This window comes from Lissotriton vulgaris, chromosome 8, assembly GCF_964263255.1.
Source record: "Lissotriton vulgaris chromosome 8, aLisVul1.2, whole genome shotgun sequence".
In the NCBI taxonomy this organism is placed as follows: Eukaryota; Metazoa; Chordata; class Amphibia; order Caudata; family Salamandridae; genus Lissotriton; species Lissotriton vulgaris.
Window position 1 is genome coordinate 98,139,935 of NC_141696.1, and position 144,179 is coordinate 98,284,113.

The 144,179-nt window shown below is 45.6% G+C and overlaps 1 protein-coding gene and 1 pseudogene across 2 annotated transcripts; both read left to right on the forward strand.

Annotated features, from left to right (window-relative positions):
• The first annotated feature begins 20,338 nt into the window (after window positions 1-20,338).
• Window positions 20,339-20,491, forward strand: LOC147693518 (5.8S ribosomal RNA; annotated as a pseudogene).
• Window positions 20,492-33,070: 12,579 nt separating this feature from the next.
• Window positions 33,071-84,750, forward strand: LOC147693519 (ecto-ADP-ribosyltransferase 5-like). 2 transcript variants are annotated; one of them, XM_086933748.1, is made up of 6 exons: window positions 33,099-33,154; window positions 37,285-37,372; window positions 44,421-45,147; window positions 55,732-55,776; window positions 80,276-80,387; window positions 84,449-84,750. In XM_086933748.1, exons 2-5 carry the CDS (start codon window positions 37,310-37,312, stop codon window positions 80,350-80,352), a joined length of 912 nt encoding a protein of 303 aa, XP_086789874.1. In that variant the 5' UTR covers window positions 33,099-33,154; window positions 37,285-37,309; the 3' UTR covers window positions 80,353-80,387; window positions 84,449-84,750. The 2 variants fall into 2 exon arrangements, with proteins under 2 accessions (XP_086789873.1, XP_086789874.1); XM_086933747.1 differs by having other exon boundaries at window positions 33,071-33,154; window positions 80,276-84,747.
• Window positions 84,751-144,179: the final 59,429 nt, after the last annotated feature.

Sequence of the window (144,179 nt, forward strand, 5' to 3'; positions counted from 1 at the left end):
TTCACGCAGGAGGAAACCCAGATACTTTACTGTTTAGGCGGCTAGGGTACTTTTAGCCGGATTGATGGTAAAGTGGAATGAGCCCAGATGGGAAAGATGTTCTTCCCACGTATCGCTGTATATGATTATATCATCTAGGTAGGCCCCAGCGTATTGAGCGTGGGGTCGGAGGACAAGGTTCATGGCCCTTTGGAATGTTGCTGGTGCCCCGTGGAGTCCAAAGGGCAATACTTTGAACTGGAACAAACCCTCGGGGTGGATAAAGCTGTCTTTTTCTTATCTTGTTCTCTTAAGGGGATCTGCCAGTAACCCTTACACAGGTCGAGAGTGGTGATGTATTGGGCCTTTCCTATCCGTTCTATCATCTCGTGGACTCGGGGAAGAGGATACGTGTCAAAGTTTGAGATTTTATTTACTTCGCGAAAGTCTATGCAGAAGCGAATTGAGCCATCGGGTTTTGAAACCAACACAATAGGTGAATTCCAATCACTAGAGGATGGCTCAATGATTCCTTGGTGGAGCATCTGCTCTATTTCTCTTTTTATAACTGGTCTCCGGGCTTCCGGTATCCGGTAGGGCCGGAGCCGCACTGTCTTTCCGGGGTCTGTATGGATAGCATGCTCTACAATGCTGGTATGTCCTGGCAGGTCGGAGAAGACATGTTGTAGGAGTAGAAGGGCTTCTCGGAGTTCATGTCTTTGTGACTCAGTCAGCTCTGTATCAAAAGATGAGACATATTTAGGAGACAGGGATTCCCCTAGGCATACGGGACGGGGCCCCTCCCACTTCTTGAGGTGGTTAATGTGGTATATTTGGGATGTGCCTCGGTTACGATCCAACTCCAGTTTATATGTAACCGGAGTCACTCGCTGGAGGATGGCATAAGGACCTTGCCATTGACCCAGAAGCTTTTGGTCGGACGAGGGCATCATTAGGAGCACTAGATCACCTACGGAGAAACTTCTGGGTTTGGTGCCCTTGTCATATTGTTTCTTTTGACTGGCTTGGGCCGTCTCTAGGTTCTGCCTCACAATATCCCTTATTTGACCCAAATGGGTCTTGAGGTTATCAACATACTCCGGGAGGGTGGGGGTACGGTCTGGTTCTGCCTCCCAGGCTTCTTTGGCCATATCCAGCAAGGTTCGGGGGGGTGCCCATATAGGAGCTCAAAAGGGGAATAGCCTGTGCTGCTCTGAACCTTGCATCTAATTGCACAGAGGGCTAGAGGTAACATCTCCTCCCACCGTTTGGACTCCAGGGCCAGCAACTTTTTCAGGGTTGTCTTTAAAGTGGTGTTGTACCGCTCTACCAACCCGTCCGTTTGCGGGTGGTAGGCGGACGTACGAATCTGTTTGATCCCCAGTTGGGAACAGACCTGTCGCATGAGGGCTGAAACGAAGGGAGTCCCTTGATCCGTTAGGATCTCTCTAGGGAACCCCACTCGTGCAAATATGGAGATCATGGCTTTGGCTATGTTTTGAGAGGTAGGGTGGCGTAGGGGTACTGCCTCCGGAAAACGGGTGGCATAATCGACCAGTACTAAAGCATAACGACACCCGCTCTGAGAGGGTAACAAGGAGCCAATGATATCCATGCCCACCCGGCTAAAGGGGAAGTGTATTACCGGCAAGGGCTGGAGAGGTACCTTTGGGGGACGATACCTGCTATTACGTTGGCATACCGGGCATTCGCAGCAATAAGTCCGCACCTGTTGGTACACCCCAGGCCAATAAAACTTATCCCTTATGGCCAGTTCTTTTTTTTCGTTACTAAAATGCCCCCCTAACAGGTGACTGTGAGCCAAGAACAGTACTTTATCACGGAAGGGACCTGGAATTAGTAGCTGGGGTTGTTGGTTTTGTCCGCTTTTTCTATATAGCATTCCGTTTCTCTTAAAGAAGTAGGGACCTACTTGTAAGGGGTCTTCTTGGTCCAGGGCTTTCCCCCAAGCCTCTTGTAGGACAGGGTCTTCCCTCTGGCACGCTCGGAATTCTCGGTCCGTTTCCCAGGGATGGTCTTCCGTCCTAACTGGACAGGCTGTGATGTATTGCTGTTTCTCTTTTCTCTTTTGATTGCGGGACTTCCGTTCTTTGGAGGTGTGCTCCGGGGGATTGTTATCCTGGGAAAATGGTGCCTCGGTCCACCAGCGAGACAGGATGTTGGTTGAGTCTTTCAGGAGATTAGGGAGGCCAGGATAGTCACTTCCCAGAATGACCTGTTCTGGTAGCCTGGGGATTAGGCCTACCGTCAACTCGGTCCCTGGATCTGAGGGATGCTGGATATGTACCTTCGTGGTGGGATAATGTTTGGTGTCACCATGGACACACTGTATCGCGACAGTACCGGTGAGGGGACCGACCGGTATGCCTGAGTTCTGGGGCCGGAGCCCGCTTTGTCTGCATCCTGTGTCAGCTAGGGCTAACCTCTGTTGTCCGTTGACGGTCACCTCTCACCGGTAGGGTGGTGGAAGCATGTTTCGATCGACACACACATAGTTTCTTGCTAGGCCCACCTCCATGGGCTCGTCCTTTTGGGGACACATCCTGGCTATGTGTCCATAGACCCCACAATTGTAGCATTGCGGTCCTGGATTAGGGGGTCTGACGATAATAGGTGTTGGCAACAAGGGTAGCGGCTCGGGTTTCTTGGGGATGGGGCCACGATGGAGTCAGTGGCCACTTGGTGTACCTAGCCTAAGGGGATGTTATTCCCTTCCCTTCTGGACTTCTTGGGCCTGGCTGAATGCACTCGCAATGTCAACAGCCGAGTCTAGCGTGAGGTGGGCATGCTGTCGAACCCATCTCTGGGTGGGTGGATGTAGGGAGGTTAAGAACTGCTCTAGGTAGATCTTTGACAATTTCTCCTCTTAGGTGGATGTGCCAGGACGGAGCCATCGATCCGTCAAGTCCCTGATGCGAAAGGATAACGCCCTAGGGGTTTCTTGGGGTCCTTCTTTCGCTTGCCTTAACCGTATCCTGTATGTTTCATCATCAATCCCTAACCTCTCAAGGATACAGCGTTTGATGTCCTCATAAGGGGGGGTTCCTTGTACATTCGCCTGCTGATAGGCGGACTGGAGTTCACCGGTCAATAGGGGCCCCAGATATTGACCCCAACGTTCCATTGGCCAGGAGGCGGCTTGAGCCATTTGCTCGAAGTTGGTAAAAAAGTAGTCCGGGTCCTCTCCGGATACATATTTTTGCAATAGCACTGAGGGGAGGGAGGGAACAGGTCTGTGTTGTCCCATGGCATCCGAGAGTTTACCAAGAGCCTCATCATGCGATTCCCCTTGGCCCTTGATAACTTCTTGTAGTTGTCCCCGGTCCTCCTCCACCGTTTTAAGGAACCGTTCCATTACACGTCCCAGTTGTTCCTGGGTATCCGCCATCTGTTTGAGCGCGGCCTCCATGCTTCTGGCAGATCCCACTTCTGACACCACTTGTGAACATGGGGGGAGCGCGGGACGGAAAAACAGGCGTGGAGGCCGTATCAGGTGAGAAATGTTATCAATATTTATTGAGGTAGGACAGACAGTTCGAGAAGGGTAACAAAACAGTCCAGGTTTCAGCTCTTCTTCCTCCGAGATTCATTCTGTCGGGGTCCGGCTTGACCGCATCTCCTTTCTTGTAACGACTCCGGGTAGTCCGTGGAGGGCGTGTGGGAGAGAAAGAAAGGAGTCGTTAGTCCTGTCGGACGGTCCGAACTGAGTACCGTACACCGAAAACCGGGGTAGTGATTGATATAAAAAAACGGATTGTGAGGGTCAGTGAGCGGGTAAGGTGGAAGATTAAACGGGAAGGGTATTCAGCGAAGAGAAAGAGATGGATGCTTCTCCGGCGTGCTAACCGTGCTCGGGTCTTCTTATATGGCGTGTGCAGGACAGGAAACAGGAAAGGTAGTGAGGCTGAGGAAGTGCTATACAATAAATACAGTGGCCAGTGAGGTTCTCTACGGGTGACCGGTCTATTTACAAATCTCGTACTCCCCTCCCCCTTCTGGTGCCCTGCTACAGTGCTTCCCCTGGGTGCCTGTACTCACCGACTCCGCCGTAGCTCTTCTGAGCTACGGCCGCTCCCCAGCCACCTCCGTGGAACACCACCACTCCTCGCTCCACTCTTCTTCTCCACCTTCAGTCTCCGCTTCTCGATCTCTTCCTCCGTCTGCCTTGAACTCCTGCAACTCCGACTCTCCTCCTGCAGTTCTTCCGTCTTCTGGTTTGCGGCTTCCTGATTTCAATTCCCGGAGGGTTGGACTTCCGGGGGATGCTGGGATCACTTCCGGTTTTCCATGGATGGGTATTGGTCTCTGGAACGACAGAGGACAGGGGGGCTTCCGAGTCCGTCCCCAGGGAATGGCGATGTTGCGAGGCAGGTAAGGGGGCCAGATCACAGTGATGTCTTGGGATAGGATGATATTAGCGAGCTAAGTGATATGGACGTTGAAGAGGGTAGAGCTGAGAGATGAGCTCTGGGAGGCTCCGCAAATCAGGCTCATAATTTCTGATGTAAAGGGTGGCAGTCTGACATTTTGGGTGCTGAGCATGTGGTCTTCTGATGAGTGTGTTGTGGGAGTCCGTGTGGAATGCTGTGGAGAGGTCAAGCAGGATGAGGGCCACTGTTTCTTCTCGGTCCAAGATGGTCCTAATGTCGGTGGCTGCAATGAGTGCTGTTTTGGTGTTGTAGTTTTTTCAAATTCCTGAATGAAAGTTGTCCAGTAGGGGGTGTTGTTCGAGGTGGGTTACGATTAACTTGTTGATGGCCTTCTCTATCACTTTGGCTGTGTAGGGGAGCAGTAAGATAAGACAGAAGGTACTCAATTGGTGTGGGTTGCTAGGCGGCTTCTTGACGGCGTTGAACTTTGCATGCTTCCAGACTCTCTTGCTTTGCTTTTATAGGAAGTTGTGGCTAGGGAAATAGTGAAGTACTGCAGAAGCTTTCTTGTGAGAAAGCAGTGACTCTTTTGGTCACACACTGATGTCTCAAGCCATTGCCCCAAGTGAGGTGCTTAGGATACTTGCCCTAAAATCGCTGCATATTGGGAGGAGGTAGTGTGCAGAAACTCAGGACACGTCATTACCTGTGCCAATGACCTCAAATGTAAGTCTATTGGGGATTGATGTCATTAAACCTAAATATAAAATTAAAAAGAGATTTGTATAGATTATACTCCTGTTGGCAAAGTTCCACGCAGCTGGATGCATGATGTTACAGAATTGGCAATGGCGGAGGAAATCAGAATGGCAAAGGTTAGAACAGATGATAAAGTACCGAATGATCTTGAACTTTGGAAAGCACTGTTGCATGCACTGATTTACCCCCGAATGAATGCGCTGCTTGAAACTCTTCATACCCACATCATTGTACCCTGTACCAATGAAGATCACTGTTTGCCGACTGTAACTTTACAATGATGTGTCCACTTTGTCTCTCAGGAGACTGTGTCGTCAATAGTAGTGTTGCCATGTGGGTATGGTACACATACGATGTTTGTATGTTATGTTTCAAAAACCAATAAAAATAAAAATAAAAATAAAAAATAATTTACAAAAAAACAAAAATCTCTGATGGTCACATTTTAATCATCATAAAGAAGCAGAGAGGCAATAAAGCATGGCAGAAGACCATTAAGGAAAAGAGCAACAGGTGTAGTCAGGACAATACATCTGATGCAGAGAGACAGAAACAGGTGAAATAACTTTCTGACAAAGGACAGAAAGATCTTGTAGAACCTTCAAGTTCCCTTACTCTTCTGATTTACCCAGTCTCTTTTCATTCCTTGGCTGCTGTTAGCTTTTCCTTATCTCTAACAGGGAGTGTGAAGTTTGTAGAACAAACACAAAAATGCAGATATTATCAAGGCCACCCACTTTGTAAAGTTTTTGTTTTTCTTAAATGGAAGCAGCCATCTCAATATGGACCCAGTGTAGGCTGCTATGCTTCTTACAATATACAAAGATAAATGCTTAAGATCAAAATGTGGATATTGCTCATGTTTTTTTAGGCCATGATAGTTTAGACATCTTAGTATGTCTGAACCCTGTTTTGTTTTGAAAATATGAGAAAGTTATTAGTTGAAGAGAATGGTATTCTTCTTCACATAATAATGGCGCTATTCTTTACCGTAATAGGGAAACTGTTCTTTACTAGGTACAGCAAGGTCTCAATAATTTATTCCTGAGCTCAATGCCTGGAGGCTGTAACAGAGAGCAGACAGCTTACCTTAGGATAAGTATGTAAATCACTTATCAGTATCAAAAGAGTTAGAAAGTACAAAACAACAAAAAAAACAAATCCAATTTCTAATAAGCATTAGTAAATGCATTAGGTTTTGGCTATATGATTAAATAATGACTTTTTTTGTTGTAAGTTATAGCTTGCTGAGTAGTTGTACAATATAGGTAACAGAAAGTCTGTTAAAGTGTTATGACTTGTTTATGAGCAAAAAGGCAATCTGTTCTCCTGTTACTAGTGGTATAGTGTGAGTAGGTAATAGCAAAATTCGAGAAATGAAATGAAAGCGGGACATAATAGAATTCATTGATGTAAATAGCAATATTATGTGTTTATAGGATTTCTGATAACTGTTGGGCTCGGTGCCACTGCACCTGCTTCACCATTCAAATCATGTCCCTAGTGCTTGCAAAATAACTGCACTTGTGACTGCTTGTTTAGTAGTAAAACATAACAATATTTGGTGTTTAGAGAGGGTCCTAGAGCTTTGGGCCCTGGTGTCAATGCACCTGCTGCACCATTAAAATCATGACCCTAGTGCCTGCAAGTGAACTGCACTGATGACTCACCTTCATCTCCTGGCAACTCCATCCTTCAAGCTGAAGCGGCAGGGGGGCTGTAGGTTTGCAACGCTGGCACCCAGACTCTGGAATTCCCTTCCACTTGAAATCAGATCATGTACTGATCTGCTGAGCTTCAGAAAATCCCTTAAGAGATGGCTGTTTACCCAACATACAAATAAACTCCATCAGGGTTCGGCAAGTCCTAGAAACAACGCCATGAAACCTATCTGTGTACGTGCGCTTTACAAGAACTTTATAACATAACATAACATAACTACCTGTTTAGTAGTTAAATATAGCAATATTCTGTATTTAGAGGACTTTAGACAACTTTGGGCCCCGGTGCCACTGAAAATATGACCCCATTGCCTAATAGGAAACTGCTGTGTCTTGGGACTGTACAGTTTTCCCTAGTTTCTTGGACAGTACTGTGGTTGATATCTGTGGATGAGTTTGAAACCTGTAGTCCTACATGTATATACTTCCACTGTTAGATCATCGGTCTGTTACCCTGCTTAGTATCAGGGATACCCCTTAGAGGCAGTACTGGGATTCTGTGTCCCCTGCATCTTGATTACAGGTAAATTAAGATCATCACCATGTAGTGAACGCTGGCAGCATCCACTACGCAGCAGAATCAGTCCAAAACAAATGGACGTGATTACCCCATAAAGGTGCACTTTCTCACAAGTACATAGGATACTTCTCTTGTAGTACTACCTCCAATACTCATAAATCCTTTTGTGAATCAGCCCCAGTGAGTTTAATTCACAATGAAGTTTCATAGGTTTAATAATAATGTGACAATTTTACAGTCGAATCATTAAACTCACTCTGCTGGAGGGCCCTGTGAGCTGGCCTGCCTGGGCCCAGCATTGCCCCTCTAAAATGTGTGGATCCTGGCGCTTCGTGAGCGCTACATCTTTACTGCTGGAGCCCCAGAGAGGGGGACTCCAACCTTGCTAGAGGACGAGAGGAGCATGTGAGCCATGCAGCGCTGGGCTGAAAAGCGTTGTGAGTTAATCCCGGCGTGGGGATTCCCCCGTGGTCCAGGGGTGAAGCGGGAGCATACCCCCCATTTTGGTATTTCCCGTTAAAGAGCTGGAGCCCACCCCGCATGTTTGTGCTCCAGGGGTAAAGCAGGAGCCTACCCTGCAATTTGGGTTTACAGGAGAGCGGGAGCCAACCCTGCATTTTCGGTGCCCGGATAAGAAACACAGCCAGAGGTGAGGCAGCTCGACCTGAAAGTCAGGAAGGCGGGCCCCCATGTGCCGGTGGGAGCCCCGCGGGTTGCCAGAAGGATACCGGACGTGCCCAGAGTAGGAGTCAGGCAGAGGTGTGCTCAGGGCCGGACTGGGAACCAAAACCGGCCCTGGCAAAGTGCTTGGCCGGCCCCGGGGGAGGAGGTTGGGGGTGCGACCGATCTCTTTGCCGGGGCCGGTTTTCGGCCGAGTTTGTTACAGGGCAGCTTTTGCAGCTATGCTGCAAAAACCTCCCTGTAACAAAACCGGCCCCCAGGGGCCCAAAACCAGCCCCCACCCTTGCGGTGCACCGAGGGATTGCTCAGTGCCCGCAACGGCTAGTCCGGCCCTGGGTGGGCCTGACGGTGGGTGGGAGCCTACCCCACATTGGCCCGCCTGAAGATATGAGCCTCGCAGGCTCACAGGAGACGGATCGGAGCCTTGCGGGCTCCCGGTCGGAGTCCCGCATTACCAGGCAAAGTAAGGAGAGGTCCCGTGAGTGTGGGCCTCCCGAGGCACATTGTCGGTGTGTGGATCCAGCGCAGATCAGTCCCGGTGAGTGGGGCTGAAGTTTTTGAGCTTGGAGCATTGTCGGTGCTCCCAAGGCAATGGTAGTGCCAGTGCTTGTTTGTTTTCACAGCTGCACCGCCTTGACTACAGGCAGCTGTAACGTGGGGGTAATGTTGTCACAAGGGTCCCGGAGTGGGGGTCTCAAAGCACTGTAGTACCAAGGCACATTTTCTCAGCTGCAACACAAGAGCGCGGGCATCTGCAACGACGGGGCATTTCTCTTCATAACAAGGAAGGGATGAGACGCACCCTCACCCCAGTGCATGGCGCACATTTGTGGTAGTTGCATTGGCACCCGGAGGGCCTGGTGAAAGGCCCTATGTTTACAGCGCCCTGACTATTGGATAGATGGCATTTGGGACAGCCCAGACGGGCCCCAAGGAAGGCCATTCAGCCTAGGGTCATTTGGTGTCCTGTGGTCCCCAGATGATGTGTGCACCTTCCTAGTGTTACTGGGGTGCACTGCTGGGCATTAGGATGTATGCCTAATGTGATGCCTAATGCTTAATGTTTTTATGCCTAAGAAGATTGTATGTGATGTGTTTATGCATAATATGTTTCCACTGAGCCCATTATTTTTCCAGGAGTTACTGATTGTGTTTACTATCTGTTCTTATGGTTCTGACAGTAGCCTGATTGGCCCTGTTGTGTATTATAATCCCCTGTAAATTACTACCTGGTGCCAGTTGGCACAGTGTATATGTGTGGTTATGATCTAATGTGTTTATGATAATACAAAGGCAATTTTTATATAACCTTGTGTGGAGTTTCTTTTGTAGTGTGTCTAGTGTGTCGCTGCTGTGTGAGTGTGATGCCCAAACGCTTTACACATTGCCTCTGGGATAAGCCTTACTGCTCGTGCCAACCTACTAAGGGGGTGAGCAGGGGTTATCTTCAGCGTGTAACTCCTTTGCCCTGACTAGAGTGGTGGATTATGCCTGGCGTAGGCATATGCCCTAGCCAACCAGAAATCCTATTTCTAACAGTCTCTATGTTAAAAACCTGGGACATGCTGTCTTTACATGAAACCTGGAATTCCATTCGGGCTGGTAGCACAAGGTCCCGGCCCATCAAAATTCCTGGGCTACTCTTAATGAATTCCTGGGCCACTTGTAATGAGGGTGGAAGTCCATAAAGAGCACAACCCATTGTGCCACCTACAATAAAACATCCATGTACATCTCACAGTGCTAATACAGCATTGTACAAGCTTTGAATCTATTTTCTAATGTTGAATTGAAAACGCAAACTCAAATCTGCTTATCCGGCCTGTTGCGATGGTTGACTTAGCAGACCAGGGTTTTCTTTTCCTGACAAATTCTTTTGAAAATCTTTAGCTTGAGAATGCTAGTCTGCTAAAATCACATTATTGTCGTCTATGCCCAGTCCATCTCTTGCAGCTGGCTCATTTCTTACCTCTTGCTTGCCCTCAATTTCAAGTTTCGCCAGACCTAGTGATATTATCGTTGGTTCCTTCCAGCCAATAACAACTTTAGGGAAATGAGTAAAGCAAAGTACTGCAAACTTTCTGCAGTCACATGGGAAACACTGCTCGCTGTAAAAGCTAAAGTGCATTCACTTTTGAAGTTGAGTGATGAGAAATATATGCTTTACAGGAAATAGTTAGCATTTTCTTTTTTTTATCACAAGCAGACTTTCACAATTGCTTACCCTACAATGTATCTGTTTTTTTAATTAAACATTTTCAAAATATAGTTTGAAAAAATTAATTCTGCAGACATTTGGAAACCTGGACTTTTTAGCCTACAGGTATTAAGCAGGTGGCTGTTGATCTAGACAACATCTAAATTAGTGTGAAGCTTGTGTGACCTGTTCTATACTTCCAGTAGATGTGGTTGCCCTTCTGGAGATAGCTGGACTTGCTTAGGTCTCTCTTTTCACCTTGCCCGCTTGCCTGGAGAAGTGTGGCTCACTGGTTAGAAGAGGCAGACCTGGAAGCAGAGGTCAGCCCGGGACCAGGGTTCAATTCCCGGCTCGGCGGGGTCTTGAGTCCTAAAAATGTCCATGGACTCGACAATTCTCGCTCCGGTGCCTACTCGATTCACGGATTCACACTCTGTGACTCTGGGCAATAGCTTGCTTAATCTCCACAACAGCCCCTCGCGGCGGGATGCCTGGCTTTCAACTTGCGGATACCCTGCCGGGGTTATCTCACAGGGGAATACCAGGACGGGTTCCCTAAGCAAGCGCTTAGAAACCGCTCGGTGATTTTTGCGCTATATAAATTCCTGTACATTTACATTTACATTTACATAACCCTGGTTTGAATTAATATTTGTAGAATCCCCCAAATTATTTTGCTTTTTTTTTGCTTCTTCCTTTTAGGCTCAGTTCGCTAACCTGCAGTGTCAAAGTGCCCTGGACAGGGACCCGCAGGCCCCAGGGAGGCCTCCCTCCTTGTTCGGGATAATAAGCTCTAACTTGGCCCCGGGTCCCACCCCAGGCAGACCTGTGATGGAAACCCCCACTCCTAGCCTCTGTTCCCTGGCCCGCCATGTCTCAAAGTGCCCCAGATGGAGACCAATAGGCCTGGGTGGCATTCCCTACTTGCCTGGGATAAGAAACTTTGACTGGGCCCCAGGTCAGAGCTCCGGCTGGTCGTGGAGTGGAAGCCTTCAGTACTTGGCTCTCTTCTGCATCCCGCAGTGCAGCAAAGTGCACGGGATGAGGTCCCGCAGAACTAGGGAGGTCGCCCCTGCTTGTCCCGATTCAGGAGTATGAGGCCTGCCCCCATAGGCCCATGTTTGATAACCAGCCCGATCTCTGAGAATCCCTGTCCCCTCCAAATGCGCGCAAAATCCTTTGTAAGAAGCCACAGCCCGACCAGATGGCTGTCCTTCGAGTCCTGGCATCTGGAAGATCCAAACCCCAGACATCTGGTAGTGCAGAGTCTGTTCTTATGGTGCTCCCTCATGGCCAGGCTGCCCTGGAAGTCCTGATGATCGCTCATTTCACTCGCAAGCCCAGACAGGACTCTAGGAGGTTGGGTGCGTTTTCACCAACTGCACTTTCTATCACTTGGTGTGCATGGATACCAAGGTAAGTATATGGGATTATTCCAGATTAGTGCCACTTTGTCCATTTATTCTCATTTGGGAGTTGCAAGGGCCTAGGCGGGAGCCCGGAGGGCCGGAATCGACAACTGCCTTCCAGTTCGGTCCGATTGTCCGTTCGTTCAAGCCTTTCTTCCTAGAGAGTAGGAAGGAATGCCCTTTTCCCCAGGTCCCTGCAGGCAATCAGGGGCTCCCAATAGTCAGTCCAGGATGGGCACTGGTCTCCTCCTCCATTCCAGCAGGTGCAGCTATCTGGTTGATCCTGTCAGTAGCATATGATTGTCTTCAAGATTAAGCCAAGCATCAGGAAGTAAACATGGCCGGAAACTGCAAATGTTCTCATTAAATCATTTATGGTTAATTGGAATTCTTCATCTGTTACTTGGATAACTGTTGTAATTCCAGAGTTTATACTTACCAATGAGCGATGACCTCCCACAATGCGTGCATTTATCAGATCAAGACGAATCGGGGCTCGCCTGGCCACTTTGGTGACTCCAGATAATCTTGTGCTGATCTCACCTTAACAGCTTTCCATTGTACTTTCTGTGCCTACCATCATGACCACAGGAACACAGAATTAGGTTTGGATTCTGGAGAAAGAGCCTGAGAGATAGCTACCACATCCAAGGAAGGCAGCAGGCACACAAATTACCCACGCACAACTCAGCTGACAGGTACGGATAACCTGCTGAACTTTGCGCTGAGGAAACTCACTTGGGTGTTGCCGGCTGCTGCTCAAAACCCCAAACTCCCTTGCCATCCAGCCTCCCCGTATCCCTGGAGGGATTGACCGCCCAGCCGCCTGTTAACAGCTTGCAGCACCCGCTTCGCGGGTGCCGCTGCGCGGCGTGAGGCGTGGGGTCGAGGCTGAAGGAGGGCTTGCCAGTTGCTGAAAGGAGGAGGGAGCACCGCGAGTCTACCGAGGGCGCGCGCCGCAGGGACTCTCAAGACCAGGAGTCCCTGCACTGCACAGGTGTGCACGGCCGCGCCCCCAGCAAGACACGCCCCCCGGCCGCAACGCCCTTTATAAACAACGGTTTACCGCTCAGCGGGACGCGAGCGGGACGCCGAGCGAAGCCCGAGCAAAGGGCGGGCAGTCTGTGGCAGTCAGGGGCTGAAAGAGGCTGGGCTGGGCCACCCCTCTTATATCCACCGTCTTTGGTTCAAGGGTTCGGTTACTATCTGAGGTTTTTGGGGCCATTATGTCAACCCGATCTGGTAAAGCTTTGAGGGGTGGGGGAGAAAGTACCTCAGGGAACACAATAATTGGCACAATGGACAAATTCATCACTAGGGTAGCTGCGGTTATTGAAAAGGAGATTGTGATGACGGAACGTCGCCTATCACAAGACTCCTTTCCTTCCAAACGCTCCTCCTTGGGAGCTGTTGCACATGCCCTGTCCCCAATCTCCAACTACCCTATCTCCCCTTTGCCAGAGATTCTGTCCGTAGAGCCACGGATTGTAGCTATAGAGGCAGGCATTGACAGGATAGAAAGCCTAATTACTAATCCACTCCACCCCAGCCCCAGCCCAGCTGCCGCGGGTCCTAGACCTGCACTACCTACGGCTACCCCTCCCGGTCACAACTCCTTACCTCCCACTGAGGCTCCTATTCCTAGCCCTAAAACGTCGCCCCTGGCTCGAGTTTGTCGGGCCCACAAGAAAAGAAAAAGGGTTATCAACATTAGGAAAGGAAGCTATCCATCGTTCCACAAGCGTCCAAGGATACAGCCCCATAAAGGTCTTACGCACCTAGAAGCTGGAGGGCCAGTACCATCAGGGATTACTACCCCTCCGGGGTCAGTAGCAGAAATGCCATTGCCCCAGCACCCAGCTACGGCATCACCTACATCCTTAAATGCGGGGTCCTTCCTAGAGCATTTCGAGAAACTGGTTAAGGCTCTGCTGGTACCGCTCATTGACCAAGTCAAGACTCTGGGGGACAGGCTAGATAGATTTGAACAGACCACCCGGGACAATTTCTTCTCCCTGAAATCCCTCCTCAAATTGCAGTCAAGGCTCAGGGAGGACACTGCAATTGGGACCGAGGGGAAAGCAAATTCAGCAGGCCCATGAACAGGGACACTTACCGGCATTACCCGCTCTTGCACAGGCCAGTGGGTTGGCTCCAACACCAGCACCACTGGCCGTTGCAAAACTGGCCAAGCCGACTACTACTACCCACGTTGTCCAGGTCCATGCTAGTACCCCCCCAGCAGCGAGATCAGTTAAACCCAACCCTGCTCAAAAGAAGCGGCAAGATGGAGGGGCAGGTCCCAATTCTAAACCACCTTCTGCTCCATCCACTGTTGCCAGGGGAGCAGCCTCGGCTCCAAAGGCAAAAATAATTACAAGTCCACCTAAAAACCCAAATCTAATAGCTATGCCACAAAAGGTGGCACGCAAGTGTCCCCCAGTTAATCTCCCCCCTGAGTGCCAACCATATATTGTTGTCCTCATCAAGGTTCCCGCCCTGAAAGACAACCAGCAGGAAACCCACCAGGCTCTAAAGAATAAGGTCATTCCCTGGCTGCAAGCCAACAGACCCCTTCCCGTGGGTGTGGATGGCCTGATTCTTGGTGTGCGCAGGGTGGGCTGGATTGGCCAGAGGAAAAAAGCATTTGAGGGGGATTGTGTGCTGGTCAATATCCAAGACATAAGAGCTGCTTACTCAATATGTAGCCAAGGACAGGTCTCGACCGGTCCCGGAGTTGAAGCAGTAGATTTAACATTCTTCTACCCGCGGCCGGTCATTAACCCTATAAACAGCTTCCCGGTGATACCAACCCAAAACATTGCTTATGGCCAATGGCACCCAGCAACAACCGTTGTGCAATCGCAGGCAGCCTTGCCATTGCTTAGCTGGGGTGCCAGGGGTTACTGACTTCTAGATTCCCCAGAGGAGGCTCGGACGACTAGGTCTCCAGACGCCCAGCCCTCGTCAATTGCCAAACCCAAAGATCCCTTGACCACCCCAGATGAGCAGGTTGCTTTAGCATATACAGAGGAATTAAGGGTGGGGAGGACTCTACTTGAGCCTGCCATCATTTGCCCTATCGTGGGAGAGGCAGATCCATCTGGCCTCGTCGGGCCCTGCAGCATTGCGGCTGTGGCGGACCCATCCATTAGGGTTCTCAGCTAGAATGTGGCTGGTCTGGACAGGAAGCTGGCCCTGCCTGACTGGAACGCACTGGTGGAGCAATACTCCATTTGGCTGTTCCAGGAAACCTGGAGTAAAGAGCCCCTATATAAGGCTGGATATTCTACTCACCACTTACCAGCTGTCCATTCTGAGACAGGCAGGGGTCGCCCTTCGGGTGGCCTCCTTGTCTGGGTAGCCTCCGCACTCAATTGTAGGGTGGAGGAGCACGACACTCACTGCCCGGATCTCCTTAACATCACCCTGAAAAACACCAAGGGTCATGTTATCGCAAATATCTTTAACATCTATGCCCGAGGTATGAAGGGGGGTAGAGAGTCCCCCACCATAGCCTGTCTGGAGGCCTTGCTTCGATCCTCTCCATAGAAGCACCGCACTCTGGTTGCGGGTGACTTTAATTGCACCTTCGAGCCTCTTGGCCCTGAAGTCTCACAGGACCAAGAGGAAGACGATAATAGGTGGGGGATCCCAGCTTTAGAACTCAGACCAATTAAAAAATGGACAGAAGTGGTGCTTCAGGTCAATTCCCTAACAATGGAGTTCGACCTGAGGGCTCTTAATGGCAGGACTAGTTCCGACAAAGAGGGAGCCCATACTTACAATAGGCCCGAGCATACGTCAAGAATCGATTATTTCCTCCTTGACGTCCATCTATGGAACTTGGTAAAGGATATGGTGATCATGCCCTCTGTCGAGAGTGACCACAATCTCCTCTCGCTTACCCTGACCCATAGGTGGTTAGACGGTTTAGGGAGCAGAACCGCTTGTCCCCCCGCCCCGGATATGTCAGTGGTCTCTAACTGCGGTCGACGGCTAAAGTGGACTAAGCTATCGCTCTCAGTGGAGAAGATATCTTCCATAACACAGCTCTTAGCTGCAATCCTGGAAAACCTTGTCTCTCCTGAGGGTGGGTTGGTGGGAGTGCCCGCCAGGTTCTGTAACCTAACCCTGGCTCTTAGTGATCTTTTTATTGTCCAAGGAAGCGCTAATAGAAAGAAACCATGTCCCCGGGCCAGACAAGGCTGGTTTAATTGCAAGTGTAGGGTAGCAAAGAAACTGCTTGTTGAAGCAGTTAAATCCAAATCTCAAATTAGGACCAGGGAGGCCAGAAGGTTATACTCTCAATGCCAAAAAAACGCCAAGAAGGATTGGGAGGACAATTTTTGGCAGGACCTCTTGGCTGCTAGTCGAGGGAGAAACGCGAAAGGGTTTTGGGACCTGGTGGGCAGTCGGAACCGTCCTGATGACACCTTGAGGACCTGTACAATTACTGCTGAGTCGTGGTTTAATCATTTTACGGCTCTTTATTCCGCCGTAGAAGGCACGTTAAATGACCCCTTTATTCTTCCCCCCTATACCTTGGACAGAAATACGGATCTCTTTTCCGCATGGGAGGTCACGAACTTGATAAAAACTCTCACACCATTAAAAGCAGCAGGCCCGGATGGGTTACCAGGGGACCTTCTTTGAGCCTATCCAGGCGAATGGGGGGTGTTGATCTCTGCACTCTTGAATGCCATTATCGAGGGAGGATCAGTGCCAGAGTCCTGGAAAGGGGCAGAGGTAGTCCCAATTTTTAAAAAGGGTAGCCGGGACCTTCCAGGGAACTACAGGCCAATAAGCCTCATAGACTCCACCCAGAAGGTGGCGGGAAAGCTATTCTGGGGAGGATCCTCCAATGGGTGGATGATAACCACATACTGTCTGAGATGCAAGCTGGGTTCCGCTCAGGCACAGGAACCATCGAACAAGTCTTTAGACTTATGTTACTATACTGGAAGGTGGTGGAACTGGGCAAGGGCAGTCTTTATCTGGCCTTCATAGACTTGAAGACTGCCTTTGACCTGGTTCCTAGGGAGGAACTCTGGAGGGTGCTGCATGGCCTTGGAATGCCCCCTTACATCTTAAACCTCCTCATCAAACTGCATAATGCCAACTATGCTCAGGTCAGATGGGGCTTGAACGGGGAAAAGACCGACAAGATCTGGGTTGTGAGGGGTGTCCGGCAGGGCTGTGTTCTAGCCCCCACCATATTCTCCCTCTATGTGAATGGGGTGGTAGAACACCTGCTTGAAGAACCAGCAGACGCCCTCACACTGGGCAGCGTAAAGATCCCAACTCTGTTGTTTGCCGACGACACCCTCCTCATTTCGAAAACCCCTCAAGGCCTTCAAAAGCTCCTAAACCGCTTCCAGGATTTCTGCGTAAACAGAGGACTTGTCATCAATGTGGACAAAACGAAGTATTTAATCATGCACCCCCCCCCGCAAACTTGGCCGCCCACCCATCCTGAACTCCATCCCCCTTGAAAGAGTGTCTGAATTTGACTATCTAGGAATCCGTTTGAGCGATGTGATGAGCTGGACCCCCCACATTAACAAAATGACTGTGAGCCACAAAAGGGTGGGGGGAGCCCTGTTAAAGGAGTACAACAACTCATCAAAGCATTGTGTAGCTCCGATAATAGATATTTACAAAGCTCGTGCAGTATCCGCATCACTCTACGGAGCTGAGCTATGGGGCCTAGGCAATATGGAGTCTCTGTCTAAGGCAGAGAACAAATTCATCAAGGACCTCTTGGCTATCCCGACAAGCACCCCGACAGTTCCGGTGCTTCTGGATGCAGGCTGCAAGTCAATCAAGGATCAGGCCCGCCTTCGACCTCTCCTGCTTTGGGCTCGCTTGTGGAGGGTCCCTGAACTAAAATCGTACGCAGACGGGCTGGTAGAGGTGATGCACTCAGATGGCTGGCAAAAGATTAAATGGCTCAGGGACACTAAACACCTGCTTGGGGACCTGGGATTGGGCTCTTGTTGGTCTACACACTCATCACCCCCAAAGGAGACCCTGAAAAAACTTTATTGGGAATGGGTTTCAGCCAAGCTCATCAGCAACCAGCGTCACTGCAACTCCACTGCAGCCTTTCTGAAAATTAAACACGTTGTCGCCTTTGAGCCCTATTTAGACATTATTACCATCCCCATGGATCGGGCTCTCTACATCAAGTTCAGACTAGGGACCCTACCCCTAGCCGATCTCCTCTCCAGATGGAACACGCCTAAGCAGGCATCACGCCACTGTGCCTTATGTACCGATAGACCCGAAACTGTGGCACACTTTCTCTTTGAATGCCCGGATTACGTGCGTCCTAGATCCCACTGGCTCAAACCACTTTGTAGAGAATTGGGCACTCGACAGTGTTCGGTGGCTCTACGGATCTTATTAACGGACACAGCCCCTCCTATTGTTTGTGCTGTATCTAAATTTTTAAAATGGGCTTGGTTGATTCGCTTAAAAAGACTGTCTCCTTTTTAAACTAATTTATTCTGATCAATTGCCATTTTCAATTGCCATTTTTTACTTGCGGATTTTAATGTCCTGTCTTTTTTATCGATGTGCTGTTTTAAATTTCTTGTGTAATGCTTTTATGATATATGCATATCGAAATAAAGCTATCAACCAACCAACCAACCTGGCATCTGGAAGATCCAAACCCCAGACATCTGGTAGTGCAGAGTCTGTTCTTATGGTGCTCCCTCATGGCTAGGCTGCCCTGGAAGTCCTGATGATCGCTCATTTCACTCGCAAGCCCAGACAGGACTCTAGGAGGTTGGGTGCGTTTTCACCAACTGCACTTTCTATCACTTGGTGTGCATGGATACCAAGGTAAGTATATGGGATTATTCCAGATTAGTGCCACTTTGTCCATTTATTCTCATTTGGGAGTTGCAAGGGCCTAGGCGGGAGCCCGGAGGGCCGGAATCGACAACTGCCTTCCAGTTTGGTCCGATTGTCCGTTCGTTCAAGCCTTTCTTCCTAGAGAGTAGGAAGGAATGCCCTTTCCCCCAGGTCCCTGCAGGCAATCAGGGGCTCCCAATAATCAGTCCAGGATGGGCACTGGTCTCCTCCTCCATTCCAGCAGGTGCAGCTATCTGGTTGATCCTGTCAGTAGCATATGATTGTCTTCAAGATTAAGCCAAGCATCAGGAAGTAAACATGGCCAGAAACTGCAAATGTTCTCATTAAATCATTTATGGTTAATTGGAATTCTTCATCTGTTACTTGGATAACTGTTGTAATTCCAGAGTTAATACTTACCGATGAGCGATGACCTCCCACAATGCGTGCATTTATCAGATCAAGACGAATCGGGGCTCGCCTGGCCACTTTGGTGACTCCAGATAAGCTTGTGCTGATCTCACCTTAACAGCTTTCCATTGTACTTTCTGTGCCTACCATCATGACCACAGGAACACAGAATTAGGTTTGGATTCTGGAGAAAGAGCCTGAGAGATAGCTAGCACATCCAAGGAAGGCAGCAGGCACACAAATTACCCACGCACAACTCAGCTGACAGGTACGGATAACCTGCTGAACTTCGTTCGTGAAAGGGATTAGGAATTACAACTATTTCCCATGAGCGAGGAATTCCCTGTACACCTAAGTGTGGGTCATAAGCTTGTGTTGTTTAAGTCCCTGCCTTTTGTACAAACCACTCATTGCTACTACCAATTGGATGGTTTAGTTAGGTCCTTGGATGAACTCTGCCAATGTCGGCAACTACTATGGTGGACATGCCAAGAAGACAATTAAACTAGAATATCTATAGGAAATAAAATTCGTAACATGGTTTCCGTAGGTGAACCTGCGGAAGGATCATTAATGCTCACCCTGCACATACCTGGGAGTAACTGAATTGCAGTGCCTCCCTATGCTGGGACCCCCTAATGAACCTGCAACTGGGTCCTCTCCAGCCTGGCCTGCCTGGGTTTGCAGTGACTGGGAAGTGGCCTGTCATGGCTGGCAGGAGAACCTGGTTGAGTAAGAGCAGGGCCATGCAGGAAGCCCTGCTCCTCTCTTTGGAGATGCTGTACCCAATTGATGCCAGTGTGAACTGCTTCTAGAGGTGGTAGTAGATGCTGCTCGAGTTTCCACATGTGTATCAAAAGCAAGTGAGTCGCTTTGATGGTGTGGTGGAACCTGACTCTTCTCTCAACAGTACCCCCCCACCAGTGTTTGTGGACCCCCAGTCCACTGGCATGGATAGGAGCTGCCGCCTAAGCTGGGGACTCTCAACATGCATCTGTTGAGCCAAGGCTCCCACCGGCCCCAGGGGGTGATGGTTGGCTGACGTGCAGGTGGGGCAACCCTCCATCATTGACAGGTTGCTGGTGGACTGGTCCCATGTGATCAGGTTGGGATTTAAATACTCATAAGGCCCTGTCTGGAAGAGCCAGTGGTGGAGCATACTGCCTGTGCTGACGTGCTGCTGTGAGAACCCATTGTTTGCCAGCCTGATGTAGTGATTGGGTGGAGGTCCTGGGCAGAATTCCTGGAAACACTTTTTTAAATCATGGAGGCCGAATTCCAGAAGGGAAACATGATGCGTGATGCGGTGCTGGACTTGCTCACTGCATGGGTAGTGGATGGCTGACCTGACTTCCTCCTGCCTCTCTTTCACCTGCAGGTGGGTGAACGTTGCAAAGGGTGCCTGTGACTTTTGTCAGTGGATCACTCGGCTACCGCTTGATGAAGAACACAGATGACTGTAAGAATTAGTATAAATTACAAACAACATTGATCATCGGCACTTCGGTGGCACCTTGCAGCCCTGGGTTCCTTTTGGGACTACAGCGGTCTAAGGGCTGCTTGAATGTTGATTGCCCATCGCAGGGCCCATCCCCAGTCCCACTGTAGAAGTATACTGCTGGTGTGCCTGGTCTTCCCCTGCCTTGTTGGGGTGGGTGCCTTGTCCGCCCCGGGCCTCAACTGAAAAATCCAGGATGCCTAGCTGTGTACTGTGCGTGGGTGTCTGTGAAGTCCCACAGCTGCCCAAGTGCACCACTTTGGTTGCCCACTTCTGTGTCTGGGGCTTGGAAAATCCCCTTTCTGTCTGCAGGTGCTGGTTTCAACAGTGGACCTGCAGGCTTTGGTCTCTGACCTGGGAAAGGATGTGCTGCCATGACCTCCCTGTGCAAAAGAGGGACCCCTTCCTTCTGGCTCTCATGGAATTGGTCTGGCTCCCCCATGCTTCAGCCTCTGTCTATGACCTCAGCTCATATGATTTGTCCTGCCAAAAGAAACTAACCAGGCTTCCCTCAGGAGTGGGAGGTGCAGACAAAAGAACTCAGCAGCGATTCCCCACTTAGTGGCATGTGCAAGAAATATGGTGTACAGATACCTGACTCCCCTATATCGCTCAGGGGGCCCAAGTCCTTCTGACAGAGGCTCTCCCCGCAGACAGTGTTAGAAAAGTAGCAGACCCCGCGGCAATGGCTCAGGACACTTTTTCTGAAGCTCACTTTTGGTTTTCAATATCCTCATCTGTACCCTCATTTCAAAAGTTTGAACCAATCACTCTTCAGCAATCTAAACTTCCTCAAATTAGTTGCAAATCAGGTTCCCCATTGGGTCCCTGCCCTCCTAGTGGGTTTGCTAAAGTGATTGATGTCTGTGATAAATAAAATATTCAACACCTCATTAGAATCAGTCTCTATTCAAGATATTTCAAAACAAGCAAAGGTAATGTCGCTCTTGAAAAAACCTTCTGTCAAACCAGAAATTCTGTCAAATTATTGTCTCCTTTCTTTACTTCCCGCTCATGCTACGACCTTAGAAAAATTGGTTAATGTCTGATTACCTGGAACGAGCAGGTCTTCTGCATTCTTCACAATCGATTTTTAGTATGTTTCTTCGTACGGAATCGGCTTTGCTGGAAGATTCTGATTACATACAACTCGCTCTTGATAAAAGGGAGAGAGCAGCCTTCATCCTTCTTGTTTCGTCACAGATTTCGACTGTGTATATCATCTCTTACTTCTTCAACCACTAACTGAGTTAGGCATTTGAGGCCAATCACTTTGACGACCTCAGTCTTTTTGTCGGGCAGACAAAAATCGGTCAGTTTATCCTATTACTCCTTAGGCAATAAACAATGCAATTGTGGCATCCCAAGGGTCTTCATTTAGTCTTACCCTGTTTAATGTTCATGTGTCCCCCCCCTTGTGGCACTGATTGAATCTTTTGGTATTAAGGTCATCTCATATGCTGATGATGGATCACTGACACAATATCGATTGAAAAAATAACGACCTACAAAAAAATCGACGTTGGAAAATCGGAGACAAGAAAATCGACAGCCTATCTACAACATGGTAGGTACAAAATATCGAAACCAAAATATAGATGTTAAAAATATCGTAATTAAAAATATCGTTTTTTTTTTCAGTAAAAAAAAGTGTAAAATAAAGTAAATAAAAGTTATAAACCAAATAAACATGGATAAAAATATGTTATCATGTTTAAAATTAATAAATAATACATAGACAATAATATAACATTAATTAAACATATGCATAAAAATTATAAAATATACTTACTTAATAATACGTTTTAATAATTATTTTAATAACTTATAAATTATTAAAAAGTATTATAAATTACAAATACATCTACACACATAAAACAATAACATAAATACAAAGTAAATAATTATATTTAATGAATTAAAAAATTAAATGTACTTTTAATATTTTGAACATTAATAATATACTACATTATTAAAAATAACAATACACATATTAAATAGCTAAATAAATAAAACTACTATTCAAAGTCCAAAAAAAAACTACAGTAATGATAACATTGGAAAGCGTAACACTTTAAAATTACTATTCCAACTTCAGAAAATGCAACAGTAGGGATAGCGTTGGATAGCGTAGGGGTTAAAATTACTATTCCAACTCAAGAGAGTGCAACAGTAGAGAAAGCGTTGGATAGTGATGGGGTAAAAATGAATATTCCAACTCCAGAGGGTGCTACAGTAGGGAAAGCGTTGGATAGCGTAGGGGTAAAAATTAATATTCCAACTCCAGAGAGGGCAACAGTAGGGAAAGCGTTGGATAGCGTAGGGGTAAAAATTACTATTCCAACTCCAGAGGGTGCAACAGTAGGGAAAATGTTGGATAGCTTGGGGGTAAAAATTACTATTCCAGCTCCAGAGGGTGCTACAGTAGGGAAAACGTTGGATAGAGTAGGGGTTAGAATTACTATTCCAACTCCAGAGAGGGCAACAGTAGGGAAAGCGTTGATTAGCGTAGGGGTAAAAATTACTTTTCCAACTCCAGAGGGGGCAAGAGTAGTGAAAGCGTTGGATAGCGTAGGGGTAAAAATTACTATTCCAACTCCAGAGGGGACAACAGTAGGGAAAGCATTGGATAGCGTAGCGGTAGAAATTACTATTCCAACTCCAGAGGGTGCTACAGTATGGAATGCGTTGGATAGCGTAGGGGTAAAAATCACTATTCCTGCTCCAGAGGGTGCAACAGTAGGGAAAGCATTGGATAACGTAAGGGTAAAAATTAATATTCCAACTTCAGAGGGTGCAACAGTAGGAACAGCGTTGGATAGCGTAGGGGTAAAAACTACTATTCCAACTCCAGAGGGTGCAACAGTAGGGAAAACGTTGGATAGCGTAGGGGTAAAAATTAATATTCCAACTCCAGAGGGTGCTACAGTAGGGAAAGCGTTGGATAGCGTAGGGGTAAAAATGAATATTCCAACTCCAGAGGGTGCTACAGTAGGGAAAGCGTTGGATAGCGTAGGGGTAAAAATTAATATTCCAACTCCAGAGAGGGCAACAGTAGGGAAAGGATTGGCTAGCGTAGGGGTAAAAATTACTATTCCAACTCCAGAGGGTGCAACAGTAGGGAAAATGTTGGATAGCGTGGGGGTAAAAATTACTATTCCAACTCCAGAGGGTACTACAGTAGGTAAAATATTGGACAGCCTGGGGGTAAAAATTACTATTCCAGCTCCAGAGTGTGCTACAGTAGGGAAAACGTTGGATAGCGTAGAATTTAAATATAAAATACTTATAAATAATGTTTGTATTTAAAATAATAAATAATTAAAAATTTTAATAACTCTACATCATTTACAAATACCCATTAATAATTATTAAAATCATAATTACAATTAAATAATTAATTAACAATAAATTAACAATAAATTAACAGTAAATACCAATAAATATTAAATATTAAATATTAGTCACCAAATAATAAATATTGAACAATACAATATATTTCTATTACAAAAAAATATTATTTAACATTAATTCACATTTAAAAAATATTAAAAAATAAAATTATTTTTCATACCAAATAATACTTTTCATGAACATTGATTACCAATTAATTACAAATATTCTCCAATGAATACAAATTGATTACCAATTAAAAAAGTAATTACCAATTAAAAAATGTTTTTGCCGATTAAAAACATTAATTACCAATTTTAAAAAATTAATTATCAATTAAAATAATTAAATGCCAATTAATAATTAATTAAAAAGAAAGTAATTATCCATACCAATAAAAATAAATCATTAATTAATTAAAATTAAATTACTTCCCACCGAATTCCCCTATAAACCCTCAACCTGCTACAGAAATAAACACAAAAATTAATTAAAATTAATGTATAATTCCTAAAAATTAATAACTAATTTAGTATATTTAAATTACTTCCCACCCTATTCCCCTATAAACCCACAACCATCTCTGGTACTAAAACATAAAATTTACTTAAAAATAACATTATTAATATATACAAATAATACACATATAATTTAAAACAAGTAAAATACTAAAAATATTACACATACATAATAAAATACATAACAATAATACAAATATCGGTATTAGTAACTTCGATATTACTTACATAGATATAAAAAAATCGATATTACTTACCTTAGGGTCGATATTCTGTCTAACGATATTCTTGACCTCGATATTCTGTACCTTAGATATTTCCAACTCGATATTTTTGTAGGTCGATATTTCAAACTCGATATTTTGACTGTGCACCGCTGATGATACCTGATTTTCTTAATGGACCGCTCTACTAACACATCTTACTAGCACCTTTTAAAATGTGTCTACATAATTGCTAGCTCAAATTCAACTCTAATAAAACAGAGATATGGCATTCTCCTCCCCTCTTCTTATCGCCAGCGCAGATTTGTGCTGCCGAACAGCAAGCCCATGCCTTTACGCCATAGTGCAAGGGTGTGTGCGTGAGTCCAGCTTAGGTTTTGTATTTTAATTGGTGCCCTTCTACTGCAAACTATTATGAATTGATACGTTTTAAAACTTTTCCCACTTTGTGTGTGTGCTGCACACATTTAAAGTCAGAAAAGAATTAGTGTCAAAAAGCATGGGTGGTCGCATGGAAATGCCCATGTACCACCAATGTCACGCCCCCTTTAATGCTTGTTAATGCAAAGTAGCACTTCATGCTGGTATGTGTTTCTTTTCTTTACAAACCAACGGAAATAACAATTTGTGTTGGTTTGTAAATCCCCAAAAAGGTTTTGCGTCCGGTTTGTGTTAAAAAAACGTAAAGCAAACCTGGCGCAAAACTTTTGTAGATCTTGGCCAAAGTCTGCTGCCTTTCCAGGGTGCCTCGAAGCAACACTGACTTCATGCGCACTATATGCAGTTTATTGATTCTTCCCCCACCCCCTGTGACACAAACCCCAGGTTCTCCCATCTTTTATAACCAGAGCAATCTAATGGCCGCCCTACGGCTGTCTGCCTCCCAGGGGCAGGACAGACGTCAGACCAGACAACTGAGCAGTGCAGCAAATGTCACTCATGGGGTAGAGGTTGGCACCCTTTCAATGGGCCTTGGGCAGCGTGCAGGGGGTAGGGTAGGTGCCACCCCTCTGGCAGGGCACTTAGGGTAGACCAATGCATGTTAAAACATCAGGGCAGTAGCAGGCGCTATGGGTACAGTGGACACTGCACCGCTCACTGCACATGACCACGGCTGGTCAGTGCACCCCGGGTGAGCCCAGTAGTCAGCCATGGCAAACTGCAAACATTTTCCGTCCAGTGCAGTGACAGTTGTGGAACACACACGTCTCAAGAGTCATTTCAGGGTGAATCTTCAGTGCATGGGGGAGGGAAGAAAAAGACAGGCCACAGCAATAGCTGAGCTGGAGGGCTGGGAGCGGGGCTGCATGCAGAACAGAAGAGGATGTGGTGAGAGGTCAAAGAGGCGCACGTGCTGCTTTGCAGCTTTCGAGCCGACACTTTGCAAGATTCGAGAAGAGATGAGATTCGTGTTATAACAACAGTCTCAGGAGGGTTGGGGAAGCAGCGCAGTGCTTTTCAGACAGCAAGTTCATGACCCAGCACAAAGGTCAGATGGACTTTACTGGGACCTGATCAGTCTAATGACGAGTCCATACATGTCAGTGTGCTCACCTGCTGCTTTGTAGATTTGCAAACTGCCTTATTTTAAATCACAAAGGCCTCTGAATATATAGAATTTGTGAAACGTTCACATTCATCATGCCTCATAATTCCAGTTCAAAAGCGCCGCAGAAACGAAAGCAATAATTTCTAGTTAGTGTCACTTATGTTAGTTTCAATAGGTGTCTCCCAGTATTCCCAACCTTGCCAGGTTTTCCTTATGGATTCTCGAGTGTGTGTGCTTCTGAGAGCGGAGGAGCAACGCCCCACTGAAATGCCTCCAGAAAGAAAAAAAAATGAAAAAAGAAGTTAATTCACTACCATTTTATTTTTCTGCACTCAGTCCCGAACGGAGCGTCATGACGGGGTTGGGGCGGCTGCTGACTGGCGATGGCCAGCAACACATGCGTACTTTAAACCTCTCTAACCCAGTTACCGAAAGCCAAAGCCTCCAGAGCACTGTGGAGCACCTCTTGAAGCTGCTCCCACCAATCCTAACACTGCTCTCATGCTGATGAGAGCAGCACTAGGATTGGTTTGGGAGTTTGGAGCCGGCCTGCCTGCCTCGAGGAGAGATGGCCATCGAAGAGAACGGTGCGTCGTGCTCTTAGGTAAGTGTTTTTTTTTTTTTACATGTCTCACCTGCCATACCACCCTCGGGACATGCCGGCCGCCACTGGGGTCTTTATTTTACCTGACAAATGCTTCAAGTCTGTTGCCGATTTTTTGACCAGAAAATTTCACCACCCCATTGTAAGCAGTGGAAGCAGAACAGAGTATTAGTAGAGGAATTTTTGGGTTAATCTTTTGTGTACCGGATTTTGAGAGTGTACATTTGTACATCTTACCCCTGTCTTGGGAGTTCTTTTTGTAGTTTGAGGTCTGGCCAATAAGGTACTAATCATTTTACAATACGTTTCATGAGTCATCCCCAGGAATGGCATTAATAGTATCTTCTATAAAGTATTAAAGGTTTTCTACCAATATTACCTGCCAATGACTAAAATGAAATGTGTAAGGCATGATGCAAACTAAAGTTTCTCTAGAAATGAGTAACTTGTGTGCGTTAGTAATACACCTCCAACAATGTCCATTTTCACAATGTGACCAATTTTAGCTATTCGTTACAAAGCTCCATGCTTTAAATTACCACTGGCATGAGCCCAACCACAATATATACCATATACATAGCTCTTTACTACAGCTTTCTGCCTATATAAATATAATGTACCATTGCTTACTTTATAATTTGAAGTTGTGGCAGTGTAGGATAGTTGAATGTTGTTTGGATTTCAGCTGTGGCAAAAACAGCAAACCAGGATGGTTGTGTGCGGGATACAGCCTTTTACACTCAGTTTTTTCCACAACTTTACCAGGATGGCTTTACAACGAGGATACACATGCCTATACCACTCATGGCTTTACCACACATTATGGTATGTATAGGTAAAAGTAGATAAGTAGTGTGTTTTATGTACACACACACCCACACACACACAAACATACACACACACATATATTTACAGATAAGTGAAATAGTTGAACAGGATGTAAGGGGTATAGATAGTAAGGTACTCTGGTAATAAGTTTAACATGAGTATATGAATGGTTAAACAATGAAATGTAATAAAAACAATAATCTGTAATGTCATAAAAACATTAATGTACTAATATGGGATGCAAGGGTTTTAGGGTGTTAGGACGGAAAAGTGTATGAATACTTGTGTATTAACTTTAGTACACAAGTATTAAATAAAAAAATAAAATACATTAATTGAAATTATTTTAAAATTAAATTAATATGTATTACCGTTGAAACATTAATCTACCGTAATGTGATGCAAGGGATATTGGTGGTAAGGGTGGGAGAGCGTATTAGTGCTCTGGTATTAATTTAATAACTCAATATTAATTAAAAGAAATTTATTGAAATTATGAAAGAATCCATTAATATTGAGTGCTCTTGAAACATTAATCAACTAGGACAAGGTGCAAGGGACATAGGGGCTAACAGTGAGGTAGTATCTTGATGCTTCGGTATTAGTTTTATTGCTCAAGTATTAATTTTTAAAACTGATTTACCTTAAAAATAATGAAGTATGTACTGCCCTGGAATCAATAACCAACTGAGACACTATGCAAGGAATATAGAGGCTATGGGGAGGGAAGTGTAATAATACTCAAGTATTTTTAATACTAAAATATTAAATAAAACAATTAATTGATTTTTTTTTTTTAATTGAATGGATATGTATTGCCCTTCAAACATTAATCCACTGGGATGCAATGTGAGGGGTATAGCAGAAATGGATGGGTAATGTAATAATTGAAACAAATAAAAAACATGCTTTAATGTACTAAAACTTATAAAAAATATAATCGGTTAACAAAAAAATTGTATACAGATTTTAAAATGTTTTTTTATTCATCTAATAACTTACAAACAAATGATAACATTCACATATTTAAAATAATAAAATAAAGACAATAGATGCAGTTTTTCTAATTATATTTAATAATTTATTTAAATATAAAATATTTTAAGACGAATAATGGAGAATACAATTCTTTATTTATTTAAATTTTTGGGAAAAATAATAATACTAAATAAATATTTTAAATAAAGTTTCTACTGTTTCCCATGGAGAACAATGTAAAACAATGTCCCGTTTATTTTTGACAGGGACCCATGGCCCACACGGTTGTGCATCTCTTTCTACATTTGTAGGAGTGCTGCAGAGGAGCTGCGAAGTTTGGATGGAACGCAGAGCTGCGGTTGGGCAAGTCTTTTTTAAACTTTTAAAAAACACATGTAAGTTAGATAATCTACTGCATCGAGAGAAAGAGGGAAGTACACTAAAGCAAATAAGATGAGAAATCTTAAAATGTAGGTAAACTAACCAGATTTAAATCCATACTGCAGGTTGTGTTTGAATTATTAAAAGAGTTATGCCAACCCTCATTGACATTGTTTGTCTTTGTACCTCCTTTTATACAAATAGTAGTGTAGCAGTTCCACCACTCGATAGGAATTTGTAGTTTCCTGCTTAGACCAGATCTGTTCAGAAAGCCAAGCCATATTTACTCAAAGTAATTTAGTAAAGGCGCCAAATTTCTCATAAAGTATTCCAGTTGTGTAATTGAAGTGTAGTACTCATCCAGAGACACACAGAATAAAGCAGTTAGTTTGTTTCCATATATAAATTGCATTTTACTGCTTGCATATTGTCTTGAACTAAGGATGTTTTTTTTAAATTTTAAACCAATATGCCTGGGAAAAGGGAAAAAAACATCCTTTAATTTTGGTTAGTAGGATACTATATTGTAATAGTATTGATCATTTGGATTTTGAAATCAAATAACAGTTTTCATAAGGCTTTTTTCAAAAGTTTTACATGATGTGACAGGTTTGAAGTGAACTGCATTTTTTTGTGAACAAAACGGAAAAATGACATATGCAGTACAATGAAGCTGCAGTGCCGGCACCAAAGCAAAATGAATAAGATTCAAGCAAGCAAAAGGGGACCCGAATGTGAAACAATTGTTGATTGATTAAACCACCTTCCAGATATCTGCTGAGATGTGTCATACATTTTTCCATTATTGATGAAAGATATAAAAGTAATACGTCTATCTCTCTGCATTGATTGCTGTTCACCCATTTCCGATACCGATGTTCAAGAGTATAATACATCCAATATATTAAAGTATAAAAGTATTCTATTAAACAACAATTAGTGATGTTCTTCAACTCATCGTATGAAGCATTTATATTGCATGCGCTATTGTGTAATGTACGTTTTTAGATTCTTTCATGGTGTATATAAAATGTGAGTTAGTGTAGAAAATAAGTGACAGAGATATGTATTAACTTACAAAGTTACAATGTCTGCAATTACCACAAACATTGGTGGTGCATGAAAATATGCCGAAAAAAGGAGCATCCAAAGGGTGTACTTCTTAGAACCAGGCCAATACACCCAATTAAAAACACTGAGTGGCATGTGTGTGGATGGGCCAGTGGGTAAATGAGTGTGGGTGCATAAACTTCTATAATGAGAAAATCTCAAACTACTGGCGAAGTATCTATGCTCCATTCCTTGCTTGTGGCATAATCAATAACAATTACTACAATTTTACATCCAAGACTCAAATATCTTTTTTTGCATGTATTTTCTATTGTGTCTCTTTCTCTCTACTCCCCTTTACTCCACTACCTATCTGGAAACTTGCTCAGTATTGCAGGCACTTGAGTTTCATAGTAATGGGAGGTACCATACTTTAGCACACTACAAACATAGAGTGAACAATCTATTTGGTGTACAAACACAATGCAGATCCCACAGAAACCAACATCGAGATCCACCAACAATACACTCGCCTGACGGTTAACACTATAGTAAAGATCCCACCTCTAAATCCAAATGGCCTAAACGGCCCAACTGAGGGATACTAGTGGGAGGCATCTCCAATCTTCCCAGGGATACAACCCTTGACGAGATATCTTCTTGTAAACACAGGCAGATCAAACTGCAGTCCAAACAAATAAATGATATATGGTGTCTATTTACCCCCTCACTTTTTACTTCCATCTGCATGTCACATTAACAAGAATTGATTGCTTACTGACCAATGATAAGTTAACACCAAAATCACTCAACCCCAAAATGGAACCCATTCTCTTTCCTGACCATGCCTGTATCTCCTTAGAATTACGTATCACAAAACAAACGGGGGAGGAAGACGATAAACCGGGTTCATCCTCCTTAACTAAATATTGTTCTAGCGAACAGGAACCCAGTGGTGTTACACCTAATGATTCTCCATGTTGGGAAAAACAAAGTTGTTCTTGTAAAACCCTCACCCACCAGGATTACCCCTTGGTGGCATGCTTCATCATCGGGCCCAACCCGATCCGCTACGGATTGGGGCGTCCTTTGACCTACGAACAACGTGGGAGCACTTGTTGGTCTTTGTATGATGGTAAAGAAGATCTTATAAGTGGGGGAGTGGAAAACAGTACTATGATATGGTGTACTCTAAAAATACCTGGCTAGTAGGGATATCTATTTTATTCCTGCCTCTAGTCGGTATGATTATAAACTAGGGGGATTTTTAGACAATCGAGATAATAATGTGCCTGCGCGTCAACATGTTTTGAGCCGGGCCTCTATTGGATCTTCTTCAGGATCATGGGAATATGCCACATTGTGAATATACATACGTTTGCCAACTTTAATTGGTGGTCTTTAACAGCCTCTCTGTGGAGATATAAAAGGACAGTTAGGTGTATCTGTCTTTGGCTGTATGTAATTTTTTATATATTCATTGAGCACGGTTACCAGAACAAACGTGCAAGTAACACAAAACCCTTATAATTCAGGTGAGCACTTGTAGTGCAGTTCTACTGAACTTGAAACCTCAACCATTGGTCATTTGTTGCAGGATATGTCGCTGTGACACATACTCAACATAGTAGTAGGGACACACATGTTATAATACATATACATGAACATAGGAAGAATCCACATACATATTAGATGCTTTAATCTCGCATCATGGTTCCTCCAGGGAGAGGGTGGCATGTAGTCACACTCTGAAGGAAAGAAAGAGACCGGTTTTCAGATTGAATGAACCGATATGTGCTCGTCGATCGGTTTGGATTAACAGAGAGGCAGTTAAAAAACACCAAATTGGTGGTAAAAGTATGTATGTTCACAATGTGGCATGGCATGCAAGTAGCGTGTTTCCAGTGAAGATCATACATGAGTGGTACCAAAGAACTAGGTTCCCATGGTTCTGAAGAAGGGCCAACAGGGACATGGCTTGAAACATTTTGGTCCATAGGATCGTAGGCACATTATAACCTTGAACAAGCCAGAACAGGAGCTTAATAAACAAGCTAGCAAACCAGAATTCACTAGGGCATCAACTCACTAAAATATGGCAAGGCACGAGGCCTGTATGGGTTGCCATTGAGTTATTTTAAAAGTTACCAGACACAACATTTAGCCACATGGAATAACTATTCACATATTATGCTAGATTCAGTACAATTGGTGGTATAGCATTGGAGGCTACCATTGTGTTGATCCATAAGTAAGACAATGACCCCCTAGAAACTAAGGATTATAGATCTCTAACATAGACTGTAAAATATATGCTAAAATCCTCACAAGACTTGAGAAGGTGCGGCAATGTTAATTCAGCCCGCACAGACATGGTCTCAGTAGGGCAGACATGTTTTAAAAAAAAAGCAAAATGATTGCCCTCTCCCACAATGATTATGATGCAGAGAAGTCCTTCGACAAAGTACTGTGAACTTTCCTTCCTTCTATTCAAATTTGAGCAGAGAGCAATGCAAGGATGGGTAGGGGCCTTTGAACAAAGTGCTCCAAGGGAGACTGGGGGGCTGTCTTGTGTCTCCCATGGCTCTGTAATATAGTCTGGGTTCGAGAGACCTGTCCAACTCGCCATGCGCACTTGACACAGGATTGACCCCCGTCTGCCATAGGTATCCAGAGTAACACTGCTCCACAGCCGGGGGAAAGCTTCTAAAGAAAAACAGCTAAACTAAATTGGTATTTTTAAATTATACATGTGGTGTCTTTTGGCGGCTCACAGTGGACAGTGGAAGAGCTGCCACTGATACAAGTCAAGGTAGAGGGTTCAGGCAGAAAAAAGGGATTATGAGCTTTGGTCAATCATCGGAAAGTATCATGTGAATGATGTGTTGCTTGGAGAGAGGAGTCTTTAGGGCGTTGCTGAAGACCAGGGCCGACGCCTGCTTTTAAAAAAGGAAAGAAGATGCTTTTAGGGCTCCAGTTGGAATCTAGCCAAATCCTGCAATCAAATTAGTTCCTGAAAACCTTTGGTTTGCAGAAACAGGAAAGAAGCACTTTCACTTTCAATAGTGGGGGTTGGATGGAGCCTGGGGTGGGGTTCACAAGACAGTCACGAGAATAAAAAGCCTGAACTGGCAAGGAGCAAAGAAACAGACAAGGAGAAGCTCGGTGGACTTCAGAAATCTACAAACTGACCTAGCAGGTAAGGAGCATTATAAAAACAAGACACATTACTGGAAAAACAAGTGAGTGTGTTGGGATTCACGGCTGCCCAATTTCTTAAGTAGCCTCCTTTAGCCTGAGCGGACACATTGGCTGTTGCCTGCAGTGTTTGCACAGTCCGTAGATTCTATTACCTTTTCAGTCTGCTCTGTTATTCGACTCTATGAGTTATTACAGAGTGTACATGTGGGTCTTATAGTGCTATAGAAGTGGATATGGCATGTTGTAGTACATAGGTAATTGCTTTCATGCGGTATCTAAAAAAGCACTACAGCTTAACAGTGATAGGCAGGCAGACTAAAAGATATAGGGGCATATTAGCAAGAACCTCGTTAAAATTATCGCCGTTTTAGCGGCAGGAAACTGCAGCTAAAACGGTGATAATGGGCTTGCTAATATGCGTTATAGAATTCCAATAGAAGCCCAGGTTAGATGTCCTGCACATCTAACCTGGGCTCCTATTGATATTCTATAACGCATATTAGCAAGCCCATTATCACCGTTTTAGCTGCAGTTTCCTGCCGCTAAAACAGCAATAATTTTAACCAGGTTCTTGCTAATATGCCCCATAGAGAATTCAGTGTCACTCTGAACAGGAAGAGATTGAGAGAGCGGAGTCAGATGGATCAATGGATGGATGGGTGGTCAATAACGCGAGAGAGGGGGATGGGCATTAAAGCACTAAGGGGCATAATATCAAGCAAGGCGCTAACATTATCGCCGCTTTAGCGGCAGAAAACTGCTGCTAAAGCGGCAATAATGGGCTTTGATAATACGCCGTAGAGAATTCCCATAGAAGCCCATGTTCACACCAACATGGGCTTCTATGGGAATTCACAAGGGCGTATTATCAAGCCCATTATCGCCGCTTTAGCAGCAGTTTTCTGCCGCTAAAGCGGCGATAATGTTAACTCTGTTTCTTGATAATATGTCCCTAACTTGTGGTCTGGTACTGCAGAGAGAGAGGTGAACTGTGGTGAGATTGCAGTGAAAATGCCAATTTGACATAGGAAGAGAGAGAGAGATAGAGAGAGAAATGCGTGAGGAGAAAAAGTATTGTAAATCAAGACAGCAAAGCATCGGAGGGTGAGACAGACCTCAAGGGGGAAAAGAGACAAGGGAAACACCACCAAGCAACAGATAAAGAGCACACAAATGGGGGGTGGGGAGAACAAGGATATAGAGAATGGGAAAGGTAGAGAGTGAACGAGAGAGAATGAGGGAGAGGCAAAGAAGTAGAGAGAGACAGAGAGACTAATGTTGAAGTGGAGAGAGTGAAGGAGCCCAGGTACGAGTTAGAAAGAGAGAAAGAATTAGAGAGAGCGCGGATCATTGGGTGGTGCACTCTTCCAAGTTACACATCTATTGATCCACCTGTGCTTACTTCCTTGATGTAGTGTGGGCTACTTTTCATTATTTCAAAAGTAAATTAGATGCTATTGGATTTACCTTATTTGATGTATTGGAATCCTCTGCAGTGTTCACCACAATGTAGTGGCACTGCAACGCAGTGGATTCTAGCTAGTGGGTGCACCTGAACTAGCTGCTATGTCTCCCCAGTTCTCTGTTCAAGGCTTCATTTATCGAGGCACAGTGGTGCTGCGCTCGAGTAATCTTGTCTAACCTCTGCCCTTTTGCATTATGCTTGCTATGCAAAATTCCCAAAATTAGTCCTTGTACTGTTTGGTCAAAACTCTTACTGTGGGACTATGGGAACAACTCAAACAAACAAAACGCAAGTGGCTGTTGCTTGCGCCACTTGTTTTTTTGCTCCATTTTCATAACACAAAATGCATCTTAGTATCCAAAATGGAAGCAGGGGCACATTTTCTTCTAAAATATGGTGCTCTGCCAGGTTTGCATCTCAGTTTATTTCGCCTTGGGTTTTCCAAAATCCTGCATATTTGTGTGAAAGGAAATTACACTAGTTTTGCACACTTGTATATCCTCAGCTACGTTTCTGGAGAACCGTACAAATTCCATCAGATTCATTGGATTTTGGCATTTGTTACTCAGTTATGCAGAGATCCGTGTCTAGTGTGTGCGGCCTGACCTTGGTTGTTTTTACTTTGGGTATTGGTATTCATAGATATGCATTTGTAATGCAAAAAAAAGAAAAAAACTACAACCACCAGACTTCTGTTCAAACAGATTGACTGCATAGATTACTTGCCTCCCATGGGTCTTTTTAGGTTGCGGTTCTAAATCTAAATCTGGCAACATCAATGCCATATCAGGAGTCGCTGGATAGTTTGTGGTAGGTCCACAAGAAGTATAGCACTGATGCAAAAAACCTTGGCAAAGATCAGACAATGAGACATGGGTCAATGGGCTTCCATGCTTGGGGTGTGGCTGGACCTGGGGCAAGACCTTATGTGCTATTGGAGCTATTGACTTTCCGCCATATGGGGTGGGGCATGTCATTCTGCGTACCCTCCCAGAAGTGCAGGTATACAGGGAAATTTGATAGGTCCCACACCCACAGATTATCGTGGCATGCTTCAACATTGGTGGCTTATCTAAGGCAGGTGGATACCACCATGGTGGACTCAACTGTTAATCAGGACTGCTTAATAAATGATCCTGGGTAGGAACAGGGAAATCCAAGAGCATATCCCAGATATTTCCCTGTTAATAATTGGGTGCCCTATATATAGTTAAAAACATGTTATGTGTGGATGTTAGATGAAATACAATGATTCATCTATTCTACTAATATAGCCAACATGTTTCAACCTTGCCAACTTGCCAAATACGGTCTGTGGCCTTTATCAGGTCTGTCATAATCCCTGTCTAATAAGCACTCAGTCCATGTATAATCATGAGGCATAAGGCTCTCATACCTGATAAACTGTAGTATAAATCCTTTTATAGGAAGACGTCTGGATCTCCGCACTTTTCTAAGACCATCTATTAAGAACTCCAGATTAGCAGTTGAGTCTGCCAAAGTGGTATCTTCCTACCTTAGTGTGCATTGGTCACCAGTAATGAAGAATGTTGTGATAATCTGTTGGTGAAGTGAACTCTCTAATTGGATGGTGTGTGGTTTCCCTAACCAAAGCTGTGCTGAGGGCTGTCTATCAGAGTTCCTTTGCACTTTAGTTCCCTGCAGCACCTGTTCCCTTTTTTCCTGCAGCATCTGCCACAGGTAATGCTACTTACAGCCTTGGAAAAAGGGCTATGTTTGCCCAGGTAATAACGTCATGAAAAAAATCAGTGTGTTCCAGGAGTAGTTGAAATAAAAGACCAGGTTTTCAGAGGCAACAGCTCCTCATATTTACATATATAATGTTTTGATTGTTTTGTCTTCAGGTAACAGCAACAACTGATCCTTTTAATGATGCCTTGGGTGATTTTATGTGCCTGTGCCTCTGCACTCATCTCCCAGATATGATATAATATGCCCCAGAGTGTGCCTGAAGTAGTTGAAATAAAAGACCGGGGGCATATTATCAAGGAAACACGATAAATATTGCATTTCCTGCTTTGCACGATTTTGGCCAACGCCGGCTATCGCTGGATTTAATCGCAGAGATATCGCGTTATTATCAACGCATATCTGCAAGGCAATTAAAAATCCAGCGATAGCGGTGAAATGCGGAGTTATCGCTGGGAATCCAGCGATAAACCTGCAGCGATAGGGGAATCCTTATTGATAGGGAGCTGTGGACTTAGCCGTACAATCCACCTCCCATGATATAGATAGGCAAGTAAGGATTTTTGCAGACGTTAATTACCGGCGATAATCACGGTTAGTGCAGCTTTTTTAATCGCTTTGCGGTTCTAGGGCCACGTTGATAATAGAGCGAAGTTGTGTCTGCGAGTGTTTCCATGACATGTTAGTCAGGAACGCCTACTTTGCATGTCATTAGCAATATATATCGCTGACATGCAAAGTGGAAAAAACCGACAGCTAACGCCTGTTATCCTGCGCTAACGCCTGTTAGCGGAGGCTTGTTAATAGGGCGATTAAAATATCACCGCTTTTTCGACAAAAAGTGCTGCAAAAGTGGCGATATTTCCCTTGATAATATGCCCCCGGGTTTTCTGATGCAACAGCTCCTCATATTTACATATATAATGTTTTGATTGTTTTATTTTTGTCTTCAGGTAACAGCAACAACTGATCCATTTAATGATGCCTTGGGTGATTTTTTGTGCCTGTGTCTCTGCGCTCATCTACCCGGGAATCTCTCAGGTAAATATTGTGACCTCTGAACCTTTGTGAAACTTGACAATCTAGTTAGCCATTTTGGCATTCACACAATAAATATTGCTCTATCAGAGACACTGCTTTGCACAGAGAAGACTTGGGCGCTTAGGCGGTTCTGGATTGAGTCTGCTAGCACTGGCCTGGCTCTTCTCCTTGGGAACAAACCAGTGAGATGTCTGATGAAGGTATTTGGGGTTTTAGTGTGTGTGAAACCTGGTCTGATTGGAAATGAAATACTCTGCTTTAAGTTCATGGTTGGCCCAAATTTGTAGCAGAGGCAGTGGCACGAAAGGACACACATTTGTGTCTGAAAGCCTTGATAAACTAACTTGTTGGATTTTCAATTTTGTATGTGTGTTTTGTGCTATGTATGCCTAATAGGCTTTTAGCAGAGTTGTCACTTTGTAACATTAGCAACGTGGAAAACAGATGCTGGTGCCAGAAAGGCTATTATACTGACCTGTTACGCTGGAAAGCCAATAATGGCAGCATAGCGAGGAGGTGAGGTGGGGCAAGGCAGAGAGTGCGGTGCTTAAGAGGGTAGAACATAGAGGGTTGTGCAAAAAGCCTGTATCCTTAGAATGGAACACGATTCTGGAAGATTTTATTACAAAAGAGTTGTAAAGGAGAAATAGCAGGTACCTGGATGCTACTAGGTCCTACGATTATGCACAGAAGAATATGTAAGGTGTGTCCAAGATGTGATATTGATACATATAAGGGATATTTCTTATGCAAGGAGGTTGCTGTTAGACCAAACTGTGCTTGAATATGTTGTGTTTTTTATACAAGCTATCGACAAGTCCACAAGGTGCATGAGGAGGGAGTGGGGTTATTTCAGTTGTTGTGTTCCAAGTGTCAAGAACCATGCTTGGATTATAGAATGTGTGCAAAATGCGCAATGATAATTACGAATGTACAACTAGAGATGTAATTGCAGGAACATTCATATGATGTGCTGTATATGTGTATCATGACACTTAAAATTAATAAAATATGTTAAAAAAATACTGATACTGTTAACAGCATGCTTGAAGTAGTGCACATCTTGTACAGCAGTCTTTGACTTGAAACAAGCTGAATAGCACTTTTTGTGTGTTGCGTTGACGGGGAATGCGGACATAGGGGTTTATACTTGCCTCACAGTTCGTAGCAAACTTGTCATCGATTCTGATGAATGTATGCAGTCCTGAGTGAGCAATACAGGAGCTGGACTTCAGAAATCCCAGGTATCACGGACTTTTATCTGTGCTGATTTAGTGGCAGGCCATTCCAACAATAGATACTTGAGGTATTAAGTTTAGGGATCTTTATCAAACTCAGCATCCCAGTATACCATATCATTTTTTTTGGGTACACTCAGCATGGCTCCCCTTTCGGTGGCGAGGAATAAATGTGAAATGGCTTTCCCCTTTTCTTCCAAGTTTTCTGCTAATGATTGAGTAACATGTCAATTTTTTTTTTATATGTCTTGTAAAGGGGCCCGATTTAGAGGGTACCGTAGAGGGTATTACATTGCAACAGCAGTGATGTACCCTCTCTGCCAGAACTCGGTTTGACTGCCCGATTTATAGCTGGGCAGATTGACGGTAACGGTATGTTGACGATAGAGCCTATCTGTCGCAGACATACTCCACCAACAGCCCGACAGATTACAGGCTATCTAAGGAAAGCCATCTGACCGTCCACCCAATTTAAAGAAAATGGTTGGATGTTTTTTTTTGCCAAAGACAGTAAAAAAAATTGACCCCACCCACACTATGGGGGAAAACACTCTCATGGTGTGGGGGGCCATTAGTTTTACATTTTTCTAAAACAAGATCCCGTTTTGGGAGTTTAAAAAATGTAAAACGTTTAAAGGTTTGGTATGAGCGTCTGTCACCAATGATGGATGCACAGTCAGCTTTTCAATGGCTTTGTATGAACCACCGTGACTCAGAGCTTTTATTAACAGAACAGGCAGATGAAAAACACTACCAAATCCTTTACCTCACCCACCACATTTCACAGAGGTTTGTGAAGTTTCAAGACAGTGTACTCCATACAGGCATCAATTAGGACTTTATCTAGGCAGGTAGCTTTAGCCTTTTGACCTGTTCTGTTTCCTAATTATGTTTAACGCCTTCGGTGCGGCGGACAGCTCGTTGATGTCCTCTGCACTAACTATGCAATGTGAAGCACATCAATGGGTCGTCATCCTGGGGTGAGAATTTTGAATTGGCTGCTCTTGTGAATGGGGAGCCAGTGTAGCTTCCTGGGATGCAGTGTGATGTGAGTGAGGCGTGATGCGAGTGCTGTGTGGGAGGTCGAGTATGACTCTTGCTGTGGTGTTGTGGACGGTCGGGAGTTGGAGCAAGAGTTGTTTGGATATTCTGGCATTGAGAGTCTTGTTGTAGTTCAGCCTGCTGGTGATAAGTGCTTGCCTGACTGTTCATCTGGTGTTCTGAGGCAACCATTCGAATATCTTTCGCAGCATGCGTAGGATGTGGAAGAAGGAGGTATACACTGTGTTGACTTGTGCTGTTATGTTGAGCTTGTCATCTAAGATGATCCCTAGATTTCTTGTGTGGTCTGTGGGTTTTGTTCCAACTCCCAGTCCACGAGGTGGAGTCCCGTGGGGAGGTATTGTTGCCCAAGACAAGTACTTCTGTCTTGTCAGAGTTCAGCTTCAGGCAGTTGGTTCTCATCCATTCTGCTGTCATGGTCATGCAGTTGGGTAAGTTGGTTCTGGTGCTGATTGTCTTGTCCGTCAGGAAGAGGTTGAGTTGGGTGTCATCGGTGTAGGAGATGACAATGATGTCTTGTGATCAAAATAATGCTGGCGAACAGTGACATGTGTCTGTTGAAAAGGGTGGGACTGAGGGAGAGCTCTGTGGGACACCTCCTATCAGTTTCTTGGTCTCTGATGTGAAATGTGGCAGCATGAGGAAGGAACAGATCCATTTGAGAGCAGATCCTTTTTGCTAAGCTTGTGGAGACTTCTGTTGAGGGTGTTGTGGGAGACAGTGTTGAAAGCCGTGGAGAGGTTGATGAGCATGAGGGGTGCTGTTTATCCTCAGTCTAGGATGATTCGAATGTCGTAGGTGGCTGCAATGAGTACAGTTTCACTGCTGTGGTTCTTTCTGAATCCTAATTAATTGAGTGTTGTCTAGAGGATGGTGGAGTTCGGGGTGAGTTGTGAGATGCTGGTTGATGGCTTTCTCAATCACTTTGGCTGAAAAGGGGAGCAGGAAGACGGGTTGGACGTTGCTCGGTTGATTTGGGTCGGCTGTGGGCTTCTTGTACATGTATTTATATAGCGCAAACCACCCACATCGCAGGCATCTAAGCGCTTGCTTAGGGAACCCGTCCTGGTATTCCCTTGTGAGATAACCCAGGCAGGGTATCCACAAGGTGAAAGCCAGGCATCCCGCCGCGAGGGGCCGTTGTGGAGATTAAGCAAGCTATTGCCCAGAGTCGCAGAGTGTGAACCCGTGAGTTGAGTAGGCACTGGAGCGAGAATTATCGAGTCCGTGGAATTATTGAGCCCAAGCCCCGTCGAGGCGGGGAATTGAACCCTGGTCCAGGGTCGATCTCAGCTTCCGGGTCTGCCGCCTCTAACCCCTGAGCCACACTTCTTCTTGAGGAGGACATTGATTTCTGTCAGTTTCCATTCATCCAGGAAAGTGGCGGACCTGACGGAGGTGTTGATGATTTGAGTCAGGTTTGTGCTGGTGGGTGATGTTCCCAGGTTGTAGACCTGGGGGCATGGTGCCATTGGGGCCCCTGTGTGCATGGTCCGCATGATTGCCGCTGTGTTGTTTCTGGTGAGGGGTGTCCATTCAGTTAGGTGGCTGTCATGGTTGGTGGTGGGTAGGTTGGCGATAAGTTCTCTGAGGTTGGGTTGGTGTGCAAAGTTGCTGTGTCGTGTCAGAAGTTGGATAGGTTGTTTTTTAGAGTTGTTGAAAGGCAACGATGTTGTTTCCAGTGGTTGAGGGAGAGGCAAAATCCTTGATGATCGAGATGATCTCCTTGAAGCTGTTGGAGCTTCCTTCGATGCGGTCTACTAGTGCTTTTTTCTTGGCATCTCTTATTTGCTAGTGATAGTGTCTGAGTGCAGCCTTGTAAGTAATTCTGTTATCGTGGGTGGCTCTCCATTTCCTTTCTAGCTGTTTACAGTGTCATTTGGTGTCTCTGAGGTGTACTGTGTCCCAGCTGACCTGCTTGTTTAATCTACTATGCTTGTTGGTGTTGAATGGGTGCGAGGGAATTCATGCAGTTCTTGATCCAGTTATCGAAGTTGTTGATGTTCTTGTCGAGGTTGTCTATTGTGCTAAGTTGATCCATGGTGAGGACACTGAGCCAGTCTGCTTCTATGATTGTGCCCCGCCGGAGCTTGGAATGCTGAACCTGGTAGGGGTGTTGACTTATAAAGAAAGGGAGTCCATTTCTTCCAGAAAGCAAATTCAGAACTGCTGTTCATTCCCTCATACTTTCACATCTGACTGGTGGCAGCGACCTGCTTCATGACCTTCCAGACACCACTTTGGCACCCCATAAATGCATCTTAAACACTGCAGCACATTTCGTCAAGGGGCTAAAGAAATATGATTACATCACCGCCATCCTGATGGACCTCTATTGGCTCTACTTGCTGGCCCACACAATTTGTAAAAACAGCTGCATCATTAACGAAGCCATCGCAACCAGTGCCCCTCAATATCGCACAGTTAGGCTGTCCTTCTCTGGTGGTTCCTGGCACACTTACAGCAGGACACCTTGAGACTGAGAAGCGTAAAAAAAAGAAAAAGAAACGCTAAGGCAGCAGACAGCATCCCTATAGCCATCAGGACTGTGCCAGTGCTGCCTCATTTTAGGAAAGAGTTGGCCCTGTACAGTATTCCACTGCATTTTGGTTAGGTTCACGCTAAAGAAATCAATCATCAATCAACCAATCAATCAATCAGTATTTTATATCACTCAGCACTGTCACTTCAAGGGGTATGTGGGTGCTGTGGATGCGATGTCTCTGTCGAAGAGGCAGGTCTTGAGTTTTCGATGTCAGGGGTGAGGGTGGGGAGCTGGGTGGTGGGAAGACAGAAACGGCAGGAGGAGGGAACCGACGGGAAGAGGGAAGAAATGAGCAGAAAAGGGCAAAATAAAGAGTGAAATGAGCAGAAAGAGGAAGATTAAAGGTTAGAAACGAGCAGAAAGAGAAAGAATGAATATCACAAACGAGCATAATAGAGGTCAGAAACAAGCAGAAAGAGGCAAAACAGAGGTCAGAAGTGAGCAGAAAAGGGCAAAATAAAGAGTGAAATGAGCAGAAAGAGGCAGACTAAAGGTTAGAAACGAGCAGAAAGAGGAAGAATGAATATCACAAACGAGCATAATAGAGGTCAGAAACAAGCAGAAAGAGGCAAAATAGAGGTCAGAAACAAGCAGAAAGAGGCAAAACAGAGGTCAGAAGGGAGCAGAAAAGAAGGCAGAAAAACAATCAGAAAACAAGCGCAGGAGGCAGAAACTGAAAGTAGCAGAGAGGACCGGACTGTAGGCAAACTGGGCAGGAGAACTATCGCAGGGGGAGCTGGCACGAGGACATGCTCAATAAAACGAGCAGAAAGAGGCAAAATAGATGTCAGAAACTAGCAGAAAGAAGAAAAATAGAGGTCCAAAGCTAGCAGGAAGAAGCAAAATAAAGGCCAGAAGGAGCAGAAAGAGGCAAAATAGAGTACAGAAACTAGCAGAAAGAATAAAATTAAAGGTAAAAAACTAGCAGAAGGAGGAAAAATAAAGGTCAGAAGTGAGCAGAAAAAGGCAGAAAGTGAGCATAAGGAAGCCAGAAAAACTAGCACAGGAGGCACAAACTTCCAGTGACGGCTGCCACCAAGTAGCACGGGCGGGCGTGGGCAGAGAGGGGGAATAGAATAATACATTAAAATGTGATTCACCTTGCAACCAGACCGAAGCCCCGCTCTTCTGTTCCTGCTTAAAGCAGGAAGCACAACTATGAAATGGCGCTCAGATGATGACAGGGAGATTGTGCATGTTACTCACCTGGCTGTACATCCCAGTGGGAAACACACAAGTGCGCATGACTGCTTGACTGGCCATAGAGGGCCGGCCAAACAGTCATTGGCACTTGAGTGCCCACAACTCCTCCCCTTGCTGGCTGTGACGACCACCAAGCCCTGCCCTGCCCTGTAAACTTGCATAACAAAGGGAAAATGAAATGATAAAAACGTAGTGTTATTATAATTTTATTTTTCCTTTTTCCACTGCAAGAAATGCAGTGGGATGGTGCTCCTCCACCTTAGCGGAGGAGCCGCCACTGCAAACTTCCCCCATGACAAAAAGACATGCACACATAGATGCATGTCTTTTTACTTAGCTAGGCAAACGTGACCCGGAGCAGAAACAAAACTAACGGGATTTAGGAGGAGAAAGGTGAAGAGGGAGCCAAGCTGGGGAAGTTTTTTTTATTAAAGGTTTCTTGGCTAGTCAAGCATGTGCTGCTGGTGTGACACAATTACTCATAAAGGAAGGATTAGGAGAGGAGGTAATGGTTAATTGTGCAAATGAGCCCAAAGTACAAAGGGCCACGAAATCCAATGGCAATGCAGTGAAACCGGTTAGGGAACATCGTTTACAATGCGGGATTACATCGCGATGCCATTACATTGCGGTTTTTACAACGCAAGTCGAACGCAAGTCGTTACAACGACTTGCGCTGGATGGCGCTCTAGGACAAGGAATAGTATAATTTACTATCCAACACCTTCCCTACTGTACAGAGACTGGAGTTGAAATAGTAAATTATACTACTAAGTCCAGCGCCCTCCAACGCAAGTCGTTGTAATTACTTGCGTTGTAAAAACCGCAATGTAATGTACCGGGATGTAAATGTATGCGTTTTAACGTCAAACATCAAACCGGTTAACATGCTGATACTTACAAAATACAAATGTTTTACTTACATTTGACATATTTTAAATATATTGTGCTCTTGCAATTACCTTTTCATGGTGATTTTGCTGTAATCTCTTTCCTGCAGGCAAGTGGAACCGTGCTCGACATGGCGCTTAATTCCTTTGATGATCAATACATAGGCTGTGCTGATAAAATGGAGCACATAATAACATCAGACAGACTGTTAGAAAAAGAACTGTCCATAAATAGCAAGCTGAAAAAGCAATGGGACAGTGCAAAACAAAAATGGGTGGAAAAGAAAAACAGCGGCTTGCTGCCTGATCTCCCGAAGGGATTCAAGGACGAGTATGGAGTTGCACTGCTGGCCTACACGGCTGAAGATGGTGGTATTTACAAGGACTTCAACACCGCTGTCCGGGAAGGCGGACGGTCTACGGTATATTACATGAACAATTTTCATTTCAAATCCTTGCATTTCTACTTGACCAGAGCTTTCCAGCTCTTACGAGAAGACTGCAAAATTCAGGCTAAGGAGGTCTACAGAGGAGTGGATCTACAGCATGAGCCTCCCAAGGGATCAGAAAAGACAATGAGGTTTGGTCAGATTACTTCATCTTCATTGGACAAGGTACAGGAAGAGGACGTAGAGGCAGATTCCTTCTTCACCATTGGAACCTGCTTTGGAGTTCTGCTGAAGAACCTTGACAATGATGCTAGTGAGTCCGTGGTGCTGATTCCAGCGAACGAGGTGTTCAATGTGACCAAATACACAGACACAGAGCAAGGCCGCAGATTTGTTCTAAACAGTACACAAAAGACCTGCAGTTACAATAACTGTGCATACTTAAACGGTAGGTATTGAGTGACACCCTGTGCCTGTATGTGTGAAAAATATCCATGTCAAAGTGGCATCATTTATTTTTGTACGGGACTGTCTGCATGAACCACGTAGAACCTATCCTAAGACGTATTTACGGAATCCTTTAAATCCTAAAGTTTGGTAACATTAGGCTTCGATAGAATCACACAAAACATGACGGTCTCATATGTATAGATGTATGTGGTAAATCTGTGTGGCCCCACCTACCTGTTCACATTGCCAGAAACTCTCTGGTCTGTGGATTCATGTAGAGACTTTGTCTTGCACAAACTTGATTTTATTTCATACTAAATGCTGATATTAAACCTGTTTCTAAGACACAAGAAGGTCTGAACAAGTGATTTACCCAACTTTAGGACATTTTGTCCAAACCAGGATACCATGATTACTGTCTAAGTACACAAGAGCCGAAAAGATAACACTAACCCGCACCTCCTTGCTTCAGCCTTTTGCTTTTTGGAAGTTAAGTGCCTCATCTCCAGATACCTACAAAAGGTATGCAAAGGCAAGATAGCATTTTTTGTTGTTTTATATAGTGAGAACTTGGCTCAAGGGCATTAGAGACCTTTCCAAGAGAACCTGACTACATTACACATTTAGAGCATATGAAGTCGTAGGGGGGGTGGTAATGTAGCCCACTGCATTCCTCGAACCACAGTTTAGAGCAACAGATGAGGACTGTCCCTCAACTGACTGCCTTTGAATTACCCACTACTAATTCCTGACTGCTGGGCAAAACAGACAGGTGCTAAAATTATCTTCTGAGGTGGTCCCTTTAATGGGTGGGCTGAATCATCCAAATAGCAGGCAGCGGATGGTCACATTTATGCATGAGCATCAGGACCCAAGGTTCCTCCAGGGAGGAGGTTATTGTGATTTATGGATTTCCTCTATTTGAGGTGGATCTCTTGGCTTTGTGCTTTCAAGGAAATAAAAAAATGCCTAGCTTCCTTAATAGAACATTTCTGATAATGTCGGCGTTGTTTTAACCTTCTGAATCTTTTTCTCAAAGATGTTTTTCATTTCCATTTCCTGATGAAAACGGCCTTTGTTTAGTACATCTTCATCTACCTAAGTTAGGGGATGACTTAGAATTTAAGAAGCATACTTGTTTTTAATGGCGATGGACTAGCCTCTCCGCCTAACTGAACATGGCGGACATACTGTTAGATGACCCTAAGTGTGCAAGAAACTCTTACTCTGTCACTGACATACTCCTCCGACAGCCTGACAAAGTAAGAGCTGTCAGAGGTCTGGCAATTCGACTGCCCACCTGATTTAGAGTTGGATATAAAATTACCAGTTTGTACTATCCTTACTACCCTGAAAAACCTGGAAGTAAGAGACAGTGAAAGCATTTAAACGACCATCACCCACAGGGAGAATCGCATTGAATGGGGCAAAGGGGTCCTTTGTTTTTTTCGAAAACAAAATTCTATTTTGCAATTTTGTTTTTGAAGGAACAAAAACAAGTCAAATGTTCGATAAGCGGTCTTCATGTTAGACGGAGGCATCCACTAAACTTTTAACTCATTGACAGTAACCACAGTGACGGCGGTTCCTTCCAATGAATAGAGGTGTCCGCTCTGCCATTGTATGTCTCTAAATTCAGAACACAGCTACTGCCTAAGGGCGACCTGACAGAGTACAATCTGTACTCCAAGCTTTAAATGAGGTCCTTAGTTCTCTCTGTTATAGGTTTATAAGTAAATTCCTCAGTTGTCTTGCTTCACACTTATTATATTGGCTTGGCTTGATTCGGGAAGGCATCTACTTCAGAGTATTCTCGTTGTACATTTTTAAGCACCTCTCTTTGGTTTTGATTTAGTTTTTCTGATCAGTGATCTTTTCAGTGCCTCAATACCTATGGGGTTTATTTATGCGTCTGTTCTTCCAAAATCGCACTTGTCTTGCTTCACAAGCACTTGAAGTACTTAGTGGGATCCCAACAATACACAATTGTATTGAACATTGTCTAGCCTCCAGGATGTCAGTCAAGCGGAGAACCTTAGAGGACGATTTAGATATTGGTGGAGAGCATGGACGTCGATTCACCAAAATGCCAGGGGTAGTGAAAGTGACCTTACTTGTGACGCATAAGACAGTAAGAGACATCACGTGACTTTTGACCTGAATGACCTCATGATAAATAAAATATGTCACTGTAAGTGACATTATTAAAGAAAACCTAACATGTACAGGACTAATAAAAACAAAAAACCACTACTAAAGCTGATTACTGTCTAATCTTGTTCACAAACTACATATCAACAAGTTTACTGCCATGATATGCTAGAAGAAAAGTCTCGACATGCCAGGGGCCAAGCTGTCATCTACACAGATACGAGAATGAAAAGAATGGTCCATGACTCATTCAAAGGGAACTCGATTCAAATCTGTATAATCTGTGTTGTGTGTAAAACTCCAACACTGGTATGTAATCCCATGTAGAAGCCACTACGCTTATGCAATCAAAAATACATTATCGATACATACACTGAATGTAAGAGAACAAAAACACTGAAGCGCCAAAGAAGCAAATTTCATCTGCAATGTATTTATTCTAAATGTTAGACTCAAATCACAATTTTTTACATTTGGTAATAGGTTGCATAAAGGGAGAAGGAAAGGGAATTTGGGAAGTGCTTGTGTGGGACAGGTAAAAGTGAGGATCACAGGTTTAAGAATAAACAATTAAAATTATTCTAACAGTTTCTAAAGCTCTACCTGTCACCCTGTCCTACATTCTGAAGATGCATTTGTGCACGATTGATTCGAATGCATTATTGTATAAACATGTTCTATAATGGACAGGTATCTCGACGCTTGTCTTCTTTACCAGTCTATTGTTAGCATTATTTGAATTGTTCATTCTTAAACCTGTGATCCTCACTTTCACCTGCCCCACACGAGCACATCCCACATTCTTTTTCCTTTTCACTTTATGCAACCTATTTCCAAATGTATAAAATTGTGATGTGAGTCTAACATTTAGAATAAATATATTGCAGATGAAATTTGCTTCTTTGGCGCTTCAGTGTTTTTGTTCTTCTAAATCCAGTGTATGCATTTATAATATATTTTTGATTGCATAAGCGTAGTGGCGTCTACATGGGATTAAATACCAGTGTTGGAGTTTTACGCACAACACAGATTATACAGATTTGAATCGAGTTCCCTTTGAATGAGTCAAGGACCATTCGTTTCATTCCCGCATTGTACCCAGATCTGGTGACGATTTTTGGGTTACCCCATTATCTATAATGGTGATCTACACAGATACAACCTTCATATGCTCAACATACTCATAGGCAATTACAGACACAAATGCACAAGCATGTCGCAAATGCCCACACGACTCTTAATTAGCCATGCATAAACATCATATGACCAGCCACACCAAACATAGCCTGAATTTCAGCCTCACACTATTAAAGTGTAGCTGCATATGCCACGTGCAGGCTCTAGGATGACCATGTCACTCAAAGTCATTATAAACACTGTCTCCAGCCCTGAACTTTTTACCTTTGGGTATGCTAGTGCAGTTGGCTCAACTGAAGTGAACCAAGACTCTACCAGATTAGATTAGATATACGAAGGCACCAGACTGGAAACGTGGTGTCCTGCCATCTTGAAATTATTTGGCTAGGCCTATGCATTTTTTAATGGAGAGAGGTGCCAGGTAGTAAAGGCTAAAAGAAGAAGAAGTACACGATTCTCCCAGGTGAAAAAGGGAAATGAATTAAAACTACCAGATTATGGCCATGACAATCATGTGAGGACACATATACAAACGCCTTTTAGTTAGGGAAGCATTCGGAGAAACCAGGCAGTACACCTTTACAAGCAGCACACAAACTACATAGAGATGGCAGGAATGCCATTTTAATTCCTTGCCCGCTGCACCCCTTTCTCACCCCAACCATGTTGCAGAGGGAATCATGAATGAGGTTCTGTACTGTTCTCACAAATCCAAGTTCCACTGTGGGTGGATTGTTACAAAGGCTAGGATCTTTCTCTATGTTCACTCTCCACAACAGTCTTTTTACTATTTACATTCCTTACTGAGCTTTGCATACTGCTGCTATGCTAAGCTAAAACTCTATGCAGCCCATTACAGGCCTATGCTAAATAATCCCTATATTTGACGGTGATACATCAGCAGACCCCTTTCCTGTGCATAATCTGCACAGAAAAAGCTGCATGCTATCTGTAGGCCTCCCAGGACTGTGACAAATCTTTTGTCCCAATACTGCCCTCGCCAACCCTGCCTCAAACATAGATGAAAAGCTACATAAATGGTTGACTGCAGCCACTCTGAATCGCCTCACTTCTGTGCCCCTACAGGGCCGGCCTTAGGCATGTGCAAGCTGTGCACCTGCACAGGGCCACCAAACCCCAGAGGCCACCACACCAATATATATCCTTAATATATTTATCCTCTGAGGATGGATACATATTTGTGTGGCGGCCCCTGGCAGGGATTTGGCGGCCTCCGGCTCAGTTCCACTTCTAAACACCCTGACCCCCCCCTTCTTTACTGGCCTCCGCGCTCTCCCCCACCCGGACCCCCTCTTCCGGGGCCCCCTACCTACGCTCCCTGCCCAGGGCCACCATGACCCTAGAGCCGCCCCTGGCCCCTAGCTCCTTTGAGCTACAGACAGCAGCAGCTGGTATCGCTCTACCCCCATAGAACACCTCAGACCACCCTGGGGTTATGATCAACTCTATTTACTGAGTCTCAGGTAAGCCCACCCTTCACCCACAGCATTGTATCTTTTGGCTACACCCTGCACCCTCCAGGTGCTGTGGACTGGGAGGCCTGGGTCTGTTTCAAGGTTCCAGCATTTGAAGTGCAAGTTGACTCCAATTGCCTCTTTAGTTTTACATAGACTTGAAATGTGTTGTGAGTTAATGCAACAATTATCATAATTTATGCAGTTAATTAGTAGAAGAAAGATAAAAGGCTGCAATGGTTCAAACACATTTTTAAATCATGTTTTCCACACACACAGTCCCTTGCTGTGACAGAAACACAAACCATGAACTATGGCCAGTCAAATGTTGCACATAATAACAAATGTAACAACCCAAGGGAAGCCTGATTAAGATGGGGGCCGAGGGGGCTATGGAAGTGGGTGGCTAGGTGATCTGATAAATTGTAGCAGTTTCCAGGTGCACCTGTTTATATGGTATACAGTCCAGACACAGGCATTTTTGTTTTAGAAGAGCTAAAAGGAAAAGGATCCTCTTTTATTTACGGCCTTTGTGACAACAGCGGCTCGGGTCGCAAGGTCAGTGCCTGGGGACAAGAAAAAACACTGGCAGCTAAGGGACCTGTTGCTTCACCACCTACTCACTATGTTTCAAACGAAAGCTGTCCACTTCGAATGACCAACTACCAACTGTTCTCACAATAGATATATTTAAATACAAGCGAGAGGCAACAAAGCAGAGTAAACATGAAAAAACCTGTACATGAAACAACAAAAGACAATAAGACTAATGGGTCCTTTGCTTGTGTTTGTTTTTTAATCGTGACCTATTTTGAAATAAATACAGACAAGCACAGCCAACGCGTTTCGCCTAGTCACAGGCTTCCTCAGGGCAGAAAAATATAAACCGGTATGGTGGGCAGATCTGGACAAAACATTGTTGCGAAAGGACAAACAAAACATCCAGAGTACTCTTCTTGTAAAACTCAATTGGTTTGCATCGTTGCACTATCGTCTGGTTTGAAAATTCAGAGTCTAAGGAACACATGACACTTGTAGGTGTCATGGAATAGGGTGCGCTGTGGATAAGACGTAATAATGAGGACAAATCTCAAAAGTTCTGATTTTTTAAGAGTGACAATCCATGTTGTGCTATGCTCAGCAAGAGGCTCAGCATACGGATTTCATCATGCAGATATGCGACAAAGTGACAAGCCAGCGGTCGCAGTTGCGACCTCTGGCAACTCCTAAATGATGTCCATGGTGGAGCGTGAACTCCATTGCAATAGAGTTGGCATTCCCTCTCCACCAACACAGTAGTCAGCCCACCCGACTTAAATGCAGGCGGACCATAGGTTTGACTTTGGCAGTGACTACCCAGTTACCGCCTTAGCCAAGCTCTACGATGGCCTGAATTGGTTATATGTCCATCTGACCAATATGGATGGACTGACATATTTACTGTTTGTTACCACCAGGCAAACGATGGCAGTAAGGGACAGTAAAAAACATAAAATACCCTCCTGGCCATGAGAGATGAAAAATAAAATTCCACTTTGGGATGTTCTTTTCGAAAGCAGTTTGATGCAAGGCTCCGTCATGTTGAGAGAGCCCTGCACCAAACTGCAAAAAGCAATGACAGGAACCACAGTGACAACAGCTCCTGCCAATGCTTTAGGAATGGCTGCCAGTGTGCCGTCATTTCTAAATTCTGCAGGCCGGATCAGTTTGCTGATCGGACCTGTCTGTACTGTTTCTGTAGTTTTCGTGAAAAGGCCATCACAATATGAGTTTTCTCCACAGGGTTAGACAGCTCTTCCCCCTTTTACTGTCTCTGGTATAGATTCATTCTTAAATGATGATCTTCGTCTGGGCCTGGGTGTGTAGGTTTTGTTTACCTGGACACTCCCAGAGGAAGGTGTAGGATGGCATATGGCACCGGGGGAGTTATAAGTCCAGATGACCCATACCCAGCCATATTTATCACCACCCTTTGTCCCTTTCCTGAGCAGAGTGTCAATTTCATGCTTAAATTAAAGTTGGCTTTGCTTGCCTGATATATCTCAGGTTTATGACTTGAATAAAATGAGTCAATGCCATGCTATAGCCAAACAGTCGCCCAAACATCATGTCTGTGAGTATTACCTGAGTGCTCTGTATTAAATTCCTCACCACTCAATGAAATAGTGATTTCAGGCATAGGTTTACTGGTGCTGGCACATGTGGACTCTTGAACAATTGTACATGTGTAGTATGTGAACTATGCGCTGTTTTGCTAGTGTGCATTCCCTGAAGTCAACATGGCAGCCCAACTGTGGAGAAAAGGACCTCAGAGACAACTTACGTCAAATCAGAAACAAGTGGGATTCCACAATGTATGCAGTATCTTCAATTAAAGCAATGTATTTATTTTGCACTAGGTGCAATTATTAAGTTGTAGTTTAGGACAAGAGTTTGACGTCAGCAGTGAATACATGATCAGAGCCATACTGGAGCTACTTGGCTCAAGGCATTGCCTTTTCCTCATCAAAAACAGGCTTTCCCCTTTGACTTTTCAGTTCAGTTGTAACTCTAAATAAGAGAGGGAACTCATCCTCTGCTGGCTCCCAAGTAAAAGGAAATGCATTTAAGAGTTTAATGGCCTTTTTATATGCCAAGGTGTTTCAGTACTCTTTTTTTAGTCTGGCTGACGACAGCTTTAGCTGCCTCTTTAAAGCTCATACCATCCATAGCAAGAGAGGGACAATAGTTCCATCGCCGAATATGATTGGTTGTTGTGTCATTCTCATGTGTATCAGTCCACAATACAGGAATGAACTAGGCATAAGGGGTACCTCTAATGAGACCTATATTGCTTTTGTCACAAGAATTTATCAAAAAAACATTTACATAAGAAAGGATGCTATAGACAGAGGCAAAGACTTGTAAATATTACAAAAACATTATTTTATTTTCTTTTCTTTTTTGTCTTTTTGAGTTTTACTTTTTTAGATATTTACACATGTATACATTTTATTTTATCTCATAACAACACAATCAAACATTGATAAATATTCACTATACATTTTATAGGTTTCAAAAAAGTGCAATTGAAAAAGTGTGCCCCTAACAGTGTCGTGTCTTGCTAACATACATACTCTCACACATACCTTTCATACATCTACATGCACTATTCTCTATAAAAATACATAGAAACATGGAAACAGGACTTTACATAAAGAAATTATAACCCAAAGGTGCATATGGTGGTTCACTGTTGGTACATGAGATTAGAGGTTCCACCAGTTAATCATTGATCTGTGTATTATTGACCAGTCCTTAGTACATTGTCCAGATCTTTTTGGATAGTACGGCCTACGTACGTTTCGGTGATAGTATATGGTTGAATCTCCTTCCTCAAGGCCAGGATAAATAGACAAAAAACTGACATATACAATGGACCAATATACAGAAGTTAAAAAGAAGGGGCAGTGTGTTTTTTTCACTCTGAAAGTAAAAGAAAACATCTTTAAACATTTATACTCATTCTGTTGGTTTGTATATTACTTAGTAAAATACATTAAATTTAACATTTTACAACATAGCATCCTATAAGTGCAATAGTCTAATAGATCAGTCTATTATCAAGTATCTAAATTTAAGAGACTGCTATAGTATAGGATCTTTTAAGATCTTTCTAAAGACATAGAAAATGTGAGAGGAAAGTTGAAAGCTAACCTATAGGGTAGAGCATGGAGTCACCCGGGGAGGTCTTAATAATAACAAATTTGAATGCCTAGTTCATTCCTGTCTCCCCCCTCTGGACCTAAAACTAACTGGGAGAACGCTTCTTTCTTTCTATCAGTCCACAATACAGCAATTGGTTTTTGTAATAGCCATGTTGTCAGTTTTTTTTTACTTTACCTACATGTGGTCATTTATACATAAAATGTATTGACTCACAATCCGGAAGACCAACAACTCTTGCATTTTAATATAATGCCAGGCAGGAGGTAGCCCATTTGCCGGATAGTTTTCTGCAGAATTGTGATCCCTTAAAGCTCTTGCATTGCAACTGGCCCATATCGGGCTTCAAAAAATGGTCAAACCCAAAAACAGACTCAGCAGTAGAGTTGGCTTCCCAGCACTAGGTGAATTGGTGGGGTGGACAGTCAGCTAATATACCCACTGTCAAACCTCTAACTATTCGACCTTTCAGCACCTGTATGTCCAAAGATACCCCACCTCACACATGGGAATGCCTGGCCTAGGCAAACATCAGGACTACTGGCAAACTGATGTGTTCCATCGCTAAACCACCGGTCTTCCATGGTGCAGCTTTTTCCTAAACTGGGAATGCAGAACAATTGTTAGCTTGGCAGGAACAATGGCTGTGACAAAGACCTGGACAAAGGAAGAGTCGCTGCCTTCCACAAGCAGCAGGCGCCTTTGTGTATTGTGCAAGATAATAAGGAAACTGCAAAGATTTTTGGTGTATACACTAGCTCTCCTTTCTTGTCATCCCAGTCAACATGTCATTAGCACTAGCAAGTCCAGAAAGTCTCGCCCACTCCAGACATCCTTTTTCTTCAGCACTGTATACACCTCATCTAAACCCAATGTCATGAACCCCCTCAAGCTCAACCCCGCCAACAACTAATCCCTGCTACTCAACAAGGATGACAAGCAACATCTAGCTCAAACCTGGCTCAGCAACATGAACATGGATGGATTCAAACCCCAATGTTTACCCATAAATCCAATGCAGGTCACATGGATTTACCCTGGTAACTGACCTCAAGGCACATCATGAAGAAAACCACGATTTCCTAATACCAACTATCTCTACTAAATCAATTAAAACCATTTCTTCAAGAAAGTGACTTCAGGGCTGCTGCCTAAATCATCATACTCAGGACTGTTGCAAAATACTCCCAAATTCTGCACTGGCATCCTACTCACCACAACATGCCTCATCAGTGGCCTACAGAAATATACCCACATCATTCTAATCCAGAAGGATCGCCACTGATTTCCCTTGGGAGCCCACACTATCATCACTCATAGCTACATCATCTACAAAGCCATTGTGACCAGCCCCTCCAGCCACTTGGCTGACAAGCTAACCATCATGAGTGGCTTTTGGCACATCAGCATCCAGGAAACCATTAGAGTGGTGAACAATAAGTGAAAATAATCACAGCAACAAGCCTTCTCCATCTATACACTACCCAATACTGCCTGAACTCTAATCTAATTTAGGAAAGAGCTGAAGACGCACCTCTTAAAGGAACACTACATCACACAGTTATTGTCTACTGCACCTTTCAGAACCCAGCTATCCCTCGAATCACTCAGAGAATGAATCTTTGTTTGTCACTCTGTACTGTATTCTGCTGTCTTTATACAACATTTACACCATACAAATTCTGCATCCATACATACATGAATATGTCTAGATATAAATTAATTCTATTTTTGAATATTAAAATAATTTATATAACTGTATAGATTGTAGTGATGTGGGAGGAAAAAGCAAAAACTGTTGAATGATGAAATAGTTCCAAAATATTAGGTTAGCGGTCTGTGTCTACAGGAAATAATCTGAATCCCAAACAAGGTGCTAAATATCTGAAGGTCACTCCACTGTTTTAGTGAGTGCGACAAGATTGGGGTGCCACTTATTTGTGAACACTTTAAACAGAGGCATCAATGTATTATTTTTTCATTCCAAGAGTGAATTTGAAAAACTGCTCCTTTTGGAAAAGGAAGCAATTGTTTGCATTGAAATCCATATCAATTGTCTAATTTGAGGTCTTACAGAAGCACACATTTTGAAACCTGCATTATTTTCATTTCAGGAAAAGATGCCAAATCATCGGTACCAAATTGCATTTACAATTCTGGTAAGAAATCACTTCAAAAATGTTCAAGTGAGGGAGTTTTGAGATCATGGGATTGGGAAACACAGAGTCAAATGAAAGGTGCAAGCATGAAGGAGCCCTCTGTTTCTGAGGTGTTTAGACTATACATCAAGACCCTCACTGCGTTAATAATTCAAATTAATGAGGGGTCAAAAAACATAATTCTGTGTCCTCCCAGAACTAATCCTGGTTAAAACCAGGATTTAAAGTCTGTGAAGGTTTAGATCTTCCACTAAATTTGGAGGAGAAAATTAAACAGTAGGAGAGAGTAAAGCCAGTAAGCATTGCGGTCAATTACTAGATATTACCACTATATCAAGAGTCCCCAGGAAGCAGATGCACCTCTAAGATGAGAGTACCAACCCACTTGAAAAGCAGACTTCAGTGCATGGGAGAGATCGAGGACCTGATGTACAACAGCATTTTGTGGTCGCCAAACCTGCAATTTTGAAAAACATAGGGTTTGCGACCAAAAACCATTGACATTTTATTACTCATGAAAGGAGGTGGCAATGGATTTGCGAAAGGGAAGCCGTCCCCTTTGGTCAGCTTCATCTTGGGATTCTTGTCTGGTGGCTTTGGAGGTTGCAAGGAATGTCCCATCATGAGGGCTTGCAATGAATCTTCAAAAACACAAAGAGGGCTTTTGTGGCAGAGACCATGGCAATGACCCAAGGAGCTCATAGAGACCAATTGGCAGCATCCTGCACTGGGTAGAATCAGTTTCTCACCATACAGCAGTGTTACTGTAAGAAATTTGCAGAACCACAGAACACAGCCAGAAAGATAGGAAATGGCAGAACTCTCCTACCTTTTTCAATACTAGTAAAAACAAGCATTTACAATGCAACGGTTTCGCCTTTGGAGAAGTTAGAGCTATTGGCATTGCAAATGACAAAATTTGTATTTGTGTTGGTTTTGAAAACTGATAAATAAATGGCATTGTCATTTACATTGCCAATAAAGTTAAAATAAGCAGAAAAGAACCAGCTTTCAGAGCGTATGACTGATGGCGCCACCCCTCCCGTCGACTGACTGAGCGCTTCCACCCGCCCCCCAATCATATCAGGCGAGGACAGTATCAACAAGCATCACATGCCTGAGGTTCTTATGTGGCTGTGTTGGTGGTAATTTACTAAGTCTAACCGGTAAAAACAAAGTGTACCTAGCCGCTCAAGCGGAATGCTTCTTCTCTTCTACAGTGTTCACATTTCCAAAATCCCTTTCGTTGACCTCCAAGTTAGATTTCTGGCGCTGTTGTGGCTACTTCATTCTAATTTACCATCTCACATACAATGTTCCTGGAAATCAGGGGCATAAACATGTTTTCCAGGGAACACACAATTACATTCAACGTGAACACCACACAGCCTTAGACAAACGAGATATTTGCTACTTACAACAGGCCTCACCTTCCCTTGCATAGCGTGAACAGTGCTTGGTGGTTTGGTTGGCCTGATCTCACACAATAACCCCGGAAGTGCTATAACTTTGGTCTCTGAACTTAAAAACAAGCTGCAGCCAGGAATAGCAGTGCACTGACTGCATCGCACATCCATCCGCTCAGGCGGCTACAAGGCCTTCTGCTGGCATACGCGCTGCTCCCCTCTTGCTAACAGGATTAGTGTAACTAAGCTCCTCAATTGATTAAGTCCGCACTTGCACAATAAGCTTATCCACACAAGGCGGCCAGACACATACACACGACTGTTAAGCGACTTGCGGATCAGAATGCAGAGAGGTGGCGCAATGGCGTAACGAAACTTGAGGGAGCCCCCCTGCAAAGCACATGGAGGGGCCCCCCCCACCCCGACGGAGGCGCGGCCCACGGGCCTTTAAGTTGCATCATGGACGATCGGGAGCTCACACTGAGCGCATTGCTGCCCTTTCACTTCAATGTAAACTCATGTCCACCTATTTATTTCACATTGTAGTTCTACTAGTGGGAGACACCATTTAAAAATGTAAATATCAGTAGTTTACGAATTGCAACCTAAAATTACCTTTTAACAAAAAAGTGCAAAATATCGAATTGTGAAATATCTAAAACAGATATATCTTGTCACTGGAAATGGCCACAAAACCGCCGTAGTTTGACATCCAGCCCCCTTTTTCTCATTCCCTCCATCCAATGCTATCAGGGGTTACAACTTGTGACTTACAACAATCCAAGCTTTCCCACCACACCCACATTCTTTACTTCCCTCTCCACGCCATGGATGTTCTGCAGTGAGCTCGAGTCGGGGTTCTGCTAAATCAGAATGATGACAGCACTCTCATAATTCCTATAACTCTGTTCTCCCCTGCTTAGACTCCGGTCTTTCTTTTATGTCTGGTGCTTAGTTTCTCGTTAGGTGTAATTTCTTATTCATTGCATGATTTCGCTCACAAGAAAATGTCACTCATAGTCATTCAAATGTCACTCATAATTATACTGAAAATATGAAAATGTCACACATCGCAATTGGAAACCTGGGCAGCTATGTTATTTATTTACTGATCCAAGATGTGGGTGCTGTAAATAAAAAAAGGAACCAAAATCAAATGCGCAGGAGGGCTTTTCTGCAAGCAGAGACTAGTGACCCCTTGCCCTTACCTTAACAGTCCGTCCGACGACGGTCACGGTCCTCCTCGCCCCCCCACCCCGGCCCGAACCACTCCCTGACCCCTGCTTCAGTGCTGCTGCCTCTATCCTGGGTCAACTGGGTGAACTGAAGCAGAGGAGACTCACTCACCTGGACTGGGGGCCAGCTGCTGGACCTGGCCTGAGGAGGCTGCAGCTCAGACTCTCTAGGGCGGCGCGAGGCGAGCTCAGGTTATGGGCAGAAGGCGGGCACCGCCACCGGGCAGAACTTGAAGGCAGACAGGGGTTGAGGCGGGAAGGGGTAAACACATTTGTCTTAAAAATGTGTGCATGTGTGTGTGTCTGCACGTGTGTGTGTGCGTATGTTTATATAGCGCTGTGGGCGAGCCTGGCGCTATACGACCCAAATGGGGAGGGTAGGGTTTCGAGCAGGGTGGGTGGTAACTAGCACATTGGCATACTGAACACAACTTCTCTAAACACTTAGCAACGCTATCGCTTCCCCCTAACAAAATTAGACCCCGAGAAATAATAAAAGCAGTGCCAGGCAGATACTGGGCGGCGTCATATATTGAGGTGAGTGCGTTTAAGAGGCTCGTGGGGGATCGCACTTCATACATCTACTTTCTCAAACCACCCCATCCCTTTTCCAAAAATATAGTCTCGGCCCAAAGAAGAAAGTGCCGTGCTGTGCCAGCCTCTGCGCGATTCGGCGCCCATGGGCAGAGGGTTACTCTGTGTAGAGAGAGTGCATGTGCGTGAAAATAACCCGCTGTGTACCCTAAAAAACCAGCACCTAGACTTCTATGAAAGAGCAGGTGGCAGCTGTGCCAACTAACTGGCAAAATTCACTGCCAAGGGCACAGTGTGTGAGAGTGACCACAGAGCGACACCACAAAAATCAAAACCGTCGGTTCCACACCCCAAGGCCTGCCTGATGAATGGCGGACGGAGGCGAACATTGCCCAGAGCATTAAAGATACATAAACTAACAACGGAGACTGAGCGTTATACACTTCACAACGCAGTGCGGGCAGACAACATAAGTGCCACTGCCGCAGCCTGCTCACTCACACGGCTGACGGCCCCCGGCAGGGCACCCCCCACCATTTCGAACTTCAACTAGACTCTCGTCTCTCGGGACCCCGGCCGGGGGCCCCGGCTGCACCGCACCATTTAGAATACTCGCGCAGGGGCCCCGGCCGGGGCCCGCACTATTTTGAAGACTCCCAGGGGCCCAGGCCGCACCATTTCAAATGCTCGCAGGGTCCCCAGCCGGGGCCCGCGCTGCGCAGTGCGCGCCATTTTTCAGAGCCTACTTTGTGCGACTGCAGCAGTGCCGGCACATGTATTAAGTCAGGGGCCCGGCGGGGCCCCCCGGAGCGCAGGGCCCCGCGTGGCCCCCCCCGCAATGCGGGGGCTTGTGTTATGCCCCTGAGGTGGCATAACAAAACGTGAGCGGCCGCCTGCAAGGTATGCTGAAGGGGCCCTCACACTCACATAAGCAGGGGCTGAGGGGGCCCCCTCCAGTATGCGTACGCCTGGGGGCCTTTGGCAACGCTACCGAGCAGAGTTACTTTGGACGACCGCTTGCAGGTGGATGATGGCACGACCCACTTTCTCGGAGACAAGCACTAAGGCAGCTTGAATAACCTCACATGCCCGACGCAAACACGCACCTGTTCACAGCTTCCTAGAGCAGGGTAGGAGCGAGGCAGGGCTCTGGCAAACGGCGGCCCACACGGACTCACACGCAAGGAGACAACTCCGCCGAGCGACGGGCGGTGCAAACCTCAGAAAGGCGGCGGGAAAGCGCGGGATTTTGGGTGACAGACGCTGTCGGCCTACCTACCACGAGAACCGTGAACAGCGTGGCTGCATCACTCATCTGAGGTGCGCAGCGTCACCGACAGCTCCTGTGAGGGGAGCGGGTGATGCCCTCGTGACGGAAGAGAAGCACTGCTCCTGGCTGTCACCTACTACAGATCTGCTTCAGACACAATGTCCCTGCCACAGTCCCAGTGCGTGAAGCAGGGGTGGCGGCCGCGTGCTGGCACAAGAGACGGCGCCTTTTCAAACCCGAATGTATTCAGGCGACAAAAAAAACAAGTCAGGTCCCGGGCCGCGCTCTGATTGGCTGACGTCACGGGGGTGTCCCAGGCCGGCAGCCAATCACAGCGCGGCCCGGGAATGACGTCACGGGGGTGTCCCGGGCCGGCAACCAATCGCAGCGCGGCCCGGGACAAAGGGGCGGGGCTTAAAAAAAGCACCAGAAACGCCCCCGAATCGCGTTTTCAAGAGAAAGCGCGATTGACAGCCTCTGTCTCCCAATGGCTAGCCTCCATTTATGGAGCTAGCCAATGAGAGGCAGAGGCGGGGCCGACGTCCCTACTGAAAACAAAAGTTTTCGAACTGGGAGGGGCTGTGCCCCTCGCCAGGTCGAAACCTAAAAAAGCTGGTTAGCGGAGGGACCAACAATGTTTCCGTTAAGATGATGAGTGTTTTAACATCCTGTAAACATTCTCAGCATGGCAACTAAGACAGAGATGGCATAGCTGTGGGTGTTTTGGGAGCTGAGTGGCAAAGCAGCCCTCTCCAATGAGAAGATCCAAGATCCAGTGGTGATCTGGGTCCAATGATGATAGTGGAACAAAAGCCTTCTCACATTTAGGTGATGTGGTTCTCCAGTGGTGGCACACAGGAGAGTGGTAATTCGGCAAAAAACCCATTGGGACCTCTTAGTCTCTTTCGAAACAGAAGAACATGTTTGTTTTACCCTCTGAAGTATCTCCTCTTTGATGTCAGTTTGCTACTTGAGAAATAGAAGGCTCCTTCTGTGGCATTCGAGCTAAATTATGCCTTAATCTCGAAAGATTTAAATACCTTCATGCTGGAAGAGTGGAGATGTCACTTGGATAGCAGTGAGTGATTTGATATGACTATTCCCAGCAGTGCCTGTCTTGTTCTGTTTCAGTACCTTGATATTTGCAAGATCAGGCAAGTGCTTCCACAAAAAGGGAGGTCCATTGCAGATGGTGCGAAGAATTAAGCAACGGATGTGCGTGATACTGGTAGACATCTCAAGGAGGTCCCTGGACCATCCTCTTGGGCATAGTCTCAAACCAAGAACATGTGCCAGTTGAATTTGGCTTTTTACTGATTGCTTAAACGTTATGAGTGATGGCATATGTTATTTGATTCCTGCCCAATGTAGGATAATAGGATATGGTTTTACTAACTTTTGTTATGTTATGATACTTTGGTTGGGTTATGATGCTTGAACGATGCTTTCATAATTTATATTCATGTATGCCTTAGTATTTCTAACATATTGACATGTATGCATAATTTATTATTATTAACATTAATAACTGCTGCATTTCAGCAAGTATATGCATAGGCTTACTATGAGCTTTTTCAGCTGCCATATCCACATGGTATTTTTCTCATTGCCTCATACCCTGTATTCATGCATGGGCTGGTAAAAAAACTGATTTATTGGATGACGCTATCAAGGAATGACCCATACTCTTAAAAAGAGCTAGACGCCATTAGATTCCAGAAGGCACAATGACATATTGATGAGCACCCACTTCTTGATTTTTAAGTATGCACTGGCTTAATGAGAAGTATGCAAGGAATGTGCGTACATTTCTGTACCTCTGGTAGGAAAGCCAATTCAGGAACATATTCACCCCTGATAAGGTGTTGTGTATCCTCTTTCTGTTTTCATTCCTAATACTCACTTGTGATAATGCTTTATTTTGTTGTCTCCAAAAGTGACTTTCTTTTTGCATGCATTAAGCCAGTCTGCAATACAAACATGTAAGTACTTTACTGTGGAAAGCTTTTACTTCTCAGAATGAAGTGGTAGATCCCATGTACAGAAATTACCCTTTGAAAAATGGTCTGTCCCCTTGAACCATCCTAAATGACTGTTAATAATTCCCTGCTTATATTTTCCACTTTGCTGACTTATGGGCGAAGGCAAAGTTCTTTGTCAAGCATCAGGTCCCCTGCTACAGGCATGATGGCATACATAAGGGAGAGAGTTCCAAGTTGGTACGTTCTCATGCCATTGTCTCACTGCAGTTGACATCCTTGTCTATGTAAGAAAATATGCCTTATCCTTCAGAGTCAACCCAGTCTTACACCATAGACTGGGCTGAGGGTTTCCAGATACAGTAACTGTGCAGTCCTTTTCAGCCTGATACTTACCATACAAATAATTTGAGATCACCAGAGCAAATAGATCTTCCTCCAGATCTCCTGGGCCTAGTCAAGGACTTTTGTCTCAATTATTAGTGTCAGCTTCAATAGAGGAGCTATTGCTTTCACAATAGCATAATTCTCCTGGGGAGAATGTTACGGGATGGTCCGATGTAGGTCTTTATGGTCTGCAGTACTAATCTCTAAGTCGGTGCTTGGATCACCATACAGGTCCACCAAGTGCATATTTATTGGGGATTAAAGCTATGGGATGGATCGCCTAGAGCAGGGGTTTCCAACCTTTTTTTAAATTGAGAGCTACTTCTGATCAGTGAAAATGGTTGTGAGCTACTGAATGCCAAGTAATTTGCACATTGTTACCTGACACCCCCTCGCCCATCTTCATTGACTTTAAACCTAATGTCCATAAATCCCAATACTATGATTTGAACAAAATACTGTGACTAGGGGTACTATGATAGGGCTGCCATGTGCGTCCGCGAGTGCATGGTCAGCGGGGATATAGGAACATTTGTGTGAATGAATGGGATATATGTGTATTGATGACTGAGAGCCTGTGACATAGGACATACCTTTCACCATATGTAGCACCATTACAAGTACAACACAAACATACAGCCATTTATTTTTTTAATTGGAAACATTTTAAATGCAAAAAAATATTCTGCAGAAAAATAAATATGTGGAACTTTCTTCTGCACTTGATGGAACATTTTTCTTCACTTTTTTCACAAAATTGCTGTATTTGCAGTTATAAATATGGTAGTGTGTCTACCAGCCACTGGGGGCAAGATGCCTGCTGTAATAGTTTTTTAATTTTTTTTTCCTTTTAAAAGGATGATTGAGGGCCGGCAGCGATGGTGGCTGTGTTTTAGGCTCGCTCCGGCCAGCCCTGTAATTATCCTTATTCATATCCTGCCCTGAGCGCTACAGTCTGCTGTCCGGTTGTCGGAGACCCGCCGCTATCGATTGACACCCCGGGGACCGGTGTGGGCTCCCGGAGCACAGCGGGACGAATCGAAGCGCGGGAGCGGCCTAGAGCTCCTCCGGGGGCCAGAGCTGGGGCCCCGATTATTGGGCCTGGCCGGTGCTGCGGACTTCGGGCCGGCGGTGGGGAGCTGGATTGCCGACCCGAGTGGCGCGCCTCGCATATCCCCAGAGGGAAGCTGTGCGCGCTAGGAGCGCATGACAGACGGCTGTGAGTGACTGGGTTGGCCGGTAGGCACCGAGAGAACGTGCGCAAGCAGTTGGCCTGCTCTGGAGGGATGGCGGCCATTTTAAGTGCCCCGTACTGCTGGTCCTGTTTGCGGCGGCTCATCAGTTGGACTCGGCTGAGTGTGGTGAGCAGGGCTGCCGGTCCTGCGTGATTTGGCGGTGGGCTCTTGTCTTTCAGGGCCGGAGGAGACGTGAGAAGGGAGTGGACAGTACTGTCCTGAGGACTGGGGAGAAAGCGGCCATTTCTGTGTATCATGGACAGTCTGCTGTGCCCTTGTGGACGCTGATAGGCGGACTGAGTCAGCTACAAGGAGATCCTTTGGGCCCGAGTGGGTCATAACCTTTTTCCCCTCCCCTCCAAGATCGGTGGAGCCCACAGGGCGAGTTGGTGGCTGCCGGGCGCGAGGCTGTGGACGCGGGGGTGAGGATGTTTGCTCCTCTCCCCCCCTTCCCAGCCCCCTCCCGCATATGTCGTTTGGACCTTACGTGGTGTGGTGGTGGCACTGATTCTGGTACACTCGGCGGCCTCATCGAGCCGCGCTGACGGTGGGTGCGGCGGCCGTCGTGGCACTGGTGTGGCTGTGCTTGGGATCTGGTCCAGAAGAGGGCCGAGGGCTGTAATCCTAAGGCCCGCTGTGAGGGAGTCGGTGGTCAGTACGGGCCATGGTGCGTGGACTGGAGTGGGCCGTTTGCTGAGGGTCGAGGCCTGGACCGCGGCCCACCCTATTGGCTCGCCCGGTCCCTGGTTGGCCAGTGCTGGCTGGTGTTGGGGAGTGGGTCCCTACCGCCTACTATATCCTCTACAGCCACAATGACTCGGGATCGCGCCGGTGGCGGACATTCCAAACAAGGGACTCTAGACAGATTCACAGAGGTGGGCCAGGCAGCAGGTGGTGGGGGGCCGCAAAACACTGTGCCCGATAATGCAGCGCTGCTGGCGGCCATAACACAATCAAGGGACATGCTGGATGCCAAGATTGGGGCTGTTGGATCCAACGTCATGCTGCTCCGTCAAGATTTGAGGAATGCAGTGGAGAGGATCACTGGCACGGAGACTCGTATTTCCGAGGTAGAAGATGATATGTCAGTACTCAAGAAGAAGGTTGCAGCCATGGAAAAGACTCAAAAGGGCCTCGCCATGAGGGTCGAAGATGCAGAAGGGCGCACACGACGGAACAACCTACGCTTTGTGGGATTTCCGGAGGGCTGTGAGGGCAACAACGCGGAGCGCTTTTTGGCCAGTGGCTGGAGAGCTGGCTTCCCCTGGACGCTCTGTCTCGTTGCTTTGTGGTGGAGCGGGCCCACCAGGCTCTCATGCAGAAGCCCCCTGTCGGAGCACGCCCGCGGCCCCTCCTCGCTAAATTTCTGAACTATGCTGACCGGGATACCATCTTGCAGCAGGCGAGAGCGAAGGAATTTCTCACGCACGATAACGCCACCATTCTTATCTTCCCAGACTACACGCGGCTCGTGCAGCAGCAGCGCCAATCTTTCCTTGCTGCCAAGGCCCGTCTCCGGGGCCTCAACATCCAGTATGCATTGTTATACCCGGCACAGCTAAGTATCATCTATAAGTCCCGCTGCTGTTCCTTGATTGCCCAGAGGAAGTCTTCCAATGGATGGATGAAACAGTGAAACTTCGTGTCACCACGTCCCAAGGGGGGGGGGAGTCGGACTCCTCATCGAGTGGAGTGGTCAGCAGCGCCATCGCAGGAGATCGCATTCTGGCCGTAGCTCGAGGTCGGGCTCTGTACTACGTCAAGGGAGCCCGGCACCGGACCGACAGCAACAGGAGGTGCCCTGAAGGATTGAACTTTCGTTTGGAACGTTGCAGATGGACATTATGGACGCCCAGGTATTGAGGGCTGGTAGCCTGCCCCAGTAGGAGTGGGTGGGGGGGAGTGGGAACCCCGTTGTTATGGATTGCCACTTGGGGATCCATTGGAGGGGGTGGTCCAGGGTCCCCCGTTGGAGCCCGGGCTGCGTTCCGGCCGCGATAGGTGCTTTCATGTTTAGGAGGTGGGGTGTGGTGGGATGGGGGTTGGGGCCGGGGTTGAGGGGGTTGTTTGCACTTGTTCTGCTGCTTTTTGTTGGCTATGTATTGTACGTACTGAGTCACCAGGACACCGGTAATTTATATAGTACTACAGTCTTATGTCTGCGGGGGGAAGAGAGGGACGGGTAGGCCTTGGCTCCTTGCTAATATTGAGCTGGAACGTACGAGGGTTGTTAGACAAGGTGAAGAGGGGAGCTGTTCTCCAATATGCCAAGAGGGAGGGGGTTGATGTCCTACTCCTTCAGGAAACTCACTTGCTGGGTACGAAGGTACTGTGCCTTCAACGGTTTGGGTTCACACAGGTATATCACTCTGGCTTCACGAGGGGGTCTAGGGGGCTGCTATCCTAATACACTGCCGGGTCTCCTACATATACAATCGAATCTGGACTGACACACAGGGCAGGTATGTTTTCATACAGGGAAGGATAGGGGGAGACACGGTGACCCTAGGTAGCATATACTCCCGCCACCTCTACAGTGGCCCCTGGTGGAAAAACTTATGTCCCTCTGGGATGACATGCCTGATACCCTTTCAATTGTGGGAGGAGATTGGAATGATGTTATGGACGTGGGCAGTGACAGATGGCGCAGTGGGGAGGTTGACGGGGGTGGGGGCTTCTGCCACCAAACTACATGCTCTGGCAACAGGCCTGGATTGGACGGATGCATGGAGGTACCGGCATGGCTCGGGTAAAGAATACACATATTTTTGTGCATTGCATGAATCATTCTCTAGACTCGATTACATATTTGTTCCAAGGGGACTGGCCTATAGAATCCTGTCGGTAGATATTCTGCCGAGAGCCTTGTCCGACCACTCACCAGTAGCTCTCACATTCAGTATAGGCCCGGCCAGGCAGCCGTTTCGATGGCGTATGTCTGGATGGCACCTGATGCAGGAAGAATATAGGAACCACATGGCTATAGACCTAGTTCACTTTCTGGAGTCCAATGTAGGCTCCGTGGACTCTCCGACCAGCCTTTGGGAGGCCTAAAGACCTACTATGCGGGGTGTGGACATCTCCTAGAGCGCTGCGGCCCGCAGAGAGCGGCGGAAAGAGCTGGTGCGGCGCGAGGCGGAGTTCGAGAACTTAGAGCGCAGCAGTCGGGAAGTGGATGGGGGTCCCGCCAGGTGACAGTTAATCTTTGCCCAGCAACAATACGCTGCGGTGCTGATGGAAGAGGCGCGACAGGTTTGGCTGGCCACTCGTAGTCTGGCGTACCAGTGGGGGGATAAATCGTGCAAAATGCTACACCGCCTGTGTCAGGGCACACTACACGCCCAACCACTGCCCCAAATCATAGACCCTGGGGGAGGGCCCATACTCAAACCCCCGGCAATTGCGGATAGCTTCGCTTTATATTATGAGGAGCTCTACGCTCCGCAGGAGTGTTTGCCAGCTGATATGATCCAGCGATTCATTGATGACCTTCCCCCGCGGGCGGTATCATACGAAGTGCGGGATTTTCCTGGACACAGTGCTGACTGACGATGAAATAGGTACGGCTCTGTGTGACCTGAATCCCGGTAAGGCGCTAGGGCCAAATGGTTTTCCCTGCAAATTTTTTTGGAGGTTCTTCGTGCAGTTGGGCCCACGGCTCCGTCCGGTAATAGAGGAGGTGTGTGAAGGGGGGGGGGTGCTCCCAGCGGATTGGCGACATGCAGAGCTGGTGGTGTTTTTGAAGCCGGTCCGGCCCCCAGAGAGTCGTGCGTCCTACCGCCCGATATCGTGGTTGAATACTGAAGCTAAGGTTCTGACCAAGGTGCTGGTTCACCTGGATCAGGCCGGCTTCATGCCTCAGAGGGCTACTCGCCATAATATCCGGCGCGCTCATGTTGCGGTCTCTACATGGAGGACCCTGGGGGAGCAGGCTGCGCTATTCCTGGCAGATATGGACCGCACCTTTGACTCCCTGAGCTGGATTTATTTGTTCACCCTATTGCAATGCCTCAATCTGGGTCCGCGTTTTTTGGCGTATGTGTGGCTACTATATACTGATCTTACGGCCTCAGTGCGTGTTGGGGGAGCGATCTCCCGATCCTTCTAGGTTCGACGGGGGACGCGTCAAGGCTGCCCCCTGTCCCCCTACCTGTTCGCACTCGCTATGGAGCCCCTTGCGGCGTGGGTGCGCATTGATGCCCAGCTTAAGGGTTTCCGAGTGGTCCTTGGGCCTGGCGGACAAATTAGCGCTATACGCTGATGATGTATTGTTTTTTCTTACGGTTCTGGACCGTTTGGGGCCACTGCTGCTGCGCATTCTGCACATTTTTGGTGAAACCTCTGGCCTATATATGAACCCAGCTTCGTCAACGCTGTGGGTACTTGGCGAGAGGGGGCGGGTTGGGGAGTTGGCCTCTGGCCTCCAGATTGCGTTGGGTGGGGTGAAATATTTGGGGGTGTACCTGCCGGAGGAGGCTACGGTTTCCCGGGAGCACAACCTTACCCCTGTGTGGGATCGTGCGCGTGAAGACATGAAGGTGTGCTCCCGTATGCCGTTGACTATACATGGCAGACCGGCCATCTTTAAGATGGTAGCACTCCCTCGCATTGTGTATCAGCTACAAAACCATCCATATCGGATTCCAACGCGCTGGTTCCAGCTAGTCAACTCGGCGCTGAGTGGGTTTCTGGAGGAGGAGGAGGAGGAGGAGGAGGAGGAGGAGGAGGAGGAGGAGGAGGAGGAGGAGGAGGAATCGCGCTCAAGGCGCTGCGGACCTGCTTCCGCTCTACCTATACCAGGGGATTGGCCACGTTGGACGTACTCTCTTATTATCAGGCTGCACATCTGCTGGTCTTGAATGACTGGTGGTACGGAGACAGGGGTGACCCTGCATATGCGGTTGAACGATTCCTCATGGGCTCGGCCTCGGTCCATACGCTGCTGTATTCGGCTGCACTTCGGCGATGCCTTCCCTCAGCTACGCAAGTGGTGTTTTATGTCTGGAGGCAAGCGCTACGTAGAATGGGATGGTGGGACGTGCGCAGTGGCGGCTGGTGACATTTGAAAGTAGTGGGGCGTAAAAGTTTGATCTGAGTGCTCGGTGGCGAGTGAGCCTAGCAAGTGAGTCTGACTGCTATAAGGTGGGTTTGTGGGGTCCTTCTCGCCATTTTTGTAATCACACTGACTATCCTCAGAGCTCAACTAACCCAACCAATACATACCTTCACACTACAGGCATACCAACACAGGCCCAAGTGATGGAGGAAGGCCATAATTCCCAGCGCCCAACTGGGCGTTGACCAAGCAAAACACAAGAAAATGAAGCACATTACAGCATCCACTAACCACACTTACTGAGGGATCCACCTGCTGGCGGATCTCTGCAGTAGGAAGACCCATAAAGAACCCCTAATGACTGGCACATGACCAACTGAACACATTTACATGGGTTTTGGATGAGGTCGCATGACACGCTACCCTATGAAGCTTCAATCTTATAGATTCCAACAACAACCTGCAGATAACGTTGTACATAATGCACTCTGTACCCATTGATTACAGCTGCCGTGGGAGATGCTGTGCTGTGTAATGTCTAAAGTTACATGGAATGCACGTGTATGCACACGTCCACTTTCTGCGTGGTTTGCATGAGACAACTGCACTTCAAAGTCTTTCCTCATTATAATTGTTTATAACTGTGAAAGTCTTTTTTTTCATTAGGATGACCACGTCATGCAGAGGGGTACAAAAAACGCTTTTATTGCTTCTAACTAGCATCCCTGGCAGAGTGCCTTTAGTAAAAGTAGGTGGCGAACTACAAGCACCTTGCTCTGGAACAAATGACGCACTATTTACACAGACATGTCTTTTCAAGAAACTGGAGAGTTTATTTTCCTGCTTTTCCGAGGTTGGGTCCAAAGACTGCCTGAAACTGACGTCTGAATGAAATAGAAATCAGGCGGCAGGGCTCCCGATCTTCCATGCTACCACTTTTGCTTCAATAACCGCCTCCCTATCGCTCTGCCCATCTTAACTCAATTAATGACGGTGATTGGCGCGCTAAAATGTTTAGTTTAGTGCGTGCTGATATAAACAAATTTCAGTTTTCTGGTGTGAGGAGGGCGGTGAAAGGCAACCAAACAATATTTTCTTGACCCAAGACATGCGCTACTACAGTGCCTTAATTTCCCTCCTATTTGTTGACGTTCCAATAATGCGAGATAGGCAGTGGAATAAAAGCACACAAAAACTGACCAGTTCTTCATACACTCAGCCCTAGTTCAAAGCAGGTTAAATAATCGCAAACCCATGTTCATAAACGGTAAAACTGATCCGATTTTACAAATATAAATAAGTTAAGTACACTTACCTTGTTACCGTCCAGCAGAGACTTCGTCCCGATTCCCGCCGTCCTCACTTTCAATTCCTGCAGGCAGCACCAGCACGTCATCAGGAAGGCGGCGCAGCAGGCAGCCTCCCTCTCCACTGCCGCTTTTTTCATTGGTGCGGCCGGCTGCCCCAGGTACGTCATTTTCTCTCTGTATGCTGCTGCTGCAGCATACAGAGAGAACAGGGAGAGTTACTCGAGGGCAGGGGGGAGTGGCTTGGGGGAGTGGCTTTCCCAATGTTGGTAATACTGTATGTTTGGGCGGCCTCAGGCTGCTCATACAGTCAGTATTAACAACAATGGGCAAGCCACTCCCCCAAGCCACTCCCCCCTTCCCTCGAGTAATTCTAACCAGGAAGTTCTGCTTTCTCGGGTGCGAGAAGGCAGAAACAATGGTAGTTATATAATATGATAACTACCATTGTTCTGCCTTCTGGCACGGCGAGAAAGCAGGGGGGGCGGCGCCCAAACTCCCCCATGCAAGAACCGCCGCTGGACGTGCGTACCCAGGAAACTCCTCTTTGGCACAATGGTCGCCTGCCCCACCTGTCCGCGCTCATGGGCTTCCGGGGATGGGATGCGATAGGTATCTCCTCATTGGGGGATGTGATGACAGGATGTTCCCTGAAGTCGTTTCAGGACTTGCAAGATGAGTTTGGGATGCCCCTCTCCCAATATTTTTAAATATCTTTAATTTCGCCATGCCCTAACACCCTACCTGACTGGCCTAGAGCAGCTCCCCGACTTTAGCCCTCTAGAGGCCAAATTGTTCATGGGTGAATTGCCGGACAAGAAACTCTCATGCATCTATCAGACACTGGTCCACCACTGCTCCTCCGACTTACTTAAACTTAGGTCTGCATGGGAGGAGGACATTGGGGAACTAGAAGAGGAGGACTGGAATGAAGCTCAGGCAAGTCCGCAGACTGCTGCAATATCCTCTCGCCTGCGCCTAATCCAATTCAAGTATCTACATCGCACATACTTTACACGGCAGCGCCTGTGGCGGGCAGGTATGGTGGGCTCCCCGGAATGCCTTAGGTGTGGCCTGGAGGTGGGCACGCTCCTGCATACTATATGGGGTTGTTCAGCACTGCCATGGTTCGGGGGGGGGGTTTCAGTGCCTGTCGGAAGTGTTAGCCTGGGTGCCTCCTCAAGACCCCAAACTAGCGTTGCTGCATGTCATGGAGGGTATTGGGGGTAACAGGTATAAGCGCCACTTGTTGCTTCTAGGCCTGACGCTGCCCAAACAAGACATTGCCAAATCCTGGAAGGCGCCCCAAGCCCAGCCTCTGGCTGCCTGGAGGAACGGCATGGACTTTTGCATGGGGCTGGAGCAACCTATAATTTTGGCCAGGGGGTGCCCTGGCAAGCAATATAAAATTTGAAGAGGTGGGCCGACTACCAAGGGCTGGATTTGGACTTGGACCTGATAAAACTGCCCTCCCGTTACCTTGGCACCTGGACATTTGTTAATATTGTGATGTGTCTTGTTTTGACTCCGTATGTCTTCTGTACAAATGTGTCCTCTTTATTTCAGCAGCTGCACATTTGGGGGGGAGGGGTGGGAGAGGGGGGTAAGGTTTTCTGTAAAAGTCTGCATATGGTATTTTTGCAATGTTATTGGTTGCAGCAGTCTCCGGTGTTCGGAGCTATGCATCATATGTGCGTCCAGACAAATAAAATCTGTTTTCAAAAAAAAAAAAAAGGATGATTGAGGCCTTTTGTGTTCAGGAAAAGCACCTTAAGATTCTGATCAATCATTTATATTGGAGTGTGTTGTTTCTCCGGTGTGCTGTATGTACCTGGACTACTAGTATAATTCCTAAAACTAAACTATCATGATTAGGGAGTATTATTATCATTCTGCAAAGTGTTGATGTAAAACATTTGTGTGAGTAATGCAGTAGGATTGTAAGGGGAGATGGTGTCTAAAGCCTTCCCATCCTTGGCGGGTATGTTGAGGTATGTAGGATCTCATCCGATGTCCTGCTGTCAGCATTTTACTGAGGGAGAAAAGTGGTGAAATGGAGTGTGGTAGCAGTAAGAAAGAATGAGTGAAAGTAGAAACCTGTTTCTCTCCCTGGGCAGTAAATATTCTGCCTTCTTCTAAACATTCATTCTGAACAGTGCATAGAGGGGCACAAGCACCCTCTTGAAACATTATTTCCCCAGTAATCCCATTCTGAATAACAGACTAATTGTTTAAGTATGATAAGCATTCAATTAACAAATATCTCCAGGTCTACCTCTATATAGGAATGAGATGAGGTTGATAGTGGAAGGAGACTTGCAGTTGGTGGTCTGTGTGTGTTAACCTGATAATATAAATGTCCCCGTAGCACGACAAGTTACTCTAGGTTGGTAATAAGAGGATAGAAAGTATAAGTTAAATTACAGAACACCTTAAAAATACCATCTGAATTGGGCATATCATCGCAAATGAAAGTTAATATTACCTTTCAGTGTCAATGTTAAATGTGCATCATTCTCATGTTAACCATGCAACATACTTGGCGCTGTGTATGTCCCTTTCATTATAACCCCTTTATTCTTTTGACTTACCATCATGACCTCTTTCAACAAGCCCTACGGATATGCCAGCATGGCATGCACTCATGCACTTCCTTTCTGTCTGACTTTTTCTTTGTAAATTTGAAGAATCTTTGGATAACTGCGATGATGGTGCACCACTTTTGAGTCTGTATCCATGTATATGGTATCTGAGATCAATGATTGGCGATCACTCAGATCATGGACTTCCTTTTCGAAACAATGTTGATGGACCTGCAAAGGAAAATGGGATATCAAGCTCATTCAGGATTTTCTTAAAAATAAGAAGCCTTTCCTGCATATAATTCTATTTTTGGCATAGTCATGTTTAAGGCCAAGTAGAGCACCATTCCAGGATGTATTTTGAATCTTTTCACATGGTTTAAGGTTTCCATTCCAACCCAACTGTCCCTTTGAAGGTTCTGCACTAAGCACTTTACTCTTTACACCATGCAGAGAAGACAGTTCCTCTGGCCCCTGCTTTTAACACTAGAAAATCTTTCTCATGAACAGGCCCTGGGCTACCTTTATGATCTGGGCACTCCAGAAACCATATATACGGTTCTGAATGATATTTTAAGTGCTTTTAAGATCCATAACAAGAATCACTGACATAATATCGATTACACATATATAGATTTAAAAAATATCGATGTTAAAATATTGCTAGTCAAAATATCAACATCCTATATTTAAAATGTAATTGACAAAAAAATTGAGAAAAATATATAGATGTAAAATATCGAAGTCCAAAATGTCTTTTTTTTATGTATAAAAAATAATGTTAAAACACTTATATTATAAAATTAACTAAACAAATAATTACTTAGATATAATAAACATTTAAAAAATATAATAAACACACTTAATTTGACAACATGTAAACAGATATATAAAATCAAATATATAAATGTATATTTACTTAAAAAATTTAATAAACTAATAACTTTAATGTATTTTAAAAGATTATCAATAAATAAAAAATAACTATAAAAAAAATATATATACATACACCTTTAACATAAAATATAAAAATACAAACATATTATAAAATAAAATACTAAAATATTTATACATTTTAAACTTACATTTTGCACTCCATTGAGCGCAACAGTAGGAAAATTGTTGAATAGCATAGGGGTAAAAATGTACTATTCCCACTGCAATTACTGCAACAGTAGGGAAAGTATTGGATAGCTTAGGGGTAAAATTACTATTCTCACTCCAGAGATTGCAACAGTAGGGAAAGTGTTGGATAGCGAAGGGGAAAAAAACTATTCACACTCCACTGAGTGCAACAGTAGGGAAAGTGTTGGATAGGGGAGGGGAAAAAAATACTATTCCCACTCCAGAGTGTGCAACAGTAGGGAAAGTATTGGATAGTGGAGGGTTAAAACTTACTATTCCCACTCCAGTGAATGCAACAGTAGGGAAAGTATTGGATAGTGGAGGGGTAGAAATTACTATTCCCACTCCAGACATTGCACCAGTAGCGAAAGTGCTGGATAGCGGAGGGGTAGAAATTACTATCCCCAGTCCAGTGAATGCAACAGGAGGGAAAGTATTGGATAGTGGAGGGGTAGAAATTACTATTCCCATTCCAGAAATTGCAACAGTAAGGAAAGTGTTAGATAGCAGAGGATTACAATTAATATGCCCCAAAAATTTAAATTGAAATAAAAAACAAACAAAATACCAACTACAATACAAAAACTGTTAATAACAAAAATATAAAAATATAATAAATTAAAAACATAGAAAAATATTTTAATGTTGAAAAGCACTAAAAATTAACTACAAACCTTAATTTATAGAAGCTTAAAAAACATTTTACAAACAAATAACTATATTTAATTTAATTATAATTAAATTATTAATTAATAATGCTTTTTTTTTTATTAATTCACACCATATTCTCCTATGAACGCACAAAAAAATCCTATTTATTAAAAACAATTAACATATTTAACAATTAATTAAATATAATTCTAAAAAAAAAAATTATTTAACAATAAATAAATTCCCATAAAAAACACCATAAAATCAAAATATAAAATAGAAGCTAATATGTTAAATTATTATTTACTTTCTTCAAATTAAATGACTTCCCACCCTACACAATTTACATAATTAATTATTGAAATTGTATAACCAATTAATATTTGAATAATAATTGTTTAATTATAAATACTAATAAATAAACGTATTAATTACTTTATTATAACTACATTACTTCCCACCCTATTCCCCTATAAACCCACAACCTGCTCCTTAAAAAAGTACACAATTTGCATAATTATTAAATAATTAATAAAAAAATATCACCAATTAATAATTAATTAATACTTGTTTTACTATGAATACTTACAAATTATTAATTACTTTATTATAATTAAATTACTTCCCACCCTATTTCCCTATAAACCCACAACCCACTACAGAACTAAAATATGCAAAATATAATTGACATAAAATTAATAATTTCTAAAAATGTCACACTTATATTGAAAACAACAGCTATACTTATACAAAAACATTATATTACATACTTTTAACATATATACTAAAATACAGAACACTAATATAAATATCGATATTAACAACGATAGTTTGACAAACAATATTACTGACTTAGATATTACAGTGACCGATGTTTCTTACCTTCAAGTCGATATTCTGGCCAACGATATTCTTCAAGTCGATATTCAGCCACTTCGATATTTCCAACTCGATATTCTGATACTTCAATATTCCAGACTCAACATTCTGTCTGTGCACCCCATAACAAGTATTATTTTATCTCTGTATGTACCCATGACTGCACAGTTCTCGTGTATTTATTCCTCTTTTATCTAAACTGTTTTAGCATGATGAAGTGGATGAAAGTATTGTAAAGGGGGTGGGATTGTGTAGATAATCTATAACCTTGATCCTTAGTGTGGTATTTTCTCATGGTGAAGTTGGTCTTGGGGAATTTTGAAAACATGTATAGCAAGAGGGATTTCCAATCAATTTTTATTTGCATGGCGGACCCTGGTTAGAGGTTTTTGAAATGAAGGTTGGTGGTAAACCAATTGATCAATTTTTTTGCCTGTTTGCATGAATTGTTTGTATGATTTTTCCATTATCACCCAAATTCCCCTTTCCTTCTTTTTGATTGTTTTAGAATGTTAGGCATACCTGTGAACATTGCGCTTTATTTGGCATTGCGAGCTGAGGGTAAATAGTAGGAGATTTTAGTATTTTTAGTCCCTAAATGTACTCTGTTAACCATGTCATACTTTTTATGTCTACCTCGAATATTTCAACATGATGGATATAAAGCTGCTATGATGATATTTTGCAAGTTGCAATTTTATGTGTACTTTAATGCTTTTATTAAAAAAACAGAATAAAGATTATGAGTGATATGTTTCAAGATTTTCTCTGTGTGTCTGTAAAGTAGGTGCCTTAAAATCAGTGGTCTGGGGTATTTTATTACTGATCTTTTCTAGTGGTATCTTCCCAGAAGAGTTTCTGTGTGCCCTTTCAATTTTGAATACTCTTTTGAACGATATTCCCAGCATCTTTAGTACCAAGTTTATAGAAACTCCGTTTAGGAGTTAATTTCGCATTCTGAGCCCTACAGCAGACAAATATCCTGAGGTTTGCCCTGCGGTTCTGGTCTACCAAACACCGTAATATCTTGTCTTAGTGATATAATGTTTATTGATAATGTCTCTTTGTTTCTGCATTTTTCTGATGCTTTTAATCCTCCAGGTGCCCCATCTTGGTCTAATTTCTGAGATTCTGTTTGTGATTTCTAAGTCTTTCTTTATGCTCTGAGTTAACTGTTTGCATTATAGATGTGTTAGACTTTGTAACTTGTGCAAAATCGTGTAGTGCTGCAAGCTTTTGTAGAATTAGGGTCCCATTACAATGGCGGGTGGACCCTAACAGATGATGTGACCGACCGCCAGAGGTGCGGACGTCCCACAAGGCCAATTAGGATGCGCCTGCCACACTGGTGGGCGCATTCTGGCCTTTAAATAAACCACAAGGAGGACACTGTTCCTATGGCCCGGTGCAAACAGTCACCTATGCCATTAAAAAAGAGAGAAAGAAGAGTGAAAGGACTTCCTAGGTTAGGGACCCGCCCAGGTAAATGGGAGACCACTCTTTGTCCTCAGATGCCCTCACTGGCACAAGGCATTCTGGCCTTTAACATTGCGGACGGTGCTGCTGGGTGCAGCTCCGTTCGCAATGTTAAAAGTGCATGGTTTGCATTGCCATGCACAACATAACAGGCACGAAGCAGTGCCTGCCACCTTGTGTATGGCAATGTAGGGGGGGTACCGTAGGTACCCCCAAGTGCAGCCCCATCCCCCCACCACCCCAGGGGCCCATAACGGGCCCCCAAAGCAATGTCCGCCAGCCTTTCAATGGCAGCATCGCCGCCATGGAAAGGTCTTTGAATTTGCACATCATAATATGGATGGCTTTTGAGTTTGATGTTGATACTCATGCCAGTCGAGGTGGTGATAGGTGGTGATAGTTGCTCTAGATCTGTCTTATAGACCTGTCCTCAACACCATAGATATTGTAGATTATCCTGTTTGAACTCCTTTATGCAGTTTGCGTGGTTCTTGTAGGCTGCATACTTTCCGTAGTTTGTATACCTATAGCTCTTAATTTGGTTTGATATCTCAGTTAGTCTGTTTATATGTTACTGGTCCACATTAATCTTAAATTTTCTAATTTCCCTTAACCCAGAACTTGTATTTGTCTCATGTGTCCATTAACATATTTATCTTACTAGAGGCTGTTTGTGAAGTTTAGTCATTCTGTGCACATTTTAATGTTAGATATCCGCCCCATCTCTCTTCTTCCCTTCCCTGCAAAAGTTATCGAGAAGATCGTCAATAAACAGCTGACCGCATTCCTCGAGGCCAATGGTTCCTTTGACCCATCCCAGTCCGGATTTCGAGCCAACCACAGCACCGAGACCGCCCTCATCGCAGCCACCGACGACATCAGGACCCTTTTTGACAATGGGGAAACAACCGCCCTCATCCTCTTAGACCTCTCAGCCGCCTTTGATACAGTCTGCTATCATACCCTAATAACCCGCCTCCACAACGCCGGGATCCAAGGTAAGGCTCTGGACTGGATCACCGTGTTCCTCTCCGAACGCCGGGATCCAAGGTAAAGCTCTGGACTGGATCACCTCGTTCCTCTCCGACAGTACCCAGAGAGTCCGCCTCCGTCCCTTCCACTCTGCGGCCAGCAAGATCATCTGCGGCGTACCCCAAGTCTCATCGCTCAGCCCAACCCTCTTCAATATCTACATGAGCCCCCTCGCCACCATCGCACGCAAACACAACCTCAACATCATCTCATATGCCGACGACACCCAGCTGATACTCTCCCCCACCAATGACCCAGCCACCGCCAAACTCAACCTCCAGGAAGGAATGAAAAACACTGCTGAATGGATGAAACTCAGCCGTCTGAAACTGAACTCAGACAAGACGGAGGTCCTCATCCTCGGCCCATCCCCGTCCGCTTGGGACGACTCCTGGTGGCCCACAGAACTGGGCACCGCACCGACACCCACTGACCGCGCACGCAACCTGGGATTCATCCTGGACTCCTCTCTCACGATGGCCAAGGCAGTCAACGCCATCTCATCATCATGCTTCAACACCCTGCGCATGTAAGATCTTCCGGTGGATCCCTACCGGAACTAGAAAGACGGTCACCCAGGCCCTCGTCACCAGCCGACTAGACTACGGGAACGCCCTATTCGCAGGAACCACAGTCAAACTCCAGAAACGACTACAACGCATACAGAACGCATCCGCACGACTCATCCTCGACATCCCCCACTACAGCCACATATCAGCCTACCTGAGAGACCTGCACTGGCTCCCCGTCAACAAAAGGATCACGTTTAGGCTCCTCACCCACGCACACAAAGCGCTCCACGACTTAGGTCCCGAATACCTCAACAACCGCCTCACATTCTACACTCTAACACGCAAACTCCGCTCCGCCAGCCTCGCCCTCGCCACCGTCCCACGGATCCGCAGAACTACCGCCGGAGGAAGATCATTCTCCTACCTGGCGGCCAAGACATGGAACTCCCTCCCCTCCCCTCCCACCTACGAATGACCCAGGACCACCTCACATTCAGAAAACTCCTCAAGACCTAGCTCTTCGAGCAGTAGCGGCACTTCCCCCACCCCTCCCCCAGCGCCTTGAGACCCCTACGGGTGAGTATCGCGCTCTACAAATGTATTGATTGATTGATTGATATGGTAGTTGGAAAAAAGATAGGTTTCCTTAGTGGCATAGCAAGAGCCTGCCGACCCTTGTCACCTATTGCATGCAGTAGAGAGTTGGGTTCTCCTAATTAGAACATGTCTAGTGCACTGGTAGTAGGTTTCAGGGTCACTTTAGTCCTCTTTCACCGCATGCAAATTTCATCAAAATCGTACTTGCTCCGTAGGGTACCAAACTCTAGACTCACAGTGCTGTTGTGTGTGCTTGCATGTGCCAGCAGAGCTTTGTGCGGCTACATTCTTTGTTCGTATTTATATAAATGCGACAGATGTCTGGGACGTAGTATACCAGTAAAAGCAGCTCAGCAGTGAAATTGATGACCTTGGACACAGAAGGTAGGGTGTGCAACAATCACCTTGTGGCGGCCATTTTAGCCATAAACCAGTGTGCGTTTTCTGGGCAGTGTCTCCTAATGTGATAAGTCTAGGTGTGTGCACCAATATTTCTTTAGTCTTTTCTCTGCTTTTAGTTTACTTTTTACATTTGTTGGAATCTCTGTTAACCAAGCGAGCAGCAGAGGCACTGTGGCACACAGGATATATTCTTTGCAAGGGATTTCAATCCCTGGTTTTCACGAATAGCATATCTAGCCTCTTTCTTGTTTCATCCCTGTTTCTAAAGTGAAGAAAGACTTTGCACAACCAAGTGTAGGGCAGATGGACCAGAGATGCACAATTTGACATGGCGCAGGTGGGCACATCTCTGGGAAAGTGAACTTGAGAACTGCATTCTGTAAATGTTCTAGTAATATCACAATTCTCCAGAGATACATTGCACTTCTGAAAGTCTTTACTACTCCTGAGACCAGGGTAGAAAGAATAAGGTAGAAATTGTATTACAATTCTCTGCTAACCCAGTAGAGTTTCAACATACTAAAACATTAAAGATAAACATAGCTTGATTAACATAATGACCTCTTTAAAGAGGTTAGTGGGCGGAGTCTCTGAGGACCACAGCTTCTGCATTCCTACAGAATGGCTGGTTGAAGATGCTACTTCAGAGCCAACAGTGTTCCAATCAGCTGATGAATGAGCTCAGATGCGGCCTCCAATTGGCCGCTGGAAGGATGTTATGAAGTTCTTACTTGTGAAAAAAAGGAGGAGACTCCTCTATGTTGCATTATGGACTTGTACATTGAGAGCCTATTACACATAAATAATTCATCATTTTTTTATGTTTGTTCACAGCTCCCGGAGGTGATAACATGTTCCTTCTCCCCCTTCTCTACAGTGGATGTTTGATGATTCGTGTGCAGGAGTTCTAAGGATTTTCTCGATTAATTAGGGGCTTCTAAAACATGTATATATTTGAAATGATGTAGAGAACTATTGCATTTAAATTTATATGTGAATCTCCAAAACTATTGTTTCAGGGTTAATGAAATCTTGATTATGTCCAAACATATTTTATTTCACAGTCAACGATGTGATTGAGGCAATATGAAATATAATGTTGAGGACACGCCCACAACATATTCAGAAGGATGTGGTTTTAGGAAAGTAGATCCGGTTGAATATTGGATCACTTTGGGTGCTTTTATACATTTCACTGACTTTACTGAGTTTCAAAAAAGGTTACAGATTCTCTAAGCAGCAGCATCTACCAAAAGAGACATTACCACAACACGTTGCAATTTTAAGCTGTGCCTTAAGCCTTGTACTCCCTGCATACATTTCAGCAGGCAAACCGTGTCCAAATTTACAGAGGGAAAAATGCCAGATAAACAACATGACTTGTGGATCCTGCTGAAGGCAACACAAATCTACATAATCGACCCCGTTTCCAGAGCAATAATCAGAATTGGGTGCTATTTATTGCAACCAATATTTTAGGATGCCAGTAGTATTCATAGTATATCGTTTAGGATAAATATAGCACCCTTTTCTGGGCCGACCCTAATTGGGGCCAGAGTGCTGCCTTTGGAGCTGGGGAAGCAGGTTGAGTGTCAGCGTCGGCTCAACATCCTGTGATTCTGGGCAAATCACTTAATCTCCTAGTGTCTACCATAAATGAATGTGTCCTTCACTGGTGCTCATGAAAAGCGCTCCAATACCTTTGGCTCGAGTTCTGCTATAAGCACCAGCATTGACGATTAAGTGCCGGTGCCGAGAACCCGAAACTACTGGCTCACTTTAAGCCCTGAGTAAACACCTAAGTCTCGTTTCTGAGACGCCACTGCCCCCTAATGTCTTTGGAAATGTTTGCAGATCCTATTCAAACACTGGCTCTGTTGATAATATGCTACAGAGAGGGACCTTGTTTATAAGTATTTTTCTCAGCGCTTCCACTCCATCTCTGGAAAACATGAAGGTTGTGGACAAGCATGACCTCTTCCTCGGATTCCCTCACTACCACCTGGCAAAAGTGCCCCTCATCTCTCCATAGCCCCTCTCTCACATAAATTTCATTTCTTTCAAAGTGCTGGTAAAGGCACACTTCACTAATCCACTTAGCTATCCACATAAAAGACAGATATGTGCTTTGCAGCAGGCATCTTCACCCTCTGGGCTACTTGAAGGCGATTCAAAATTGTCACTAGACAAAACTCTGATCTCTCTCTCAAGCAGGAACAATAATCAAAAGAGTTATATTGACATTTTTATTGCCGCCTGAAAGCTGGACGCACAAGGAACTTGGCAGCAGGTGCTTTCAAATGTAAAGTTATTGCTAAACACAGAGCGCCCCCCCACCCAGGTCAGCGCCCCCCACCCAGGTCAGCGCCCAGTGCGTTTGCATCTGTCACACCACCCTAAAGCCCGCCGTGTTTGCAGTTAAGACCTACTCGTGAATCTGAGTGAACCCTACTTACTACATCCACAGTGGTAAGATGGACCCCTCCTGCATGCATTGTGATTGAAATATTACATAATATTTAGATCCGCATAAACTCTTTGACCTACATTTCTAAATGCTCATTGGTGTTCCGCACATTAAAGTTAACATTTTAGATGCTTTAGATTTTCTGTTAATGCGGATTTCAAAATGACAAATTCTTCTATGTAGCTGCAATAAAAGTCCAGTACAACCCATTTACTTCATTTTACCGAGTGTCTGCAGAGTAGGAATAAATACTGTTAAACACACTGAAAATGGATTTTGTGACACAAACGTCATGCATGCTCCATAAATATCTGACCTTTGGAGTCCTGTGTTTCTGCTTCCCAGAGGCAGACCTGTGCTGGACCCTGCCTCTACCAAAGCTGTAACTAACCCCAGTGTGAATGGTGCATGAGCCAAAGAAATAAACTTCTAGTGAAAAAGAAATGCAAACAGAACCAGATGTGAGACACACAGAAGAACTGCACCTGCCCTTATACACTTCTCACAGTAGAAAAGTCAAAGGGGAGCATAAATGGATATATCCAAAGTAAATGATATTGTTAGGAAAGAGCAAAACAGGATTAGAAAAAAAAATCATTACTATTTTCAGTAAATTCTTACCTCAAAGCTCTCACACTATAAAATGGTGGCCAATCCTGTCACTGACAGACAGCTAATTGGGAAAGAGTGACATGGTACGCTCACTTTAAATAAAGTTTAAGTCGACAATCCAGAAATAAAACGAAGAAGCAATCAGTTGCTGGATTTGTACAGTTATATTTGTTAAAGTTCTGCATGATGTTTAATTTACTTTGCTACTTCCATTCATTGCACGAAGTTTCAGATCAGGGGGCCAGACAACTCGCCCTTGGAGTCACTCTAGGTTCAGTGTTCAGGGGATGCAGGTCCAGGACTTCTCACCCAGGCAGGAGGATAGTAGGCAGCAGGTCAGCAAGGTAGGAGAGCAGCAGAGTGGCGGTCCTTCAGCAGCACAGCAGTCCTTCTTCCTGGCAGAGTATCCACAGGTCCAAGAGTGTACTTAAGTGGTGGTGGCGGAGGTCCATTATTTATAAACAATTTTATACATGACATGACAAAATATTTAATACAAGAAACTCTATAGATTCATCATTTTACGCAAGTTTTTTATTAGCAAATAGCTTGGTTAAAATTATACAGTATACAATAAAATAATATCGGCGAAAAATACGAGTAGTTTACGTACACGCCTTGCACCATTGTGTGATTTTGAGTATAGGGGAGGCCTAAAACTACCAAAATGACTGACAGTTGGCAATTAACGAAAAACAATTTAGCTAATGAATTGCCAATTAGCCAATTGATTGGGTAAGGAAGACCTATAAAAAGTGAGGTATTTCCTACATCCTCTTAGCTGATTGAACCGCGAGAGGACATGACATTGTGACGCCTATGCGCATACAGGTGAGAGGCTGTGCAAACTACCGCGTTTGGTGACCAGGGTAGAATTTTGTGGGTAATTAAGAGGTGCGGGAACATAGAGTAAGAGCCAAACCATCGAATAAACATTTCCCTTGTGATAGTGTTTATAGATGGGTAGTCCAAGATATAAGAACTCATCTAAACGAAACGTTGTATATAGCGGTGAATCAGTATGCAGCCTAGAACACTAATGCTGGGGCTTCTCGGGAAGAGTTCTCTCTTTAACAAATATTTCCCCAGCAACTACAAATATAGGAATGCGGGAAATAGAGATTGTGACCATTACCGGGTCTGTGATTTACAGACGGTGTGGGACAGTGAAGCGAGAGGGTTTAGCTTTGCTTATTATCGCCATGACGATTCGAGTGTGGCATTAGATGTAAAGACCATAAACAATCAATTTTTTGTCGCCGATAGGTGTATCGGCTGTATACTGCAAGGCAGGGCCGTTTTGGAAAAGAGGGAGAAAGACAAAAAATCCCCGAGACTTACCGAACTCGTTAAGAAACGCAGAAATTAAGTCAGAAGAGCCAAAGCCTTACACAGTACCAAGATTTTAATGTAAGTTGGGCAGGATAGGATAAAATATACACCCTGATACACAGTGTCTTAGGACTATCAACAATGTTATCATTTAACCCCTTAGGCTCTGATGAGAACGCCAAGATTTTAAGCAATGTGGAATATACGTACAGGAAAATAGTATAACTACAGAACAAAGCTTGATGGTGTCAATTAAGATACGACTACATCCCTTACAGTGAAGTAAGTAATAGTCACAAAGGACACTGTTAAACAATCCATTTTGGCCAATCAAGAATATAACTTTGACCGCATATCTCCCTATTATTATAGGCACCGTGGTTGAATTATACCCACGAAGAGGACCTAGAAAATATTTCTGAGGGTTCTATACTCCATGAAAAATTATGATTCACAAGCAATAAAAGTAAGAACTGTACACTGGTCAATGTGAAAAAAACTGAGGGTAAGCAGATAGATACAGGACATGCAAGAGTAGGGACCGGTTCTCTCATTTAAGAAATTTTGAAATTAATTGTATGTATTCGTCTTTTTAGAAAGAAGACATCTGGTTTTAATAAAGTTCAGTCCTGAGGAAGGTGTTTACACGACTTAAACCCAAGCACCGAAACGCGTCGACAAAAGGACTTCATCTGATTTTAACTTTCAATTGAAATAATTGTTCAAATTGTATTAATTTGTTTTATGTTAAACGTGTGTAACATACGCAAATAACGACTCATAGATCAAGGGTTGAAATATTATTGATCTGAGCTATTGAATGTATATTATTTTATTGTATACTGTATAATTTTAATCAAGATATTTGCTAATAATAAACTTGCGTAAAATGATGATCTATAGAGTTTCTTGTATTAAATATTTTGTCATGTCATGTATAAAATTGTTTGTGAATATCTGCTGTGTGCCAAAGGGTCATTAGTTAACTGAAGACCACAGAAAGGAATCCCCCCCTTTTTTTGATTGTTGCTTTCTGGTTTATCTGGGAAACTCTCTTCTTTTGAAGGTCCATTATTTATATCCAGTTGTTGATATGAAGTGGGGAAGAAGCTACTAGAAGTTTTTCTTTGAAGTCCCCAGGCATCCTGCCTTCCCTGCACTGGCTCCAATCTAACTACAGGCGTATGCAGCCCTATGTGTGGAGACAGGACACAGCTTATTAAGGTGTAAATGAGGCTGTGCCCAGCTCCTCCCTTCCATCCTGGAAGTGATAGCTCATTCAGCCACAATTAAGTTCCCCATTGTGTGTGACTGTCTAGGAGGAATACACAAAGCCCAATTGTCATCTACACCCATTTATGTGGCCAAAGGCAGGCTTCTGGCACTAAATGTAGGTCTGGAAGGTAAACTATGCTCCGTTCACTTAGTTTGCAGAGTTTTTTTAAATCCGCTCTCCGCGGAGCACGCAGAGTTCCGAAACAGTTTTTTCCTAGTTCGCGCTCGCCAATGGTATGTTGGCAAAGCAAATACAAGAAGATGATGGACGGAGCGCTGAAACATTTCAGACACTCACTCCCAGTCACAGATCTGGGTTAAATCCATGGAATTTGGTGAGCGCAAGCGAGGAAAATCCAACGCTAGAACGCTTCCCAACGAGATTTCTCAACACTGGCGGTCGTGGATGGTCGCTACTGTTCCTGTTGAGAGGCCTTCCGTTCACGTTAAGGAAGCTGCCACTTGAGTAGAACTTCTACTTGAGTGGCAGAAAGAAGCTGCACCCTCCTGTGCAGGATGCCGTTTGCACGGATTTTACAGAGCGGGACAAACAATTGGCGCAAAAAATCAGTTCAAACGAGGTAACGCACGATGCTGCTCGTGGAACTCCGCGTAGCTAGGTGGAGTTTTTTTGTCACTCCACCCAGGCTTAACTAAATAGCTCAAGTAGGAAAATCCCAACTTTCTAGAAGTATAGAATCAAAAAACAGGAGTACACCCATTAGTCGAGACCTGGGTAAAGTATGCAAACAAAAACAATGTCTCAACCGGTGATCATTTCAGGAGGCAAATCAAAGGAAGAATTAATCAATCAGAGAAGTGGACAATGGGGAGACCACAAGAAGTTTGTAAGAAGAAAGAAGGTTCCTATTTGCAAGTAGTTATATTAGCACTACAATACAATGTATGTATAATTAACCCAAAAGGTGGGTGTGTACAGATTGTGCTTGTGACAGTGATCGGCACATTGACACAATAAAGTGAAGAAACAGCGTGAACGGTGCAAAATATTCAAAAGAATTGGTAGTCAACAATCCAATTGAGAATATGTACATGGTAGGTATTTCGCTTTAGGTTGCTTGAGTTGACCACAATAAGGCCAGAAGTTATGCTGGGTGATCAACAGCTTTTTGACCTGTCTGAATCCAGGTCATCATCAGGAACAGGCTACCTAAATCAATATAGTGCTGTATAAGGTTAAAGAAGGCAAGAATGAGGCCCAAAAGTAACCAAGAATGGTTAAATAGTTCATTAGAAAGGCACAGGGGAGAAAGAGAGAAAGAAAAAATTACCTGGAATGGTAGTTGATGGTCCACCTGGACGGGTAATGTAAAGTAGACTGTCATGGCTGGCTCTATTTGAAAGAAAAAGGAAATAATTAACTAAAGGGAGAGACAATAAGAGTTTGGCCTGGTGAGAATAGCAGGAAGAAGGGATTCATACCTGCAGTGCTTCAATCAATAAATCAATCAATCAGAGTATTTATAAAGCGCACTACTCACTCGCTAGGGTCTCAAGGTGCTGGGGAGTGGGGGGATGCTACTGGTTGCAAAGCCATGTTTTGAGGCGCTTCCTGAATGTTAGGTGATCCTGGGTCTGGCGAGCTGGAGTGGAAGTGAGTTCCAGGTCTTGGCGGCGAGGTGTGAGAAGGATCTCCCTCCGGCGGTGGTGCAGCAGATGCGGGCAATGGTGACGAGAGCAAGGTTGGTGGAGCGGTGTTAGACCTGGCCGCCTTGGCATGGGTGTCCTTACATTCCTTCCCCTAGGCCACCCCTTGTCTGTCGCCTTCCTCTGGCCAAAACTCATTCAAGCTCCCTCCAGACCAGCGCCCCATCCCCAGGGCTCGTGAAACCTATCAGTAGTGAAGACCTGTAGTGTCCCCTAGTGTAGGGAAGTACTGTCCTGTAAGGTCCCTGACTCCCTAACCCCTGTGCTCCAGGCCCTTAGCCCCGTGAGAGCCTGTAACATCCTGCCCAGCCATAGCATGCCAACGCTAAGTGAGGGAGGTGGAGGAGTTTCGGCAAAACATCCTGTCTCGCCCGAGGCCAGCCCCACTCCCCGCTGGCTGTCTGGGTATCCTGCCCCCTAAGTGACGAGAGCCAGGTGCCATCTGGCAGGAAGCCGGACCCTGAGAGCGAGGACATCAAAGAACCGGCAGCCAGATCAAAGTACTTCAAAGGGGTGAAGACCTATAACTGGAGGGCTCTCTCCAGACAGGAGGGAAGTTGACTTTGGAATCGAGAGAGCCCTGCTGACGCTGTCACTGCTCCATCGAACGGTACTGCGAGTACACCCCGGATTGAGACTCTCCCCCGAGCTCTGCTGACGCTGTCGCGGCTCCATCGAACTATACTACAAGTCCACCCCGGATCGAGACCCTCTCCTGAGCCCTGCTGACCTCGTCGCAGCTTCAGCTTATCCTCCCCTCTTCAACGCGCACCCCACGGACGGCGTGCTTGGCCTGGTAGACTTTGGCATCAGTAATGCGAGTATGAGGCGTACTCCTGACCCGCACCGCTGGTGCGCAACGACCTCTGCAGATCCAGCACGCGAGTACGAGGCGTACCCCTGGCCCGCACAGCTGGTGCGCAACGACCTCTGCAGACCCAGCGCACGAGTACGAGGCGTATTCCTGACCCACACTGCTGGTGCGCAACGACCTCTGCAAACCCCGCGCACGTGTAAGAGGCGCACTTCTGGCCCGCACCGCTGGTGTGCAACGACCTCTGCAGACCCAGCGCGCGAGTACGAGCCGTACTCCTGACACACACCGCTGGTGCGCAACGACCTCTACAGACCCAGCGCACGAGTACGAGGCATACTCCTGACCCGCACCGCTGGTGCGCAACGGCCTCTGCAGATCCAGAACACGAGTACGAGACGTACTCCAGACCCGCACCGCTGGTGCGCAATGACCTCTGCAGACCCAGCGTGCAAGTATGAGGCGTACTCCTGGCCCACACCCTGGTGTGCAACAAGACCTCGAACATCAGGTACGCGAGGACCAGGCGGACTTCTGACGCGCTCCAGCCCAGCAGAAGAAAAACTCCAGCTCGTGTCCCACAAGCCCGGTGCCAGGAACGCATGAATGGTCAATCATCATTCCTCTCCAATTGAACAAAGGTCTTACTGACATTAATGCATTCAAAAAATGTTGACAATGTGAATATTTCTATTGACTGATTCATTATGTTTCTTTATTGCTTTTCAGTAGTTGTCAATAACATGGGCTTAGATAGGTGTGTTTCACAGCATTCCCAACCTACTCAGATTTTCTCTATGGATTCACAAGTGTGCATGCTTCTTTATTTTATCTGAAAAAATGCTTCAGATCTGTTGCGCCTGTTGGTGTCCAGGAAATATCAACACTGAATAGCAAGTCAGGGCAAGGGGGTTACATGTTGAAGATAATCCCTGCTCACCCACTTGGTAGCTTGGCACGAACAGTCAGGCTTATCCCAGAGTCAATGTGTAAAGCATTTGCACAACACACACACAGCAGTAACACACTAGGTACACCACAAAAGAACCTCCACACAATAGCCTTTGTATTATCCAAAACACATTAGAATAGTAATCACACAATATATTCTGTGCCAACTGGCACTAGGCAATACTTACAGGGGATTATATACACATGACAGGGCCAATGGGGCCACTGTCAGAACCATCAGAAAGTAAAAATAGTAAATGTAGAACACAACCAGTAACTACTGGCAAAACACTGTACTCAGCATTATATCCTTCAACATTTCTCATATTATGCAATCAGTATCACATCAGGCGTAAAATACATTATGCACCAACTTGATAAGCCTAAACACATTAGGTAATAATATCCTCACCAGCATAAACACATTAGGTAATAACCTCTTATGCCTAAACCCAAGATTAGGGAATAACCTCTTAAACATTAACACAGTATGCAAATAACCTCATAATTAAAAATACATTAGAAGCATAAATCAGGGTGCATAAATCACATTTCCTGGGCACCACATAAATCATATTAAGGCCTGGTGCCCTATCAACCTAACACTGTTCCCCTGGCCAACTCAGAGGGATCAAATACCCTATGTCCATAATGTCAGGGCATGCTGCCAATGCCGCAGAATCTAAAGTGCGCAACTGCGCTGGCCTAAATGTTGTAGCTGCCACTAATTGCTGAGCAGCTGTGAAGCAAACTGTGGGCCTGGACCCTCACTGTGCACTATGGGTGGGTCCCCACTGGGACTCTAAAATAATACTGCCAAACGTTGCAGCTGCCCATGCAGTGCAGCTGTGAATAAATTAAAGAGGCCCTGGCACGACTGTGCCTCTCCTGTCCCAGTCAGGGACTCCACACCAAAATGCCCCCAATTGTTGGAGCGGCCGGCTCTCCTGCGGGTCCGCTCAGAAAATGGGCACTAATAATGTGCCATTCATGAAGCCCCTCTCTGGGGCTCTTTAAACAAAACTGCCCCCAAAGGAAATCTGGCCCGCTCCTGGCACCGACAATGTGCCTCGAAAAGAGGCTATCTCTGCATGAAATAGAGCCCCCACTCACCGGGCTCTGCAGGCTCCTCTGGTGGATGGTTCTGCGCTTGGGCCTTCTCTGGCCTTGCCTGGACTTGGGACAGGTGCCGGGGATCCTATGCGGCGTGTGCAGGGGTTCCCTCAGATCACGGGAGCCCGCTCACTTCCAGTGGCGCACGGCAGGCCCCGCCCACAACCAGGCAGTTTGCCTGGCTTCTGGGCTGTGCTTGGCAGAGGCCCGGCGATTCCTCTTGGTGGCTTCCTTCCCATTTGGCCGCAATGCAGGGTGGCCTCCCGCTGTCATCAAAGACACTTGCGGGGTGGGCACACGCTTGCAAAACACCATTAGGTGGGTGTGCAACCGCCGCCACCCACAAAGTAGGGGGGTTAACCGCCAAACAGTACAAATGCGGGGTTGGAAACCGCCGAACTTCCTCCAAATGTAGGGTTGATACCCGCGGTTGAATCTTCATAAAGCGGGCTAGGCTCCCGCTCGGCAGCGCAATATGGGGTGGGTTCCTGCTGGAGAAAGCAGGAAATGCGGGGGAATCCCCATGTCGGGATTCCCTCTAAAAGGGCTGCAGCTCTGCTCTGCGAAACACACGCTCTCCTCCTTCTGGGCAAGAAAAATACTGCGCTCACCAGGCGTTAGATGTCCAAAAGGTCCTTAGAGGTTCATGGGACAGTGCTGGGTCCAGGGACGCCAGCACACAGGACCCTCCAGCAGGGAGGCAAGCCCTTGTGGTGGTTCCTCCTGAGCCCCCAGCAGCAGCAAGCCCCAGCAAGTTCAGGAATAGCACTACATCTTGGGGTCAGAGCCCCTATATTTATATTGCCTTTTCCTTTGTCTGCAGTACAGGGCTTTGGGGGAACCAGATGCAACTGGTTCACAGGGGAATTGGAGCATTTTGTTTACAAGGTTCCTCTTCCCCTTTGTCAGGTGGGGACTCAGTGATCAGACACACCACGGGGGCGGAGCCAGCATTGTACAGGCTAGGCACAGACCTATTCAGGGTCAGTAGATTACTCCTCCAACTATTCCAAATGTATATGTCCCATGTGTGCCTCTTCCCCCTCTCTTTCCCTTGATGATGGTCCTATTCTTGCCAATTTTCCGTTTCTTTCATTAACCGTTTCTCATGATCTGTTGTCCAAGCTTAAATCTGGCTCACCATTGGACCCCTGTCCTGCAACATGCCTGGGCAAAATGGCCCCAGTGATAAACGATCTTGTCAACCCAGTGCTGAACTGTTCGCTCAGCACGGGTGTGGTCCCCCAGGCATGGAAGCATGCCCTTCTTGCCGCTTCTGAAGAAGCCTGGTCTGGATCCTTTGCTGCATGCCAACTATAGGCCTATCTCCCTTCTCCGGGCCTTGGCTAAGGTCGTGGAGAAGCACGTCCACGCCTCTCTTTCCAATTTTTTGGAAACTAATAACATCTTGCATGACACTCAGTCGGGCTTGCCATCAGAGAGGTGCTGGACGCGGGAGGTAAGGCCTTGCTGGTTATGCTGGACTTGTCGGCGGCCTTTGACACCGTTCCCCACAGCGGACTGCTGGGCAGACTTAAGGAGATCGGGCTGAGGGGAGAGGTGTTCAATTGGTTTAAGTCCTTCCTTGCTGGTCGCCGACAAACGGTCTGGGCCCCTCCGTTCTCCGCCGAGATGATGCCATTGGAGGTCGGGGTGCCACAGGGCTCTGTGTTGAGCCCTACTTTGTTTAACATCTACATGGCGCCCCTGGCGGCTCTGGCGAAGTCCCATGGTGCCCAGATCGTGTCCTATGCTGACGACACCCAGCTTCTTTTTACTTGCCTGAAGGGTGCTGATTTTGACGGTGTGCAGATCAGTGGCTGCTTAGGAGCGGTTTTCCAATGGTTTGAGCAACACAGCCTGAAAGTCGGAGCTGCTATTTTTTGGCTGCCCATCAGACCCCAGGTGGCAGTCTTGGTGGCCACCAGATATGTTCCCTCTCTTGGCTGTGTCCTCCAGGGCTAAGAACCTGGGTGTACAGATTGATGATGGATTGACACTAAAACCCCAGGTCATGGGCCTTGTGGGCAAGTGTTTTGGCATCATCAAAATGCTCAGAAAATTCCTCCCGATGTTGTCTCTATGTCACCGGAAAGTGACGGTCCAGGCTTTGATAGGCTCCCGCCTGGATTATTCTAATGTGCTTTATCTGGGCCTGCCGAATTTTCTCATTTCTCGTCTGCAAGTTGTACAGAATGCCGCTGCTAGAGCCATTTTTAGCTTCCATCGCAGAAGAAGCGCGACGGCACTGTTACAAAATCTTCATTGGCTCCCCATCAAAAAGCGCGCGGCGTTTAAGGCTCTCACGCTAGCCTTCAAGGCGCTCTATGGCATCAGAGCCAAATATATTAGAAACAGGATGGCTTTTTATATGCCTTCACGCACTTTGAGGTCGCTTCTCTGGGCTTGGCAACTGTTCCTCTTGTCCGACAGGCCCGACTGGGCGGGCGTTCCTTTCGCTATCTAGCTCCCAAATTGTGGAACTCCCTGCCTGACCCCTGAGACAGAATACCAGCCTTTTGAAATTTAGGAAAGAGCTAAAGACATGGCTCTTTGTACAATAATGATTCAGAAAAGGGGGTGGTGATGAACAGAGTGTCTGAATTAAGCAGACCACTCTTACCCAGTCAAAAGATCAGGGCTTGATCCATCACCGTTTTTTAGCTCACTGCACCATCCCAGCTAAGAACCTGGCTATATGCAAATTAGTCTGTCCCTGGCCCAGTGCATCATGTGAACAGGGCTGACCAAACTACCAAGCCAATTCTTGTACTGGGAAGGAAACAAGCTTCCGGGGACCGGTTTCTGGCATTTCAGCCGTCTTCGGCCCGGCTTGCTTGAATCCTGATGGTGCAATGAGCAAGGGACTCACATCTGAGTATACCCTTCCACGCTTATGGTGGACAAAAATGATTCAGAAAAGGGGGTGGTGATGAACAGAGTGTCTGAATTAAGCAGACCACTCTTACCCAGTCAAAAGATCAGGGCTTGATCCATCATCGTTTTTTAGCTCACTGCACCATCCCAGCTAAGAACCTGGCTATATGCAAATTAGTCTGTCCCTGGCCCAGTGCATCATGGGAACAGGGCAGACCAAACTACCAAGCCAATTCTTGTACTGCGAAGGAAACAAGCTTCCGGGGACCGGTTTCTGGCATTTCAGCCGTCTTCGGCCCGGCTTGCTTGAATCCTGATGGTGCAATGAGCAAGGGACTCACATCTGAGTATACCCTTCCACGCTTATGGTGGACAAAAATGATTCAGAAAAGGGGGTGGTGATGAACAGAGTGTCTGAATTAAGCAGACCACTCTTACCCAGTCAAAAGATCAGGGCTTGATCCATCACCGTTTTTTAGCTCACTGCACCATCCCAGCTAAGAACCTGGCTATATGCAAATTAGTCTGTCCCTGGCCCAGTGCATCATGGGAACAGGGCAGACCAAACTACCAAGCCAATTCTTGTACTGGGAAGGAAACAAGCTTCCGGGGACCGGTTTCTGGCATTTCAGCCGTCTTCGGCCCGGCTTGCTTGAATCCTGATGGTGCAATAAGCAAGGGACTCACATCTGAGTATACCCTTCCACGCTTATGGTGGACAAAAATGATTCAGAAAATGGTGCAGTGAGCTAAAAAACGGTGATGGATCAAGCCCTGATCTTTGGACTGGGTAAGAGTGGTCTGCTTAATTCAGACACTCTGTTCATCACCACCCCCATTTCTGTATCGTTTTTGGCCACTATAGGTGTGGCAGGGTATACTCAGACATGAGTCCCTTTCTCACTGTACCATCAGGATTCAAACAAGCCGGGCCGAAGACGGCTGAAATGCCAGAAACCGGTCCCCGGTAGCTTGTCTCCTTTCTGGTGAAGAATTGGCTTGGTAGTTTAGTCTGCCCTGTTCCCATGATGCACTGGGCCAGGGACAGACTGATTTGCATATAGCCAGGTTCTGAACTGGGATGGTGCAGTGAGATAAATAACGGTGATGGATCAAGCCCTGATCTTTGGACTGGGTAAGAGTGGTCTGCTTAATTCAGACACTCTGTTCATCACCACCCCCATTTCTGTATCGTTTTTGGCCACTATAGGTGTGGCAGGGTATACTCAGACATGAGTCCCTTTCTCACTGTACCATCAGGATTCAAGCAAGCCGGGCCGAAGACGGCTGAAATGCCAGAAACCGGTCCCCGGTAGCTTGTCTCCTTTCTGGTGAAGAATTGGCTTGGTAGTTTAGTCTGCCCTGTTCCCATGATGCACTGGGCCAGGGACAGACTGATTTGCATATAGCCAGGTTCTGAACTGGGATGGTGCAGTGAGATAAATAACGGTGATGGATCAAGCCCTGATCTTTGGACTGGGTAAGAGTGGTCTGCTTAATTCAGACACTCTGTTCATCACCACCCTCATTTCTGTATCGTTTTTGGCCACTACAGGTGTGGCAGGGTATACTCAGACATGAGTCCCTTTCTCACTGTACCATCAGGATTCAAGCAAGCCGGGCCAAAGACGGCTGAAATGCCAGAAACCGGTCCCCGGTAGCTTGTCTCCTTTCTGGTGAAGAATTGGCTTGGTAGTTTAGTCTGCCCTGTTCCCATGATGCACTGGGCCAGGGACAGACTGATTTGCATATAGCCAGGTTCTGAACTGGGAGGGTGCAGTGAGATAAATAACGGTGATGGATCAAGCCCTGATCTTTGGACTGGATAAGAGTGGTCTGCTTAACTCAGACACTCTGTTCATCACCACCCCCATTTCTGTATCGTTTTTGGCCACTATAGGTGTGGCAGGGTATACTCAGACATGAGTCCCTTTCTCACTGTACCATCAGGATTCAAGCAAGCCGGGCAGAAGACGGCTGAAATGCCAGAAACCGGTCCCTGGTAGCTTGTCTCCTTTCTGGTGAAGAATTGGCTTGGTAGTTTAGTCTGCCCTGTTCCCATGATGCACTGGGCCAGGGACAGACTGATTTGCATATAGCCAGGTTCTGAACTGGGATGGTGCAGTGAGATAAATAACGGTGATGGATCAAGCCCTGATCTTTGGACTGGGTAAGAGTGGTCTGCTTAATTCAGACACTCTGTTCATCACCACCCCCATTTCTGTATCGTTTTTGGCCACTATAGGTGTGGCAGGGTATACTCAGACATGAGTCCCTTTCTTACTGTACCATCAGGATTCAAGCAAGCCGGGCCGAAGACGGCTGAAATGCCAGAAACCGGTCCCCGGTAGCTTGTCTCCTTTCTGGTGAAGAATTGGCTTGGTAGTTTAGTCTGCCCTGTTGCCATGATGCACTGGGCCAGGGACAGACTGATTTGCATATAGCCAGGTTCTGAACTGGGATGGTGCAGTGAGATAAATAACGGTGATGGATCAAGCCCTGATCTTTGGACTGGGTAAGAGTGGTCTGCTTAATTCAGACACTCTGTTCATCACCACCCCTATTTCTGTATCGTCTTTGTACAATAGTCCTCGGCCTGTTCTGCCCGCTCCTAAGCACCTGTTCTCAATCTGATGAAGCGCCGGGACACTCCTTTGGAGTAGCTGAGCGCTATATTAAGACAAACTTTAACATAACATTCAGCCCAGTGATGATTCACCCTGCCCCTCCTGGAGCCCCACACACCTCCCATCCCCTGTCACTCAAAAGCCAGACATGCAATTCACATCAGGCAGGCAGACACATAGCACACAGAAATGCCAACTTCTAAAAGTTGTATTTCTAAAATAGTTATAATAAATCTGCGCACACCATTGCGCAGCATTCATTATTACCATTCCAAATATACTAAACTTGACCGCGCTGCTACTCTCATATCAGGAATTACCACTGAAACATTTATCAGGGAATCCCCAATGCATTCCTATGGGAGAGCATCCCCACAGTAGTGAGAAACCAAAATGATTGTTTGTCACTACCAGGACATGTCACGCACTTAAGGTACATGTCCAATCTTTTACCTACAATGCACCCTGCCCACAGGGCTAGCTAGGACCTACCTTAAGGGTGAGTGACATGCAGTAAAAGGGGGGGTCACAGAAATGGCACACACTTTAGGTGCCTCGTCACAGCGGCAGTCACACTGCCGATCAGGTAATAAACATTTTACAGTCTCTTTTTTTAAACGTCTGTCCCAGGAATTTTTTTGCAAGCAGCTGCTCTGTGGATTACATGTTTTTTTTTACCAATATTACAAATGGCTGTCAATAATTTAATGTGTAAGTTTGGTGAAAACTCAAGTTTCTAAAGAAATGCATATCTTGTGAGTGTTATTACTATATCTCCAACAATATCCCTTTGCACAATGTCACCGATTTCAACGATTCATCACATGGCTCCATGGCTCACATTGACAATGCTATGAACCCATCCACAATGTATACCGTGTAAATAGCCCTAAACTACAGCTTTATGCCTCTGTAAATGTGATGCAGCTCCGCTTATCTTACAGACAGGTGAAAATAGTGTTAGTTTCAGCTGCAATAAAAGCAGCACACCGGGCTGGATCTGTGCACGACCATTTCATATTTGTGTGAGAATTTTTGTAAACCTTTTCAGGCTTTCCAAATGCTGAAATGGAAAATGCTATATACAGATTGCTAGCAATCAGACACATAAATGTTGATTTAAAGCCAAGTTAATTATGACAATTGATGTCATTTATATGACACAGGATTCCTCTGAAGAGCTTTACTAGATTCAGTGTTGGCCAAATGAATGAGGAGAAAAATCACCTGTCACTATTTGTGAGTGTGCCATTAGGATATGTTACAAAGAATTGTAAAATGTGTAGGTAACACAAGTCGCACAGCAGCAAAAGCATTAAGATATTGAGCGATGTACAAAAATAACAATTTGCCCTGGCCTGCATGTTACACGTTGCCTGTGATTTGCAGCAGGCAGGCTACCCCTCTTTGCTATTTTATGATAAGTCAAAGATGTGACTAGACTGCAACCAGGTCTCACCATCAAGTGCATTAATCAGCAAAGTTCTCTACAACAGACACTTTAACCCGTGATATATTTTAAAATCCAGTCTGCTTGTGACTAATTGCGTAATACAGAATATACCTACTATCACACCTTTTCTTTTTCTGAATTTCCATCGGTGCATCCTTTTTATCCAAAAAACACATACACTGAGTGTCAGACTTCACTGCTCCTGGCTAGTGTGGCTGATGGGAGTAGATTTCTGCCTTTGTATGTCTGAGCCTGTCTTTCTTTCGCTCTTTTCGTATCGTTCTCTTCTCATCTCTTTCTCTCCGTCCCCTGCCACTGTTTCTGCCTCTCTCTCTTCCTCTTCCCTTTTATTTTTGCCTTTCTCTGCCTTTCTCTGCCTCTCCTTATCTTTGACCTCTTTCTTCGCTTGCTGTTTCTCTAGCTCCCTTCCGGCCCTCCCGCTTTCCATGCTCATTCATAGAGCTTAGATAAACTGGGCAAAGGCGGAAAACTACAGAGAGGCACAAGCCTCAGTTGTAATGGAGAGGGGGGAGGGGGGGCGCCTTCAATAAGGGTTAAAGTCAGATAGAAGCCTGCCAACTGATCCAGGCCCCTCCCTGAAGCACGTGGTGACTGAGAACGAGAAGTGCTTGTTATCTGAGCTCTAACAGCGGACTTTAGGACTGATATCCTAGTTGAACATTGGTTCTTGTTTGCCTTGGGATGGGGGAGGTGTGGGGGTCACTCCCTCCTGTCCTTCCAGGTGCTATAGAAACCATGTGATTTGGCAGTTGCAAAGGACTCGGTGCTTTTTGCCGAAGAAGACGATTGATAGCCAATCTGCAGTACTTTGAACTCCCAGTGCTGACACTGATGAAGAACTGATCTAATCTACGCAATGTCCAAAGAGGAGCACTGGTTGGGTTATTACCTAAGGCCAGGCCAATACAGCCAACTAAGCACACAGGCTCACATGTGTGTGGGTGGACCAGTACATGAATAGGTATGGATGCATATATTGATAACACGAGAGAATGCCATACTAATAAGGCGGTAGCTGAGCTCCATTCCTTTCCTGTGATCCGATTAACCACAATGCCTATAATTTCAAATCTGAGATTCCAATACCCAATATGGCCTTGGAGTCCTTCGGTCATGAGTGGCATTAAAGCGCCAATACCTGGCTCCAGTGGCAGGGTGGCATGCTCAATCAGAAAGGCATGCAGCAGTGTTCACAAGGGGGTTCTCCAGTATCCTACTGTACTATAGTATCGGTCTAATGAGGGTCTTTGATCTGTATTTTAATAGTATTTATATAGGGCCTAATACCCTTGATGAGGCACGGAAGTGCCCTATAGTCCTATAGTGGGCAGTAGACCACCTCCAGGCCCCATTATGAGGGGTTAGTCCAGGGGTCATTAGCTAGTGTTGGGTATTGGGATTAGTATTGTCCTCTCAGGACATCTATTGCATGCCTTTTCTCCAGTTTCTTCGTGGCGGAATAACAGTATTGGGAGTTAGGTGTGGTCATTAGTGTGGATTCATGTACATGGAGTGGGACGAGCGGAGGTCAGCCATTGTTAGATTGCAAGGAATGGTTACACAGAAGGAGAACGTGTGATTTATGAGGGGCACAGTCATTATGCAGAAATGTACTGGAGGGTTAGGTAAACAGGCCGGCATTCGAGTGTGCTCCACTCTGAAATAATAATGCATGCAGAGGATGTGGGTAGGAGAGGCCATTTGATAGAAAGGAAGGAGAGAGAAAGATCAAAGGATGGAACACAAGGTTTCATGCAGGGTATATATAGTATTAGGAGAGCATGCATGCAAGCTGAGGGTAGAGAACTGTAAAAAGAAGGTTTGAAGGTTGTTACTTGTCTGCAAGTGCTACTTGTTGCTGCACCTTTGGGCGCTCTACTTGGTGTTCGGTCTGGTCATGTAGAGACTGCTACAGTCTAGTATCTATCAAGTTGGAATTGGGGTAATATTTGTTTATTTATTTATTTTTGATATTTGTAGAGCGCAAACAAATGCCCATGGGCGTCTCGGCGCCTCGGCGCTAATATGCTTTAGAGAAATGGCCTGGGCCTCGACATACAGATGTGGACTCTGAAACTTGAGAAAAAACACCTAGCTAGCAGCATTATCTTAAAGAGCAGGAAACATTATACAAGAAGTTGTCTGAAATATCTACTATCCATCGCAGCATCAAAGTCATAACTGTATAATGTGGGATATTTTTGTCAGTAGCGGCTGGCAGGGAATGAAGGTGAAGGGATGGGGAAGGAGCCAGGGAAGGGAGAAAGGACACAGGACCAAAAAAATACCACCTACCTCTTGCGCTGGCCGCGAGCCCTGGAACCAGGAATCACCCAGGCTCCCCATAGCAAATCAGAACGCTGTTGCAATGCAGCGTTGTGATTGGCTTTCCTAAGCCAATCAGAACGCTGCACTGCAGCGTTGTGATTGGTCTGAGCACCATGGATCGACACTCAGATAAGGACTGGGGGATGTTCCCCACCAGGCTGTGTAATGCAGTCTGGTGGTGAACATGCAAAGTGCACATGACTGTTTGGTCGGGCCAAGAAGGACAGGCAAACATTCAAGCCCTCTTAGAGTGGGCAAACCACTCCCCCCCCCCCTGTCCACCCTGCACCGCCCCACCCTAACCCTGCCCCAAACTGGTAAAAAATAAAATGATAATAACTAGTTATTATCATTTTATTTTTCCTGCTCCAAGAGCAGTGGGGCGACGCACCTCCGCCTTAGTGGAGGAGCTGCCCCTGATTTTTGTGTCTCAATTTTAGTTAGAACTCAATTTCAGCAGACTGTTTGCGGAGTAGCTGAGACTGATCCCTTTCGAGAGATAATACACCGATATTCCTGATCTTGACAATTATGGAGCATCTCTTTTCTGATGTTTTTGCGGCTCAAAAGCCTTGACCTTTGTTCAGGCTGCAGCCTACATTGTCTTATTCTTGTCAGCTGCATGCACCTCTCTCAGGACCTGAGGAGTACTAGGCTCGACAGGCAATTTAATGTTATCACCTGCAGGCCAGTTTTGTCGGAGGGCCAGTAGGGCTGAGTCAGAGTCAGTCGCATTTAAAGCTTGTGCTTGATTTGTAACTCACTCCTCCTCAGTCCTAATGGTCAAAATACTTTTTTTTACAAAGTAAATGCAACATGAAACCAGCAGAGAGGCACACTTGTGTTCCTAGTGGTCTGTGTGTTCTAGGCATTGTCCTACGAAAATCATGTTACAGCAGACTCCCCACTGACATATAACATCTTCAAACATTCACACAATGCTTTAAATGTGAATGACTCTGACTCAACCTTACAGGCTATCCAGCAGGACTCGCCTGCAAATGATTACATGACATTTCCTATGACAAAATAAATGTTAAAAAATATATTTTTTTAAATTGTGTTAAAAATGACCCTGTTTGATGCCTAATAGAGCTGTTGCTTTGCAAAAGTTTGTCATTCTAAAAAGTGTCTAGTGGTTCAAAATAGGTTAAAAAACGAGGCTTTAAGGTGAATGAAGGATTAGCTTTTTTTTTGAAGAGTAATATAGGTTTGAAAAGTGGGTGACTCCATTAAAATCAATGGTGGCATTTTGTTTGTAATGTGGGTGAATTGAGGTAAAGAGAAGGTGACCCCCGCATAATGTGGGAGAGTTCATAGGAGTGTCCTAGTTTACATGATGTGTTCATCTCTGGATACATTGGCTGAGGGACATTTCTAACGCATGTGGGGTAAATCTGCCCAAGTCATGTTGGTGCTCCATGAAATATTACTCCAACCTGAATCTAGTGGCAGGGGGACACTTTTTTTTAAAACTTTCTGAAGTTGTTGCCCACGGCAGTGCAGCACTGGGAGGGGGGTTTGAACAGCCAACTCAAGCCGGATTGTGCTGGCTGCGCAAGATGCAGTCCATACACCCCCCCCCCCACTGCTGCTACAAAAGTGTACATTACACATCTCAACCTTCCGAGTAATGCAACTGGCTTACTCTTTGTGTGGGTGGGTGGCTTCCCTCTTAAACCTCTTCATGCCCCTTTCCCCACCCACTCCCTTGTCTCTCTCCCATATTTCAATAAACAAAAAAGGGGAGAGAGCTAAATCTCCTTTTCCATCTTCCCTTTGTTAGAAGTCCTGTATGTTTAGGGTGTACAGTGGCAAGACCAAACAGCCACAACATCGTCAGTGGAAACCAGGAGCACGACCCGGGGAAAAAGAGCTTAATAGTCAATCTCTCCGAGAGGACACTCACCCCTACTGAGACCAACATCCTTGAGAAAGGACTTGGCTATGTACCTACTCCTGTACCAGACAGCTTTAAAGAAATGGTGGAGGTGAGACAACTATTCAGGAAGGTCCGCCTCCGCTCCTTCTTCCAGGATAGACCAGATACTGAAAGAACAGACACCGGCTTACGTAATCCATCTACCTTCACTCCAACAGATAGCATGGTTCCTCCAGCAGTGTTGGCTTTCGAGGGAGCTGTCCTTAAAAGCCTTGACAATAGACCCATGACAAAGTGCTTTAACAACCTAAGCACATTTGAGAGACAAGCTGTCCAATCACTGGCGAATGACACCTCAAATGTCATTAAGCAGGCAGATAAGACGGGGAGCCACCGTAATCCAGAATAGCAAAGATTACGATACAGAGTGCAAACGCCAATTGGCCCATAACTTACATTACCACCCCCTTCCTGTAGACCCTACCAAACTACCAAAAGACTGACTACGACTATTACCAGTCTCATTCTAGAGGCAGAAACCAATGAATGGATCACAAAAAATGAGGCAGGTTTTTTACTAACTACTGAACCAGTAATACCCTACTTTCACACCCTCCCCAAAATACATAAGGGAGTGACACCGGTCCCGGGGAGAACCATTGTCTCAGGAATAGGTTCTCTACTCGAACCCCTCTCCAAATTTCGTGACTCCTTTCTTCAACCATTGGTCAAGAAAATCCCCTCGTATCTTCAAGATAGTAGGGATGTACTCCGCCTTCTAGAAAACATTGAAGGAAGAGAGGGAGTTGATTTGTTGCTAACACTTGATGTAGAAGCACTCTACACGAATATTCCACAACAAGCAACACTTGAAGCTGTAGAGACCGCTCTCCGAAAAGAAGAGTGGTCTTCCCCAACACCAATTTCCTTCATCATGGCTTGTGCAAACATAGCTCTTACTGAAAACTGCTTTCAATATGGTACACAATTATACCACCAGATCCAGGGAACTTCAATGGGTTCGACATTTGCACCAAGCTTGGCCTGTATTTACATGGCGACATTTGAGGAGAAAGTAATCAGTAATCCTCAAAACCCATACTTGACCAATATAACACTCTGGCGTCGTTTCATTGACGACATTCTAATTTTTTGGAAAGGAGACCGCCTGTCATGTGAAACTTTCTGCACCTGGATCAATGAGCAAAATCCTTACTTGAAGTTCACAGGGACTATCTCTGATACGTCAATCCCATTTCTAGATCTCAAAATCAACTTGAAAAGGGACAGTCTAAACACCTCACTCTATCGAAAAAATACAGACAGAAATAGTCTGTTACCATATGGGAGCTACCATCCAAGAGCACTGAGGGATAACCTCCCCTTCGGACAGTTTCTTAGAATCCGCAGGAACTGTTCCGCCCTGGCTGATTTCAAACAGGAAGCTACTGTCCCCCAACACAAATTACAGGACAGGGGTTATCCTACCAGACTAATCAGAAACTCCTACAAAAGGGCAGCCAACAACCCGAGGGAATCCTTACTGGAGACAAGATTGAAAGAACCAGAGGATGTGATAACTTGTGTCACCACATTCACCAAGAACTCATCCTTCATAAAGAAAACCATTAATAAACACTGGGGCATAATCAACTCTGGTGGTATGAACCTTCCGAATCCTAGGTTCGCATTTAAACGCACCCAGAATCTGAAAGATGCATTGGTCCACACCAGACCTAAGAAAGTGAACAACAATAATCAGAGCACACTATGGGATCTCCCACGGGTACAGTGTCACTTTCCGTCTGGTGGTTGTACAGTATGCCCCCAGACCAGTATGACTAAAGAGATCCAATTGACCGAAACCTTCACATGGCAAATACGTAAACATACAAATTGTAATAGCAGCAAATGCATCTACCTCCTCACTTGCCCCTGTGACCAGCATTATATAGGCATGATGATGAGACAGGTGAAACTACGCATCCAAGAGCATAACAGCAATATAAGATGTCTCAAAACACACACCAAACTATACCAACACTATAATCAAAAGGGACACACAGCTGACAGCATTCGCTGGTTGGTTCTTGAAAGTCACCCTGCCATCACTACCCAGGGATTGTTCAGGATTGAACAGAGATGGGTACATCGATTGAGACTGGATATAGTGGGTCTCAACGATTCCGTACCATGGGCCTCCTTTCGAGACTAAATCTGATATCGAACAATCCCCTTACCGTCACCACATAATCAACTCCAAGATGGCCGACGGCTAGGTCAACCTCCTAGTGAATCAAACCGATACTAGTCATGTCGTCCGACCAAGGCGCATGCGGGAACACTGACCTGGCAGCCACGCCCACGGCGAGATTCACGGTATCGAGACGGCGCAGAGTACAAAAGCCACCGCACTATGCAACTTCTGTACCAGCTGCTCCAGATCCCTGTGGGATTACGCGTGGGGGTAGGTTTGCAGGCAGAGACCGCACACCGCTTGGGAAAGTATCACCAAATCTGCGCCGGCCCCTTCGGGTTCCGGTTCACAATATCGGTCGAGGCCAGTGATGCCTTGACTCACTGAGGTTCTCTTGGCTCACTGTTACCACCTGCCTGGGGGCACATCAGTTTCGGCGGGATACTGAGGTTAACTAGGCGTTAACTGTTGGCGTGTGGCTTGCCGGTGGACGAGCGGGGGCGCGGTCTCTGCTTGGGTCCCCGCGCTTACCGTTCACACGGTTGGTGCGGGACCCGGGTGGTGTTATGGTGCCCCGTGCTTAACCCTGGTTGCCATTGCCGAAACGGTGATGCTTGGCCCTCTTTATATCCACCCGAACGGTTTAATGTTGCCAACACTTGTGGCCCACTATGTGCACAATTGACACCTACAGTGTTGTGGGTTGACCTGTCCCGGTCCTAAGTGGTCTCTACCACGACCTGCTACCGGCACACGTTTGAGGATACAAATTGTCCTGTCCCCCTTCCCTTTCTTATCCTAGGTTCCTGACTATTCTGTGCAGGTCCCACAGAGCAGACTGAGAAGCACCTTAGGGAATTGCTTAGGGTAAGCGTTCCTGGTCCGTTTGTCTTCAACCAGACTCCACCTGAGTCCTTTTTGATTGTTCTCTATAAGAGTGTATATATTGTTTTATGTAGAAGCATGCACCTAAATTACATAGGAGTGTTATACTGATTCTGCTCCTGTTGTATTTCCTTCCATTTAGGTTGCATTATTCAAGACAGGACCATTTGGCCTGTCCCTCTAGAGACCTTAAGACCCAAGGTTGTATAAAGTTTTTAATTTTTGATTTTCACTGTGTAGTACGAGCACCAAGGTCCTGAGGAATTGCTAGTTTAGCATGAAACATGTCGACCTCAAATGAGGGTTGTAGATAGCCTTGCCACATACTAGCGTAGCATCTATCTCCCCTCCCACCATTTTAATCAAGGGAGTTAGCCACGTTAATAAAGTCCCTTGTGGACTAACCCACCTTTTTTAACTAATCACCACCCACTCACGACTACACGTTCACCTACCCTCTCACACGCATGCACCATATGGCTGGAACAAAAGATCTCCGCTAAAGAGCCCCTTCACGGGTGCCCGTCGGACATTGCAGCGCCAGTCCGATGAGGAGCAGGACCCATATGATGAAGCATGACACCTAGCTTGCTGGGTGTGTGAGGGTTCTAGTTCCCAAGAGGGGATTCCCCCTTCCTTCCCTCTTGGTTTTTGCTTCTACTTTACAACACACACTCTCTTTTCCTCCTACCTAGTTCTTCTGGGGAACTGTGTGTACTCTCTTTTGTTGCTAGAAGTCCTGCACACACAAAAAGGGAAAAGGTGGGAATGTGACTATTCTGTGGAAACAGGAATATCACAGAATAGTCGCATTCCCTCCTTTTCCTTGTTGGTGTGTGCATGATTTCTGCCATATTTAACACTAGAATCTATACTTACATGTGCAGGGAATTTGAATCAACACATAGAAATATCAATGTGTTTGTTGCCTAGTGTAATACAGGAGAGATCAACAAGAGGAATAGTAATATCAAGAGCAGTAAACAAAGTTGTTTACCTTAAGGGCATTTGTAATGCTGCAGCGTGGACCATTCTCATTCCAGCGGCGGAAGTGGTTGGTGAGGCGTCTCAGGCAGCAGTACCTGGAGGCAGCAGCAGATGAGGGGTCTCTGGAAGCAGTCCCTGAAGGCAGCAGTATGTGAGTGGTCTCTGGCAGCAGTCCCTGGAGGTAGCAGCAGATGAGGGGTCTTGGAGCAGTGGAAATGTGAGGCTCCCTCCCACAGATATATAGCACCGTGGGGTCGTTTCTGTGGTGCTAAGCTGCTGCAATTGGTGTTCCAGGTCTGCCTTTTTCAAATGCATCCAATGACCGGCTCTGTGGTGGCGGAGCAAGTCTACTGCGATTTTTAAAATTGCATCATGCTACCACAATTAAGGTTCCCATTGGCTGTAGGGACATGGTCCATGGCAGTGACACCCCACAGGGAACAGGCGGTAGCTACCAAGATTTGGATGCCACATAGTGACATGAGTCACCGCGATTTGGGTGGTGGAGCATGCCAACTGCCATTTCTGCATGTCTCTGTGGCTATCACTACCGCACTTGTGTTTTGGGGATTGGCCGTGACACACCAGTGGTGCCAGGTGGTAGCTACCGGAATTTGGGTGTCATATATTCACATGAGTCACTGCGATTTGCGTGGCGGAGCATGACAACCGCCATTTGGGCATGTCTCTATGGCTATCACTACCGCACTTGTGTTTTGGGTATTGGCGCTGACACACCGCTGGTGCCAGGAGGTCGCTACCGGTATTTGGGTGCAATACAGTGACATGGGTGGCCGGGATTGGGGTGGCAGATTACTTTGACAGCACCAATGGACACATCATGCTGTGTCAATGGCCATCTGGCAATCATCAACAGTGCACAGTAGCCACATGGTTGATGGGACACCATTGTGCACACAATGCCAATGTTCCATTAACCCACTGGTGACTACACATGCCATGTTTGTGTATGTGATTTCTTAGATTGGCATGTACTCTCTCACATCTCACTTGTGATATTGATGGGCCTGTACACAGGTCAGTGTTGTTATGGACGCTACAATGTGTCAATGTGTTAAAGTGCAGTGAAAATCACAGCAATGTTTATCTCAATGAATGATGTTCTGATTTGCCTGTCCTCCTATGTTTCATCATGCACACACTCGTCATTCATGCTCAGCCTGTGGTCATTGTGTTGTTGAGGTGTGCCAGGTTCAAATGATGCCAGAAGGTGTGTCAGGTACACCAGCTAGGTATGAGACAGTGTGGTTGCATTGTTACACATATGCTGGATGATATACTCCCAGGTGTGCCCATGGTAAATGTGGCCATATCCCTATGTCACACAGACCGAGGTGGTTTTGGAGGTACTTGCTGTGTGTAAGTTGACAAGTGTGTGATTGGTGTAGCTGAAGGTGTCCCTACATGTAAGCTGGTCTGTAACTCAATTTTGATGACAGCCGTTGTTGCCGTTGTGTCAGCCAAAACGTGGTATACTGTGCCCATCTCATGATGTATTGCATTGACATGCGTCCACTTTAATCACAACTAGGAGGAGACCAAATCTGCATCGTCCCTTCACAGTGCTGGCAGACATAGAGGATGAGGAGATACTCCGGAAATTCCATCTGGATAGAGCCACCCTGTGCTATGTTGGAGCCCCAACTGCAGCCTCGCAGAACATATCCAACAGCTTTCACCCCAATGTCCAAGGTGATGTCGGCCCTTCATTTTTTTTGCCACTGGATCATTCCAGCACACGTTGCCCTGCGCAGGTGGGATGTCACAACCTATGTTCAGCTTGGTGCTGCGTGATGTTCTGTCCGCTATGATGATCTACAAGGACAGATATATCCATTTCCCCAGGGGTCCTGAATTGGCAGCTGTGAAGGGAGATTTTTATCCCCTCAGACACATCCATCATGTTTTTGGTGCAGCTGATTGCACCCAGGTTGGGCTTGTACCACCAAAGGCATGTGAGCACATCTACAGGAATCGTAAACATTACCACTCCATAAATGTGCAAGTGGTGTGCCAGGCAGATATGATCATCTCGCACATGTGTGCCAAATTTCCAGGCTCGGCCCATGACTCATACATCCTGTGTAACAGCATTGTACCCCAGTTGATGGCTAATCTGCTTCCTGAGCGTGCATGGATTGTGGGTGAGTATGCCTAGTCAAATAGCGAGCTGTGTGTGTGACCTGCTGTCCTATTGTTTACCATAATGAACCACTACCAGTAGAAATGTTACTAGTGTAAGTGAAGTGTTATTTTGTGAGTGCTGGCATCTCACAAAAAGTGAAGGACTGGTCTCACACACCACCGGGTGTCATGCTTCACCCGGTGGTGTGTGAGACCAGTCCTTCACTTTTTGTGAGATGCCAGCACTCACAAAATAACACTTCACTTACACTAGTAGCATTTCTACTGGTAGCGGTTCATTGTGGTAAACAGTTTATGTTGGAGGCTGCCGTCTACCAGTACCCGTGCCTCTGGTTCCCCTAGTCCAGATTTATCTGGTCATTGTGGTTATATACCTGCTGTCCTATGCCACATCGACATTGCAATGTTTATCAGTGTTTGTCGCACATAGTTGACTCTGCATATCCCAACTCTCCTTGGTTGCTGAGCCCACTGCGGAATCCCAGGACACCAGCTGTAGTCCGCTACAATGATGCCCATGGGAGGACACGTCTTGTGGTGGAGCGTACTTTTGGTCTGCTGAAGTCAGGTTTCCGCAGCCTGGACAAGACCGGAGGTGCACTGATGTAGGTGTGTCCGATTGTAGTGGCATGCTGCATGCTCCACAACTTGGCCATTTGCAAAGAGATTCCCCTGATCCAGGATGATGATGAGAAGCCAAGGCCCCCGCCTGCAAACCAACAGGTGTCCAGTGATGAGGACAGTGGAGAGGAGGAAGGTGTTGACCTGTAATAACAGCTCAACACCCGCTACTTCACTTGAAGGTGGGTGACAATGTACAACATAGCCATTGTCTGACGATTTTGCTGTTGTGAAGGTGTATGTGAGATTTGTGACTGCAGCCGGTTGTTGACTCAGTGATGGCAGACAATGTTTCTGGACAGTTCATTTAGGTACATCTACAGGGTGTGTATTAAGCATGGGCAAATTTTGCGAATCTGGCGTTCGCAAATTTTGCGAATTTGCGAACTCGCAATCCGCAAAATCCGCAAATTCTCGCGAATTTGCAGATTTTTTTTTGTGTTCGCAAGGATTTCTGCCAGTTCGCAAGGATTTCTGCCAGTTCGCGAGGGTTTTGTACCAGTTCGCAATTGCGAACTTACATGTCGGCTTGCAACGGTCACGATTATGTTGTTTCTACGTCTGGTTCATCATCACAGGTTCCCAGCACCCTCTGTTTCACCCCAGCCACCCTCTGTTTCACCCATGCCACCCTCTGGTACATCAATGCCACCCTCTGGTTCATCATCACTGTAGATTATGGGGGGAAAAGCAAGCACACCTGCCTGCTTCAACTGACATGAATTAATTTGGGGTTGATTTATTAATGTGTCACTGTTTTAAAATTCCAGTCTGGCACCTGCTTCCTTATCTGTAATTTGCTTTCTGTTGCAGTGCAATTTTTTTTCCAGGACCTTTGTGGCCTACTTGTAGCTATTCTATGAGCCTGCTGTGAGGGTCAGAGCAGGGTCATACAATTGTTGCAACTAGCAACTGAACTCTGGGGGGGCCCTTGTCAGGAAGCACTACAGGGAATGGTTACTAATGATGAGTTTGAACTTTTGAACCTGCTGAATGCTTTCACTATTGCAAAACTAGTTTTTCTGCAGAACAGCATTACAGCAACTGTAATGCCCCAAACAAGCTTATATGAGAAAGTTGATTTCTAATCCAAAAGTTATCCAAAGAAAATCAAAAGGCCTCAAATCCAAAAAAGTGCAGGAAAATGTCAACCTGAGGAGTTATTCTGATAAAAATCATCATTTTCAGAAGGTCTATGCTGCTTGCTAGTAGATTTCTTGTGCAGAATTGCAATTTTTGTAATTTCGCGAGTGCGAGATTGTTGCTGCCCGCCGCACCTACATGTTCGCAATTGCGAACTTACACCGCACGCCGCAAAATTGTATCACCAAGAAAAAAAAATCCGCTGCGTGCGAATTTGCGGATTTTCGGTAAATTCGCGAGCGTTCGCGGATTGCGAATTTACCGAAAATCCGCAAAATCCGCCAGCGGAACGGATTTTCCGCCCATGCTTAGTGTGTATGTTGGCCCTTGCTGCCCATTGTGATGTGTGCATGTAGGATTATCATGATGTTAAGTGTTGTGGTATGCCTGTGATGTTACACGCAGACTAGTAACTGTTGTTCTGTTGTGTTTTCCTATGTGCCTTCAACCTCTCCTTGCCTACATACATTCCATACACCTAGTACATTGTAATCATGGTGAAGACTGTACATCCTGGAATAAAGACGAAACAGGTACAACAACATATGTGTAAGGACTTTTCTATTTACAATGGTGACATGTGAGGGGATGGTGAACATTTACATTGAGGTGATTAGTGAAGCAGTGAGTTGACAGTTATGGTAAATGAGAGAATTGAGTGGTCACCACATTGATGAGGTGACCCAGTCCAACAGGCAGATGCCATTCACAAGGCAGTGTGGGGAAGGACAGTCCAAAAAGTCAATGCAGTGGTGAAGAGGGTTGTCATCATGACTCGCTCTGTGACTGGCATTTGGCAGGTGCTTTGCCAACAGATACTCCCAGGGTTTTCTTAGGATGGTCCCCTATGTTGCTTGGCAGGGGGGCCTCTGCTGTAGGGCCAGTGGGGTCTGAGGACTCACCCCTCTCTGTGGCCGCAGGGGAGGATGGTGAAATGTCATCCAGCAGCCCACAATTTGGCCCATGCGGGTGTCTGGGGACCTCATCAGCAGGAGGAGCTCACTGGAATCTTGTTCTGGCCGGCCCGTTTGTCCCTGGGCCCGTTCATATACCCCAAGGACTCTGTTTATGTGGTCCAAGGATTCAGCCCTAAGCCCTGCTTGTCTGTGGGTGACCCTTCCACTCCCACCTGCCCTGCTGCCGCGGACCTGTTGCCTCGCCACTATAGGCACCCGCATCTTCTCCCTGCCGTCCTCAGTCCGTTGGGTGGGGTGGTCATCCTGTGAGACAGGGAGAATGTTGCAGGCAGCACTGGTGGTGGTGGTGGAGGATGCACCGGCCATAACAGCAGGGGTCTGCAGAGAAGTCGGTATTGCCGCCGATGTGGTGGGTGGGACGTTGGGGTTCTGGTACCTGTTGCACCCTGGCACACCAGATGGGCCGGCTTCGAGCTCCTCCTCCAAATAATCCCGGGAGTCAACATCCGAGAGTCAATGTTCCTGTGGGGGACTGGCTCTGCAGGTTGCTGGTGTTGTCCTCTGCAGTCAGTTCTTGGTCACCTGTGGGTCAGTTGGGAAATGGTCATTGTAGTGCACCCCACAAGCTTTGTGTTAGCTGTGTATCATTCACTGTTTGTACACTACACAATCATCACATTGTTTTCTATGTACACTACTGTGCATCCTGACATGATGCTGTGGTACATTCATTACTTGTCCATGGTGTGAGGTGTCAATAAATGCCATGAGCCACGTGCATAATTTGTGATTACAGAGACATGTTGCCATCTAGGGACTAGCGCAACAAAGATTTTCTGTGAGGACTTTTTGTTGATTTCTCTGCCCTGGCAGATGTCACATCTGGGCATGAACTGTCCATTGTCATCTCCTGCATACCTTTGTCTTGTCATGAGCATATCTGGATTTGTTCCACCAACCATGCTTTATTTGTTTTCAAATGGTCCTTGTTGCTCTGGCCCCATGGCACTACACATGTCATTCAGTGCTGTGCATTATTGTGCACAGACTTTCTTCTACATGTGCATTGGTGTGTCACACTTTGGTTGCTGTGAAAGTTTCCTTTGCTTAGTCGTCTGCCCACTTTGACTGGCAATAGGATCTGTATGTATATATGTGCAATGAAAGGGCTGGTGTTGTCATACGGCACAATGGTTTTTGTGACAAATGGCTAGGTGCACGTACTGGCTACTTACCTGTTATGTTATCCCATTTGGCTTTGTTTTGTGACACATCTGTGTGTGTCTGGTGGAGGCTTACATCCTGCTCAGGGGTGGGGCAAGACAGCATAATATGTCTACCTACCTGTTAGTTTGATGAGGGCGATGTAATGGCTGACACATGCTTCTGGGTGGGGTGGGGGATGGCTCCATGTTGCTGAGCTGGAGTACAAGGGTGCATGGTGGGAGTAGTAGTGCAGGCCTCCAACCCTCAAACAGCTTTCCCAGGGAAGATGGCTACCTACCTGTTAGTTTGATGAGAGTAATGTAATGACTGACACATGCTTCTGGGTGGGATGGGGGGACGCCTCCATCTTGCTGGGCTGGGAGACATGGGTACATAGTGGGAGTAGTAGTGCAGGTCTCCCACCCCCAAACTGCCTTCCCAGGAAAGATGGCTACCTACCTGTTAGGTGAGGATGATCCGTACAATAGCTGCAAACTGCTCCTGGGTTGATGTGGAGTGCTACATCCTGCTCAGGTGTGGGTCAGGGGGCCTGGTGGGAGTGGTAGTGTAGTCCTAGTCCCACCCCCAAACAGACCTTCATGGCAAGATGGCTTCCTACCTATTAGTTTGATGGGGGTAATGTGATGGCTGACACATGCTTCTGGGTGGGGTGGGGAGGACATGGGGGCCTGGTGGGAGTTGTAGTGCTGGCTGCCTGTACACATGCCCCCATGGTAATGTTGCTAGCTACGTTTGGGGTGAATGGGAGGGAGTGAATGTTGGATCTGTGAGACTTGTTTTTGGGAGTGTGTGGTGCAGACGAATGGAAATTGTCCTAGGAGGGTAGCTTTGTAGTTGTGCAAGACAGTGCATAGCATTGTGGGGGTAGTCATTTGTTTGTACTTACCAGCCTCCACTCCCCAAGCTACTCCTGTGAGAATCTCTGGATACAGTATGGCAAGCACCTTCTCCTCCCATGCAGTGAATGTTTTGGGTGGAATGGGAGGGTCACCGCCAGTCGTGTCAGCCAGCTCACGGTTCTTGCTCCTCTTCTGTTTGACAACCCTCTTGAGGGGTATTGCACCGTTACAACGCAACTTTTACAACGCACTACCATTACATCGCAACTTTTACAACGCAGGTACCATTACAATGCATGCCATTACAACGCATGTCATTACATAGCAGATACTATTACAATGCGTGCCATTACATCGTAAGTATAGGTAAGTATATAATGTTTATTTTATTTTATTTTACATTATTTTATTAATTTAATTAATATTAAAAATAAATTTAAATGTTATTTTATGTATTTTTATAAAATTATTTATATTTATTAATTTAAGTAATTTAAAAAAAGGTTTGGTTTTTTGGGTACAGGGGTATTTTTAGGTTTTAGGGCTGGGTTTGGTTTTTGGGGTACAGGGGTATTTTTAGGTTTTAGGGCTGGGTTTGGTTTTTGGGGTACAGGCGTATTTTTAGGTTTTAGGGCTGGGTTTGGTTTTTGGGGTACAGGGGTATTTTTAGGTTTTAGGGCTGGGTTTGGTTTTTGGGGTACAGGGGTATTTTTAGGTTTTAGGGCTAGGTTTGGTTTTTGGGGTACAGGGGTATTTTTAGGTTTTAGGGCTGGGTTTTGGTTTTTGGGGTACAGGGGTATTTTTAGGTTTTAGGGCTGGGTTTGGTTTTTTGGTTAAGGGGTATTTTTAGGTTTTAGGGCTGGGTTTGGTTTTTGGGGTACAGGGGTACTTTTAGGTTTTAGGGCTGGGTTTGGTTTTTGGGGTACAGGGGTACTTTTAGATTTTAGGGCTGGGTTTGGTTTTTGGGGTACAGGGGTATTTTTAGGTTTTTACGACTTTACACGACTTTAAATAAATTAAATTAATTAAATTAATTAGATTAAATAAATTAAATTAATTACATTATTTACAATTAATTAAATTAGTAAAATTAATTAAATTAATTAAATTAAATTAATTACATTATTTTCAATTAATTAAATTAATAAAATTACATTATATTATTTACAATTTATAAATTAATTAAATTACATTAATTAAATTAAATTAAATTCTTTAAAATATTATTTTTAAATTATTTAAATTAAATGTATTATTATAAATTCAATTATATTATTTAATATTTATAAATTAATTAAATTACATTACCTAAATTAAATTAAATACATTAAATTAATTAAAATTTTAATATTACTTAAATTACAATAATTATATTAAATTAAATTAATTTATGTTTTTAAAATTTTTAAATTATATGTATTAATTTAAATTATTTAAATTAACTTAATTACATTTTTTTATAAAAGATATACTTACCTATACTTACGTTGTAATGGCATGCGTTGTAATAGTATCTGCTATGTAATGACATGCGTTGTAATGGCATGCATTGTAATGGTACCTGCGTTGTAAAAATTGCGTTGTTACGGTATGCGTTGTAAAATAACGCGTTGTAATGTCATAGATCCCTCTTGAGGTCATGCCACTGCTTCATGATTTCATTTTTTCAGTGTGGGGTGATCCCTACTGCATTGACCTTCTTGACTATCCTTGCCCACATTTGTGCTCTTGTGGCTAATGGTTTTTGTTGGACCAGGCTATCAAACTGTTGTGGTTCCACTCTATCTTATCTACTCTAACCTTCAACTCTCTCTTTATGAATTTGGGCATTTTATATGTTGCCATGGTGTGTGGATATGGGTGCAGGGTGTGTGAGTGGTGGGTGTGGTAGTGATGTCTATGGGGGTTAGAGATGCAGGTGTGGAAGTGGTGGTGGTGCTGTGTGTGGTCTGAGTAGCAATGGTGTGTTGTTTGCCTCTCTTTTGTACTCTGGTGTTGGGCCCTTCAGTTGTGAAATATTGCAAATGATTGTGGTCAAGGAAGGGGCTTGTTTTATACTCAGCTATGTGGGTGTGTCAAAATGGGGAATTGCTGTCAGGTGTGTTGTGTGGGTTGTCCTGGGATTTGTATTTAAATATTTGCCATGTGGTTGTGTCATAGGGGTGTGGTCTGTGTTTTCGGGGGCATGGCTAGTTTGCTGTGTGCACTTTGTGTCCTTGTTGTGGGTTTTTTCTGTTGACAGCTATATTTGTCACAGAGCGTCCGCCGCGGTGGCTATGCTGCAGCTGTTCCACCGGCTCTCCCATTCATCACTGTTTGCGACTGAGGCTGTCGAAAACAACGGAACGCACCACGGGACCATCGGGGATATCCTAATTTTCCGTGCGGTGTATCGGTCTTAAACTGATACATAATATTATATAATAGCTAGTGAAAGTGACAGAGTCTGAGTAATCATATTTTAGAACCAATGGACACATAATAATCATTTCATGGGTATGCATCCATTTACAGAGAACGTCTGCTTTGAAAGAAGTAACCTCAGACTGCTGGTGTAAGACTTTAAAAATTCAAACAAAGTAAAACATTCAAAGGAGAATGTGAGGCATGCCACTCTGTGACAATTGTTATATACTGATACTTGGACAAGAGTCCGACTAGGGAATGGCTCAAAGCTTTCTAGGAAAATGAATACAACTCAAGGCCTAAAACAAGGGTGTGTTTTAGCTCCATATTTATTTAATCTATTTTATCAGATTTTACCCCTGCAATGAACAATGAGTTCTGGCAGACTCACCAAAGCTGGCTGATGAACAAATATCGAATTTACTATAAGCTGATGACGTCGTCCTGCTAAGCCGCACAAGGATAGGGCTGCAGCGATTAATGAACAAAACATCAATGTATTCAATTGAGAATAAAATTACTATAAATGAATCAAAAACAAAAGTAATGGAAGTCAGCACCAAGAAACGGAAGTGCAGTACATACAAATGATACCACCAAAAGCAGGAGCTAGAAAAAGTTCAATGTTATAAATATCTTGGGACAGTATTCGATGAGAAAGGATCTTTTTCATTCCATAAAATGGAGATGAAGAAAAGAGCCAAAAGACTAAAAAGGGCTTTTCGCTTACTTTAAAGCTCCTTGGGAGGCCCAACTTATACCCCAATAATAAAAGTAATAAAAGCGAAATTGCTCCCGAGCCTTACATATGGAAGTTAAATTCTTATTGGTCTGGATTCTATATTACTAAACAATGCTATTACAAATACATTTAAACATCTGTTTCGGCTTCCACTCAATGTATCGCCTGCACAGATAAGGCTGGAATTTGGCTTTTGCAATCAACAACATGCAAGAATGGGTCAGTACGTTAAGACCTGGAAACACTTCAAAACTAATATTAATAACCCAATGTGTACACTTTTGTGGAAAGAAATGCAACAGAATGAAAAGTTGTCTTTCTATAAATATCTGCAAAAAGCTCTTGAAGAATTGTCAATTGCTGAGATCTGTGAATGTCCTTAACAGTTCAAAGTTTAAAAAAAATAATCAATAAATCAGTTAAACATTTATCCATTTTGAAAGACAAAGAAGTGTTCATTAAGAGATCCCATACATAGATGCTGGTCCAGGAATATACAAGTCTTAAGGTTCAACCATACTTAGAAATACCATGGTCTGTACAAACCAAAAACATATTTATGACAGCAAGATTCAGCAACTTACCTGGCTTAAAACATGCAGTGCCTTGGTTGAGACCATCTAAGCTGACTATGTGCAGACTATGCAACCTATGGTAGGAAAGTAATATGCATCTTGTTGTATATGTGCAGTAATGATGGGGGAAATTAAACAATTTTTCAAAAACTACTTCATTGACAGAGGTGTTCGTACTTGCAGAAATGCTATGGTAGATTGTTTGAGACCAATGGATATTGAAATGAACGCCAGCTTTACTAAATTTTTAATACTTGTAAAAAAAAAGTTGGATACTTGTGTGTTGACCACAGGAAATCTGGCAGTTTCAAATAATTAGAGATAAAATATAGGTCTATTTTTATGAAACTGTACATAATTACAGAAATATCAACTGATATTTTGTATATTAAGTCCTGGAAAGATGATGGACTGATGTAATGTTTATAAATTGTATTCATGTTTTATTTGAGAAAACTATTTTGAGACTTTTAGAAATTTTTAAATTATTGATCTGTAATTTTTAATTGTTTTTTAAAAAAAAATTAAGATTGTAGCATTTGTAAGATTTTTCTTACTCATGCAAATAAAATTTACCGTCACTCTGTGACGTTCAATTAGCAACAGCAGTAAAACAGGTGATTTATTTTTGGCTAAAGTTTACTTTTACGTCTGGCTTGACAGCATGGCTCTCACCAGATATTATAACATCAACAAAGGATTTTAAGTAGCCCTACCAGAGAGGGGCTTTGGCTCCAACCATCGGTTGGCAGCCACAAGTACATGTTCCTCAAAAAAAGTGCTTGTCCGCCACGCAGCTGTGATCATTTTGTTCATTTATCCAGCTGCCCCGACCAGTAACAGTAAAGTGGACTGAGTTTGCACTTCCTAGGGTGCACACATGGCAATATGAAGCTATTAAAGAATCTTAGCTAACCAACTAATTTGCGGTGTATGTTTTACTCTGGCATATAGATGGGAGGAAGGTAGCCATTAACTTTAGACTTCAGAGTGCATTATTGTGTTTGAGAGCCAAGGGCTACTGTGAATTACATGGATTTTTAGGTCTGGCTTGACAGTGCAGCTGCTCTGTGACCTTACATATTAAAAAAAAGAGCTTTAAGAGTCCTAATAATAGAGGTGTTTCGGCTCCACCCACATGTTGGTTCTCCTGAGTAAAAGACTTGATTGGGCTGAATTTGTATGCTTTCACTAAAAAGGCTGCTTGTATTGCGCTTTTTGACTTGTGGCAAAGTGTATACTCAATATAGCAGGACTGAGTTGGTTATTGTGGCAAGCGAACAAGCAAGGATAAAGGACTTATCTATTTATCATGAATTGTTATAATAATTCCACTAGGTCTGACATATTTATTGTGAAAAACACGTCTATAGATATTTATGTGTGGATTGAGCTTACTCTATGTTAATGCCTACATATAGTTACCTTGTTACATGGAATTTCACAGATTACCATAGCAAACAATGGCGTTGGTATTGGTCACCCAGAGTTCCAGCCCATGGATTCAAAAGGTTACTCTGTCAGAATCTGTCAGGCTGTTTTCGGTGAGATAATATGCCTGATGGTTGCCTTGAGGGAAATATTCCGCTCAGTAGTGTAGGCCTGAGCTGGTTATACTAACAAGACAATAACGACAGCAATAGGCTTGATTGGTAGGTAGGGACGCATTGTGACGGATGCCATAGGTGTAGTCCATTTATTCTGAAAGTTATTACAAAGGCAGTAGGCCTGGCTTACTTATTGTGAAAAGCATATGATGAAGCCAATAGGCATCTAACAATGAATTGTTATCACCTTGTGTTTGTTGGCCATAGAAAGATATTTGGTTAGATGTAATCTCACAGATTACCACAGAAGGCAAGGGTTTTGGTGTTGGTCACCCCGTCTGACAAACCATAGGTGTATAATTTCACTATGATGATTCTTGCTAGGCATTTTTGAGAGTAGTTGTTTATTGTTTTGCCAATTATAGTGTTGTACATATTTGTAATTTCTAAATGCATGCTTGATGCTTTATGCTCTTTTCAGTAGGTATGTGTTGCATATAGAGTGAAGCCAATGGTAAAGGCTAGAGGCCTTATTGGTTCATTGGATAGGGTTATTTCAAATTCATTAGGTGTGATCTGTTTATATTGAACATTTATGACAAAACAAGTAGGCTGAACTTACTTATTGTGAAAAACATTGATTATAGGCAAATGGCTTTTAAAGGTAGATTGTTATTGCACTGTGCTAAAACCTGAAGGCGGGTATTCTCTTACCTGGAATTTCACAGATTACTGTAGTAGGCAATGAGGTTTGTGTTTGTGACTCTATTGAACAAACCATGGGGTAGACGATTTTCCCTACGGTAATCCTTAAAAGGCTCTATTTCAAGGGATTTTATATTGTTTTGACAGCTGTATTTTTTAAATATTTGTAATTTTATTATGGTATATCTGATGGTTAGCTTGTGGGAAGGCTTATGAACCAACACAGTAGATGTTGGTTAGGATGGCAAGCTGTGATAAACATTATAAACCCCATTGGTTTTAATGAAACATTAAGATAAAGAGAATAGCCTGACCTAATGATTGTGAAAAACATATGTTAAATTAAATCCATAGGCAGTTGCAGGTGGATTGTTAGTACACTGTATTAAACAACAGATAGGTATTTTGTTACATGAAGGCTCTCGTATCACCTTTGCAGGGAATTTTTGCTGTTGGATACTGCCTCTGACAAACACTAGAGGGAGAACATTTACACTGCTATAATTCTTGCTAGAATCTCTTAGATGTCTGCCAGAATTTTACAATATAAAATTGCTGAAAAGTACAAACATCCATATATAAATATATTTCCATTTAAATATGTAGATGGATGTTTGTTTAGCTCTTTTTTTCCATTGGTCTGTCTAAGTGTCATATTCACTCTGGATCCATCCATGACAGCGAACGGCATGTGTCTTGCCCTGTGAATGATGGCATTTTCTGATTGCATGTGTACACTGACCTGAAAATGAGAGTGCTTCAGTGTCAGGGCTGGTTGGCAATTCTTTTACTGCTGATTTTTCTCCTTTTATATTCCTCTTTCATTTCTTTGCTTTTCCTTTTTTTTAAATGTTTCTTAGGTGAATAATACAGCTCTCTAGGCAGTGCTTACAGGTCGTTTGCTTGCAGCTCATTTCATCTTCAGTTCACCATATCCGGTTTAGCCCCTTCCTCTACCCAGGAGTCAAATATGGAATGCTGTTTTCCAGAGTGTTTCATTGTTTTACCATTCCAATACATACACCTGCTGCTATGTTTCGTTGTGTTATGTAAGCATATGCCCCCTGTCTATAGACAGCAGTATGCTTTCTTTTTTGCAATTATATTCTTTTAATTTACCCTGAATTGTCACATTTGGGTCTAGTGACTGAGTATATAACAAAGACTCAAACTGAAACAAGTAGTACTTGCATGTGATTTGAGTTATTATCAGGTATATTTGTTAAAGATATAAGTTCTCTTGGGGAATAATAGTCCTCTCTTCTTTTCCTTCCATAGACCCGGAACCAGGAGTCTTCCCACCGGTATCCTCAAAACAAAGAGAATAACTCATGTAAGTCACCTATTCCCTCATAGGGCAAATTAAATATCCTTCATCACCTAGTGCTCTATAGAAAGTGAAGTGCAGGATTTTGTGACACAAAGACTTCAGAGCTTTAGAAGAAAATAAAAAAACTACTGGGACTCCCAGCTACCTATGAGGCGGCGAGGACAGGTTGTTAACCACTGCTTTTCATGCCAGTAGAAGCCCGTACCGCACCCTCCCATCAACTCCAACCATGGAATTTAGGATGCCCCTGAAACAGCCACGCACTTCCAGGAACGTGGCTTGGACCTCTGTCAGACCGGCGGGTCACTCCCTTGACCGGGTTGTTGGGTTCCTTCTTGGGCTCAGAGTTGAGGATTCTTCTCAATTGGGATGGTTCAGCAATGGCATCTGCTAGTCCTGGTGTGATGACCAACTCCGTACCGTCTGGTCAAGATCCACAATTTTCCCCGAATCTCCTGCCTTCTGCATTGGCTCGGCGTTCGTCTTCCCCGGTTTGAACGCTCTCCATGGTGGTTTGTATCCGCGAATCAGCAAATCCGCATCTGTCATTCAGTGACAAAGGTTAAATCTCACCCATGCAGGCCTCTTAAAGATGCAGGGTTCCCAATAGAATGAGAGGCCCGACTTGTGATGCTTGAGTAGAGGGAAAGGGCCACGGTATTGAGTCGCCAACACCGTCTTCCCAGAGACAAATACATATTTTGTTGAGTTTGTCTGCATTCTATTGCAGTTGTTTCAGAGAGTGAATGCAAGAATATGTCAATTAAACTTAATTTGGCCAAGAGGCCATAAATCATGTGCATATGACAAAGTACTATTTGATCGCATATAACAAAATCACTAAAATGCGAAAAATTATAAACATAATTATAAAACAGATTAAAATGCCATAAAAGGTACAACAAAATTGGTAAGTAGGCATAATATCGATGTTTTAATATCGAAATACATAAATAACGACTTTAGTATATTGATCTTACTAAATCTCGATGTTATGTATATTGATGTTAAAAATATCGATTTTAAGGGGCCCATTAGGATGGCGGGTGGAAAACCACCCCGACCACCATGGAATGGAAAACAACTGCCCGACAGGACCGTGGATAAACCAGCGGTCAAATTACGATCAACCGCCAAAAAAGACCGACTGCGGCGGTAGCGGGCAAAAAAAAATGCCCGACGCGGGCGGTGACAATCTAAAACCGACCGCGGCATTCGGAAACGCAGCGGAAATGCTACAACCCGCCGCAAGCATAGCGGAGACATCGCACGGGAAATTAGGATATCCCTGATGGTCCCGCGGTACGATCCGGCATTTCCGACTGACTGAACAGCTGCAGCATAGCCACCACAGCGGACGATCGATACAAAACATGGCAGACGATGCAAAAACACCACAACAATGGCAAACTTGGCACAAATCAAAGTAGCCATGCCCCCCAAATACACAAAACACATCCCAATGAAACAAATAAATGCCAAACAGAAACATACAATTTCAAAGACAACTCCCACAACACACCTGACAGCAAAGGCCCATTTGGACACACCTACATAGCTGAGTATAAAACCAGCCCCTTCACTGACCACAATCCTTTGCAACACTCCAGAAGAGAAGGCATACATCAGACCTGACAGGAGAGGCAAGAGAACACAGCACACTCACCAACACCACCATCACACCAGCACCAACTATTCCCTAGCACATAACACAACTCACACACAAACACCACACCCACTACCCACACCCTTGAACACACAAACACTTTGCACACTACACACCATGGCATCACAGAAAATGCCTAAATTCACAGAGAGTGAGTTGACAGTTATGGTAAATGAGATAGTCAGAGTGGAACCACAACTATTAGGTAGCCTGGTCCAAGGAGCGCCGTTAGCCACAAGGCACCAAATGTGGCAAAGGGTCAATGCAGTAGGGACCACCCCGCGATCCAAGATGGATATCATGAAGTGGTGGCATGATTTCAAGAAGGTTGGCAAAGAGAGGAGGAGCATGAACTGGGAGCTGGCTAAAAGGACTGGCAGTGGCCCTCCCATTCCACAGAGAACCTTCACACCATTGGAGGAGACGGTGCTTGTCATACTGCGTCCCGAGAGCCTCACAGGAGTATCCAGGGGAGTGGAGGCTGGTAATTACAAACAAATGTTAACCAACACACTGATATGCACTGTTTTGCACACCCAAAAACACACACCACCCAAGAAAAATCACATTCATATGCACCACACACCCTCAAACAAATGTCTCACTGATCCAACAGGCACTCACTCCCATTTACCCTAAATGTAGCTAGCAATATTAACAGGGGGGCCTGAGCACAGACACCCTGCACTACTACTCCCACAATGCCCCATGTCCCACACCCAAGCAGGATGGATCACTCAACACCAACCCAGAAGAAGTTTGCAGCCGTTGTATTGTTCACCCTCACATAAAAGGTATGTAGCCATCTTCCCTGGGAGGCCTTTTTGGGGAGGGAGGCCTGTAGCACCACTCCCACCATGTCCCCTGTACCCCACCCCAGCAGGATGGAGCCCTCCCTCCCACCCACAAGCATGTGGCAGCCATTGCATCACCCTCTTCAAACTTACAGGTAGGTAGCCATCAACCCTGGGAGGCCTGTTTGGGGAAGGTAGGCCTGTGCCACTACTCCCACCATGCCTCCTGTACCACGCCCCAGCAGGATGGATCACTCCCCCCACCCACAAGTACTTGGAAGCCATTGCAGTACACCAAATGAACTAACAGTTAGGTAGACATCTTGCTTGGAAGGTCTGTTTGGCGGAGGGAGGCCTGTAGCACTACTCCCACCATGCCCTCTGTCTCACTCCCCAGCAGGATGGAGCCCTCCCTCCCACCCACAAGCATGTGGCAGCAATTGCATCATCCTCATCAAACTTACAGGTAGGTAGCCATCTTCCCTGGGAGGCCTGTTTGGTGGAGGGAGGTCTGTAGCACCACTCTCACCATGCACCCTGTCCCACACCCCAGCAGGATGGATCACTCCCCACACCAACAAGCATTTGGAAGCCATTGCAGTACATCAAACAAACTAACAGGTATATAGCCATCTTGCTTGGGTTGTTCCACTTCTCTAATGGGTTACATTTACCTAGGATGTCTTTTTCTCTTTTCACTTCTTCACTTTTCTATCTTTATTTCACGGGTGACTATTTGCACCCTCATGCGTGGGTGACTTTATGTACCCCGCTACAGGCACAGTGTCCCCTTGTGAAAACCAATGAAATATGCACACAGACCCTGCTCGACACACACAGTGTGCACACAGGTAAGCAAAGGGAACTGTCAGAGATAACAAAGAGTCACACACCAATGGACATGCACAAGGAAGACCGTGCACAACCATGCACAGCACACACTGATGAGTGCATTGCCATGTGGCACAATCAGCAAGGACCATGTAAAATTGCAGAAAGCATGTTTGGGCTTATAAATACAAATATGTACATTACAGGACAAAGTCATGCAGTACAATACTAAGGCCACTCCATGGCAAGATGTGACGTCAGCCAGGTCATACGAATCAACAATGAGAGAACCATGAAAACCTATTTGTGCTGGTCCCTACATAGCAACTGGTCCCTGTGAACATGATCACAGCACAATTTGCATGCTATGCATCGACACCTGACAACATGTACGAGTAATGTATGTACCCCTGACTCATGTCATGAGGCACAGTATTACACACAGAAAAAGATGTGAAGTTGTGTAGTCTATAGACACTGTATGACACACAGCTAATAGAATTCTTGCTGAGTGCACAACACTGACCATTCCCCATCTAATCCACAGGTGACCAAGAACTCACTGCTGAGGACAACATCGATAACCAGCAGAGCCAGTCTCCACCCCCAGTACATGGACTCTCGGATGTAGACTTCCAGGATTTTCGTGACGATGAGCTCAAGGCCGGCCTATCTGGTGTGCCAGGGAGCACCAGATCCCGGGACCCCATCCTCCCCACCACAACGTCTGCTGCAACAACAACACCACAGCAGAGCCCTGCTGTTATGGCCTGTGCATCCACCGCCACCGCCACCACCACCACCAGTGCCATCTGCAACACCTTCCCTGTCCCAGGGGATGACCATCCCACATCAACAATTGTGGACGGCAGGGAGAGTGTGTGTGGACCCAAGGTGGTGAGGCAACAGGTCCATGGCACCAGGGCAGGTGGGAGGGCCAGGGTCACCCCCAGACTTCAGGAGGTTGGGACCCCATCCCTGGACCACTTCAACAGAGTCTTCGGGGCCTACAAACAGGTTCAGGGACAAAGAGGCCAGTCTGACGAACTCTTACACAAGATCATCCTGCTGATGAGGCCCATCAACACCTGCATCGGACAAATGATAGACCTCATGGGCCAGCAAGTGGCGTTACTGAGGGACAGGCCTGTATCCCAAACAACACCTCCACCCCCGCTGTTGTGCTTCAGGATGACAGTTCACCATCCTCCCCTGCGGCAACTGAGAGGGTTGAGTCCTCAGACGCCGCTAGTACCACAGCAGTGCCCCCCCAGCGAAGGGACCAAGGGGCTGTCCAAAGAAGAGCCTGGGAGTCTCTGGAGGCAAAGCACCAGCAAAACGCCAGTCACGGAGCCAGCCCTGATGGCAACCCTCTTTCCCACTGCATTGACTGTTTGGAATGTCCTTCCTCAAACTGCCTTGTGAATGGCACCTGTCTGTTGGACTGGGTCACAACAACGATGTGGTGTCAACTCTTTCATCTCATTTACCATGACTGTCAACTCACTGTTCCATCACCACCTTCATGTTAATCTGCCTGCCCCCTCACATGTCAACTTTGTAAATAAAATACCTTACACACTTTCATCGTGTCAGCTTTGTCTTTAGTGTAAGATGTGCAGTCTTTAAAATGTCCATAATGTATCAGAAAGATGTACTGTATGTAGGAATGGATCATTTGGAGGCATCTAGGGAAACACAACAGAACAACATTCAGTGGTGTGAGTGTGGCATCACAGACATTACACTACACAAACCATCTACATAACCCAACATGCAGACAAACAATGGGCAACAAGTGTCAACAAACACGTCCCGTATACGTTCACACATTACATGTCACTGTAACATATCCACACACAGGTGACTTTACATCTGGCTGTCTGTAACATTCGCATATAGCCCTTCATGACAACAGCAATCACACCAGACAAAGTACATGTTGTACATTGTCACCCACCTTCAAGTGAAGTAGCGGGTGATGAGCAGTTGACGCATGTCACCACCTTTCTCCTCTCCACTGTCCTCATCACTGGACTCAGGTTCTTGTGTAGGTGGAGGCCTTGGGTCCTCGTCATCATCCAGGAGCAGGGGAATATCCTTGCGAATGGCTAGGTTGTGGAGCATGCAGCACGCCACTACGATCTTACACACCTTCCCAGGCGAGTATGACAGTGCGCCTCCAGTTTAGGCAAGGCAGCGGAAACGTGATTTGAGCAGGCCAAAAGTATGCTCAACCACACGACGTGTCCTGCCATGAGCCTCATTTTATCTGATATCAGCCGGGGTCCTGGGATTACGCAGTGGGCTCAGCAGCCATGGACGGTCGGGATATACAGAGTGACCTAGGAATGACAAACACACATTGCTATGTTGCACAGGCAGAGGTCAGCAGGTCACACGCCCAGCACGCCATACGACTAGGCATACTCACCCACCTGCCTGAGACCTTCATCTGCTGCTGCCTCCAGAGCCTGCTGCCTGAGACCCTTATCTGCTGCTGCCTCCAGAGCCTGCTGCCTGAGACCCTCATCTGCTGCTGCGTCCAGGGACTGCTGCCTGAGACCCTCATCTGCTGCTGCCTCCAGAGCCTGCTGCCTGAGACCCTCATCTGCTGCTGCCTCCAGAGCCTGCTGCCTGAGACCCCTCACCACCCAATTTCACCACAGATGTTTCATGTCCACAGGAATGGCAAGGACAGAGAAGATCCGTGCCAGTCCATTCACAAGCAAGGAGCTGGAGGTCTTGGTAGACGAGATGCTCGCACAGTACCCAAGGCTGTATGGTGCCCCAAATGTCGTGGTAAGACATTGAAAAGGGAAGTGTAGGGCAGGGAGGGCACATATGTAGTTGGACTGCTGCAGTATGTGCCTGATGGTGTGGGGTTGTGTCATACACTGACAAACATGCTGTCTCTAGGGGGAAGGAGTGTGTGTCCCAATGTCACAGGTTTCCCTGCCTGCAGTTGCATGTCTGAGTGAAGTGAGTTACATTGTCAGCCATACAGAGACATATTATGTTGGACATGCAGGTGCCAGGACAGTGATTGCTTTGCTGAATGTCTCTGTGTGTCCCTGTTGTCCGACTCAGTGTGATCCCAGATGCCCTGCACAGTGCCCGCCCACCAAGACGATATCACATCACTGCACTTACTGTGTCCTTACTCTTATTCATTCACACTGAAATCAAAATATGCACCATCTCAGTCCTGTATAATTGCACACGACCACTCTTGTGTAGATCTATATTTTGTTGGTGAGTTCATGCCCCCCAATGCCACACACGTGACATACAGACATGCTCACTGGACATGCTCATAGAATGCTGCCCTGTCATGCACACAGTGAGTCTGCCCACAGACACAGGTCGATATGTGATGTATGTAGTGGCCAGACATGCATAGGACTGGAGATGTGTGCAAACCACAGAGGGGGTTCAGTGCTGTCATCTTGCATGCGTGTGAGATTAGCAGGGACCCTGTGCGCCCTCATAAATGCATGCAGTCATATCAGCTTAGCCCATGCAGAGTGCCCATGTGAGATATACCCCAGGGTGGGAGGGAGAGAGATAACATATGGTAATGAGTCTGGGTCTTGCTACTGTACTGATAGATATTGGTACATGACACTGTGTCACTGATCACTTGTCCCTCTTTTCTCCCATGCCTGCAGCTCAACGCACACTAACCTAAGGCTGTGTGGAGGGCCATTGCAGCAACGGGGGTGAGCTCTGGGGGTATCTAGCCAACAATGCACCCACTGCCACAAGAGGGATGACATCAGCCGGCTGGAAAAGAACGTGGCAGAGATGACCTTCGGGCTGCTTCCACGCACTGGGCGTTTGGCACGGCGCATCATGACACCACTGATGGGCTGCATCTTGGCAGTGACTCATCCTGAGCTGGATGCACGTCTGAAGGAGCATCAGCAGCAAGGCAGGGGTGAGTATCTGGGGAGGGTGCCTTTGCCTGGGAGCGGATGCATGTGTACAGGGCTTGTGGCAGCGGTGGCCTATGTAATGTTTTTGGGGTGGTACAGTGCTGTGTCATGTAAGTGGCTGCTGTGATGGGTGCCAGTGTCATGCATTAGCCCAAACTGGCCTTACAAAGGTGCATTCACATAGCCATATGTGTTAGGATCTTCATGGTTATTCAGCATTGGGATAGTGTGGGCAATCTATTTGGGAGTGAACAGCAGTGTACACAATCTGAGTGTGACTTCATCTATGCATACATTGCATGCACCATGAATGTTGAGGCCTATACATCTGACAACAATGTGCCCCAGAGTACAACATGGTCCTTAGCATGGGCTATTTGCCATTGTGGACTGTAATGTTCTAATAGGTGTCTGTGTTCTCACATCCTGTTCCCTCAAGGTCTGTCAGTGGCAATAAGTGGTGTGCCCACATCATGTCCCTAGGTGTGGGCAGAGCAAGTTGTGTGTCTGGTAGACTTCATCCACGGGCAGGGCAGGGTCTTGTGCTGTGTGGCCTTTACATGGCTCAGTCATGGCAGATAATCAGGGTTACAGGCACTGTTGTGGTCTAGTTATTGAGTTGTTGCAATGAGATTGCAGAGTGTGGTGGGCAACAGGTAGATTTGGCCATCTTTTGTACTTCATCGATTGCATTGCTTTGTCCCGTTGATGACACTGACCTGACCCTGCATCTCTCTCTCATGCGGATTTACCAGTGGACATGGAGGGACATGGAGGGACAGGAGCCGGACATCAGTGGTGGTGAGACTAGCACTACAGCTGCACTGGAGCCCAGGGACACAGAGGTCACAAGCGCTTCAGAGGGGGACCGGAGTATGCAGGAGGAATCCCTGACTGAGACTCAAAGTACAACATCATCTGATGCCAGTGGGGATGCATCCATGTTGGCAGGCACAGGGAATGGGGACTCTGCATCATCTTCTACCACACAGCGGCCAGTGCCCACCCTCCCATCCACTTCCTCTGGTGCTGCCCATGTCCGTGTCAGTAAGAGGGGACGAGTAACATTCACAACTGGCACCGCTGAGCCTGCACCTGTCCCCCCTGCTGCCCTCACTGCTGCACGAAAAGCACCCAGCAGAAACAACCAAAGCTGGCCCGCCCGCAGACACCATCCCCACGGAAGAGCAAATCCAGCCCAGAATGCAAAGACAAGAGCCCCTCAGGGAAGAGCAAGGCCAAAAAAGCAAAGAAGCAGACATTAGGCTCACATGCCCCAAAGGCATCACCAGCGAAGGACTCTCCTGTCTCTAAAACTTCACGCAAAGCTAGGCGTGCAGTTTCTGTGCCCACTGAGGAGGTGTTGCATGGCAAGGGTACTCATAGGAAGGGCTCAGAGCCACATTCCCCCACCACATCGACTCAGATTCCAAGGCCAGTAAAGCAGGGGAAGGAGGGCACCGTAGGGGGTACATATGGCAAACAGGGGAAGAAGGGCCAGAGGCGTAGCCAGACAAAGCTTTCCACAGGATCCAGCACGTCACCAGAGGGAGTGCCAGTGTCTGCACCTGATGCGGCTCTGTTGGTGTGTGTGCCTGTTGTGTCATCACCAGTTCTCATTAACCCCAGTACAGGGAAGCCATTCCGAATTCCCAAGAAGTGGAAAGGCACCCCTCAAACCTCTCCCACCCACACTGTGTCACAGGTCTGCATGACTCCACCTCCACGTACCACTACACCACCTGGTCCGAACAGCCCTCCAGCTTTCCAAGCCACTGATAGCCCTACATCATCTGGGCCTCTCTCTCCCCAGTCAAGTGGTCCTGCTGTCCCCAACACACAGCCAGCTCCAAGTCCACCTGACAGCCAAGAGTGAGTGGTAGTCCCCCTCACACACCTGTCTCTCATACAGGTGGGCCAGTCCCGCCCATTGTTTCCCCCTGAGTGTGTTGCTGCCCATGGATGGCAACAGTCAAACACACTCCCTTTGCAGCTTCTCATGTCCTCACTCTGCACTTTGCCATGCCCACTGGCCTTGTCATTCACTGCTGTTCTGCGCTTGCCTGTGCAGATTCTCATGTCCTCACTCTGTACTTTGCCATGCCCACTGGCCTTCCTGTTCTGCCCTTGCCTGTGCAGATTCTCATGTCCTCACTCTGTACTTTGCCATGCCCACTGGCCTTGTCATTCACTGCTGTTCTGCCCTTGCCTGTGCAGATTCTCATGTCCTCACTCTGCACTTTGCCATGCCCACTGGCCTTGTCAATCACTGCTGTTCTGCCCTTGCCTGTGCAAATTCTCATGTCCTCACTCTGCACTTTGCCAAGCCCACTGGCCTTGTCATTCACTGCTGTTCTGCGCTTGCCTGTGCAGATTCTCATGTCCTCACTCTGCAATTTCCCATGCCCACTGGTCACTGGCCTTCCTGTTCTGCCCTTGCCTGTGCGGATTATCATGTCCTCACTCTGCACTTTGCCATACCCGCTGGCCTTGTCATTCGCTGCTGTTCTGTCCTTGTCTGTGCAGATTCTCATGTCCTCACCCTGCACTTTGCCATGCCCACTGGCCTTGTCATTCACTGCTGTTCTGCCCTTGCCTGTGTAGCCTCTCATGTACTTGCTGTGCACCCTGCCCTGGCCACTGGCCCTGTTGCTCTGCTGTGTTGGACTCTACTCTGTGCATCCTCTCATGTACTTGCTGTGCACCCTGCCCTGGCCCCGGCCCTGTTGCTCTGTTGTGTTGAACTCTACCCTGTGCAGCCTCTCATGTACTTGCTGTTCACCCTGCCCTGCACACTGGCCCTGTTGCTCTGCTGTGTTGGATTGTACCCTGAAAAGCCTCTCACGTATTTGTCGTGCACCCTGAACTGGCCACTAGCCTTCCTGTTTAGAGTTTGCTTGTGCAGATTCTCTTCCATTGTTGTTCTACTGTCACATCTGTGCAATATGTTAATAAAGACTGTTACTCCTGTTGTCTGTTTTGTCAGTGTCCTTGCTGATTAAAGTTCTTTTGGTGTGTGCATTTGGTTGACTGTGCCCCATGCCCTATGTGTCACTTCAAAATTGCCAAGCTCTAAACCCGCATCACATATTTTTAACAAGGGTGACAGGTGAGGTACTTCAGTCAGATTCAGATTAGCTTTATTCGATTTTTGTTACATAAAATCATAAAAGCAACATTTCATATATATACATACAATTCATATACAATAAAAACCTTTTGTTAAGACAGTATTAAATCAATTTAAGGTACTTCGCTAATCACTAAATTCCGTTTTCTTAAAACATTTTTTAAAAAACCAGTCATAACCATGGTACAGGTAGCGTTTCCCAGTTGCTGCAGACTAAGAAACGCAGGGCGGCATTGCCGACAAGCACCTTGTTTCAGATACTGTTTAATCCACCTTTTACGCTCACTCTCGTACAATTTACAAAACAATACTACGTGAAAGGTGGATTGTATTGATGTACAATCACATGGGAAAGGAGCTGATGTTCTTGACCAGTCATTTCTACTTGGGAATGTAACTAACCGGTGGAATAAGTTAAACCTAAATCTTGTTAAAATAAATCGGTCAAAGCCCAAGTTACATATGGTCAAATATGGCTGAATTGTGTAGGTGGTCAGCGATAGTTGATGCTCACTAACTGTTTTCTTCATCATCTCTCCTACACACCTAAGAAGTTCAAAGTGAGCCATACATAACCTCTTCAATTCAGACCTCGAAATGTTCATGATTGAGACTGGATTACTAAAATACTCAGGCCGTTGTATGTCAGTAAATATTTTCCTGATATACTCAAGCCAGGCTATGCGCTTTGTGTTTTCAAGGCCCATAACATCCTTTATTATGTCCTGATTTAGGACAAGGGCCTCTGAGACCCATACTCTGCGCCAGAGTAGAACTGGTTGCAGTTTAATCAGATCGGATATATAGTCCATCCCCACTTTCTGATGGCAATTAAAGACTGAGGTACCTTTTGGGAGAGCTAATAGGTATCTAAGGAAGTTATCGCCGATGTATCCTGATACCCCCAGATCCCTGCCCCATACAGTGCAACACTTCTGCATTTAGATATATAAATCTTTAACATGATTTCAGGGGGTCTTTTGCCCAGCTTGGCGGCGAAGTTTTTTAGTGCTCCTATAGTGCGTTTAAAAGATAGGATCCTATTCTTGACCTCGGGCCCCCAGGAGCCAGAGCCCTCAATTATGACCCCTAGGTATGGGAAAGTTTTAGTGTACTCAATTACAAGTCCCGACGCCTTGAGATTTTTACAACTTGCACGTCCCTTCCCACACTGCATCACGTATGAAGACCCCTTTCTTCCATGAATTCAAGATATTTTGTTAGGGCTTTCTGCGCTCCCACCTTAGTTCTCGCCATCAGTACCGCGTCGTCTGCATACAGAAGTGATACAATTGGGTTATTACATACCTTGGGGAGTCTATTTTGCAAGCACCCAGTTCTTACTCAAGTTTGTTCGTATAAAGGGTAAAAAGAAAGGGGGCCAATACGCACCCTTGTCTTACCCCTTTTTCTATACTGAAAGACCCAGTGCACTCCCCCTCACCCCATATCTAACTTTGGCCGTTGCCCCCGAATACAGCTGCCTTAGGAAGAGTACAATGGCAGGCTCGACTTCCATTTCCTCAAGAATTTGCCACATCTTGGTATGTATCACGCAGTCAAAGGCGGCAGATATTTCAACAAAGATGGCATATAGTTGACCTTCTTTAGCCCGAGTGTATTTTGCTTGTAACAAAACGAAGTTTAGAACCTGCTCTACTGTACCCATCCCTTCACGAAAGCCATACTGTACAGGGCTCAAAATGTCGTGTTCCTCAGCCCATATTTGTAATTTATTTAAGACCACCCTCCCCGCCATTTTCATGAGGGAGTCTAGTAATGAGATCGGTCTATACCAAGACGGGCACTCCCTGTCCCCCTTTTTGTATATCGGTATAATAACCGATTCCGACCAGTTACCAATATAGCCTATAGCACAACAAGCCTGAAGGACCCGGGTACAGAGTGGGGCCCATAGATCTGTATTTAATTTAAAAATGTCATTAGGGATCCCATCCGGTCCCGGGGCTTTATTATTTTTACTAGCTTGTCGAGCCAACTGTACTTCCTGTAGGGTGATCCCCATAGTAATAGGATGACAATTACTCCCTCTCAGTGGGCACCCTATAAATGTATCATCTGTCATGGGGGCCCCCTGTTTGTTTTTATAAACCTTTGAAAAGAAGTCAATCCAGGTTTTTTCATCTATGGTGATTTCCAGCCTTTCTACCTCCTTTTTAGTAAAGAAGGGTGCGTTGACTGCCTCCCAGAAGGCCCTGGCATCTCTACACTGTGAGGCAGGCAACAGGTTCTGCCACGCTAGGTCCTTGATTTCCTTTTTCCGCTGACACCTTGCCTGGGTGTACACCTTCCTACAATGTCTTATTACCTCGTGATCCCTTGGTTTACGACTCAAGGCGTCCTTAAGAGCGGTATACGCCTTGGTACACCTAGAGTCAAACCAACCCACCCCTTTATTGGGCTTGTCTCTCTGCACACTAGTTAGGTTATCTTGAATGATTCTTGTAATTTTGCCAAAGGCCTCCAAGATTTGTTCTTCTAGGGAATTCTCATCCAGACAGACCAATATATCTGTAAGAGCCAAGGTTATTATTTCTTTAAATTTATTAACCGAGTCTACAGTGCTCCATTTAAATGTTAGCCCATTGTAGCGAGCTATGGCGATGTTTTGAGTCCAGGTGAGTGACTCGATAGTAGTGGTACTAGTTAGCTCTCCTATGGTTATGGTCATACTGAGAGGAAGGTGGTCACTTAGGCCAATAGTTGGAATCTCAAAATTTTCTACACAATGTGTGAAACTATTTGGCACAATTACAAAATCAATAACGGAGTGACAACCTCTTGCTAAAAACGTACCACTAAATTCTACCTTGGGTGTACACATTAAATTTGCAAAGCCAAGGTCAAGATTTGCCATAATATTATTTAATACCTCTTCTTTATCGGAGTGCATAAAGTGGCACCTGCTTACATATTCCCCCCTTCCATATTCCTGAAATCCACAACTTTCTTGGTCACAAATATTCAAATTAAAATCCCCTACCCAAACCAGCATTTTGTTTCCCCCCCTTGACAAATTCTGGGCATTTAATTCCACTAGCAAGCTACTTAGAACCCCTGCAAACTCCTCATTTTTTATATTGTCATAGAAGTTAACTATTAGTAGCTCAACCCGATTGTTAAGGGTAACTGAGACCATCTGATAATAATGTGTGTAATTATTTCTCGTAATTTTAACAACTTTTAGAAAGTTGGAGATATAAATACAGATTCCTCCTTTATTTCTCCCAAACAGTGAACGAACCGCGGGGATATGAAAAGTTTTAAAACCTAGAAGATGTTTCTCATTAATAAGCCATGTTTCTTGTACACATAAGATGTCAATGTTTTCGACGAAGTCTCTCCAGATTGTATTGGGCACTTTGCTCTCTAACCCACATACATTCGAGGAGACAATCCTCACTAAGCCACCCCGCTCCCTGCGTACTTTCTGCTTTAACAACGATTTCTCCTTGTTAGTGGTCACCCCCCGTAAGTCTGGCATGAGATCTAGTCCGGCATGTTCTTGCTCATAATTTGACTCTTTATTCCCAGTTGACATTAACTCAGTGCCTCTACAGTCCCTGATATTGATTACTGACACAAGTGGGATGTCGTGTAAAACATCTTTAGTGAGTACAGCTTCCTGTATGTTGGAGTCTAATTGATCAAACATTATCCCTGTTATTCTATCTCCCTTGGTTATATGGTCATGTAGGTTATGTGGTGCAGGAGACTTCCTCCCTTGCAAAGCATCTATGTGTATCAGTGTGACTTTATCTTTTCCACCACCCAGTCAGTCACAGTCATTTAGACCGGAAAGAGGTATAAACCGGTTCGGTCCTATCAAGACAGGAGCATGTCCCGGATTTCCCCTTCGTGCCCGGAATGGGTAGCATAGATGTCTCTTTCTAGGATATTCCCATGGCTGGCGTATTTGTGAGTACGGTATCCTATCATCCTGATTTTGCTATGGGGGCCTAAAGTGACCATACTGGTGTTGAAATAGCGGCCTAATGTAATTATCCTGAAGTTGGGATGTGTACCTAAAGTGATATTCCTGCTGTTGAAATGGGGGCCTAAAACAATCATCCTGATATTGAAATGATTGAAATGATTCCCCAGAGCGATCATTCTGTTGTTGAAATAGGGGCCTAATGTGATCGTCCTGATGTTGAAATGTATACCTAAAACGATCATCCTGCTGTTGAAGTAAAGGCCTAGAATGATCGTCCTGATGTTGAAGTAATGGCCTAAGATTAGTTGCAGGGACCAATGGAGCTCTGGGGTAAAAATAGGGCAATTCACGTGGTGTAATTACATTGCTACCATCTTGAGGGTACCAATTTAAGATGTATCTAACTGCTCTATCATCTCTGAAATTAATTATGATGATATCCCCAGTTATATCTTTTACTCTGTGTCCCAGCCAGGAAAGACGCCTCACATGTAAAATGTCACCATTTATATTTGGAGGGAGTGGTCTGTTCTGCTTTAGTCAAAATATAACTTTGTTTTTTAACTGGTATTGATCTTCTCTCTTAGTATCCTCCAAAACAGGCACTCCAGTGAGAACTACCACCAGCGGAGCTGCTTCCGGAGGCAGTGCTACATTGCACCTCTTGGGAGGAATTACCCCATCAGGGATTTCACAGCAGTTTGATTTTTGTGTATTTCCTGGGTGTTTAAGTTTTACACCTGTCAGGGCCTCTTTATCACTGGTTTTAACATTTTGTCGTACTATTTTAGGAGGCAGTGATGTCAAAGATTTCAAATTATCTGTTTGGAGGTTTTGCTCCCATTTGGACAGTGCTGTTTGAGGATAGACCAGTGATCGTAGACACCAAAGGGGGCTTTGGTAAATCCTCAATAGCCCCTTTAATTTCCCCAATTGACTGCTCTAAATTTCTCAACTGCTGAGCTAATCTTTTTAATCTCTCCATTAGTGGCAATATGAGAGACCTAATTAGGTGTTCCATACTTCCCATAAGATCAGTAGATTATGTTACGTTTTCTAGGAAGTGTAATGGAGTAGATATGGCAGGTGTTATGGGTGCATTGGGTGAATAATCTTATTTCTCTGAAATCCACTCCCCCTCTTTCTCCTTCTTTTCGGGGGTGGGCCTTGGGCTCTGGGATTTTTTAGAAGATTTATTGGGTTTTTGGACAGACTCTACAGTTGGCTGCAGTGAGTCTGTCAGAACTTCTACCTCTGGTGTCAGATTGCAGAGAGATGCAGAAACACTTATATTCAATTAATTACTTGCATCTGGTAAAAAAGTTCTGTCTTGGAGGAGTAGCGGGATGCTATCAATGAGAGTTGCCTCAAGTCCCTCACATTCGGGTGGTGTACTAACGTGTGTACTGGCACACGGTGAAATAACTAGTTGTAGCGGACCCAAAGATGAACGCCTGTTCTTCATTAATTCAACTGAGCGGCGTCTATCGGCCCGCCTCTCGGCAAGTGCAATTTCCCTATCAATACCTGCTGTAACCCTGATGACGTAGTTATCTAACGTTCCATTATTACCTCCTCCTGGCAATGCAGTTTTTTCTTTGCGGAGGGTTGAAGACAAGATGCGTACAAAGGCAATGGGATCCTAACTAAACCACACTAGACCCTTACAGTTACCCCGGACAGTCTAGCAGGCATATGGTGTTTAGAGAAATCCGAAAACTGAAAATGTCAAAAAGTATATTTCTGATGAGTCCGCTTACTGGAGTGGTAGTCGTAGGTCCTTGCAGGGGTATGAGCGATAAGGGAGGTAGCCCAGCCCAGCCTCCGTTGGCCTCAGAGGGCCTAAGAGGGCCTGCCCTTTGCCCGGGCTTCGCCCGGTGCAACCCGTGCGCGATCTCGCGACGCAGGGGCTGCACGGTGTTTAAAGCGCCTCCGGGCGCAGGTATGATGGCGTCAGGGAGCACAGCCAAGGATCCTGGGAAGTTGAGTCCCCCGCTCGGCGGCCGCAGGTGTAGGCAAAGTGGCAGCGGGGGGACTCACAGGGCAGGGAAGAGCGTCCAGCGCCAGGAACACAAGCAGGTGAAAGGGGTAAACAGCGAAGTCCCAAATGAGAAAGCAGAGCCCGCTCAACCGGGGCTACACGGTGTTTAAAGCGCCTCCGGGCGCAGGTATGACGGCATCAGGGAGCGCAGCCAAGGATCCTAGGAAGTTGAGTCCCACGCTCGGCGGCCGCAGGTGTAGGCAAAGCGGCAGCGGGGGGACTCACAGGGCAGGGGAGAGCGTCCAGCGCCAGGAACACAAGCAGGTGAAAGGGGTAAACAGCGAAGTCCCAAATGAGAAAGCAGAGCCCGCTCAACCGGGGCTGCACGGTGTTTAAAGCGCCTCCGGGCGCAGGTATGATGGCGTCAGGGAGCGCAGCCAAGGATCCTGGGAAGTTGAGTCCCACGCTCGGCGGCCGCAGGTGTAGGCAAAGCGGCAGCGGGGGGACTCACAGGGCAGGGGAGAGCGTCCAGTGCCAGGAACACAAGCAGGTGAAAGGGGTAAACAGCGAAGTCCCAAATGAGAAAGCAGCGCCCGCTCCACCGGGGCTGCACGGTGTTTAAAGCGCCTCCGGGCACAGGTATGACGGCGTCAGGGAGCGCAGCCAAGGATACTGGGAAGTTGAGTCCCCCGCTCGGCGGCCGCAGGTGTAGGCAAAGCGGCAGCGGGGGGACTCACAGGGCAGGGGAGAGCGTCCAGCGCCAGGAACACAAGCAGGTGAAAAGGGTAAACAGCGAAGTCCCAAATGAGAAAGCAGCGCCCGCTCCACCGGGGCTGCACGGTGTTTAAAGCGCCTCCGGGCGCAGGTATGACGGTGTGTGCAGTTGGTTGACTGTGCCCCATGCTCTATGTGTCACTTCAACATTGCCAAGCTCTTTACCCGCATCACATTTTTTAACGGGGGTGACAGGGACTTCAGTCAATTCAGACACTGATACTTGTGTTATCTGTGGTGTCAATTTTACCTGTCATGCAGTTCTCTTTTTCGTGGTTAGCTATTGTTGGCTACATTGTTCACATGTCAGGTTGGGGGACACTGCCAGCGCAGGGTGTGATACTGTGCACAGGTTGGCATGCAGGCTGGGCAATGTCATCATGTATGTGTGTTATTTCTTTTATGTGTGCCCAGCTGTGTATGTGTATGGTCATTTTGTGATGGCCCTTAATCCTCGTCCCATGGCCTACATGAGATGTGTACTCTAGGGTAGTCAAGAGGTGTGCAGTGTGAAGGGTGTGAGTTTGTAGGGAGTGTGGATGTGTGTGTGCCCCTGGACTGATAAAGACACACATGTGTCACCCAGGAGTTGTGTGCCTGTTGTTTGGATTGTTCAGCCCTGTGGATGTGGTTGTTTGCACATGTATGAGTTGTCTGTTGTGCACTGTGCAGAGTTTTGGTGTGTCCGTGCTGTTCTGCCTGACTCCTACTTATTGTTTTAGCCACTCGTGAGTTTGCAGAGTGTGTGACTTGCACATTAGTGTTGTGTTTGTTTGATCATCCATATGTTTGATCTGTTTGTGTTGACTGTGCGGCCCTGCTGCTCCACACTGCCATTGTGGTTGTGTTTCTTATACATTGCAGGCACACGGTGCCTTTTACCCTCCTGTATGGCATGGTGTGTGTGGTGTAATGACATCCCCTATGTGTGCCACTTATGCCTACCCATTGTGAGTCTGCACTCCCTCTATTTTTGTATGGTACACCCCTTACATATCGACTACTGACATGCAAGACATTTCACTTTGATATCAGCTGTATCCTTGGTTTACATGTGTGTGTGCCTCCCCATCACTTCATTTGTGACACTGTGCTTTGTGGTGCAGCTCTTGGGCCAAGGGAAATGTTCCACTCTGGACATAGCCCCAATGGTTTATGTGTGATGTTCATGTGCTCTTTATCAGTCAGGATTGCTCATGTGCACTTCAGCTGTGTGTGCTGCCCAGTGCTCTGGTCAAGGTGGTTCTGCTCTTGTATCCCAGAGTGGTGCATCTGTTGTTGTTGTGTTGGATGTATGTGAGTTGCCTGTGGTATTGCTTCACTTCCTGGGTGTGCTGTTGTGTTTGTGCTGATTTGTGTTGTGTGTTGAGGTTGTGTCAGTCATGTCTGTGTTTGACTGTTATGCTTGGTGTGCACACACTGCTTGTTGTGCATACAGTGCTGTGTGTATGTGGCCTTGGCATTGCCTGATGTGCATCCCCTGATGTCCTGCAGTGTTTGTTCAGTTTTTATTTCATGTGCATCTGTAGTTGGTTTGATGTGGTAGTGGTGGTCTGTTGTGGTGCACTTCTTGTGTGATTTGTGGTATATTGTGTGTGTTTTGGTCCTGGGTGATGGGGTTGTGCACTCCTGTTGTGTCTGTGCTCCAATTGCCTTTCCACAGTTTGGCTGACCGGGTATGTCTTTTTCTGACGGGGTTCTGTGTGTGTTTCTGTTGTGTTTTGTGTTTATGTGTTGTTTTTGGGCAGACATATGTTCTGGCATCCCTGTGTGTGTGTTATGTTTGTGTTATTAAGTTTAGTGTCCAACACCTCCCTTAATTAATGCTAACTGGAGTGGAAATAGTAAATTAATTAAGTTTAGTGTCCAGCATCTACCAAGCATTAATGGAAAGTGGAGTGGGAATAGTAAATTAATTAAGTTTAGTGTCCACACCTCCCCTGACTTAATGGTAACTGGAGTGGGAATAGTAAATTAATTAAATTTAGAATCCAGCGTCTACCAAGAATTAATGGAAACTGGAGTGGGAATAGTATACAAATTAAGTTTTGTGTCCAGCACCTACCCTGATTAAATGCTAACTGGAGTGGGAATAGTAAATTAATAACATTTAGGGCCTCATTAGGATGGAGGATTTTCCGCATCCTCCGGACCGGCGGAAGCCACCGCCGGCCCGGAGGATGCGGAAAATCCTCTGCGGACACACCAAAGACCCACCACCACATTAGGATGGCTGGTGGGTCCTGGTTTCCGTCCGCAGCTTTTCCGTCGCGGTTGGCTTACAACCGCGGCGGAAAAGCACTAATATGGTGACGGTGTCTCTCAGACACCGTCAGCCAGATTAGGATGGGCTCTGAAACATGCTTTTCCGCGGCGGCTTTTCTGCCATGGAAAAGCATGTGTATCTTCACTGCAGGGTCCCGTTGCGGGCCCCCTAGGTGAAGAGGGGTTGGGGGGTGCACATGGGGGGTACCTATGGTACCCCCCTGCATTTGTATGCAGAAAGCGTCAGGCACCGCGCAGTGCCTGCCACTTTTTACATACAAATGCAATGCATGCATTTTTAACATTGCTGCGGTGCAGCTTGAAGCCGCACCCGCCGCAATGTTAAAAATAGAGGATGTGACCGCCAGGGTGGCGGTCACATCCTAATTGCACAGGAGGGAACTCCGCAGCCCATGCGGAGGTTCCCTCCTACTCTATGGTGGCGGACGGACTCAGGTCCGTCCGCCATCATAATGTGCCCCTTAGTGTCCAGCACCTACCCTGACTTAATGGTAACTGGAGTGGGATTAGTAAAATTAATTAAGCTAAGTGCCAAGCACATTCCCGGAATTAATATTGACTGTAGTGGGAATAGTATTTTAGATATGTGTGTATTAATTAGTAACCTCAAAATAATAATACAGTTCGTAGTAGTAATATATTTTAAATATGACATTGTTATAAATTAGAAAAATAACTTTGGATATATAGTTATTTAAAAATATTATTAAATATAGTATATGTAATTGAAACATAATGTCTAACATTAAATACAACATTAATAAAATGATACACAAAAAAATACATTTTTATTGATGTGTCTTTATTGTAAATGATTTTGTAATGATCAGAAAATATTTATTTTATTAAGTTTATATAATATAAATCAAGACATATAGATTAAAAAAACATATTTATTTTACAGATATAATAATATTTTGTAAATTTTTACATTTCATAATTATGTAAACAAAATTGTTTAACATTGGTTTTTAATACAGATATGTAAACTTTGTAATATCAAATAATGTAGTTTTACATTTGTTTAGAATCATTTCAGAAAATAATATAATTGTTTATAACAGTTGTTCATGTCAGTTTTGGATTCTGAACATTTGTTATTTAGTTACATATACTGTTAATAATAAATTTGTTTGAAAATTATTAATATATAAAATATTAATATTATTAATTATTACTTGGTTTAGTTCTTATACTTTTTTTATGATATTACATGTTTTTTACAAATGTTGTATATAACTTGTAAATATATGAAATTATAATAATAAGTATTATATGTTTGATAATATTTATTATTATAATTTTACAATGCTGTAAAAATGTTAAATACATTTAAACATATAGGTTATAAATTGTAGTATTTTAATTAAACATTTTGGCAATTTATATATTATGGGGCCGATTCCGATTCCGTTCGGAAATTGGCCCGACCGACGCGTACCCGGAACGGAGTCTGACCGACACCTAAATGCACTGAACGAGCCTTGCAGTACGATGTAAAGCCTGTGATTTGCAACCGAGCCGTATGGAAACCAAGCCGTCCGACCGAGCAGTACAAAATTCAGCCACTTGGCCGGAAAATGGACACAAGCCACACCGACCGAACCGAACCCGGAATGAACCCAACCGATATGTACCCGTAACGGCCGAGCCGCACAGTACGATGCCAAGCGCATTAAATCCGACCGAATCACACGGAGCCCAAGCCGCACGACCGACTGGACTGAAAACGTACCTAAAGCAAGAGAGACCACGGCGATAGACTTGCATGCAACACAGAACCCAATCAGCGTTAAAGATATGGAGCAGCCCGCATAAGCCAACATGAGAGTCCGATTTGGTCAGAAGAACGTCTCCTACATGGCCACCAAAAACAATGCCAAAAATACAAAAATAGGACCAGTCAAGCCATGACAAAGTCAATAAATACACAGAAATACAAAAAAAACACAAAGACACACCCACAACTCCACCTAAAAAAAGGCAAAACTACACTACCATGATCCTTTCCAAATACAACAGAGCAGCCAGCACAGAACAACTTGAGACACCAATCACAGACACACACACAACTCACCCATGAGACACCAATCACAGACACACACACAACTCACCCATCACACAAACCACATACCATCAGCACTCCTCCAAAAGCTTTCACACATACACCTACACAAACAGTCACTTGCACCCAAACACCCACCCACACACATCACTCCTCACCACCACCCATCACCATGCCCCCTAAGAAGAATCCACAGTTCACAGACACTGAGTTAAGAAATATTGGTAGATGAGATCCTCAGAGTGGAGCCACATTTGTTTGGCACATTGGTACAAAGGACCCCCATGTCACAGAAAACCAAGATGTGGGACAGAATCGTGGACAAGATGAACGCACAGGCACCAGTGTATTGCACAAAGACCGACATCCAGTACAGGTGGTATAACGTGCGCAGGAGGGTCAAGAAGCTCCTCCATAAGGAACACGCCTTGAGCCAGGTCACCGGCAGTGGCCCTCCTGCCAAACCAGTCTACTTCAGGTCCTGGGAGGAGAGGGTGTGGGACATCCTACCACCAGAGGGCATCCATGGCCTACCTGACATACCAGAACCTGGTGAGTACGCAACCAATATGCCCAATATTGTGTTGCAATACACACACAGCACCGTTAAGGGGACTGTGAAACCATGCAGTGATATCAAAGGCATAGGAAAAAAAGTCAATCAGCCCAAGAAGTCTATGCTAGTCAGACAAACACAATAATGGCCACATCATAGTGAATTGTAACTGTGTCATGACATGTACAAACCTACCAACAAATAGGGGAAGGCAGTGGCACTAATCTGAGTTAACACTGTCAGAAATCCCTGCCACCACAACCAATAGCTCACAGTGAAGCTGACTGACAGAAAGAAATAGTGGGTATGCTTGCGAAGTGAGTGTATACCAAAGCATGATGGTGTTGTTGTCACAGATAATGCACCCCATCACAATTGCACCATTAACACATCTCTTAACAATGTTCACTTCACAGGGGCATGGAAATGGGCTGGCAAGTACTCTAGGAGTGGGCTCTGTAGTGATCAGCACAAGGCCCTGCTGGGACTTGGCCACCACCAAACACCAGAACTCCACTGTCAGCCATGTTGTCAGCACAGGCACACCCCCTCACAGGGAAGCAGAGTCCAAAGTAGGGAAATGAGGGCATGCTGGGAAGGGGGGTGTAGCCCAGAGCATGGTGGGAGTTGCATGTCACTCACAATCCTCAGCCACCTACATGGCTCAGCAAGATCACACTGAACCATGCTCACCTCACAGGGAGTGGAAATGGACTGACAAGGTGTCTGACACTGGGTTCTGTTGTGGGGAGCACAGGGCCCTGCTGGGAACTGTGCACCAACAAACACCAGGACTGCACTGTCAGCCATCATGTCAGCACAGGCACACACCCTCACAGGGAAGCTGAGTCCAAAGGAGGGAAATTAGGGCATGCTGGGGAGGGGGGGTGTAGCCCAGAGCATGGTGGGACTTGCAGTCACTCACAATCCTCAGCCACCTACAAGGCCCACCAAGCCCACACTGCACCATGCTCACCTCACAGGGGGTGAAAATGGGCTGGCAGGTACCCTGGTACTGGGGTCTGTAGTGGGAAGCACAAGGCCCTGCTGGGAATTGGCCTCCACCAAACACCAGAACTCCACTGTCAGCCATCTTGTCAGCACAGGCACACACCCTCACAGGGAAGCTGAGTCCAAAGGAGGGAAATTAGGGCATGCTGGGGAGGGGGGGTGTAGCCCCGAGCATGGTGGGACTTGCAGTCACTCACAATCCTCAGCCACCTACAAGGCCCACCAAGCCCACACTGCACCATGCTCACCTCACAGGGGGTGAAAATGGGCTGGCAGGTACCCTGGGACTGGGGTTTGTTTTGGGGAGCATAAGCCCCTGCTGGGAATTGGCCTCCACCAAACACCATAACTCCACTGTCAGCCATCTTGTCAGCACAGGCACACACCCTCACTGGGAAGCTGAGTCCAAAGGAGGGACACGAGGGCATGCTGGGAAGGGGGGTGTAGCCCAGAGCATGGTGGGAGTTACAGTCACTCACAATCCTCAGACACCTACATGGCCCAGCAAGCCCACACTGCACCATGCTCACCTCACAGGGGGTGAAAATGGGCTGGCTGGTACCCTGGGACTGGGGTCTGTTGTGGGGAGCACAGGGCCCTGCTGGGAATTGACCACCACCAAACACCAGAACTCCACTGTCAGCCATCTCGTCAGAACAAGCACACCCCCTCACAGGGAAGCAGAGTCCAAAGGAGGGAAATGAGGGCATGCTGGGAAGGAGGTTGTAGCCCAGAGCATGGTGGGAGTTGCAGTCACTCACAATCCTCAGCCACCTACATGGCCCAGCAAGATCACACTGAACCATGCTCTCCTCACAGGGAGTGGAAATGGACTGACAAGATGTCTGACACTGGGTTCTGTTGTGGGGAGCACAAGGTCCTGCTGGGAACTGTGCACCAACAAACACCAGGACTGCACTGTCAGTCATCTTGTCAGCACAGGCACACACCCTCACAGGGAAGCTGAGTCAAATGTTAACAGGGATCCCACTCCTGTGTCAGCCACCTGATGGCCCTTGAGTAACAATTTTCATGTACATGGAAATCCATAGATGGACCCCTCCCAGTTGCCATATACATAGGTCAACCATTGATGTCTGTAGTAACATAAATGACAATATATGTCGCTTCCAAACACAGGTGCCACTGGGGATTCAGCACCAAGTGAAGAAGAGTCCCTGGCCCAGACTCTGGTGGAGGATGAGCTCTCTGGTGTCGATCTGGCTCTGTCCCCTTCAAATGACGACCCTCAGCCTGGGACCTCCGGTGTGAGTCATCAGGCAGCCCCACCATCAGAAACACCTGCACCCCCTTCAGCCATGTCAACACCATCTGCCCACAGACCTAACACCCACGCCAACACGGACAGAACTAGGAGACCAAGTTCAAACAGCACAGGGGCACCCAGGATGCTACCAACAATGACACCAGTAGCAACAGCCAAGGGGGCCCCGGGTCAACTTTGCCTGCCACCACGGGTACAGCCCGTGTGTCTAGGGGTAGTGGGAGTGGTGTTAGGCCGAGGGCACGGTCTGCAGAGGGGCCTGGACTGCCTGATGACCCCCAACTGGTACGCATCATAGATGCGTACCAGGATAGCACCAGAGGATTCAGCCAGGTAGTGGGGGTCCTCAAGGACATGCAATAGGAGCAGGCTGCTCATCATGACCGCATGGAGGCTAAGTGGGACAAACTTACGGCGGTGCATATGGACATATTGACCTGTTTCTCCCAGATCAGCACAAATATGTCCACACCTGCCTGTGTGCCCACATCTCTTGCAACAACATCTGCAAATGGCACAGGGAGGGAGGATGAATCTGGTGGAGACTCTGATGCACCGTCGGCACCTGCTCCTGAGGATCCCCCACAGAAGAAGATGAGGGGTTGTCTGAAGGACAAGTGAGCCACAGTTTTCCCTGCACATCCCCCAGGAACCCAGAACCTGTGTTGGATGTTGGTCTTTGTGTGCAAAGAGTTCACCTTGTTGCACATGACACAGGTCCCCATCATGACATGGAGGGTCCATGTTGTACCAATG

Excerpts from the sequence above, each read along its gene's own strand:
- LOC147693519 (XM_086933747.1), top strand. The coding sequence starts at position 37,310 with ATGATGCCTTGGGTGATTTTTTGTGCCTGTGTCTCTGCGCTCATCTAC. Across the intron at positions 37,373-44,420 it reads TCTACCCGGGAATCTCTCAG|GCAAGTGGAACCGTGCTCGA; the intron begins GTAAATATTGTG and ends TCTTTCCTGCAG. Across the intron at positions 55,777-80,275 it reads AAATTGCATTTACAATTCTG|CTCCCGGAGGTGATAACATG; the intron begins GTAAGAAATCAC and ends GTTTGTTCACAG.